Source organism: Capra hircus, chromosome 4 (genome assembly GCF_001704415.2).
Source record: "Capra hircus breed San Clemente chromosome 4, ASM170441v1, whole genome shotgun sequence".
Taxonomy (NCBI): Eukaryota; Metazoa; Chordata; class Mammalia; order Artiodactyla; family Bovidae; genus Capra; species Capra hircus.
This window is the reverse complement of record NC_030811.1, coordinates 54,325,254-54,469,432: the sequence shown is the minus strand read 5'-3', so window position 1 is coordinate 54,469,432 and position 144,179 is coordinate 54,325,254. Positions and strand designations below refer to the sequence as shown.

Genomic DNA, 144,179 nt, shown 5'->3' with positions numbered 1-144,179 from the left:
ATTCTCCAGAGGATCTTTCTGACCCAGGGATCAAGCCCTCGTCTCCTGCATTGGCAGGCCGGTTCTTTACCACTGAGCCACTTGGGAAGTCCATATTGACTACCTACTACTGGGTTTGAAATGATATATTTAATATTAAAGATATCAAAATAGGTAAGACATAAGCCTAGCCCTCAGAGCTGATTGAACAGTGGAGAAAATACTTCAATATTTCAATGGAATCACCAGCAACTTGTGTCAATAATCTATTATATTCTAATTGTCTTTTTCCTGATCATAAAAGCAATGCATGCCTAGTGAAAAGTATTTGGGAAACAGATAAAAATTGCTCTAATCTTGCCACTAGAAATAATCCTTGTTAACAATTTGTATCTTTTTCTGTGGGTATATATATTTATAACAGGGCTTCCCTGGTGGCTCACACTGTGAATAATCTGCCTGCAATGCAGGAGACGTGGGTTTGATCCCTGGGTCGGGAAGATCCCCTGGGAAAGGGAATAGCAGTATTGTTGCTTGGAGACTTCCATGGGCAGAGAAGCCTGGCAGGGGTCGCAAGAGTCGGACACGACTGAATGACTAACAGTTTCACTTCCTTTCACTATGGTTATAAGCACTAACATTGATCAGTCCATTGATCAGTGCCAGGGACTATGCTAGACACTCATTTAATCTGCACATCAACCTGATGAAGTGAGTATCATCATTGTACCCATCTTACAGATGAGGGAATGGAGGTTTCAAGATCAGTCTGCTCAAAATCTCATACTTAGGGGTGGGGAGAGGTAGAAGTCATTTGAGATCTGTCTTATTCCCAAGCTTTCAGCCAGTCCAGGGACTGGAAAGACTCAGCAGCAAAAACTTCATCATGAGAGGGTCAAGCCCTGTGGCTGTGACTCAGATTTGGCTTTGGGAGACTAAAGGTCTGATTCCTATGGAAAGACAGGGGCTGTGAAACTTATATCCTCTAAAAACAAAACAAAGTTTGTTCTTTAAACGTAATACAAAGGGGAGAAAAGAATTCTTCGTGGTAATCTGAGAGGAAGGCTCTGGGAATTGATGCCTGTGCCTGGGGCTCTAGTGCTGCCACCTGGTGGAGAAGATGGTGTAGGACACAGCGTTCAACAAAACCAGCCCTGAGAGACAGACAGTTCCTGGGATGGGGGAAGAAATATTTAATATTAAGAGACAAATTTGCAAGAAACGGGAAGTTGTTTTTAAAATTTTTTATTTATTTATTTGACTGTGTCAGAAGTGTTTCAGCACTCAGGAGCTTCGATCTTCCTTGCGACATGTGAACTCTTAGCCGTGGCACACGGGATCTTAGTTCCACAACCAGGGACTGAACCCATGCCCCACGCAGTGGAAGCTTGGAGTCTTAACCTCTGAATCACCAGAGAAGTCCTTTTAATTAAGGTTTTAATTTACACAACTTTGCCCGAGGAATCCCACTAGTGATGAAGGGTCAGCCCAGACATGGGTCAGACAGACTTTTAAGCCTTTTTCACCTTGAGACCTGCAGGCATAACTGAAGGTCATCGGAGGCTGTGTGAGAGGGCCCAGGGCATCAATAAGGAGTCCCCACATACTGAGCCCGACTCTGCTCAGAAAAGCTTGGTGTCTTTAGGTGCTTAATTCCCCTGACCCTCTTTTTTTTTTTTTTAACTTGAATTGGAAAAACCTAAAGATGAGAGTCCACTCTGTGTCTCATTGTCCTTGCATGGCCCAACAAACATTTATTTACCAAACATTTTCTTTTGCATCTTCATATGAAGTTCCTTCCTTCTTTCTGAAGTGCTGAACCACTCCCCCAGTGTCTTCTTTTGTCTTTAACCAAAGGCAGTATTTAAGGTGAAGGTTTTAGCTATCAAGGAGTGTTAGTTTTCCTGAGTCTCTCCCATGTGTATGTTGGGTAGGGGGAAATTTCCTACTTACCCCTGTTGAGTTCTTGTGGCTGGCATAATAATAAAATTGATCCAAGACAGATTAATAGGAGAGACAAACTTAAGTTCATTCACACAGAGGTTCAGGGAAATGGGACCTAAGAAGTAGCCAAAGCAGGCAGCTTTTATACTTCTTAGACAAAGGAACTGTAAGTTTGTGAGGAAGTGGCAGAAAAAGAAACCGGTTTTGGGTGCCCAATTAGTGAAGAATTGAAACAGAATGTGGGATTGAGGTAGTAAATGAAAGAAGGAACACAGTTTGTTTACAGAGGCTTCTTGGCTCTGAATTCCCCTTCTCTGGGGATAAGGGCAACCTTCTACCTGCAGAGACTTCCCTTTTGGTGCAGTGGTAAAGAACCTGCCTGCCAACGCAGGAGACATGGGTTCAGTCCTGGGTCAGGAAGATCCCCTGGAGGAGGAAATGGAAACCCACTCCAGTATTCTTGCCTGGAGAATCTCATAGACAGAGAAGCCTGGCGGGCTACACTCCAGGGGGTAACAAATAGTCAGACCCAACTGAGCATCTGAGAACACACTACCTCCTGATGCAGGGAGGGCACCTTTCACAGGGATACTGATTTCCTGCTTTCATGGAGACAGAAAGGAGGGTCAGAATGTCCCTCTTGCTATGGCTGTTAAGAAACTTTAATTCAAAATAATCAGTATGCTATCGCTGCATGTGTTGGGGTAACCTTCTCTGGGCGCCAACATACAGATGCTACGAAGCTTTTGCTTAATTTTCTCCTGCTAATGTCACATGTCAATTTAATTCTTAGACCATCCAGAAAAACCTAGAGAACAAAGTAGAAGACAGTTTCTTCTTCTCTGACAAGGGCAACAGCACAAAGCACTCCTTGATTTCTCTGCCTTATAAATTCATTGGTTTCTTTAATAATATACTAAATTTGCAAATTAAAACCACGGTGATATATAACTATACACTTCCCAGCATGGCTAAAATTAGGAGAGCTGATAATATAAATTATTAATGAGAGTGTGGAGCAACTAGAATAAGCAGATATTGCTGGTGGAAGTGTAAGTTGGTACAATCATTTTTGAAAATCGGCAGCATCTTTTATGTCTACCCTATGACCCAGCAGTTCCATTCCTGTGTATCTTCCTAAAAGAAATGAGTGTCACGTTCACCAAAAATTGCATTGGAAAATGTTTATAGCAGCTTTATACATAATAGCCCCCAATCTGTTAACACCCCAAATGTCTATTAAGAGTAGGATGGATAAATTGTAACGCATTTGTAAATGAAATTCCACACAGCAGTGAATAATACAAACTCCTTCTTCATTCACTAACATGGCTGACTCTCACAGATGTAACACACAGCACGAGAAGCCAGACCCAAAAGAATACATAGGGTATGATTTCACTGATACGGAGTTCGAGAATCAGCAAAATTAATCTCTAGTGAAAGAAAACAAAATTGTGGCCGCCCTTGTGGGGTCAGGGGAGTTGACTGGGCAGGGTGCAAGAGGGCATCTTGAGGTGCTGGAAATTTCGGTATCTTCTGAGTGGTGGCTACACAGGTGTAAAAGTGTATCCACCTGCATAAAGTTTTATGCACTTTGTGTAATTTATTAATCCGCAAAAAAGTAAAGAGAAAAGCACGTCTGAAATCCATCGGGCCATCAGGTAGTGGTGACTCCGTGTCCAGGAAACATCAGGCACAGTGTGCTCTGGTACTCTGCCTTGCCTGTAGTCCTCTGCCCAGCGGACCTCCAGGCGCTGCCTGGGTGGAGCTGAGTGTGGCGGCCTCTGCCGCAGGCCAGCCAGGGGCCAGGACCGCAGATGGAGACCCACCAGGTGCCCTCTGCTGGCTGACCTTGGGACTGCAGATTTGGGGGCAGCAAGGAGAGATCAGAGGCACAAGCCCCAGAGATGAAGAGAGGCCGGGCGAGAGGTTGGGCTGAAGTCGCTGTCTCACAACATGCTTGGCTGTTAACAGTTTTCCTGATCCAGGTCTAGTAGTTGTAGTCTTAGAGCATCTGCTCATGGCCTTCAGTGATTTTTGAAACCTTGTCTAAATGAGGACAACTGTATCAGTTGGGATCTAGCAGGAAAGGGTGATTCACTCAGACAAGGTAACGGAGGAGAGTTTAATGGAAGGACCACTTATACAGATGTGAGCAGGCTCAGGGATGGCCCTGCTCCATCTGGATCTCCATCTGGGATCACCTGACACCATCAGGTGTCCCCTTTTCTCCAAGCTCTTGCCCCAGCCCTCTTCCTGCTCCATCCCAGTCCAGGTGGCCCAACTTTAGTCTTTCTAGGGAGCTCTGCCAGTGGTTCTCAATCCCTGCTAGCAATAAACTCACCTGGGGAAGCTTTAAAGTACCTCAGTGCCTGGGCTCTGCTCTCAGAAGTCCTAATTTAATGGGTCTTGGGTAGAGCCTGGGCATTGTGCTATTTAAAAGCGCTCAGGTGCCTCTTAACAGGCCCAGATCAATTATTTCAGACTCTCAGGTGTGTAGGACCTGGGCACAGGTGCTTTAGCAAATTTCCCCAGTGCGGCCAGAGCCAAGAAGCTCTGCTCTGTTTTCTTTCAAAATCAATTGTTTGGTATAAACTTGGAGATCTGGTCTCCTCTGTTTTCCATTAAGGTGTTATTTCAGAAGTAAAACAATACAATAAATTTAAAACCTTAAGATTGCTTATTTTCACCCTAATAACCCTGAGGTAACCTGGCCAGAGTCAAGAACAAAAGAATAAAGAAAATAACATCCATATTCATAATAGCATTATTCACAATAGCCAAAAAGATGAAACGACCCAAGTGTCCACTGACAGATGAGTGGATAAACAAAATACTTAGAATGACCTATTTTTCAGCCTTAAAAAAGGAAGGAAATTCTGACACATGCTGCAACCTGGACGAACCTTGAGGAGTGGTTCAATTATGCTGGTTGAAGTAAGCCAGTCTCAAAAAAGACATATTGTATGACTCCACTTATATGCAGTACTTAGAATAGTCAAAATCACAGGGACAGAAAGTAGAAGAGTATTGACTATACTTCAATAAAACAAATTTAAAAAAAAGAAAGGTGGTCGCCAGGAGCTGGGGGAGGGGGAATGGGGGGTTATTTAACCCTGGATACAGGGTTTCAGTTTTGCAAGATGAAAAGAGTTCTAGGCATCGGTTGCACAACAACCTGGATGTATTTAACACCACTGAACTGAATACTCAACATGGTGAAAATGGAAATTTTATGTATATTTTACCACATTTAAAATTAATGTAAAGCAGAAATACTTAGTTGGTTTAAGCTGTATGTTCATGTTCATACACAAGTTTGACAAGAAAAACTCCCCCTCCTCTTTCTCACATGCCCACCCCTGTGGATTGTTCTGAAGGCAGGGAAAGAAAATTTTATCAACTCCCTTTCTTCATAATCCAGACTGATAGGAAGACACAGCTGAGCCTAAGGATACAAACTAGAAATGAAAAACAACTGTGCAAGTTCCTGCTGGTTCTGCGTTTCTTTAGGGAGGATGCCGAGAGCAAGGGGCTTGGCTTCTGGGAAGGAAGCTAGCAGGACATCACTGTGGATGAGACCAGCGGCAGGCTGGACTGCGGAGGAGGGCAGAGTGGACAGAAAACTTCTCTGCGAGGTTAGATAGAAGAGGACGTTCTTTTCCAATCCTCCTACTTTAGGAAAATGTTCTTTTTCCTTAACATGAGTCCCCAGTGTACTGTCTGTGAGCATTGTTTATCAGGCCAAGCTGTGGGTTTCCCATCCAAGCGTCACCCTCAGGGGCTGGGAGATCATAGGGAAAGGAGGGGAGCTGTGACCTCACCTTGCCCTGGGTGAGGGGCCAATGCCAACCCCGGGCTCCTCTGTTGGAGCTCCTTGGTAATATTCTAAACCAAATTTATACCTGGGTAAAGGGGGTCCTGTGGATTATCATGCTCCACTGAGCTGTTCAGGGTGAAGGAACAGATACCAGGGCAAGACCAGTCTGTGTGTGCTTCCCTACCCAACTTAGGGAGGTGATGAGGATGGTTACATTTGAGAAACCCAAAGTGAGGCTAAGCATGAGAGAACACTTATAAAGCCCACTTTGGGCTTTCCTCATGTCTCAGATGGTAAAGAATCTACCTGCAATGCTGGAAACCTGGGTTCAATCCCTGGGTCAGGAAGATTCCCTGGAGGAGGGAATGGCAACCCACTCCAGTATTCTCCAGAGGAGCCTTGCGGGCCGCAGTCCGTGGAGTTGCAAAGAGCCGACACGACTGAGCCACTTTCACTTTCCACTTTGATTCTGAGAACAATATTGAGCATCTGGCTTATAAAACCTTTTTCTACTGTGGAAATAAGAGTCCAACCAGTTGAGACCAAGCAAAGGCTATCTAGGGATTGCAACAGCAAAGGAGTCCGTCAATATCTCTGGGGTTTAGCAGACACTCAAAGGCAGGCAGAGGAGTGGGAAAGCTTTGTAGTAGACAGAGGAAGGCTCCAGGTGTGTCCTGATTGGAGACTGTTGGCATAGAAGCCACAGGCAGGCTACCCAGCACAGCCCCCTACTCCATCAGTCAGAGGAGCATATTTGCTTTTTCCAGTTGGCCTCAAGTTGGAAGTGGTAGCAAAAATTAGAGAGGCTGTCAGATGAGAGTGAAGTTCTGGTCATTTGAGTCCAATTATTACAGGAGTTATTGTTGCGTTTCTTGGACTAGTTGTTAGAGATAGAAGTCTGCCTTCAAATAAGTCTGACTTGAAGATAATAGGTTGGCTTCCTGGACTGGTTGTTGAGGAATGTGGGTCAGAATTCTGTTTTAATATTTGGTCTGGCTATGGTCCATTTATATATCCAATCTCTCACTACTGAACTGTAAAGAAAAAAAATACTGCCTGCCATTCCATTTCTAACAGAATCAAGCCATCAGCCACTGCAGTTGCCCACTGACAGGGCACCTGAGGGGAATTCAGGATGGAGGAAAACAGGGAGCATTCTGTGCTTTGGATATACTGGTCTCTTAGGAGATGAAGGAGACACAGGAAAGGCTATTTCAATCTCTAGGTCAGGAAGAATCCCTGGAAGAGGAAATGGCAACCCACTCCAGTATTGTTGCCTGGAAAATTCCATGGATAGACTAGCCTGGCAGGATGGAGCCCTTGGGGTCACAAAGAGTAGGACACGGCTAAGCACACACGTGTATGTTTTTCTCAGTCTCCCCCCACCGAAATTCATATATAGCCTAATTCCTCCTTCTTCTGAGAAGTTGCTCAGAGCTCAGTAAGGTTCCCAAAGAAGACTTCACACAGAACTTTTATGCCATGGCTTCTTATTTCAGTTAACAAAACCCTGGGGTGTCTCCGACTGATAGTCTAGCAGTGGCGGGGGGAGCTGCAGAAGTGAAGCTTCTTTGCTCCTCCCTCTCCTCAGGCCAATGTAGCTGCAGCAATATCAGATCAAGGCAGGGCCAGAGGTTCCAGGATTGACCACTGCCAAGGCTGGAAGCCTTGGGGGCAGTGGGGAAGCTCCTGCTGCAGTGTGGGCAGACTCGGGATCTCAGTGAGAACTGCCCTTTCCCAGATACCTAAGTGGAAGGCCGCCTTGACAGCAGAACGGAGCACGCCAGGTCCACAGTCTGTATAAGTGGAGGGAGTTCCCAGAGAGCGAACCCGTTTTGCTAAAATCCCTCATGCCCTTGACTTTACACTTCAGAAACAGAGTTTGCTGCCACAAGTTATTGAGATCTGTCAACATTTGCTTGGATCAAATTTGTAAACAGCTCCTCCACTTCCCTTTCCTACTTTCACCTGGCCTCCACCGCTAACCGTGGAACTCTTTAGAGTTGTCTCTGGGATTCATTTTCCCTGACCTGACCACCATAATACTTGGTTCATAATTCTCCTACAGAGTTTGGCTTGCTCTACAGTTTATGATATTCATATTTACTTCTCTTAACCTCTGCCAGACTATAAACTATTTTGTTTTGTTGTTAAATAACCTGCAGGGTTAGTATAGGCGCTCTGATCAGTGTCCTAGTGCCGGATGACATGTTGATTCACCAAATACTTGTTGAGAAGGTTCTTGAAGCCAAATCAGAAGACAGACACCAGAGGGTTCGAAGACAAAGCAGAAACTGCCTCTGGCCTCAGGGTGGGAGCAAAAAGTCAGATAATTACCATACAATGTGGTAAATGCTGAGTAATGGAGTGGAAAAGTCTGTCTGAAGTGCTTTGGAACACAAATAAGGAAGCGATTTGCTTTGATGAGCGAATCAGGGGAGGCTTCAGGGAAGAGCTGATATCGGAAGGCTGAGTGGAGGTTTTCCTTGCGGAGAAGGAGAGAGCATCCAAGCAGAGGGAACTGTGATAGAAAGAGGAGGAACTCGGGTGAGGGCATCCAGGGAAGGGCAGGTAGGGTTGGGTCACTGGTAGAGAGGTGGCTTCATCGGGGCCAGATCATGACGGGCCTTGCATGCCATTTTTAAAGGCATTTGTACTTAATTCTACTGGTAACGTGGGGTTCATCCAGGCTGTTAAAGGGATGGCAAACATCTGTGTTCTATTATGACAATTTTGGCATCAAGTAGCAGATGGATGGGGCACCCAGTTAAGAGGCTGCAGATGATAAGGAACTTATTCTGAACTAGAATAAGAAATAATTGAAAATCCTTTCTGCTCTTCTGGGCAAACTGTTCTCTTTGGGTGGGTGGGTGGGGGCGCGCGCGCGTGTGTGTGTGTGTGTGAAGTTGTTTCAGTCGTCTCCGACTCTTTGTGACCCTATGGACTGTAGCCCACTAGCCTCCTCTGTCCATGGGATTCTCTGGGCAAGAATACTGGAGTGGGTTGCCATTCCCTTCTCCAGGGGATCTTCCCTGCTCAGGGATTGAACCCTTGTCTTTTACATCTCCTGTACTGGCAGGTTCTTTACGGCTAGTGCCACCTGAGAAGCATTCTCCTTGGTACTTTTCAGGCAATTAACTTGCCCAAAGGCAAAATCCAAGGCTCATTGTTTCACGTACTGTGTGATTTTTGCTTTCTCCTACTCTGAATTTTCTTTGCACTTTCTTGATGATGCCCTTTGAAGCGCAAAAGGTTTTAATTTTGATGAAGTTCAGTTCATCTGTTTTTTTCTTTTTCACATGTGCTTTTGAAGTCACGCTTTAGTAGGTTTTGTCTAACCTAAGGTAATGAGCTCACCGCTGTGTTTCTAAGAATTGCATTGTGTTAACTGTTACGTTTCGGTCCATGACTATTTCCAGGTAATTTTTGAATATGAGAAGAGTTCAACTTCACTCTTTTGCCTGTCAATACCTAGTTGTCCCCGCACCATTTGTTGAAAAGCCTGTTCTTTCCCCCCACTGAATTACCTTTGTTGAAAATCAATTGACTGTAAATACAAGGGTTTGTTTCTAGACTCTCAGTTTATTGATCTGTGTGTTTTTCTTTATGCCAGGACCACACTATCTTGCTGCTTTATAGTAAGTTCTGAAATCAGAAGACATGAATCTCTCAATTGTGTTCTTTTTCAAATTTATTTGCATCCTCACATCAGCATCCCAGAAGTCCCATCAGGCAGCTTTTTTTTTTTTTTTTTTTGGATTTGTTAATTACTAGAGATTAATTAGCCACTGGAATTTGTTATTTGTGAACACCATAGGTTGTATCTAACTCAGACAGACACATCTGCTATCAAATGGGAGGGAAATGTTGGCAAAGAAAAAATTGAAACTTTTTTGTGACTTAACGAACTAGTTTGTATAACAATTGTGTAAATGTGTCTAATCATGTGTTTTGGGAATGCAGATGGAGTAACAATGATTGCTTCTGGCTTATCTTTTAGCTTCATGACATCTCAAGAAATTGAAAGAGTTCTAAGTACAAGACTCTTCCTCCATTCTCTAGTAAAAGAAATAGGGAAGTTCCATGGAATAATATATAAATACAATGAGCTACATCAAGACATGAGGGAAAGCTTTGTGACCCAACAACAAGGTGTTAAATAAACTTGAAAGCTGAACCCCTAGCTCAATTTACAAATGGACTGAACAAGTATGAGAAAATAGCATATCATAAAGTAGAAATTCAGCTCTATATCTCACTATAATTATCTAGCTTTCCTGAAAGTTTGATAAGAATTTTTTCATTGTATGGGTATGTCAACATCAATTTTGTGTTAACTTGGAGGGTGTTTTGGAATGAGATTAATATTTAAGTCTGGATTTGTAGAAAACAAATGTACGGCTACCAAGAGCGAAAGGGAGGTAGGATGGACTGAGAGATTGGAATTGGCATATATACACTAGAGGAGGAGAGTGAAAAAGTTGGCTTAAGGCTCAACATTCAGAAAACGAAGATCATGGCATCTGGTCCCATCACTTCATGGGAAATAGATGGGGAAACAGTGGAAACAGTGTCAGACTTTATTTTTTGGGGCTCCAAAATCACTGCAGATGGTGACTGCAGCCATGAAATTAAAAAACGCTTACTCCTTGGAAGAAAAGTTATGACCAACCTAGATAGCATATTCAAAAGCAGAGACATTACTTTGCCTTCTAAGGTCCATCTAGTCAAGGCTATGGTTTTTCCAGTAGTCATGTATGGATGTGAGAGTTGGACTGTGAAGAAAGCTGAGCACCAAAGAATTGATGCTTTTGAACTGTGGTGTTGGAGAAGACTCTTGAGAGTCCCTGGGACTGCAAGGAGATCCAACCAGTTCATTCTGAAGGAGATCAGCTCTGGGATTTCTTTGGAAGGACTGATGCTAAAGCTGAAGCTCCAGTACTTTGGCCACCTCATGCGAAGAGTTGACTCATTGGAAAAGACTCTGATGGTGGGAGGGATTGGGGGCAGGAGGAGAAGGGGACGACAGAGGATGAGATGGCTGGATGGCATCACCGACTCAATGGACATGAGTTTGGGTGAACTCCGGGAGTTGGTGATGGACAGGGAGGCCTGGTGTGCTGCGATTCATGGCGTCGCAAAGAGTCGGACACGACTGAGCGACTGGACTGAACTGAAGCATGAAACGGGCAACTCATGAGAACCGACTGTGCAGCACAGGGAGCTCTACTCAGCACTGCGTGGCCTCAATGGGAGGGGAATCCCAGGAGGACTGGGTATATGCATACATGTGGCTGATGTACTTTGCTGTGCACAGCACTGTAGAACAACTGTACTCCAGTTAAAAAATTAAGTCTGGATTGCCCACCATAACATGGGTGGGCCCCATTCAACCAGTGGAAGACCCTAACAGACCAAAAGACTGGCCTCCCTATACATAAGGGAGTTCGCCAGCAAACTGTCTTCAGACTTCATCTGCACCAGCAACGCTCTTGGGTCTCCAGGTGCTGGCCCAGGCCAGAGGTTTGCACTTGCAACCTCCACAACTGTGAGAAGTTGCAAGCGCCAGTTCCTTATAATAAATCTGTCAGTATATGTCCACATCCTGTTGTTTCTGTTTCTCTGGAGAATGCTGAGGAATCTAAGGCATAAATAGCTTCTAAACAAATAGATTGGTGTATCTTTGCCCACCTCCAGAGAGAGTTTCTAAATTGCACTTTAAAAGTAAATGAGCTTTGATTTTGACTTAAAGAAGCGAATACACTTTAATATTAATAGAAGAGAATTCAAGAAAACGAAAAGGCTTAATTCCATACACTTTGAATCAACTGGTTTGACAATTTTGATTTGAAAGCAGTAATGTTTTCTCTGTTTTTAAGAGGGTAAAAAATAATGCTGGCTAATATTCTAGCTTTTGCAAGACCTGGATTTATTTATAGAAATCCTTATTAATGTGGACTCTCTATATCTTTTACTAGGCTTGTTCCTTAGATAAGCTTACATTAGTAATAATTTTTAAAATAATTTATTTGAACCAGGTCTTCGTTGCTATGTGGGGGGGCTTTCTCTAGTTGCAGCGAGCGAGGTCTACTCTCTAGCTGCAGTGCGCCGGCTTCTTATTCTGGTGGCTTCTCTTGCTGCGGAGCACAGGCCCTGGGGCACACTGACTTCAGTAGCTGCAGCTCACAAGCTCAGTAGCTGCAGCTCTCGGGTTCTAGAGTACCAGGTCAATAAATGCGGCACGTGGGATTAGTTCTGTGGCATGTGGAATCTTCCCAGACCCGGGACTGAATCTGTGTCCTCTGCACTGGCAGGTGAGTTCTTATCCACTGTGCCACCAGGGAAGTCCTGTAATCATTTAATAATATAAAAGTATAAGAAATTTGTATGTCAAACTACACTGAGTTATATCTTTTAAAAATATTTGCTGTTAAAGAATTTCAGAAGATGTTAAAGACTGTTTAGAATTAGCTACTCCACTTCCACTGACTATATCAATTTTATGATATCATCTATCTGATTATCTTGTTGATAGCAGCAGTAACTGTATTATTCTCTACGCTCAACCTAAATCATATTGAGAGCCTAAGCTGGCTTTGAGAACTTGGACTAATCGAGTTGATGAATAAATAATCTTTGGATGCACAATTTCTTGGCAGAGCAAAACTCAAAAGTAAGAGAATATAAAACAAACAAGATAGGGAATAAAAGCAGGAAAGTTACTCTGGAAAGTGGTTAATGTTTGCCAAGTTTGTTGTATTTGTAAACGACATACCCTGTAGGAGGAAATGGCAACCCACCCCAATGTTCTTGCCTGACATACATGTGTAAGTTATTAATTAAAAAGAAATATGGAGGTGGAAGCAGAAATTGCATGTGTGCACGCATGCTTAGTTGCTCAATCATGTCTGACTCTTTGTGACCCCGTGGACTGCAACCTACCAGGCTCCTCTGTCCATGGAATTTTCCAGGCAAGAATACTGGAGCAGTTTACCATTTCCTACTCCAAGGGATCTTCCCAATCCAGGGACTGAACGCACGTCTCCTATGTCTCCTGCAGTGGTAGGCAGATTCTTTACCACTGAACCACCTGGGAAGCCCATGAAGCTGTAATCTGGGGTTATTACCATAGGTGTGGTATGGGAGATTTTGTAGTAGATTACTCAATAAAGTCTAACATAAAAATGATGAGTCACCACTGTCTGGGAGGAAGAAATTTTCTTCCATCCTTGTAGGTTCCTCTGGTTGCTTTAAGAATTAAATTGACATGAGACAGATTGAGAAAATCAAACAAAAGTTTAATAACACGTATACACAGGAGAGCTCAGCAAAACTGAGTAACTTTCTTAAATGACTGAAACCCTCACAGTAAACACCACCTTTAGCTAAAAACTAAAGAGGATGTTGGGGTTGTGGTTTCTGACCTCAAAGGAGAAGGCAGTTCACCTGAAGATGGAAAAGCAGGTGTTTGGTAAACAAATGTTTGCTGGGCCACACAGAGACAATGGGGCACAGAGAGACACTCACAAGCAGACTTTGCCAGGGTCCTCCCTGTCCATACACCTAGCTCATACTATAGTTCACCTACTTCACACTATAGTTATCTGTAACGACAGTCCCTTTCCTGGAATAGGTCCTCTGTCTACATTCTTTAGGAAGTTAGGGAGCCTCTCAAAGTTCCTCATGAATCTTTGGACCTTGATTGTTTTCAGGTCAAAACATGCCAAAGATATTTTGGGGTCCTATACCACCAAATTATCTACACCACTCTCTGACATGTGTCTGAGGAAGAGGAGCTGACGAAATAAAGTAGAGCTATTGGAAGGGAAAGAGGAGAGCTTGTTCACAGGCACGTCTGACTTGAGAGTGGGGAGTTTTCAGGATAAGGCAATGAAATTAAAGAGGAGCAAGGAAATTTATTCTACCACATATTAAGTGCCATTGCCTTTAAGACATCTAGATTTCAGAAGTATGAAAAATTGTGCATCTTAGAACTGATGAAATAAAGCAAAATGCGGGCTGAAGAGGAAGCACTGGATTCGGAAATTAGGAAGTCACTGATTACTCCATTTTGCTAAGTGCAGGCCTGGATAGTTGTGAGCTGGAGAAAATAGGAGTGAGGAAGTGTTTGCTGACCACTACTTTACAATTGGGCATATGTGGTAAAGCTTGAATGAGGCAGGACACAAAGGAAGGTAATTTCTATATGAGGAAGAATTGAGCCTCTTGGAGAAGAAGCAGCTGATGGAGAGGCAGAGATCAAAAGTCCATGTGGAGCCGTATCAAGTAGATTAGCGGAGAACAGCACAACTATGCAGCCAGTCAGAGCTGGGCTTAAGTAACCACTTTCCCACCTACGAGTGATCTGACACTGGACATCTCAGTTAAACCTTCTGAACCCTGGTCTACTTGTTTGTAAAAGCAAGGTAATCATTCTCCTTCGTGGAGTTGTATATTTTATATTGTGAGATTATTCATTTAATAAAGTGACACTGCAGCCTAGACACAGTAAATGCTCAATAAACAGGACCTACTATTGAGAAGTTAACAAAGAACATAGTCGAGGGACTTCCCTGGTGGTTCAGTGGTTAAGACTCTGTGCTCTCAGTGCACGAGGGCCCAGGTTCAAGTCCCTTGTTGGGAAACTAGATCCCGCAAGCCGCAACTAAGACCCAGCACAGCCGAAATAAAAAGACAAAAAAAAAAAAAAAAAAAAACCATTTTAAGAAAAGAAAGAACATGATCAGTTAGTGAAATGCAGGTGCGAAAGTATGGAATCAAGTTCATGTGTGGAGGAATTAGCCCTGAAAAGGAAGAGGGATCTTTCTGTGGAAGTTCTAAAAGATGCTCATAAATTCTTTGATTCCCCTTCCTTCAAAAAATGGAGCCTAATTAGCCTTCCCTTGAGTGTAGGTGGTACTTGGTGTATCACCTCTAATAGAATGTAGTGGGAGTGATGATGTGAAACTTTGAGAGTAAATTGTAAGAGGTGAGGTAACTTCCATACTTGTTCTTTGGATTACTCAATCTGGGGAATGTCAGCTGCTATTTCATGAGAACATGAAAGCATTTCAGTGTAGAGGCCCATGTGGTAAGGGATTCCGGCCTTCTGCCAAGGGCCAGGTGAATGATCCATCTTGGAAATTGGTCCTCTAGCCCCAGTCAAGCTTTCCCGTGAGTAAAGCCCAAGCTGACATCTTGCCTGCAACTTCATGAAAGACCCTGAGCCAGGCTCTCGCAGTTAAGCTACTTCAAAATTCCCAATTCATGGGAACTGTGAGAAAATAAACATTCTTTTAAACTGTTAAATTTGGGGATAATTTGTTCTACAGCAAATGAACACATCCTCTTCCTCTGAGACAAGGAAAGTGGAGAATGATAGGTGAGGACTTGCATAATATGGAAAGGAAGAAATGTAGATGCCTGGTGGTCTCTATTTTCTCTTAAGGTTAAAATACAAAACATGTCATTTGCTGACCATAAGTTAGCCTCAGGAGACTGGTAAAGAATTGGAAGAACCAGGCAGAAAATAGGCAAGGGAATTGACCAGGAACTCAAGATTAATAATTTTCTTTCTTGTCTCTCTTCCTTCATGCCAGAACTGACCACAGAAATCACACTTGCTCCTGGGACTAGATCAGCCTCCATTCACCAAGCCTTCACCTCAAGCGTGAAACTCCAAAGCATCGCAGCCTGTCTGAACCAGCCCGGGAGACTGTCTGCCTGCCTGGGCAAACTGCTGATGAGTGAGTTCAGGGCTGAGGATGGCTTAGGCTTACCTTGGAAACATACTCCCTGCTGTCCAAAATGATTTTCAACAACCATATGGAATCTAACACACTCTTTACAAAGAGAGACAGACTATCAGGGAAATACTGTAAGAGAAAAAACAATAGGACTTAGGGATTCTGCAAAAAGCATATCATAGTAATGGGAAAACCCTACAGTCTTTTAAATGTCTCATTTGTATTATTTTTTAGTCTTTGGTCCATTTTCCCTTCACCCCATCCTTTCTGGTTATTAGCATGGAAGCCCTGGCAATTTTCCTGATTTAGCCAGCTATCTGTATTTCAGAACAGGGTGGAGCTTCAGCACATAGAAGAGACCAGGCTAGGACTGCCATCTCCCAGTTATACCACCTTATAGCTCTGGTCTCTTTAAACACTAAAGGCTCACCAGAAATTGAACCACTGTGTCTCTAGCAGAATGACAGTTCCTGCTCTCCTTAGGAAGTTAACCTCTCTCTCTACTGATTCTGCCTGTAAATTGGGAAACTTCATTAAAACAAAACTGGTACCTTTTCTACATTACACAATAGAATCAATTCATTCATTTATCCTTAGTTAACTCAGTTATTCAATTATTCAGCACCTCATTGCTGAGTAGTCAGTGATGGGACAGCACATCCTAAGTGCAGGGAATGAAAAGATGAGTACTGCGGTCTTGAAAGTGTTAGTTGCTCAGTTGAATCCGACTCTTTGTGACTCCATGGACTGCAGCCCCCACCAGGCTCCTCTGTCCATGGAATTCTCCAAGCAAGCATACTGGGGTGGGCAGTCATTCTCTTCTCCAGGGGATCTTCCCAACCAGAGGTTGAACCCAGGTCTCCTACGTTGCAAGCACATTCTTTACCATCTGAGCCTGCTGGCACATAGTATCACTCAATAAATTTGTGTTGAATGAGTTGTAGTTCCTACCCTCTGTGGGCATCCTAGGCTAGTAAGGGAGGAAGTATATTAACAAATAATTAAAATTGTTTTAGTGCAACAGTAAAGACATAAATCCAGAATTATAGAGGGTTGTATCTACCTGGAGGTTAGGGATGGTTTGATAAAGCAAGTAACATTTGTTTGATTTTAAAGAACAAATAAGAGTTTTCCCGGAAAGAAGAGTAGGAAACGTCTTTTTCAGGTAGCCCCAAACTCACAGGTCTTATCTTTAGCAGGAATCTTTTCACTCTAATCTCAATTTGCTAATGTAAATATCAACCAATATTTTGCTGGGTTTCAGTCTTTTGAGTTTTTTTTTTAAATTTTGTTCCTTAGGCAGTGATAGGTTGGCAAAATTAGATGCAAAATAATTGTACAAAGGAGATTATTTTTAAGAGGGTGGATGAAATGATTTAATGGGAAAAATATATATTTTAAGTTTCTTCCTCAGAGATATCTTAATTTCTTATAATTTCTAAGATAGATGGAAGACAGTCTTCCTAAAAATGGTCTCACTGTTAACCTCTAAACTTTCCTCTCTGACACCTGGCTGAGAACCCAGCAGACGTGCCTCGTTCTGTGCCAAACCAGCGGTTACTGCTATTTGCCCACTTTGGAGCCCCTCAGGAGCCCATCCGACAATACACACCAGGTTGGCGGAAGGACTTGGAACCACCAAATATAATAACGATTGTCATCATCAATTCATTAGTGATTACATGTATTGCGAAAATTTTTGATTACCTGACAGCATGGAAAATCACAGTACACCAGGGAGGAGAACTTGCTAAGCCAACAGATCCCTTCCACATTGGAATTTAGAAAGAACCCTTAATCTGCTGCCAAAAACATGAATCAGTACTGACACTTAGTAAAACATTTTAATGACTAAGCGCGAGCATTTTGTTTCAAGAAGCTCCTGGCCTAACAGCACCTGCCGCTGTTACCAGTGCTAATTAATTTCCATGAAGTTGTCTAACCTGTTCTGTCAAGACTTTAAACTGCTTTGACAGTCTTAAAGGGATGAAGTCAGTTGGGAGGGAAGTAGAGCCAAATCTTTTTCTACTTTTAATTGAGAATTTTGTATTCTCTCACGCCTGCACTCAGCCTTGAATGAAATTCTTATTTTCAACAGCTTGCAGCCATTACTGCATTTAATAGAGGTTGGTGGTTGATAAGTATTTTTATACATAACTGCAGTTTCAAGCTGATTCTCAGGTGTTTATTTTTTTTTAAATTAAAAAATTTAAGTCCTCTATTACTCCTTTAATTTTAATTTAACCAGCAAAGCCATGCAACATTCTGATGAGTCAGTCCCATGAGAAAAGGTTATTACCTGCGGAGCTGGGCAGGGGTAAACCAGACCAGTACGAACATTTAGTGTCTTCCCTTGCTAGCTAACATACTGTTACTGAACCCAGGTCCAGCAGTTTGCCACTCAAAAGCCATTAAAGAGGCCATGTTTGTGGAAAGGAAAGTTCGTTTTATTTTGGAAGCTGGCAACCAAGGTTGAAGGGGGTGGGAGGGTGGATGCCTGTCCAAAGGCCGACTGCCTCATCCCCTCCCATTGACAATCTGGGGGCAAGAACTTTTACAGACAAGGAAGGAGGCTCTATGCAGAATCAGCACAGTTCAGTTCTGACAGTCATCCTGAAGTTGGTCATCAGTGGTCTGACCAACATCATCTTGTTTTAGGTACAGTTAATCTTCAGCTCCAGGGTCAGTTTGTGCCCATTTTCTTGAAGCCAGTTCTCAGAATTGTGGCAGCTAATGTCATGGCTACAGTCTGTTCATCATGTTAACTTCTTCAACCTGGTGGGGTTTCAGTATCTATAAGATCAATTCACAGGATAATGGCTCAGATTATTATCTACATTCCTTGAGACAGAACTAAAGGTCCTTGACTATGCTTAATGACATTATTATTAATTGGTCTCCTTTGACTATTTTCTGTTTGTATCTGCATTTTCTCACTTTTCTGATTAAACGTATTCTTTGGCTAAAGTTTTTCCACAGACCAAAGGCAAGTAGAGGGGATGGGGGACTGTGCCAGTATCATAGCATCCTGCTGTTTCAATATCACTACTTCAATCTTCTGCATAATCTATGATTTCATTTAATATGACTTTTCAAGAATTGAACAATCATCCTAAACAAATCAAAGTCAGACGACTAACACAGAACAGCATTTCCCATGGCCAGTACTATGCTTTCCACTTTAGAAGGGTTCTGTGACCGAGGTGCTTTGGGAAAGTCGGGAGCTCACAAGGTTTCTTTACTACAGGCGTCCTCACATTTCTCTGTGTGGTAGCAGACATCATGGACATTGAGGAAGAAACAGAATATAGTGGTTTCCAGCTCATTGGACCACAGATGCTGTTTTTGAATGGAAGACCATCTTATGGGGTCAATGTGTAACAGAGCAGTACTTTGGGAAATGTTCCTGTTCAAGTAGGATTGTTATTCTTGAACACTCCACATTGTTAATAGACCACTGGACAGGCTAAGAAGGATACTCCAGGGAAGGGGCAGCATATTTGCAATGACAGACTTTCCCTTTCCACAGCATCCACTGACTAACGACTAGGGACCAAGGTTCTGGCACCAGCCCTTTCAGGAGAGGAAGGGTCTCGTATTCCTTGGGTGCAGTACCTATGGGAACGGGAGTGATGTGTTAGGGAGACACGTCAAATCCTTTAAACTCCTCATTCCCACTTTAAATCAAAGGAACCTGATGTCCAAATTACCTACCAACATTCTTCAGTTACCTCTCACAACCTCTAATCAGAAACCCTTGGAAATAAAGGTTTTTTTGTTTTTCCGCTTTTTTCTATTGAGGTGAAATTCACATAACATAAAATTAACCGTTTCAAAATGAACATTTCGGTGACATGTAATACATCTACAATGTTGTGCAGCTACCACCTCTTTCTAGTTCCAAGACAGTTCCAAAATAAAGCCTCATGCTCATTAAGTTATTCCCATTCCCGCCCACCCCCCAGCCTCACTCAGTAATCACCAGTCAGCTTTCTGTTTCTGATTGAGGGCTTCCCTGATAGCTCAGTTGATAAAGAATACACCTGCAATGCAGGAGACCCCGGTTCGATTCCTGGATTGGGAAGATCTGCTGGAGGAAGGATAGGCTACCCACTCCAGTATTCTTGGGCTTCCCTTGTGGCTCAGCTGCTAAAGAATCTGCCTGCAATACAGGAGACCTGGGTTAAATCCCTGGGTTGGGAAGATCCCCTGGAGAAGGGAAAGGCTACCCACTCCAGTATTTTGGCCTGAAGAATTCCATGAACCGTATAGTCCTTGGGGTTGCAAAGGATCAGACATGACTGAGCAACTTTCACTTTCACCTGGCTATTTCACCTAAATGGGATCATATAATTTGTGACATTTTATGTCTGGCTTCTTTTAATTAACATAATCTTTTAAAGGTTTAGGCATGCGGATATAGTACTTACATCATTTCTTTTTATATCCGAAGGATTTCCTACAGTAGGGATACATCATCATGTGCTTATCCTTGATGGACTTGGGGTTATTTCTACCTTTTGATTATTGTAAACAGCACTGCTATGAACATTCATGTAGAAGTATTTGAGGGCCTGTTTTTGATTCATTTGGCTATGTACATTGGAGTGGAATTGTTGGGTCATGGAAACAAAATTTCGCCGCTCCAATTCTGTGGCACCCTAAGGCAAATCAAAAAGTTCATATGATTAGCTTGAGACATACTTTTTAGGGCATTGGGGAAAGATGTATATAAAATGCACTACCCATAGGCAGCTTAGAGAATGACTTACTGAAGCAAGTTTCTTCTCTATACACAAAACCTACCTATTTCTCCCATGAATACCGTTTGTTTTCAGTGAGCCATTTGAGTTTCCGTTACTCAGCTGTATAGAGCATCTGTTGTCTTCTCAGCCAATAAGCGTTTAACAAAGACAATACGTAGAGATGCCTTTTGGTAGCTCTATTATTGGGACGTGTTGTACTCATGTGAGAGCAGAAATAATAAAGAAGAAAAAAGGTTGACACCAGCACTAGATCAGCTCTTCTGGAAAGATTTCGAAATATCCAGACTTGCACTATAGTCAAGTAAACCAGCTTCACTTGCACATAGGTCTCTGAGAAAAGTTAGTTGTCAATTAAATATTGTTGAATAGACTGAAAACATGAAATCCGAGAACATTAATTGAGCAGAGAACCCAAGCATAGTTCTCATTTTCCAAAAATGTTTCCAGACTCTAAACTAGGCCTCATTCCAAAGTCAGTCTTCTTATAGGGATGTTAAGAAAATATTGCCTCTCACCTAATTGTTATGCATGATATTAAGAATTTGCCAAGTTTAAATTACTTTTTAGGAAGAAAAAAGAATGAGGTCTTACCAAGGGAAATATTGGGATTTTCATTTAAGTAAATCTACATTCTAAAATGTTATTACTTATATTACTTCTATTATTAACAATAAAAAATGCAGCAAATTATTTTTTTTAATTTTAATTTCAGATTAATTTGAGGTATTACAAAAACAGGAACATATAAGCCAAGAAAATGAATATATTATGATGCAGTTTGTCAAACTTTAACAGTAGTCAGTCTTGAGAACGGTTCCTCTGGGTCTAATACACTTATGGTAAATGACAGGGCGATACTGCTATATTTCCAGTATTTCCAGATACTGCTGTATTTCCAGGACCTTCTGAAAGTGATTTAAAGTTGGCAGTAATATCTAACAGGTCATTGTCCTAGAACATACATGTGACCTTTCTCGGAGCCAGATTTTGGAAATATTCTGGTTCTTGTGTCCGCTGACATGAGATTCTGCAGCTTTGAGGCCCGAAGAATGAGATCATATCCTTCCACAGAGTGAGGCTGATTTGATCTGACCTAATTATTTGATTGATGTCTTGAGAGGCAGACCTACTTGGATATGTATTTGCTGCATCAATTTTCTCTTTCGGCAATTTATTTAGTCCTCGCCCTCTTTTTATCTGTGTGGCATGAGACCTTGAGATACTGACCTAAAATTCCATAAAATGTGAATTTAATAATATAGGTAATTTTAAATAATTAAATACCAAAATACATGCTCAAACATGCAAAAATATAAAAGAATACAGAATGAAAAGATGAAAGTTTTTTGTTCAACTTGTTCCCCTTCCAATGCCATTTTTCTTCCCACAGGCAAACACTGTTAACAGTTTGGTGAATGCCTTTCCAAAGCATATAGTAATAGGTAAAAATAGACATAGAAATCAAAAGAGACCATTTTCCCAAGCACTAAATAATAAACTTTATTGTAACAACTACCTCTCAGGATTAATCTCAAAAGAAGAATACAGATTATCAAATTATTGAGAAATTACTGCCTGCTGGGGTTTTATGGGCCCTTCCACCACAAAACCATTTTGGAGTTAACATATTCTGACATACTTCTTGGTCATGTGCCAGATCATAAGCTGCTAGGAGACATAAATACCACCATAGTTAATAAAATTTACATAGGATCTTATATGTTAAGGCATTAGTATACATTTTAAAATCTTAACTCAGAGCTGAAGTGCCTCTCAGTAAATCAAGGAAAGCTGGAAACAAATCATAGAGAAAAAAAGATTGGGGAGACTGTGCAAAGGGTAGAGGAGATTTTGACTCTGGTTCAATTAACCAGCAAGTATTCACTATTCATTTCTGCTGTGGTAAGCCCTGTAGATATACAGAAATATAAAGTGTGGTCCCTGCCTCCAGTGGGTTTACTATCACCTGAGAAATCAAACTAGCCAGACAGAATGGAATCAGATAATAAAGGCTTGCACAAGAACTTGAACTCGATAAAGTAGTAAACAGCAGGCAGCCTCTGAGGTCTACACAAAGGAGTGATACAATTTAAAAAATTAAAAGACTATGTCTTCAGTCTCTTGCATGCCTTCATTTCCCTTCCATAATTACTGCCCAGTTCATGTTTTCATGACTTTGGCTATTGCAGTGAACTTATATCCAGCACTCAGCCATCTTCCCATCCTACTCCCTCCCAATCCATCCTACACATAGCTACAAGATTGAGTTTCCAAAGGTGCAGAAGAGCCTCACTGGCTCAACTTGCTCATCCACTTTGAATACCATCCTGGTAATCAGTTTTAGTGTTATTATAAAAAAAAAAAACTTGAAGGCAAAACATTTGCACATTGTGGCAAGTTTGAAGAGGTATGCATTAAAAAGGCAGAGTGTCTGCTGAGGAAGGGCAGCTGGATGCTTCAGTTCAGTCACTAAGTTGTGTCCTAGGCAAGGCCATTCAGGCCAGTAGAATTTCAGTGGGACAGAGGGGCTGGGTCTCATGAAGCTGTCTCTTAGCTCTGTGGGCTGAGAAATTCTGTCTTGGCTCAGGGAGAAGATTCTCACAACCAGACTCAAGAGAGATTGATGTACACATCAGAAAGCCAATTTGTTGACATACAATGAGAACGGTAACAGATAAACCAGATATCTGTGTTCATTGATCAGGCATTTTCTTCCACTGGGAAAATAAAAGCCACGCGAGAAGGCTTCAAGTGTGAGTTTAGCATGTTTGAGGAACATCACGGGAGTCAGCTGGTTAGAGTGGAAAGATCAAGAGGAGGAGGAGTAGAAGATGAGATTGAGAGGTAGGCAATGGTCAGCTCATGTAGCACCTTGAAGACCATGATAAGGAGTCTGGATTTTATTCTAAGAAGTCAAAAGCTATTGGGGTGTTTTAGGCAGGCATATGATGTGACTTCCCTGGTGGCTCAGACAGTAAAGTGTCTGCCTACATTGAGGGAGACCTGGGTTCCATCCCTGGGTCGGGAAGATCCCCTGGAGAAGGAAATGGCAACCCACTCCAGTATTCTTGCCTGGAAAATCCCATGGACAGAGGAGCCTGGTGGGCTACTGTCCATGGGGTCCGAAAGAGTTGGACACAACTGAGCGACTTCACTATCTACTATCTATGATGTGACTTACTTTTTGATAGGATAATTCTGGATGCTGAGTGGAGAATCAGTTCTAAAAGGATAAAAATGACCATTAAGGGACAAGTAAGGAAGCTATTCTAGAAGTTTGACAAGAGCAGATGGTGGCTTTGGACTAGGGTAGTGGTGGTAAATGTAGAAAGGACTGATGTGTGTGTGTGTGTGTGTTGTCATCTTTTTTTTTTTTTTTTATGGCAGAGAGGATTAGAATGCTGAGGGATTAGAGGTGTGATTCCATGCCCACCAAACAGCTTTCCCATTGAAATTTGTCTTTTTAGTAGATTTTCCTAGAAAGAAGTACTGATCTGGTTTTCCTGCTAATTCCAGTTTTCTACCCTGAGAACTTGAACTTGAGCCTGAAACGGTTAGGTTACTCTGTGGATGCCGAGGCTGTAGATTATAACATTCCTGAGCTGGTCTCAGGTAATCTCACCTTCCTTGTTCTCCAAACCAGTCTGGAAATGAAATAAACAATTCTTATTAAATGCATATAGTTTATATGGAAAGCAGCATATTTAATTCCACAATGATATTTTAGAGTATCTCTTGAAGATTTCTATCTCCTTGGAGACCTAAAAGTATTTTGCTCTGCCGGTATTATTTTAAATAAATATGTATTACTGACCTGAAGTATAAAGAAATCATTATTTTTTTAAACAGAAGAAAAATCAAAAGTTTAATAACATGTATACAAGGAAGAAGCCCAGGAAAACTAAGTAACTTCGAGAAATTATTATTAATTATACGTGGTCCTAGGTTACACCTAGGTATAAAATAAATACGAACAACTACAAGGATGTGAAATAAGCAGTTATGGGGAAGGAATTCTATTCACTGCCTAAAACCCAGTGAGTTCCCTTTGACTGATCTCTGCTCTCCTTGGAAACCTGTATCAAATCGGTCAGTAGCATCTGTTACTGCTGCCTTTGTTTGTCTTCCTCTGCACTCCCACACTCCCCAGCCTCGCCCTGTGGCCCTTATCACACACCTGAATCACTGCAGCAGCTTCCTGGCTGGTTTCCCGGACTCTGATTTTCTGGGAGGGGGGATGGGGTAACGGTGCGAATCACACGGGACAGCACAGAAGTGGATTTGGAGAGCGGTGAGTAGTTCAATTTCAAGAGAGCGATGGATTTATAGCAGGAAATGGGAGACAAGTCTGGAAGGAGATTAGGGCAGTTGAGAGGGCCTTGGATTTGCGCTCAAAGTTGATGATTTGGTGGAGATATCATAGGGGAGATATTTTTTTTTTAACTTTTGAGCCAGTGAAGTGGGAAAACGATTCTATTTTTGTTTTTAATCTAAGATATTAGGTTTTTAATAATATGCTTTGCTTTTACTGTATTTAGTAAATATTACAAAATACAAGAATTTTGCTTTAACACTAGACCCCATAGTCAGTGGGACAGTCATCATCTGTCTCATGAGATGTGAGGTACCCTGGGGAAGGGGCGGGAGTGCTTTCTTGAGGAGGGGTTGACTGTGGCCCTAGCCCTCCTTCATTCACTTTCTGTGTCTGGTGATTTACTGTAATTTGCTTGGCTAAGTGGATTTCCAGAGAGCTAATTAATTATCACAAAGAAAATTTCTGCCTAGAACTAGACTGAAGCTCTTACTAAAATTGCAAGCACAAGAAAAGAATGAAGAAAGGCACCGAGCTGACATTTCTGACTTTCGGTACAAGCTCTTCATTCTGGACCTAATGATATAAAAATAATGAAGATCTAATAAGACCTGACAAGATTAGCTAGAAAATGGAAATTTGAGGAGGACTATTTGAAATATGGATTTTTATCTACTATCTGTAATTAATTTTACATATAAAACATATGTATGTTTTACATTGATATGAGAGTTAAAATAGTTACTTTAAAATTTTATATTTTGTAGATATTTTATATATATATGCTTAGTCACTCAGTTGTGTCTGACTCTTTGCGACCCCATGGATGGTAACCCGCCAGGCACCTTTGTCCATGGGGATTCTCCAGGCAAAAATACTGGAGTGGGTTGCCATGCCCTCCTCTATGGGATCTTCCCAATCCAGGGATCAAACCCAGCTCTCCCACATTGCAGGCAGATTCTTTACCATCTGAGCCACCAGGGAAAGGAAAGGAAAGTGAAGTCGCTCAGTCATGTCTGACTCTTTGTGACCCCATGGACTGTAGCCTACCAGGCTCCTCTGTCCATGGGATTTTCCAGGCAAGAATACTGGAGTGGGTTGCCATTTCCTTCTCCAGCGGATCTTCCTGACCCAGGGTTGGAACCCAGGTCTCTCACATTGTAGACAGACGCTTTACCCTCTGAAGCACCAGGGAAGCCCATCATATATATATAACTATATATACTCTTATATATAGTATATGTGCTCAAAAGTCTTAATGATACAATCAAAAACTTAGTCTACTGGATTAAAAGATGGCATTTGGAAGAAATCTGTCCTCATTATCTTTATCAAGTAATTGAATACTAGTACTACTATTTCATAATATTCTTATAGATATGATAGAGATTGCACTTGAATAATAATCAGTTATATTTAGACCATGAGGGCTTTACAATTTGAGAAATTTGGGAAGCAATACCAAGTAATGACTCCAGAATCAGATTGCTTAATCTCTTCAGTCATTGCTTCCTGGCGCAAGTTATTTAACCGACCACACCTCAGTTTGCTTGACTATGAAATGAGACATAGTAGTAATTTCTGCATAGGGCCCTTTTCAGGATTAAATGTAAAAGTTTAAACTGGCATACAATAAGCACTCAGTGAATGTTAACTAATATTAACCAGGCTTTGGTTAAATTTGGGGTTTTAAAAGTGTGCTTTGCTTTTTAAAAAAGTTTTTTAAAAATTACATTTTTTACTTTAAAAAATTACTTTAAAGTTTTCAATGAAGTATGGTTGATTTACAATGCTGGGTTAGTTTCAGGCGTACAGCAAAGTGATTCAGTCACTGATTCTTTTTCAGATTCTTATAGATTATTATAAAATATTGAGTATAGTTTTCTATGCTATACAGTGTCTTCTTATTGGTTATCTATTTTGGTTAAATCTGAGGGACTTCCCTGGCAGCCCAGGGATTAAGATTTTGTGCTTCTAATGCAGGGGGAACAGTTTCCATCCCTGGGTGGAGAACTAAGACCCCCTGTGCTGCACGGCCACAAAATAGATAAATAAATGGGAGAAAACAACCCCCCCTTGCTACCTACTGCCTCTTGTTGGCCAACAGGGGTCAGTACATGGCAATCTACATGGGGAAGCTAAATAAAATGCTTCATTGGGGCAAGAAAAGATTTTCAGTGTCTGAGGAAACATCTATGTTTAACTTCAGAAAATTTTCACAAACTGGTGTTGCAAAAAATCAGTCACGATAAAATTAAGCACTTAGAAGTATAGAAAGAAAAAAGTCAAAATACTTTAAAAAGTAATTAAATCGTAAATATATTTCAAATGTTTAAAAGCAGTTTAAAATGCAGAAGGATGTTTTAAATGGTAGTACTCTGCAGCAGAGACCTTGGGAATTCATGGTGCAGTAGGGCACGATCTTGCCAAGAAAAGCAACTTGCTTACCGAAATGACCAAATATGTATGCCAAGTTCTGCTGCCTTCATGTTTGGGGTGGGGGCAGGAGAGAGCATGAACCTTCCTATTTGCAGACTATATAACAGTAAAGTTCATTATTGAATGCTCACTATATCAAGTGTTTTACTTACATCACCATTTTTTTCTTTACTTTTCAACATGAAAATATTCAAATATATAGAAAATTATAAAATAAGCATCCATATACACACAGTTTAACGTTTAACAGTTTCCTTATTTTAATTTTTCTGAATTATTTTAAATACAGATAGCAAAATACACCAATTTTGCTCCTAAATACACCAATATATTATCTTAAAAGAGAAGTTTTTCTAAATAAACACAATGCCATTGTATGCATGCATGCTCAGTCGTGGTGACTCTTTTCGACCCTATTGACTATAGCCTGCAAGGCTCCTCTGTTCGTGGGATTTTTCCAGGCAAGAATACTGGAGTGGATTGCCATTCCCTCCTCCTGGGGATCTTTCCCACACAGGGATCGAACCTGTGTCTCCCGCGTTTCCTGCATTGGCAGGCAGATTCTTTACCACTGAGCCACCTGGGAAGCCCAGAATACTGTTAAAAAACAAAACAAAACAAACACCAAAACTATCTAGTATCATCTAATGCTTTAGTCTCTATTCAAATTCTCCAATTGTCACAAAATATCTTTTATACCAGAACCAAGGACAAGCCATTGTATTATGTTTCTTAGGCTTCTTTTTATCTAAAACAGCCCTCCCTCAGTATTGCCTCTCTCCTTTTTTCTTTTCTTTTTCTTTTTTTAAAGGCACTGAGTTAATTTAAGAGACTGAGCCATTTGTTCTACAGGATGTCTCACCACTTGCTCTGGATTTTTTCTGATTGTTTGCTTCTATCCTTCATCCTTGCAGTTCCTGCTTGATTACTCTGAAGTTAAAGATTTTTGGAAACAGTGATTCACAAATGATGCTGGTGCTTCATATTATATCACATAAGGAGACGCATAATGTCAGGTTGGTCTAATTTTAGTGATGATAAAATTGACCTAGGTTAAGTTGGGAAGGGACCGGATTTCTCCACTGTCTTTATGGATTTCCCCTGATAACTGGCACATGATCCCTGGCTCTATGTGAATATCCTGTTTCCTATCACACTTTTACCTGTTGGTCTCATGATCCTGGTATGAATTAATCATTTCAGTAGGGACTGCAAAATGGTGAATTTCTAATTCTATCCTTCATTTTACATTATTTAGCTGGCATACTTTTGTAAAGGGAACTGTTTCCTCACCAACTGGGGCCATTTGGTTACCCTGAAATACATCTGCAACTAGAAAAGCAGGCTAAATGTTTGTTTTCTTAAATTACCAGTTTTCAGAGTAAAGAGTTGGTATAAAAGTCACTACCAGTAGTATGGTAGACAAAGTTTTTTAAAGTTTTTTTTTTTTTTTTTTTTTTAAGATTTGTTTACTCTTGTGGGGATTTAGTTTTATGTTTGACATTTTAAATCAACTGCAGTTATTTGTGATGCTTAAATCATTCTAACTTTAGCCAGTGGGTGTTCCTTCAAGTTGGCTTCTGTGTCCTTTTCAAAGAACTTTATTTTTTAATACCTCTTGATTTTCTGTCACAAGACGTTCTGAGTGCTCCTCTTGACCCAGCATCAGCCATTTCTCCAAGGAACCCTGGTACCTTTTAGTGGAAAAGTGGTATTTAAAAATCAAATTCTGGGTGCCAAGGATAGTTCATATTAATTTTCATTTCAAAGTTAACAATATAGAGTTTTAATGTCATTGTTATTATATTTACATGGGAGCTTTTACCCTAATAACATTAACAAAATTACTTTTAATATTTATATCAACCCTATGAGATAGGGGATCATATCTTACGTTTATAACTTGTGATCATAATTTATGTTACAATCTCTATTTTAAAAGGAGACACCAGAGACAAGAGGTTCAGTTCAGTTGCTCAGTCGTGTCCGACTCTTTGCGACCCCATGGACTGCAGCGTGCCAGGCTTCCCTGTCCATCACCAACTCCTCGAGCCTGCTCAAACTCATGTTCATCGTTACACGTCCAGTAAACAGCACATCCAAGTAAACAGCAAGTAAACGTTACACGTGCGAGGTTACACGTCCAGAAAACAGCAGCGTCGGGCTTTGAGGCCCTCATGCAACTTCCATCAGGGGAGACCCTCACTCTCAGAGGAGCTTTCCCAGGAGGCCAAGGGTCCTTAGAAAAGGTAATCAGGTAGATAATCAGGCCTGCTGTTCAAACTCGCGCGTCTGAATTCTTTGCGAGCCCATGGACTGCAGCACACCAGGCTTCCCTGTCCTTCACTATCTCCCGGGGTTTGCTCTAGTGCGAGGTCTTATCCACCAAGCCCTCTGATCAGCGCTAGGGTGCAGAACCAGCGAGTGGTGTGAACAGACCCCCTCCTCATTCCTCCAAACCCAAAGGGCGGGACCGGGCGAGCTGCCGGCAGAGGGACCGTCGGGTGCATGGTCCGAGCCGCTGTTTCACTGTAAATGGATCCCAAAGCTGCCTAAAGAGTATACACTGTCAGGGAACCACGCACGCATCACCCAACGTGGAGAAAATCCAAATGGGACCTGTGAGCAGCTCGGCAGAGGACCTGACCCGCCCCTTCATAGAGCCCCGCCCACCTGCCAATCAGAGGGAGCCTTGAACAGGGGGCGGGACAAAAGAGGAGCAGGTCCAATGAGGAATCAGCCTCCGGTCGCCTCAGGACCGAATATTACAAAGTCCAAGCTGCTAGCCTAGAGGAGGCGGTGGGTTGGCCAATCAGAGCGAGTAACTCACAGCGTTGGGTACTGGCAGCCAGTCAGAAGAGTGCTGGCAGGTGACTCGCACGGCCCCAGCTTCCCGCCTTTCCCCTAACCTCTAAATCTGGGGGCCGGTGGTTCCCGGGTTAAGTTCTTCCGACACGAAGCTGTATTTCTCGTCCTCTCTTTACGCTTGTACTACCGACCCCAGGCCTGTGCAGGCATCTGGTGGGACATGGCGAACTTGGGCTGCGAGGCCCTCCGGAGTCAGGATGGGGAGAGTTTTCTCTACTTCGCCTATGGCAGCAACCTGCTGACGGAGCGGATCCACCTCCGAAACCCCTCCGCCGTGTTCTACAGCGTAGCCCGCTTGCAGGTCAGTGCTCTCCTCCTGGCCCCCGAGATGTCCTCTGCTCTCTCTGCAGACAAAGCGGACAGGATTTTGAGAACTCACTTTCTCAGGGCCGCTCATCGCCAGCGTTGGTCTGGGAATGCAGCTGTCTCTGCTCAAAGTACATCAGGGTTCCCTGCACGACCCTCCCCCCACCCCCTTCCCCCACGGGTCCCTCTCGTCCTCTCTCAGCCCTCTGCTTGATCCCGGCTGCGCTGTGCTTCTCTGGCTCCTGTGCCTCCCAGGCTGCCCTGAGCTCGCCCTCCTGACGTTCTCACCAGCTGCTCATTCTGCCCAGCTCCCGATGCCTCTCCCCTGGCCACTGACTTAGGGACATCATCGCAGAATCCACTTGGTTGGTCCCTCTAAGAAATCTTCTCTCACCCAAGCCAAGGAATCAGTTGCTTTCTGGTCTACATTTGCTCCAGGACTTGTCACCTAGTTTTATAAAAATCCGTTTACCGACCTTTTGCTCTCTACCTGAGGGGTCCTGAAAGCTGGAGCTATGTCTCATTCATAGTAAGGCTGTGCTCACTTAAGTCTAATGGCTGAATGAACCTTCACTTGCCTTGGTAAGAATCATAGCTCTTAGTACAGTACATTTATTCATTTAGTTCATATTCTTCCAGCACTTACCTGGAGATACAAAGATGGCTGAGTAAAGCTAGTAGCTTTCAGGACCTCCCCATCTGTAGGAGAGACAGGCAAACAAATTACCTACAGAGCCTTTTGACATCATTTTACCAGACAGACATGGTCCCTGCTATCATTGGTTGGGTTCTTAGTTGCAAGCAACAGAAGTAGCTGATTTAAGCAGAAAAAGAATGTGTTGAAAGGCTGTTGAACAGCTCACAGAATGACCAGGAAGGTAGGACCATAGAGCTGACAAAACAGGCAGGCATAGAAGGGAAGCTATAAAATAGCCAGTATCGCAGATGGAAACAGCCCAGGAGGCCACTGTTGACTCACCCTTGAGCTTGGTAAACATGGACATTGCGTCATGAATCACTCATTCTGGACCCTGCCTCTACTGTCACTGTATCTGGAAGCTCCTGAAACCCAAATACAGTTCCCACCCCCAGAGTGGAATTTCTGCTCCCCTATGTCACTGACTTCTAATTCAGAACCCTAGGTGGGTGTCCTAGGCTAAATCTTGGCCATATGCCCATGCCCTGACTCCAAGCAAAGCTAGGAGAACCAGTCTCTGGCATTTGAAACTTCAAAAACAGGAGTTGGGCTCTGAGCACTATCTACCCATCAAACTCATACGATAGGGAATTCCCCAAATATGGTAAAGAAGCTTAGATGTTTATAGTTGGGATGCAGCAAAGAACTATCTAACCAATGATATTCAGTCACAGGTATGGTCAGTCTTAAAAGGAGATGAATTGTACCTTGCTCTCAGTTTTGCTCTGAACCTAAAACTGCTCTGAAAAGAGTGAAAAAAAAAAATTTGTTTTAAGGAAGCATTGAAGGTGCTATGGGAGTATGTGACTTAGGGATCTGACCTTACTGGGATGTACAGTAAAGCCATAGCTGAAAATGTAACTTAAGCTGAGATCTGAATGACTGGCGAGGGGAGAAGCAAATGGAACAGCAGGGACGAAAGATTTCAGGAGAGAAAAAAGCTGGGTCTTCTAGCTAGTGTGGCTAGAATTTAATGTGTAAGGAGGATGTAGCATGAAGCGTAGAGAGGCAGGGGAAGGGCCACATGTTACAGGGCCCCAGAGGCCAATGAAGACTTGGATCTTTATCTTGAGAACAACAGTGAGAAGACCTCTGCCAAATTTAAGCAAATAAAATATCAGGTTTACATCTTTGAAAGGTTGTTCTGGTTGCTGTGGAAAGTGCTTTGAAAGGGTCGGGGCAACCTACCAAAAGGGCTTTTGGAAGTGTATGTGGGAGCGCAGTTAGAAAGCTTTTGTAGAGGTCACTACTGGAGTGGTACCTTGGAGTGGTAGCCAGGGCAGGTAGATGGTTTTTTGGGGTGTTGAGGAGAGAACACTGTTAGGCTTTGGTGATTGATTGTGAAATGAAGAGTAGATAATGGGTTTTGATGCAACAGAGTGGATAATAGTGATATTTGGTAAAAAGAAAAAGAGGATTAGTTTCGGAGGGAACATCAAGCTCAGCCTGGGCATACAGTTGGCCCTTGAACAATACCAGGGTTAGTGGTTCCCACCCTTTGCTGAGCTGAAAGTCAGAGAACTGCCATCTCTGCCTCAAAAACAGAGGAATCAATAAATGACTCGCCCAAGGGCAGGAAGTTGAAGAGGTTTGGACAGAATCAGGACTCGGACCCTAGTTCCTTTGACACATATTCGCTATTTCAGTCTCTAGTCGAACACAAACTTTCCCCCATTCTTAGTTACTTTGATGATCTGAAAATTGAAAAAAATTCACAGATAAGTAGACCTGTGCAGTTGAAACTCATGTTGTTCAAGGGTCAGCTGTACTGAGTTTGAGATGATTGTTGCATACCCAAGTCAGCAGAAAAATGTTAGTGAACATTAATGAAGTACTTGGGCTTCCCTGGTAGCTGCCTGCAGTGCAGGGGACCGCGGTTCGATTCCTGGGTGGGGAAGATCCCCTTGAGACAGGTTAGGCTATCCACTCCAGTATTCTTGGGCTTCCCTGGTGGCTCAGTCAGTAAACAGTCCATCTGCAGTGCGGGAGACCTGGGTTCGATCCCTGGGTTGGGAAGATCCCCTGGAGGAGGACATGGCAAGCCAATCTAGTATTCTTGCCTGTGAAATCCTAGACAGAGAAGCCTGGTGGGCTGCAATCCATGGGGTCACAAAGAGTCAGACACGACTGAGCGACTGAGCACAACACAGCACATGAAGTACTTACTATGTTCTAAGCACTTTCAAAGTCAAAAGAGAGACCTGAGCTGGATAAAAGACAGTTGGAATATTGGATGGTATTTGAAGTCATTGGAGGGTATGATTTTGTCTTGAGCAAACTGCTGAGAAAAGGGCCTAAACTGAAACTTTTAGAAACTCCAACATTTAAAAACTAGGTAGTGGAGGAGGAGTTGGTAAAGGGAATTGAGATCAAGGAACAGCTGAAAGGAAAGGAGGCAGATCAAGACAGTGTGGATAACTATGTCAGAAACATCTGAGAAGTAGAGCAAGATGAGGAATGAAAATTGTCTATGGGATTTAACAGTATATCAGTTCAGTTCAGTCACTCAGTCATGTCCAGTTCTTTTCGACCCCATAGACTGCAGCACATCAGGCCTCCCTGTCCATCACCAACTACCGGAGCTTACTCAATCTCATGTCCATTGAGTGGGTGATACCATCTAACCATCTCATCCTCTCTCCCCTTCTCCCACCTTCAATCTTTGCCAGCATCAGGATCTTTTAGAATGAGTCAGTTTTTCGCATCAGGTGGCCAAAGTATTGAAGTTTCAGCTTCAACATCAGTCCTTCCAATGAATATTCAGGACTGAATTCCATTAGGATGGACTGATTGGATATCCTTGCAGTCCGAGGGACTCTCAAGAATCTTCTCCAACACCACAGTTCAAAAGCATCCATCCTTTGGTGCTCAGCCTTCTTTATGATCCAACTCTCAAATCCATACATGACTACTGGAAAAACCATAGCCTTGAATAGACAGGCCTTTGTTGGCAAAGTGATGTCTCTGCTTTTTAATATTCTGTCTAGGTTGGTCATAACTTTTCTTCCAAGAAGTAAGCGTCTTTTGATTTCATGGCTGCAGTCACCATCTGCAGTAATTTTGGAGCCCCAAAATAAAAGTCAGCCACTGTTCCCACTGTTTCCCCATCCATTTGCTATGAAGTGATGGGACCAGATGCCATGATCTTAGTTTTCTGAATGTTGAGCTTTAAGCCACCTTTTTCACTCTCCTCTTTCACTTTCATCAAGAGGCTCTTTAGTCCTTCTCTTTCTGTCATAAAGGTTGTGTTGTCTGTGTATCTGAGGTTATTGATATTTCTCCCAGCAATCTTGATTCCAGCTTGTGCTTCATCCAGCCCAGTGTTCTTATGATGTACTCTGCATGTAAGTTAAATAAGCAGGGTGACAATATACAGCCGTGACGTACTCCTTTCCCAATTTGGAACCAGTCTGTTATTCTGTGTCCAGTTCTAACTGTTGCTTCCTGACTTGCATACAGATTTCTCAAGAGGCAGGTCAGGTGGTCTGGTATTCCCATCTCTTTAAGAATTTTCCAGTTTGTGGTGATTCACGCAAAGACTTTGGCATAGTCAATAAAGCAGAAACAGATGTTTTTCTGGAACTCTCTTGCTTTTTTGATTATTCAGTGGATGTTGGCAATTTGATCTCTGGTTTTTCCTCTGCCTTTTCTAAAACCAGCTTGAACATCTGGAAGTTCACAGTTCATGTGCTGTTGAAGCCTGGGTTGGAGAATTTTGAGCATTACTTTACTAGCATGTGAGATGAGTGCAATTGTGTGGTAGTTTGAGCATTCTTTGGCATTGCCTTTCTTTGGAATTGGAATGAAAACTGACCTTTTCCAGTTCTGTGCCCACTGCTGAGTTTTCCAAATTTGCTGGCATATTGAGTGCAGCACTTTCACAGCATCATCTTTTAGGATTTGAAATAGCTCAACTGGAATTCCATCACCTCCACTAGCTTTGTTCGTAGTGATGCTTTCTAAGGCCCACTTGATGTCTCATTCCAGGAGGTCTGGCTCTGGGTGAGTGATCACACTATCATGATTATCTGGGTCATGAAGATCTTTTTTATATAGACAGGTGCTAGTGTGGTTTTATCTTTTATCAGATCTCCTGATGTCTTGCCGAGGATACCTGGTCCTAGAACATCTAATATACCATTCAAAGGTACTGGTCACTCAAACCAACCTTTTTAATGAAATTCTAAAGATTTTTAAGAAAATAAAGGTAACAGAGATAAAATACAAACTTTAGATTTATTATCTAATCCAACTTTTTTTTTATCATTAGGAAACTAAACTCTGAAAAATTGGAAAGAAATCTTCCTAGTCCAAAGAGCTGAGTAAGGATTCTTAATCTCCCTCATTCTGTCCTTTGATTACTCATCTCTGTGAGGGAAGAAACTAACAGCTTGAAACTTTGACTCCATTACTTTAGTTGTGAGACCTTAGGCAAATTGCTTAATCTTTTTGAGCTACTGTTTTTCTTTCTGTTAAATGTGTATAAAAAGTTGTTGACAGGATTTTGAAAAGTCCTTATGAAGCCCATAGCAGTGTACAGAACCCAGTAATTGTTAGCTGCTCTTATGATTATTATAGAAATGTTAATATAATTCATGAATATTAAAATTTATAAGTATACAAATCACCCTCAAATGACAGCTCCCTTAGGGCAAAAAAATATGCTAATAGGATACTCTTAACATACATGAAAGTAGAAATAATGTTATAACCCTTATGCAGCCATCACGCAGCTTCAACAATTATGTACAGTATGATCATTGCTGTTTAGTTGCTGAGTTGTGTCTGATTCTTTTGCAACCACCAGGCTCCTCTGTCCATGGGATTTCCCAGGCAAGAATACTGGAATGAGTTGCCATTTCTTTCTCCAGGGGATCTGCCTGAGACCCAGGGATCAAACCCTCGTCTCCTGTGTTGCAGGCAGATTCTTTACCACTGAGCCACCAGGGAAGCCCACACTATGATTGCCTCTATGTTAAAATTTATGTGTAAGTAAGTGGATTGGGAAGCAGCTTTCAAAAATAAAGATAGCTGTGTTAAGGCATCAGGATTATGGGATTTATTGTCCCCCTTAACCTCCTATTTATGGTAAGATACATGTACATATTCAGTATACAGTTTATTTTTAAGAAAAATATAGTCTTTGAAATCTGGGTCCTTCCTTGGTTGTTTATCTTTGTGTTTTTTATAGAAGGAACTCAAAACTTATGTTTTAGTTACATGGTGTTGAAGGTAATCTGTTTTTATTTTGAAAAGGGAAATTTTGGTTCATGTGGATATTGATCATATCACTTTGGTTTCCTTTGTAGGATTTTAAACTTGACTTTGGCAATCCCCAAGGCAAAACAAGTGAAACTTGGCATGGAGGTATAGCCACCATTTTTGAAAGTCCTGGCGATGAAGTATGGGGAGTAGTATGGAAAATGAACAAAAGCAATTTAAGTTCTCTGGATAAGTAGGTGGCTTCTAATTATAAGTTAAATCATTGCTAATTTAGAAGGTGGATCATATGCAAGAATGTGTGTGTACATATATGGACATATTCTTTACACTTGAGAGTTAACCTAAAAGGTATAATGTTCATTTCCTGAAAAGAAAACCCTAGAAGGGTTACATACTCTAAGATTTCAGGAGACTTTGTAATCTCTTCTATGATTGATGGAAGTACTTATTTTCTATTTGTTTTTTTTTTAATAAAAATATCTTTGTAGTTTTATATTGTGAGAAAGCATGAAGATTTTTGTAATTATTACATACTTTTAGTGATTTCAAAAACAGAAACTCAGTTTTTGTAAGAGTCAGATTTTTAGAAAAATATTTAAGGTAGCAGTTGAATCCGTAAAAAAAAAGTGATAATAATTTGTAAAAATTTCAAAACATTAGAAATGCTTTGATGCTTTTTAGAACTCAAGAGTTGTGTGGCAGAGCATTTAATACAAAGAAAGTTGACAGAAAAGAGTAGGATTTGAGAAGAGCAAACATCTGACATGCTTACTACTTTACTTCACTTGCAAACAGGAATGAGCTGTCCTGTCTTAACTTTGCAGAATGGATATTCTCTTGTCAGAACACATAGTCCAGTTTTCATAGATAAAGAGCAATGTTTCAGGGTTATAAAGCTTGCAATAACTAAAGATCTGTTAGAAGTATACCCAGTAACAGTAAGTCTCCAGCTTTCTAATTGAAATGCTAAGCTTACTTTTGATATGGTGGTATTTATAGTATGTTCTACTCTATCCCCAAATACATAGAGAACACATACATCCATAAATAGTTAAAATTTTAATCCAGTAAACTAACTTGGCTGAGTCAACGTATGATTAAAATGTGGCTGTTCTGATTCCAGGCAAGAAGGGGTTAAAAGTGGAATGTATGTCCCAATAGAAGTTACTGTTTCAACTCAAGAAGGAAAAGAAATAACCTGTCGAAGTTATCAGATGACAAATTATGAGAGTGTTCCCCCATCACCCCAGTATAAAAAGGTATCCTTTTTAACTTACAAAGACTTCTGGTGATTCCTTGTTAATTTTCACAGAGTTAAATGACAGAATATCTTGTTTTTAAAAGGCTTTGTGCTTTAAATTCTATATGAACAATTCATTTCAATCAATATGTTATTAATACAAAAATGATAGTTATTTACTGAATAAATGTTCCGATTTATTTGTAATGATAAAACTATGTCCCTAAAACTTTGTTTATTAAAAAACTCTCAGAAATGTACTTGAGTCGTAATCCTAGACATATTTTTCTTTAAAAACATGTATGAGTGTATTTTTTGTAGTTATTCTATACCTATGCTTTTTAATCATTTTTTTCTTCTCCACAAAATAGTATTTCATAAACCCCAAGATTCATTTTTATAGGGCAAAAATATATTTCCTACTGTTGAAACGTTTTCCATTTCTAGATGGAGGGATAAGTCATGCCTCTTTCAAAATCAGGGACACCTTTCCAGCATGCACGCACAGGAAAAGAATTAAGGATAGAGAGGCTGACATCCCTCTTCAGAAACCCAAACTTACGTACTTATTGGCAGGTCCAATCAGGACATGATACTTGGAGAAGGTGACCCAGTTCCTGGGCCTAATCTGGAATTTTCTAGAATGGAGCCTAGAGGAATTAGCCTGGTGTGGATCTGGGGAGTACCACTGAATACACTTGCTGTTTATTCCCCCATGTGTAATTCAGAGGTAGAGTAGACTCCAGGATTCAACTAAAAACTGCTCCCTATAAACTTTAAATTTCTTTGAAGAATGGTGTTTGTTTCTTTAAAGATTTTGTTCGTTTCATGCAAATTCTATACAATAAGTTTTATATTAAACATTTTAAACCACAGTATTGAGTACAGTTGCTATTGCATAGGGATGGATTGTGTGGCTATGAAAACTCCCTGTACATTCATGCTCATCATGGGAGGAATGACTCTTCATTTTGTTCTACAGTTGTTTATTCCAGAGTTATCTGAAAGCTAATATTTCATACTTGATACTACAAATAAAGCTGTGGTATACTAAACTAAATTATGTTCCTAACTAAAAGAGGGTTTTGTTGTTGTTTAACCATTTTCTAGGTCATTTGCATGGGTGCAAAAGAGAATGGTTTGCCACTGGAGTACCAAAAGAAGTTAAATGCAATAGAACCAAATGACTACAAAGGAAAGGTCTCCGAAGAAATTGAAGACATTATCAAAAAGGGAGAAGCAAAGACTCATTAGAACTTAATGGAATATATCTACATGTATTTTCTCTATATGCTAATACCTTTTTAATATTTAGAACAGGGATCTGGGATGTATCTCTGTTTAATATATTTCAACAGTGTTCTGGAGGGTTATTTCACTTGGGTGCTTTCTTGTTTTCAGGCTGTAAAAAGACCGAGATAGGAGTTAGACAATTGAAAGGTGGGCTGTGAGAGGTGTTGGAATGCATGACAGTTAGGTGTGAGTACTCCTGTGAACCCTTAAAGTTATTTTATTGAGTTTATCTGAAGTGTATTTTTGCTCTGTGACTGAAGATAAATTTGCAACTTAATGATGGTGCTAGTAAATCCCTCTGCTCTGGGATTTTTAAAAATCAGCTTAATAAGAGCAAGCAAACTGAAGAGACAATTGATTATAAAATTTAAAAATTATTTTAAAACTATTTAAAGATTTTAAAATTATTTTAAAATTTAAAAGATGGCATAATGTACTTAGAGGAATAAATGTATTTGTGGTTTAACCTGTATTCTCTGTGAAAATACTACATTTCATTTTATGAGAAAGACTCACATCATCACACATACTGGGTCTGGTCTTGGCCATATCCACTCTATACTAAGGGATTATTACACAGACTCTGGAATCCAGTATATTAGGGATCGGCTGTCAGTTCCACCACTTTCTACCTGGGAAACTTTGGGTTATTTGACTCAACTTCCTCGCCTGCAGACTGAGGACAGCCCAAATATCTAGGTCTTAGGATCATTTTGAGAGGTATATGTATAAGCTTGGAACACAGCCTAGCGTGTAATAAGTATTAGTAATCATTATTCTTATTGAAAGATTAAGTTTGTACTGACCCATCTTTAGAACAGAATTTTAAAGTAGAAGAGTCAAGATCATGAGGGAAAAGTATTTCTTGGAAGCTAAAATTTGATTTCTTGGCATATTAAGAAATGGTCACCTTCTTAAATTTATTTACTGAATAAATGGAAGAGAGTCATGAATAAAACAACACTGGTTATCATGCAGTCTCTCATGTCTCTGTGGAATCCAGTGAACTGGACCTTCAAAATAGGTTATTAGAATGAAAGAGAAGAAACCCCAGGAGCATAAAATAAAGATTTGGTTTTTACTCTTGGGAAGAAGGCCCAAAGAACTTTTAAGCTACAGCTGCAATTCTGTAGTGAGGCTTCACTATCTCCCAGAGTGGAGTACAAATTGAAGATTTTCCTTTTCTTTCAAGCTCAGAAATGCTTTTCAAAGACTACGTTGGCGATAGTGTCACCAGAAGCTGGTTGTATTTTGAGAGGGCCAAAATCATTGATGGAAATTCCTTACATATGACATTTGCCAGTACTACCTTGAAAACAACTAGAAAGAAGATAAAATCAGCTGAAAGGCTGGACAGTGATGAAAAGTATAATATATGTAGAGGTAATGTTATTAACGGGATTCCCTGGTGGCTCAGATGGTAAAAGCGTCTGCCTGCAATGCGAGAGACCTGGGTTTGATTCCTGGGTCAGGAAGATCCCCTGCAGAAGGAAATGGCAATCCACTCCAGCACTCTTGCCTAGAGAATCCCATGGACGGAGGAGCCTGATAGGCTACAGTTCCAATGTTATTAACAACTATAAAAGGTGAAAAGTAAAGTGAAGTAAGGTTTTTATACTTCATTTGAACAGGTAAAATGACACCAGTAGACTAAAAAATTACGTATGTATAATATGTATTATATAGAAGTATGCTACCTATGGGACTTCCCTGGTGGCTCAGATGCTAAAGTATCTGCCTACAATGCAGGAGACCCAGGTTCAATCCCTGGGTCGGGAAGATCTCCTGGAGAAGGAAATGGCAACCCACTCCAGGATTCTTGCCTGGAAAATCCCATGGATGGTAGAACCTGGTAGGCTACAGTCCATGGGGTCACAAAGAGTCGGACACGGCTGAGCGACTTCACTTTCACTTTCATGTTACCTACTTAAAAAGTATACAAAGAGCTACACTTAAAAACACCACAGGTAAATAAAAACAGAATTCTAAAAAATGTTCAGGTAACCCACAGGAAGACAGGAAAAAGAAAATGGGAAATGACAGAACAGAAAGAACTGGGAAATGAAAGAACAAAAAACAAGTAATAAAATGGCACACTTATACCCTAACGTATCAATAAGTATATTCAATGAAATAATCTCAAGACACCAAGTAAAAATTGGTCGAGTGGATTAAAAGCATATAATTCTCTTCTATATGTTTACAACAACTTGTTTATCCATCCATCCATTGATGGACATTTGGACTGTTTTTACCTTTTCACTATTGTGAGTAGTGCTGCTATGAACATGTGTATACATATATATTGTTAAGTACCTAGGAATAGAATTGATGGGGTCATATGATAATTCTAGGTTTAAGTTTTTGAGGAATGACCAACCTGTTTCTCACAATGTCTGAAAAATTTTACATTCTTACCAATGATGTATATAATTTTTTAAAGGAAACAAGTGAAAATGTAACCAAACGTTTTAAGACTTGTATACTGAAAACCACAAAACACTGATGAAAGAGATCAAAGATCTAAATAAAGTGAGAGGTATACTATGTTCATAGTTTGGAAGGCTCAACATAATAAAGAGCTCAGTTCTCTCCAATGTAGGTTTACCACAATTTCTATCAAAATCCCTTCAAGATTTTTTTTCTTAAATTTATATGGAAAGGCAAAGGAATCAGAATAGGTAAAGCAACTTCAAAAAAGCAGAATAAAATGGGAGGACTCATCTGGCCCAATTTCAAGATTGTGTGGTACTGGCGGAGGGATAAACATACAGATCAATGAAACAGAATGGAGAATCCAGAAATACGTACAAGGTGCACAAGTAATTTAACGGAGGAAAGAGAGCCCTTCAACAATTAAGCCCTTCAACAAAGAACCTTTGCCCTTCAACAAAGATAGCCCTTCTCCCTTGGAGAAGGAAATGGCAACCCACTCTAGTATTCCTGCCTGTAGAATTCCATGGACAGAGGACGCTCTGTGGGGTCACAAGAGTCAGACATGACTTAGTGACTAATCCGCCACCACCAACAATGATGCTGGAGCAAAAATAATAGGCAAAAATAATAATTACAATAGAAGTTAACTGAAGTCTCATTCAAAAATTAACTCAAATGCCTGACATAAAACCATAAACTTTGGGGTGGTAAATTTTCTTTGACATCTAGGAATTTGCAAACAGAGTTCTTAGACTGAATACCAAAAGCATGATCCATACAAGGAAAAATGGATAAAACTAGTGTACATTGAAATTTAAAATGTTTGCTCTGTGAAAGATCCTATTAAGAGAATGAAAATACAAGCTTGAAGTGAGAGAAAATATTTACAAACCACGTATCTAACAAAGGGTTAGTACCTACAATATATAAAGAACTTTTGAAATTCAACAATAAAAAAGTAAATAATTCAACTAATAAATGAGACATGAAGAGACATTTCACACAAGAGGAGACATAGATGGCAAATATGCACATAAAAAGATGTATACCATCATTAGCAAGTTAAAACCGTAACGATAGACCATGAAACTACACACGCATAGAACGGCTAAAAGAAAACACGACAGTGCCAAAGGCTATGAGGATGTGATGAAACTAGATGACTTACACATTGCTGGCGGGACTGCAAAACGGTCCAGCCCCTGTGGAAGACAGTTAAGCAGTTTCTTAGTAAGCTAAACATGCAACTATCATATGACCCAACAGTTGCACTCCTGGGCATTTACCCCAGGGAAATGAAAACTTACGTTCACATATAAACCTGTAGATTAATATCTATAGCGATTTTATTCATAACAGCTAAAAACTGGAAATAATCCAAATGTCTTTCTACATGTAAATGATTAAGCTGTGGTATCTTTGTGGTAATGCCATGAAATACTACTCAGTAATAAAGAGAACCATTGATACATGCGATGCCCTAGGTGAAGTTCCAGAGACTTAGGCTGAGTGAACAAAACCAGTCCCCAAACAAAATCTCAATACATACTGTGTGCTTCCATTCATGTAACATTCTTGAAATGACATAGTACAGAAATGGGGAACAGGTTAGCGGTTGTCAGGGGTTAAAGAAAGAGTGGTGTGGTGTAATGGCAACGTGGGGGCTCACTGCAGTGGTGGAAATGTTCTGTATCTTGACTGTATCATTCAGGGTCTGCAAGATGTTACCATGAAGGGAAATTGGGTTAAAGGTGTAAGGGTCTCTGCATTATCTCTTACATCTGCATGTGAATTCACAGTTCAGTTCAGTTGCTCAGTCGTGTCTGGCTCTGCAACCCCGTGGACTGCAGCACGCCAGGCCTCCCTGCCAATTTTACATTCTTGCCAACAATGTATATAATTTTTTAAAGGAAATACTTAAGTGCAAATTTAACCAAATGTGTTAAGACTTGTACTGAAAACAACAAAACACTGATGAACGATATCAAAGATCTAAATAAATGGAGAGGTATACTATGTTCATAGTTTGGAAGGCTCAACATAATAAAGACCCAACTCCCGAAGCTTGCTCAAACTCATGTCCATCAACTCGGTGATGCCATCCAATCATCTCATCCTCTGTCATCCCCTTTTCCTGCTTTCCCAGCATTAGCCTCTTTTCCAGTGAGTCAGTTCTTTGCATCAGGTGGTCAAAGTATTGGAGCTTCAGCATCAGTATGAATATTCCAATGAATATTCAGGACTGATTTCCTTTAGGATTGACTGGTTTGATCTCCTTGCAGTCCAAGGAACTCTCAAGAGTCTTCTCCAACACCACAGTTCAAAAGCATCACTTCTTCGGCACTCAGGTTTCTTTATGGTCCAACCCTCACATCCATACCTGACTACTGGAAAAACCATAGCTTTGACTAGGACTTCCCTAGTGGCTCAGATGGCAAAGTGTCTGCCTACCATGTGGGAGACCCAAATTGAATCTCTTGGTCAGGAAGATCTCCTGGAGAAGGAAATGGCAACCCACTCCAGTATTCTTGCCTGGAAAACCCCATGGACGGGGGAACCTGGCAGGCTGCCGTCCATGGGGTCGCAAAGAGTCAGACACGACTGATTGAATACACTTTCACTTGACTAGATGGACCTTTGTTGGCAAAGTAATGTCTCTGCTTTTATGCTGTCTAGGTTGGTCATAGCTTTTCTTCCAAGGAGCAAGTGTCTTTTAATTTCATGGCTGCAGTCACCATCTGCAGTGATTTTGGAGCCCCCTCAAAATAAAGTCTCTCACTGTTTCCCCATCTATTTGCCATGAAGAGATGGGACCGGATGCCATGATCTTAGTTTTCTGAATGTTGAGTTTTAAGCCAACTTTTTCACTCTAGCGAATTTACAACTATCCCCAAATAAAAAGTTTAATTAAAAGTAAAAATAACTATAAATGAATTTTTGAAGCAGCAGAATCAGCAGAGAACAGGAGACTATTAAACATGCCCAATAAAATTAGAAATAAGACCAAAATACTCTTGGAAAATAAATATTGTTGAAATTAAGAACTTAAGTGGATGATGTATTGGTTGCCTATTGCTGTTGTAATGAGTTACCACAAATTTAGTGGCGTAGAGCAACACAGTTTTTATTATGGTTCTGGAGTTCAGTAGTCTAAAATGGGTCTCACTGGGCTGAAATCAAAGTGTCAGCAGGACTGTATTCCTTCTGGAGCCCTGCTAGAGAACCCATTTCCTTGTTTTCTGCAGCTTCTAGAAGCCACTCTCAATTTCTTGGCTCATAGCTCCATTCTTCCTCTTCAAAACCAGCAACATCAGACCCAGTCCTTCTCAAGTTGCTCTCTCTTTTAGCTCTCCTTCTTGGCCTCCCTCTTCCATTTATAAGGACTCCTGTGATTGCATCCAGCCCATACCAATAGACCATGATTAATCTTTCCATCTCAAGGTCAGCTGATTTGCACCCTTAATTCCATCTGCTACTTTAATTCTCCTTTGCCATATTCATAGGTTCCAGGTGTAGGACTTGAACATTATAGGGGGCCTGAAGGGACTATTCCACCTAGCGAAGACCAGTAACACAGCAGATTCAAATAACCACAAAAATAATTGATTAATGGAAAGAACTGAAGAAGTTAACTGAAAGTGCAGCCAGAGAAGCAGGATATAGAAAATGTGAGTATTTAAAAGATATGGAAGATAAAATCCAAAATCCTAGAAGAAAGGACAAATTTTGCAATTTTTCTACCGGAAGTTCATGAAAGGATAAATTTACGTGAAGGAAAATTGGTATCTTTAGCGTCTCTATATTAGGTTTGACAAGTTTGCACGTCTCCCACCAGTGTTACCTTTGCAAAGCTTCACTTTTGAGTTATGAACAAACTTCTCAGAAGGCAGCCTTTTTTGGGAATCTAAATATTCATGAGCATATGGGGTTACATGATTGAATGTAATTATTCAGTGTGAAACTTATTTATAGCATCGTTACGCCTTATGTAGACCTTCTCCATTTACAATGTTTTAAAAAACACATCTTACTGGGAAATGTATTAGCTAGCATGTTACAAACTCCCTGACAGGTCATCACAGTGTTAACAGTATACAATGTACACCGCCAAGAAGAGATTTAAGGGCAGGAAGAAAACCTTAGATTTTTTAAAAGTCCACATCGAAGTATATGCTCTGTCGTAAAGGTTTGATTGTTTGGAGCTGCTTTTCATCCGGGAGCAAGTGTCACGTGTTAACAGGAGTTTCACGGGGGAGCACGTGTTCTAACAGGCGTTTCCACCGTCGTGTTTTGAAGCAGCTGCCTCTGGTTGCGGACTCTGGGCTAGCACTTCTAGCGGGACAGGCCCGAGCTCGCAGCGGAAGGGACCGAGCTGGCACCACCAGTAGGCGCTGGGTCACCTCTGGCGAGCTCTCAGGCCTACCCGCGCAGTGGCCTGGCCACTCTGCTGGGGCAGGGACTGCCCCTCCAGGCTGCCCAGGGCCACCTTCTGCGCGCAGCCGCTCCGGGCCGCCCGCGTCCGCCTCGCTCGCCTCGGCCTTTTCGCGCAGGCCGCGGAGGTTCGGGGCGCGGCCGTCCTTACGGCCGTGACAGTTCGCGTTCCCGGCCCGCGCGGCGGCTGTGCCTTCCCTGCAGCGGGTGAAGTTGCCGCGCCGCGCGCTCCGGGGTCGGCGCTCCCCAACCTCCGAGTTCCCGCCCGCGCGCTCCCGGCGCACCCGGCTCCGGCTCTGGCTCCCCAGTACCGCGAGGTCTCCACACCTGGCTACCAAGTAAGTCCCAGCGCCAGGGAGGGGGTGGGTCGCTCGGAGCACAAGTTTTCTGGGGGTCCTGGGCGCCGCGGCGGAGGAGGCGGCGCAGAGAGGCGGCGTCCTGCGGACGGGAGGAATTCAAAGCTGCGCTGGAAGAGCTCCGGGTGTATCAAGGAGGAGAAACCCGATGTTTGCGGAACCACGAAGGTTCAGGGCGGTGAACTTCAGCGTTAGGGGAATCGTTTATCCCTTGGTGGTCCAGACAGAGCGTCTCAGTCCTGCCTGCACTGTAGAATCACCTGGGGTGCTTGTAAAATTCAGATGCCCAGGCTGGATCCATCAGAACCCCTGGGGCAGTGGAGGGGGTGGGAGTCTGTATCGTTTACACTTCTCAGCTGATTCCACTGTGTGGGCAGAGTTGAGCACCAACGACCAGAGTGGTTGCCAAGAGAGGGTGGAAAGGCGGGCAGGGGCTTTGATAAGAGTCCAGCCTGTGACAGATCCGGCTGTACCCAGTGTCCTGCGTGGCCCTGGGGAAGGGGCAGTGGCCCTCCCTCTGGTTTCCCGAGACGCAGAGAAGGGAAGTGAGACAAGACTTGGCAGCGTCGCCGGAATACTGCCTGAGCTATGCACACAGTCTTTTGGCATATTGTGAAACACAGAAGCTTTGCCAGATCATGATGCCTCGCTGGTTCTGCTTTCTGGGAAATGCCTCTGTTACTGTCATTTAAAGTTAAATGAAGGGAAGCCAGTAAACCCGTTGACAGCTTCTGGGATTTCTGCTTTAAGGGTGAAGTTAGGTGTGCTTCGGAGAAGGCAATGGCACCCCACTCCAGTACTCTTGCCTGGAGAATCCCATGGACAGAGGATCCTGGTAGGCTGCAGTCCATGGGGTCGCTGAGAGTCGGACACCTCTGAGCGACTTCATTTTCACTTTCATGAATTGGAGAAGGAAATGGCAACCCACTCCAGTGTTCTTGCCTGGAGATTCCCAGGGACAGGGGAGCCTGGTGGGCGGGTGTCTATGGGGTCGCACAGAGTCGGCCAGGACTGAAGTGACTTAGCAGCAGCAGCAGCAGCAGCAGGTGTGCTTGCCGCAGGGTCGGGTTTGTATCTGCTAAAAGCCCCTTATCTGAGACTTCCCATATCCAAGGAACTTGGATATTAGGAGTGCACAGAATTTACCCTCTTAGCACCCAAGGGTATGTGCTGGGGGCAGAAAGCGCTAATATCAGCAACCAGGGCCCCTGGACAAGACACAGATTTCTACTGCATGTGTGGGGCAAATAAGAAAGGTGGATTTGAAATAAACAACAGCCTAGGAGAAGAGAGGGCTTCTAGAGGGTCCAAGAAGAGTGGATTGTGGTTTTGCATAATGAAGAGGTTTAAATTCAAGCTTTGGAGCCCATCAAACCCTGGCCCCAATTCAGATTCTGTCACTTCTGTGATACTTGCATGATCTCCCTGAACCCCTATTTTCTTTCTTGTGAAGTGGAAAAAATAGTAGCTCTGTCCTGAATGAGATAATGTGTATCAAATGCCTGGCAGGCCAGGTTGCTGCTCCATCAGTAGCAGTTATTAGCCACTGTAGTGGTGATTTGTGTTCAACAGTTGTTTACTTAGCACAGCCGCAGTGAAGAGTGTGCAGCAGTTGTCTCCCTTGAAACTCCATTCCCTTTTTCTTTTCCTGCCTTGCTCAGGAGAGGGGTTTGTACTCCTCCTCGGTCACTGTGTAGTTTAAGGTCTGGAATTTCAGGCCACCAGCCTGTTGCTCAGTAGGGCTTATTAATGGCTCTGGAATACAGTTTTACTCCACGTGATAGGAATGACAAAGTGGTCCTTAAGTTTGAGACTTCCTCTATTCTACTGCAATATATATACATTCACACCTGCATATATGTATACACATATATGCATATGAGCTCCCCTGTAGCTGGGCCGTTTACAGGGTTTCAGAATTGACATGGGCACATACATGTGACTTTTCTGCTGTCAGCATCCTTGGGCTGTGCCCCAGTCGTACCTGTTTTGCTACTAACTCTTGGCCTAGGAACAATGAATCCTTCTTAGATGAACAAGAAGTCAGAAATTTGGGGAAGGGAAAACCTACATCCTGCAGTTGGCAGTGGGGGCATCCTGAATCTTTCACCTTAGTTCCATTGTGTGTGTGGATCCTCTGACAGTAACAGCAGCACTGTTTATTTTAGATTAAACAGTAGAAATACTATAAATAATGATTTAATGTTGATATAAAAATCAAGTGCTTTTACAGCACTATCCCTGATACTTGCCTAATGAGAATCTTAAATTCTTGTCTCCTTTTATAAAAAAAAAGTTCAGTATTTATTCAGTATCTAAGACTTAAATTTAAGATTTGAAGTTTAAATTACCAGTTCCTTCTATGATTCTTCTATTTTGGGGGTTTGAGGCAAGATGAAATTTTAAAAGAGAAGATTTATGCTTTTGCTGAATTTTTGTCATCTTTTAGGTATCTTGGAGGTTTCTGGGTCCTGTTTTCTTTTATCTTTTGGGCAGAGTCAGTTGAATCTCATACAAAGGGCTTCCTTTCATTCATCTATAGACCAAAGTTAGAAGGAAGGAAGGTTGTTTCAAGGAAAACTCTTTGGTGTGTCATTACTCAGTGACGTGTTTCCCCCGCCCCCCAAACTTGGCTCTCGTAGTAAGAGGTGAGTAATCACTGCCCATTTCAATTAATTAATGTTTTTTACCCAGTGCTGGAAAGTTTGTCAAAGCAAGACTTTAGGGGTTGAATTCTTCTTGTTGTGTTTTATCTAAAACCCACCACAGACCAAACTGTGGGCAGAGACTTTAATGCAAAGTTGGCCAGGACAAGCTTGCCACCCTCCCTCCCCTTAGTCACCCTCCCTGCCTCTGGAGCTGTTGAGTCTGGGATGCTGTTACTCTGTGGTGGTCTTTCCTTGGCCCTCTGAAGGGGCACGATGCCCTAACAAGGGATCTGCTTCTATAGAACCAGCAAGGCAATTTTGTGTTAAACTTCACTTACAGTGCTCTCTAGTAATCTGTTGCTTTGTTATTTGTTTTGCTGAGCAGTCATTTTCCTTTAAATTAAACTATAGTTTGAGGTTTCAATTCAACTTCAGTGGCTCTGAGATCAACTGGCCCAGCGAACTCATTGAGAACGACCCTGATTCTGGGAAAGATTGAAGGCAAAGGAAGAAGAAGGTGGCAGAGGATGAGATGGTGAGAATCACCAACTCAATGGACATGAGTCTGAGCAAACTCCAGGAGAGTGGAGGACAGGAAAGCCTGGTGTGCTGCAGTCCCTGGGGTCACAAAGAGTCAGTCAGTCATTCATGACTGAGCAACTGAACTGATGTTGTTCAGTTGCTAAGTTGTATCCAACTCTTTGTGACCCCATAGACTGCAGCACACCAGGCTTCCCTGTCCATCACCAATTCCCAGAGCTTGGTCAAACTCATGTCCATCGACTTGGTGATGCCATCCAACCATCTCATTCTCTATTGTCCCCTTCTCCTGCCTTCAGTCTTTCCCAGCATCAAGGTCTTTTCCAATGAGTCAGTTCTTCGCATCAGGTGGCCAAAAGTGTTGGAGCTTCAGTATCAGTCCTTCCAATGAATATTCAGGACTGATTTCCTTTAGGATTGACTTCGGTTCGATCCCCTTGCAGTCCAAGGGACTCTGAAGAGATTTCTTCAATACCACAGTTCAAAAGCATCAATTCTTTGGCGCTCAGCTTTGTTTATGGTCCAACTCTCATATGCATACATGACATATACATAGCCTTGACTAGACAGACCTTTGTTGGCCAAGTAATGTCTCTGCTTTTTAAATTGCTGTCTAAGTTGTTCATAGTTTTTCTTCCAAGGAGCAAGCGTATTTTAATTTTATGGCTGCAGTCACCATCTACAGTGATTTTGGAGCCCCCCAAAATAAAGTCTGACACTCTTTCCACTGTTTCCCCATCTATTTCCCATGAAGTGATGGGACCAGATGCCATGATCTTCGTTTTCTGAATGTTGAGCTTTAAGCCAACTTTTTCACTCTCCTCTTTCACTTTCATCAAGAGGCTTTTTAGTTCCTCTTCGCTTTCTGCAGTTCTCCTGGGTTTCCTTACCCTGCTGCTCTCCACCCGGGTGCCCTTTCCCAATAAAATCTCTTGCTTTGTCAGCACATGTGTCTCCTCAGACAATTCATTTCCGAGTGTTAGACAAGAGCCCAGTTTCGAGCCCTGGAAGGGGTCCCTCTTCCTGCAACAAATGGCAACTCTGGCGGGGACTCTTCTTCGCTGAGACTGACATCCTAACCACTCGGGGTACTCAGGGGCCAGCTTGCCTGCCAATGGACCAGACCCAGCGGCTGCAACTGGGACCCTTTTGTCCCTGGTCTCCCCCTGACACAGATAACTGGCCAGATTGCCCTGACCAGTAAGGAACAAGAGACTTTATTGACCTCTCTCCCCTTCCCTCTCTCTTTCCTCTCCTTAACCCTTCCTATCCTTCCCTGTTTTTCTAGTCCCCCAGTCCTGGACACAGGAATCTGGTCGAAGGGCCCTCAGCCTGAGCTGAGGATTGGAGACTGATCACCTCCTCTTGGCAGAGAACTCGAATTCTGGTTCTGATTTCTGGTAGGGCCGAGCTCCAGTCCTCCCTTCTCTGGAGGCCCAGGGAAAAGTCTCATAACACCTGGGTATCTGTAGGTGGCAGGAGACATCTGTAAGGCCACCGCTTTCGCCCCACTCTCCCGCCTCCTCCTCCTCCTTCTTTCAACCTGGCTTCCTTTCCTCCCTTGAAATCTTTGATGTTAGTACTTGGATCTGAAGTTCTGTGTCTCTGTAGGAGGTTTTCTGAGAGACTGTATTCTTGTACTTTAGGGATTCCCTGGTGGCGCAGAGGTTAAAGCGTCAGCCTGCAATGTGGGAGACCTGGGTTCAATCCCTGGGTCGGGAAGATCCCCTGGAGAAGGAAATGGCAACCCACTCCAGTATTCTTGCCTGGAGAATCCCATGGATGGAGGAGCTTGGTGGGCTATAGTCCACGGGTCGCGAAGAGTCGGACACGACTGAGCGATTTCACTTTTGCTTTCTGCCATAAGGGGGGTGTCATCTGCATATCTGAGGTTATTGATATTTCTCTCAGCGATCTTCATTCCAGCTTGTGCTTCATCTAACCGGGCATTTCGCATGATGTACTCTGCATATAAGTTAAATAAGCAGGGTGACAATATACAGCCTTGACGTACTCCTTTCTCAATTTGGAACCAGTCTGTTGGTCCATGTCCAGTTCTGTTGCTTCTTGACCTGCATACAGATTTCTCAGGAGGCAGGTAAGCTGGTCTGGTATTCCCATCTATTGAAGAATTTTCCACAGTTTGTTGTGATCTACACAGTGAAAGGCTTTGGCACAGTCAATAAAGCAAACAACAACATAGTTTCCTATAGAACTATTGAATGGGTCAACATGAGGGTCTAGGTAATTTGCAGAGTGAGCACCAGGTTAGCACCAGATATTGGTTGGTTACTGTTTTAAGAAACCATGAAAAGTCACCGTCACTACATCTTTGTATTCCTCACTATATCTTTGTTGCTACTGGCCCTTCTGTATGTCATCTCCACAATACAGTTTAGGGACAGGAAATAGTTAGATGGAGCGACTTGGTAGATATTTTCAGAGTCAAGCTTAGCTGAGTAGGGCAGTCAAATACTACTAAGGAAAGGAAAGCCTTTCCATGGTAGAAGAGCTGGGAGCAGATGATGATTTACAAGAGAAAATATTTGTGGTATTCTAATTCCCGAAAGGTAAAAGTCTAATGACTAAGAACTCCTCATGCTTCTTTTTAACACATTCCCCAGTTGCTATCAGTGACTGCCCCCCCCCCAACCAAGCCTTCTAGAAGGAACCAAGTGGAAAGCTAGGCTTTTCTTTGGGGATATCCTAACTCTGTGTTATTCAGGACAGCAAGCCCCTTCATGGCGTGGGCCATTCCTGGACTTCACTTAACAAGGCTAGTGTTGTTTACATTTAATATGAATTCAGGCACACTGATGATTTCAAGTGAAGTTACAAGATCTATGACAAATACTAAACAGTCAGGACTTGAATGGAAGAGACTGTGAGCTTTGGTGTCAGAACTAGGATCAAGCTCCCACTTCATTCCTTAACTAACAGTGTGACCTCGCCCAGGATTTAATTCTTCCAACCTTGTGTCCTTGTTTGTATGAAATAGTTACAGTTCTTTCCTTAGAGAGTGGTTTTGAGTATTTGATAAGATAGTTGCTGTGAAGTGCTCAGTGTACCACCTGACTTCCAGGAAATGGTGATTAAGATGATGATAATGAGTATAATGATTGTCTGGCTTTGAATTAGCTACTTAATCCTCAGGAGCCTCAGTTTTTACATCTGTGAAAAGGGGATAACTAACAATCTGGAAGGATTGGTTTGAGGCTTTAATGAAATGAAGTGAAATAAAGATGTGTCTGATCTCATAAACCCTAAATAATGATAGCCTACGTAGGTTTACTCTCTGCAACACTGGTTGAAGGACTTTAGGTTCCTGTTTTGTTTTTTAGCTCATTTAATCTGCCCAACAACCTCATATTGTAGTTATGCTCAATGAGATTAAATAACCAGCCCAAAGTGAACAGATTGTTAGTGCCGCACTCAGGATTTAAAGCAGAAATCCAGGTTCTAACCACTCAGAACTCAGTGAGTGCCCCTCCCTCTCTGCCCACCTCCCCCCCCCCCCCACCGCCCATGCCTGCCTCCTGGAATTGACCCACAGATGTGCTTGTGCTCTTTGTAGCATGGTACTCCTGGATACAAGGCCTTTGCAAAGAACTGCCTGCCTCTGCCTGCTGATGGAGTGAACATGGGCGCCCCCCTCCACCTCCGTTTATAACCTTTAAACCTCAACCATTGCTTTCACTGGATGTTCTAATACACACTGGGGGTGGTGATACTGGTACTGACCGACGTTATTAGAATGAATTATGATGTTTATTTTGGGATAAATGTCGATCATCTCAGAGTACTGAGATTGTTAACCTAGCTGTAATAAAACACAGACATTCTGTGTTTCCAAACATATTCTAAAACAGTCACCCAGATAGGTGTGCTGGGTATTTGAGAAAACAGAAACCAGGCCTGGAATTTCCCAGGATGGGGACCCAGGTGGACATGCCAGTGTTTAAAGGGCATTCCATCAAAAATACAGTGGCCTATGCCAGGCCCATTACCTTTAAAGAAATTCCTTACTCATCGCCCTTCTATACCCTACTAGCATTTGCATTGTTTGGCGCTCTGGCAGCCTTCCAAGAGGCCTGGGCCAGTGGAACACGGAGCCTAAAAAAGGGAATTCTCCATTGAGTGACTTGAGGATGATTTAACATTTCTGATAATGAGCTGGCACTTCTTTTTCTGGCTTTCTGAATGAAAAAGAAACTTCATTGGTAGGAAGTTCTTTGCTGGCTTCCAAGCCTGGTGTTGAGGGCTGTCAGAGAACTGTTTATAGCTCCTGGCTCCTCCTGGCTATTTGGGGTTTCAATTCTGCAACCCATTGATTCAACAGATATTATCAGAAGACCTTGCTGGTGCCAGGAATCTACCCAGTTTTGGGGATACAGCAGTGAATGAATCCCAGGGCCCAGCACCTGGCCAAAGGGAATTTGCCAGCTATTGGAAGAGGAAGGGGTGGTAGACGCAAGTACCTAGGTATAAATGGGCCAAGTGCTGTAAGTGAAAACAATAGTGCGTCATGACACATGTACTGGGCTCAAGGGAGTCGGGGATCTGCCCCTCCAAGAATGAACCTTTTCAACTAGTTCTTGGGGATGAAGAGAGGTAAGGCCACACCAGTGCAAGCAAGAGCATGTTTGAAGGCTCAGAGGTGGAAAGAATGGAGTGTATTGAGGCGAGTGCAATGAGGAAGGCCAAGCAGAGCCTCCTGGGCTGGGAAGGGTTTGGAAATTTATTGTAGAGGGCAATAGGAGGCTTTGAGGAGTTCCCACCTGTACCTTTTCTCAGTGTTAGTAATCTATAAGAAAAAGATGATTAATGACCTTTACTTGTTAAGCTTTATAAACCTTGTCTCGGGCTTCCCTGGTGGCTCAGTGGTAAAGAATCCACCTGCCGATGCAGGAGACGTGAGTTCAACCCCTCGGTCAGGAAGATGATCTGGAGAAGGAAAGGGCAACCCGCTCCAGTATTTTTGCCTGGGAGATCCCACAGACAGAGAACCTGGCAGGCTGCAGTCCATAGGGTCACAAAGAATCGGACATGACTTAGCAACTAAACAACAGCAGACAACAAACCTTGTCTTAAGGTGCAAGAAAACTATGGAGACAAATTACGGTTTCCAATTACTTTTTTTTTTAATCTTTATTTGGGTGCATTGGAGTCTTAGCTGTGGCACATGGAATCTTCATTGCATCATGCAGGATCTCTTTGTTGCAGTGCCAGACTCTCTCGTTGTGGTGTGTGGGCTTTGTGCGGGCTTAGCTGCTCCTTGGCATGTGGATAATAGTTCCCTGACCAGGGATCAAACCCATGTCCCTTGCATTGCAAGGCAGATTCTTAATCACTGGACCACCAGGGAAGTCCCTATGGTTTTCAGTTTCTAATGAAGGAACTGAATCTCAGAACAGAGAAAAGATGGCAGAACCAGGACTCAGAGACTGGTCTGCCTGGCCCACAGCACCTGCTCCGTGGTTTTTCGGGAGGAGATGTGTGTAAATGCATGCCAGCCAGCCATGTGCCAGCATCCTTCAGTGGGAGCCTCTGTGCATGCACATGGGTGGGGTCCAGTACACCCTAGCTCCTTAGAAACAGGAACAAAAGGTTCCCAAAAGGGGAGGCAGGATGGCAGCGTGGGTGCCAGACTGTCAGAGTCTGTGGGTAAAAATTCTGGGAACACCCTGGCTCAGGGGAGAAGCTTTGAATGGTAGTTCATGCTAGTCTGTTTCTCTCTGGCTTTAGCTCCAAAGCCCAGAAAGAGGTACATTCTTCATTCTGTTCATCTACCAGGGAATTTGCATATACTTAAGAAACTGGAGACTGGTTCCAAATAGGAAAAGGAGCACGCCAAGGCTGTATATCGTCACCCTGCTTATTTAACATACGCAGAGTACATCATGAGACACGCTGGGCTGGAAGAAGCACAAGCTGGAATCAAGATTGCCGGGAGAAATATCAATAACCTCAGATACGCAGATGACACCACCCTTATGGCAGAAGGTGAAGAGGAACTAAAAAGCCTCTTGATGAAAGTGAAAGAGGAGAGTGAAAAAGTTGGCTTAAAGCTCAATATTCAGAAAATTAAGATGGCATCTGGTCCCATCACTTCATGGGAAACAGTGGAAACAGTGTCAGACTTTATTTTTGCGGGGCTTCCCTGGTGGCTCTGGTGGCTCAGAGGTTAAAGCGTCTGCCTTCAATGCGAGTAGACCTGGGTTCGATTCCTGGGTCGGGAAGACCCCCTGGAGAAGGAAATGGTAACCCACTCCAGTATTCTTGCCTGGAGAATCCCATGGATGGAGAAGGCTGGTAAGCTACAGTCCACGGGGTCGCAAAGAGTCAGACACTACTGAGTGACTTTACCTTCACCTTCCCTGGTGGCTCAGAGGTTAAAGCGTCTGCCTGCAATGAAGGAGACCTGGGTTCGATCTCTGGGTTGGGAAGATTCCCCTGGAGAGGGAAATGGCAACCCACTCCAGTATTCTTGCCTGGCTCCCAAATCACTGCAGATGGTGATTGCAGCCATAAAATTAAAAGACGCTTACTCCTTGGAAGAAAAGTTATGACCAACCTAGATAGCATATTCACAAGCAGAGATATTACTTTGCCAACAAAGGTCCGTCTAGTCAAGGCTATGGTTCTTCCAGTGGTCATGTACGGATGTGAGAGTTGGACTGTGAAGAAAGCCGAGCGCCAAAGAACTGATGCTTTTGAACTGTGGTGTTGGAGAAGACTCTTGAGAGTTGCTTGAACTGCAGGGAGGTCCAACCAGTCCACCCTAAAGGAGATCAGTCCTGAGTGTTCATTGGAAGGACTGATGCTAAAACTGAAACTTCAATACTTTGGCCACCTCATGTGAAGAGTTGACTCACTGGAAAACACCCTGATGCTGGGAGGGATTGGGGGCAGGAGGAGAAGGGGTCAACAGAGGATGAGATGGCTGGATGGCATCACTGACTCAATGGACATGAGTTTGAGTGAACTCTGGGAGTTGGTGATGGACAGGGAAGCCTGGTGTGCTGCGATTCATGGGGTCACAAAGAGTCGGACACGACTGAGCGACTGAGCTGAATTAAACTGAAAAAACTGGAGTGTTTAAAAAAACAAATTCTTTTCGTGGAGCTTTCAGGTACAGGAAAAGCCTCTTGTTTTGGGGCATCTGCATTACCCCCTTTCTTCTCACCCCTGTGTAGCTGTCGTGAGGTCATGGAGTGAGAGGTCACAGCAGGTCAGGTGTATCTGGGCTGGCAAGGAGGACCTGTTTCCTGAGATAGGCCCTCGCCAGGCGGGGGCCCAGGGCGTGCCATCTCTCAGAAGAACCTGGCATCTCCTCGACCTCTCAATGGGCCTTGGGGTCCTCTCCCACACATCCCAGGTACTGTCTGACTAAGCTCCAGGTAGATTTGTGTCCCAGACAGTAAAAGTCCCCAGCTAAGCATTTTGGCCGATAGTTAACTGAGTGTTTGTTTGTTCAAGACCGGTTTCACGTCAAGCCTCCGAGGCGACTAACGTGTTTTGTTCTTATAAAGTGCCTTTTATTTGAGAAGTTCCAGATATGCCGTCTCCTAATGTTCTCTGGCTTCCAGATCCGCCCCTTCTGTAGAACTTTCTTTGGTATAAGCACCTAAACCCACTTATAGGGTTCCAGATCTGGGTTTCTGATTCAAGACTCTGTTATCTTTTGTTGGCTTCCTTTATTAACATATTTTAATTCACTGGGCCCTCAGAGATGAGTACCAGCAGGGGGGTTTGGGAACTTTGTTTTTCAAAGCCTAGATAAAAACAGGAAAATGTCCACCAACAATTGTATATCAGCCCCATAAAGCATGGGCTTTCCAGGTGGCGCTAGTGGTAAAGACCCCACCTGCCAATGCAAGAGACATAAGAGAAATGGGTTCAATCCCTTGATTGGCAAAATCCCCCTGGAGGAGGGCATGGCAACCCACTCCAGTATTCTTGCCTGGAGAATCCCATGGATAGAGGGGCCTGGCGGGCTACAGTCCATGGGGTCGCAAAGAGTCAGACACGACTGAAGCGACTTAGCACAGCACACCCATAAGGCACAATGGAGGACATTGTCACAAAACAATGGGTGATTGTGTACCAAGAGAATGCTTGGCAAGTGAGAGCTGTACTTTGGTTAAACTTTTTAAGGCAGCTGCTCACGGAAAAGTCTTAGAGCAATAGAAAATTTTGGTGCCTGGAGATCTGAGTTTATCTACTAATGATCTTTCCTGGTGACACTCCTAAGTGAGGCTGTGAATTCTGGAAATCTACATGCTTGTTCAATGATCGTTAATGGAGCACCTGTTATTAGCAGTATACTGTGCTAGGTTCATTCATTCAACATTTTTTTAACCCAGCATCCTCTCTGTGCTGGAGATATAGGGACTGACCATAGGAACACCATCCCTCACAGTCAAATGCTGGGCCTCAAAGATGAACCAGTCTAAAGCTCCAACTTATACCATCTTCTTGGTCATGATACATGCTTGCAATGTGACCAGTGTTGTGCTAAATGCTGTCTAAGTATTCACTCACTGAATCCTCATACCAGTCCTAGAGAGTATGTGTTATAGTCTTCATTTTGTAGACAAGAATATTCGAACATTGAAACACAGACGGCTATGTATTTGTCCAAATCACACAGCTAGTGACTGGAACCATGTAGCCTGGTCCTGGGCTTCCCTTGTGGCTCAGCTGGTAAAGAATCTGCCTGCAATGTGGGAGACCTGGGTTCAGTCCCTGGGTTGGGAAGATCCCCTGGAGAAAGGAAAGGCTACCCACTCCAGTATTCTGGCCTGGAGAATTCCATGGACTGTATAGTCCATGGGGTCACAAACAGTTGGACACGACTGAGCCACTTTCACTTTCAGCCTGGTGTTAGAGTCTTGCCCCTTCATTGCCACCATCAATTGATAAGGAGAAATAATTCAGGAGAAGAAAAAAGTGATGTACCCCATCCTGTGACACTGCTAAGTCTACTGCTAAGTCGCTTCAGTCTGACTTTGTGCGACCCCATAGACGGCAGCCCACCAGGCTCCCCCATCCCTGGGATTCTCCAGGCAAGAACACTGGAGTGGGTTGCCATTGCCTTCTCCAATGCATGAAAGTGAAAAGTGAAAGTGAAGTCACTCAGTCGTGCCTGACTCTTAGCGACCCCATGGACTGCAGCGTACCAGGCTCCTTCGTCCATGGGATTTTCCAGGCAAGAATACTGGAGTGGGATGCCATTGCCTTCTCCGATCCTGTGACACAGGTGGGGATAAAGTACCATGGGAATTCCCACTGAGAGGAGAGAGGAGCTTAGGGGAGGACATGGTGAGGTGGGGCCCCTGTGCTTTCCACATCTGACAGGCACCAGTCCCTGCTGGGGGTGGGGTGGGGTGAAACTCTTGGCTGCTGAGGGGGTCACTCTAACCAGAAATAAATAAAAGAGCATTGGCCTCAGTGCCTGGAGGCCTCAGTGCCTGGAGACCTCAGTGCCAGGGTTCTAGTTCTGGTTGGTATAGATAAGTCTTGGCCTTGCCTAGAGCTTCAGTTTCCTCATCTCTAAAACAGGGGTGTTGGACAGTATTCTGTTTTGCAGTCTACGGTTCCAGCAGGAAAGGGGGGCGGCTGGCTCTGCACTCTGAGCAGGTTTCTTGACCAGAAGGAGATGCTTGGCTCAGGAATGTGGAGTCAGACATTCGAGTTCCCTGGAGGCCCAGACAGCTATGAAAGGTGATTGGTATCCCATGAGCATCCACCCCCAAGCACTCACGTGCTCTGTGTCTGCATCCCTGCCTTTGTGGTGGCAGGGCAGCAGTGTCTGTGCCTAGAGTTCAGTCTGAGTGGCGCTTTCACAAGAGAGAGAGAAAGGGAGACTGAGAGATGGAAGGAGAGACGGAGAATGAGACAGGAGTTCTGAGGGATTGTGCTTTCAGATACTTAAAGTAAATGAATGTTAATGGAACTTAAGAGCTTTGAATAATGACTGTAGCTTCACCTGTCTGCTAAATTTTCTCTGGAGGGGGCTGTTAGTAGTTTTCAGGTATGGCAGAGGCATGAAGTACTAGGCTGGTTTTCCAGGTTAATAAATTGGAAACAAAACAAGAAAAATGAATAACCTCCCCAGAACCCCATGCTCATGAGAGACAGAGTTCCGTGTAGACCCAGTGAAGAGTGGCAGCTTGAGTTTGTCTAGTTTCTGGAAGCATAATTGAGCTGATGTTTCTGTGGCTTATGCAGCAGAGAAAGTAGGACTCTGTTTGAGCTAACCCACATTGTGTGTTCTCTGTGCAGTTGTATCAGTGTTGTATAAAGTTGTGCTTGGTCTTAGCTTGCTGTTCAATTGCTGATGGGAGGTACTGGGCCACCCACCTCATTGTTGGGCAGCTTCAAGTATGGTGGAGCCTTACTGTCCACAGCATCTATGTCAGCACACAGGGTATAATTGTCTTTTGCACTATGAGACTGGGCTGAGGAGGCCCTGGGTCCTGCTCAAATGAACCACACTCCAGAGAGAAGTTGTTTCCTTGAGAATCCAGCTGTGATCCTCAGTGTTTATGGTTGTGTGTCTTCAGGTTGTGCAGGGGTTTATGATCAGGTTGGCAGAACCTTTTTTTTTAAATTTATTTTTTATTGAAAGATAATTGCTTTATAGAATTTTGCTGCTTTCTGTCAAACCTCAACATGAATCAGCCATAGGTATACATATATCCCCTCCCTTTTGAACCTCCCTCCCATCTCCCTCCCCATCCCACCCTTCTAGATTGATACAGAGCCCCTGTTTGAGTTTCCTGAGACATACAGCAAATTCCCAGTGGCTGTCTGTTTTATACATGGTAATGTAAGTTTCCATGTTACTCTTTCCATGCATCTCACCCTCTCCTCCCCTCTCCCCATGTCCATAAGTCTGTTCTCTATGTCTGTTTCTCCACTGTTGCCCTGTAAATAAGTTCTTCAGTACCATTTTTCTAGATTCTGTATATGTGCATTCAGTTCAGTTCAGTTCCAGTAGCGTGTTGGGCACCTACTGACCTGGGGAGTTCCTCTTTCAGTATCCTATCATTTTGCTTTGCATACTGTTCATGGGGTTCTCAAGGCAAGAATACTGAAGTGGTTTGCCATTCCCTTCTCCAGTGGACAACATTCTGTCAGACCTCTCCACCATGACCCGCCCATCTTGGGTTGCCCTGCGGGCATGGCTTAGTTTCATTGAGTTAGACAGGCTGTGGTCCTAGTGTGATTAGATTGACTAGTTTTCTGTGAGTATGGTTTCAGTGTGTCTGCCCTCTGATGCCCTCTTGCAACACCTACCATCTTACTTGGGTTTCTCTTACCTTGGGCGTGGGGTATCTCTTCACGGCTGCTCCAGCAAAGTGTAGCCACTGCTCCTTACCTTGGAGGAGGGGTATCTCCTCACCACTGCCCTTCCTGATCTTCAACGTGGGATGGCTCCTCTAGGCCCTCCAGCACCCGTGTAGCCACCACTCCTTGGAAGTGGGGTGGCTCTTCCCGGCTGCCGCCCCTGGCCTTGGGCACGGGGTGGCTCCTCCTGGCCGCCGCCCCTGGCCTCGGGCGTGGGGTGGCTCCTCCTGGCCGCCGTCCCTGGCATTGGGTGTGGGGTGGCTCCTCTCGGCTGTTCCTGCACCGTTGCAGCCTGGCACTCTTGGCAGCTGCCCCTGACCTCAGATGTGGGGTAGCTGCTCTCGGCCACGCTTAGTGTGTCGGTCGCAGCTGCCTGCACTTATTTATCTTTCTCTTTCTGACTCACTTCACTCTATATAATAGGTTCTAGGGTCATCCACCTCATTAGAACTGACTCAAATGCGTTCCTTTTTATGGCCAAGTAATATTCCATTGTGTGTATGTACCACAACTTCTTTATCCATTCATCTGTCAATGGACATCTAGGTTGCTTCCATGTTCTAGCTATTGTAAGTAGTGCTGCAATGAACAATGGGATACATGTGTCTCAATTTTGGTTTCCTCAGGGTATATGCCTAGGAGTGGGATTGCTGGGTCATATAGTGGTTTTATTCCTAGTGTTTTAAGGAATCTCCATACTGTCTTCCATAGTGGCTATATCAATTTAAAGTCCCACCAACAGTGCAAGAGCATTCGCATTTCTCCACACCCTCTCCAGCATTTATTGTTTGTAGACTTTTTGATGATGGCCTATTCTGACTGGTGTGAGCTGATATTTCATTGTAGTTTTGATTTGCATTTCTCTATTAATGAGTGATGTTGAGCATCTTTTCATGTGTTTGTTAGACATCTGTATGTCTTCTTTGAAGAAATGTCTGTTTAGCTCTTTTCCCCACTTTTTGATTGGGTTGTTTGTTTTTTCTGATATTGTTGTATGGGCTGCTTGTATATTTTGGAAATTAATCCTTTGTCAGTTTCATTTGCTATTATTTTCTCCCATTCTGAGGGTTGTCTTTTCACCTCGCTTATAGTTTCCTTTGATATGCAAAAACTTTTAAATTTAATGAGATCCCACTTGTTTAATTTTGTTTTTATTTCCATTACTCTAGGAGGTGGGTCATAGAGGATCTTTGATTTATGTCTTTGAGTGTTCTGCCTGTTTTCCTCTAAGAGTTTTATAGTTTCTGGTCTTACATTTAAGTCTTTTAATCCATTTTGAGTTTATCTTTGTGTATGGTGTTAGGAGGTGTTCTAATTTCATTCTTTTACATGTTCAGTTCAGTCACTTAGTCGTGTCTGACTCTTTGCGACCCCATGAATTGCAGCACACCAGGCCTCCCTGTCCATCACCAACACCCAGAGTTCACTCAAACTCATGTCCATAGAGTCCATGATGCCACCCAGCCATCTCATTCTCTGTCATCCCCTTCTCCTCCTGCCCCCAATCCCTCCCAGCATCAGAGTCTTTTCCAATGAGTCAACTCTTCACATGAGGTGGCCAAAATACTGGAGTTTCAGCTTCAGCATCATTCCTTCCAAAGAACACCCAGGGCTGATCTTCTTTAGAATGGACTGGTTGGATCTCCTTGAAGTCCAAGAGACTCTCAAGAGTCTTCTCCAACACCACAATTCAAAAGCATCAATTCTTTGGCATTCAGCTTTCTTCACAGTCCAACTCTCACATCCATAAATGACCACTGGAAAAACCATAGTCTTGGCTAGACGGACCTTTGTTGGCAAAGTAATGTCTCTGCTTTTGAATATGCTATCTAGGTTGGTCATACTTTCCTTCCAAGGAGTAAGTGTATTTTAATTTCATGGCTGCAATCACCATCTGCAGTGATTTTGGAGCCCCCCAAAATAAAGTCTGACACTGTTTCCCCATCTATTTGCCATGAAGTGATGGGACCAGATGCCATGATCTTCGTTTTCTGAATGTTGAGCTTTAAGCCAACTTTTTCACTCTCCTCTTTCACTTTCATCAAGAGGCTTTTTAGTTCCTCTTCACTTTCTGCCATAAGGGTGGTGTCATCTGCATATCTGAGGTTATTGATATTTCTCTCAGCAGTCTTGATTCCAGCTTGTGCTTCTTCCAGCCCAACATTTCTCATGATGTACTCTGCATAGAAGTTAAATAAGCAGGGTGACAATATACAGCCCTGACGTACTCCTTTCCTATTTGGAACCAGTCTGTTGTTCCATGTCCAGTTCTAACTGTTGCTTCCTGACCTGCATATAGGTTTCTCAAGAGGCAGGTCAGGTGGTCTGGTATTCCCATCTGTTTCAGAATTTTCCACAGTTTATTGTGATCCACACAGTCAAGGGCTTTGGCATAGTCAGTAAAGCAGAAATAGATGTTTTCCTGGAACTCTGTTGCTTTTTCAATGATCCAGCAGATGTTGGCAATTTACATGTAGCTGTCCAGTTTTCCCAGCACCATTTATTGAAGAGACTGTATTTGCCCCATTGTATATTCTTGCCTCCTTTGTCAAAAATAAGGTACCCATAGGTGCATCGGTTTATTTCTGGGTTTTCTATCTTGTTTCATTGGTCTATATTTCTGTTTTTGTGCCAGTACCATGCTGTCTTGATAACTGTAGCTTTGTAGTATAATCTGAAGTCAAGAAGGTTGATTCCTCCAGCTCCATTCTTCAAGACTGCTTTGGCTATTCAGGGTCTTTTTTTGTTTCCATATGAATTGTGAAAGTTTTTGTTCTAGTTCTGTGAAAAATGCCATTGGTAATTTGATAGGGATTGCATTGAATCTGTAGATTGCATTTGGTAGTATTGTCATGTTCACAATATTCTTCCTACCGAGGAACATGGAATATCTCTCCATCTGTTTATGTCATCTTTGATTTCTTTCTTTAGTGTCTTATAAATTTTTTGTGTACAGTTCTTTTTTCTCCTTAGGTAAGTTTATCCCTAGATATTCTTTTTGTTGCAATGGTGAATGGTATTGATTCCTTAATTTCTCTTTCTGATTTTTCATTGTTAATATATAGAAACACCAGTGATTTCTGTGTATTGATTTTGTATCCTGCAACTTTTCCAAATTCACTGATTAGCTCTAGTAATGTTCTGATATTATCTTCAGGGTTTTCTATGTGCAGTATCATGTCATCTGCAAACAGTGAGAGCTTTATTTCTTCTTTTCTGATCTGGATTCCTTTTATTTCTTCTCTGATTGCTGTAGCTAGAACTTCCAGAACAACGTTGAATAATAATGGTGAAAGTTGACACCCCTTGTCTTGTTCCTGATCTTAGGGGGAATGCTTTTAGTTTTTCACCATTGAGAATAATGTTTGCTGTAGACTTATTATGTATAGCCTTTACTATGTTGAGGTAGGTTCCTTCTGTGCCCATGTTTTGAAAAGTTTTAATCATAAGTGGGTGCTGAATTTTGTCAAAGGCTTTTTCTGCATCTATTGAGATTATCACATGGTTTTTATCTTTCAATTTGTTAATATGGTGTGTCACATTGATTGATTTGTATATATTGAAGAATCCTTGCATCCCTGGAATAAACCCAACTTGATCATGGTGTATGAGCTTTTTGATGTGTTGCTGAATTCTGTTTGCTAAAATTTTGTTGAGGATTTTTGCATCTATGTTCATCAGTGATGTTGGCCTATAGTTTTTTGGTGTGTGTGTTGTCTTTGGTTTTGGTATCAAGGTAATGGTGGTCTTATAGAATGGGTTTGAAAGTGTTCCTTCCTCTGCAATTTTTTGAAAGAGTTTTAGAAGGATAGGCATTAGCTCTTCTCTATATGTTTGACAGAATTCTCCTGTGAAGCCATCTGGTCCTGAGCTTTTGTTCTTGGGGAGATGTTTGATCACAGCTTCAATTTCAATGCCTGTAATTGGGTTGTTCATAATTTCTATTTCTTCCTGGTTCATTCTTGGAAGATTGAACTTTCTAGGAATCTGTCCATCTCTTCCAGGTTATCTATTTTATTGCCATATAGTTGTTCATAATAGTCTCTTATAATCTTTGCATTTCTGCATTGTCATTGTAACCTCTCCTTTTTCATTTCTAATTTTGTTGATTTGAGTCTTCTCTCTCTCTTTTTTTTTTTTTTGATGAGTCTGGCTGAAGTTTTATCAATTTTGTCTTCTCAAAGAACCAGATTTTAGTTTTATTAATCTTTGCTATTGTTTCTTTCATTTCTTTTTCATTTATTTCTGCTTGGATCTTTATGATTTCTTTCCTTCTACTAACTTTGGGGTTTTTTTGTTCTTCTTTTTCCAGTTGTTTTAGGTGTAGAGTTAGGTTGTCTATTCGATGTTTTTCTTGTTTCTTGAAGTAGGATTGCATTGCTATAAACTTCCCTCTTAGAACTGCTTTTGTTGCATCCCATAGGTTTTGAGTTGTCATGTTTTCATTGTCATTTGTTTCTAGAAATCTTTTTATTTTCCTTTTGATTTATTCAGTAACCTGCTGGTTCCTTAGAAACATGTTGTTTAATCTCCATGTGTTTGTGTTTCTTACAGTTTTTTTCTTGTAATTGATATCTAGTCTCATAGCGTTGTGGTCGGAGAAGATGCTTGATCCAGTTTCAATTTTCTTAAATTTAGTGAGGCTTGATTTGGGACCCAAGATGTGGTCTATCCTGGAGAATGTTTCATGTACACTTGAGAAGAAGATGTATTCTTTTGCATTTGGATGGAATGTCCTGAAAATATCAATGAGATCCATCTCATCTAATGTATCATTTAAGACTTGTGTTCCCTTATTAATTTTCTGATTTGATGATCTGTCCATTGGTGTGAGTGGGGTGTCAAAGTCTCCTACTATTACTGTGTTATTGTCAGTTTCTCCTTTTATGTCTGTTAGTGTTTGTCTTATGTATTGAGGTGCTCCTATGTTGGGTGCATCGATATTTACAACTGTTATGTCTTCCTCTTGGTTGATCCCTTGATCATTATGTAGTGTCCTTCCTTATCTCTTGTAATCTTCTTTATTTTAAGGTCTATTTTGTCTGATATGAGGATTGCTACTCCAGCATTCTTTTGCTTCCCATTTGCATGGAATATATTTTCTGTCCTCTCACTTTCAGTCTATATGTGTCTTGAGGTCTGAAGTGGGTTTCTTGTAGACAACATATATGTGGGTCTTGTTTTTGTATCCATTCAGCCAGTCTGTGTCTTTTGGTTGGAGCATTTAATCCATTTACATTTAAAGTAATTATTGATATATATGTTCCTATTGCCATTTTCTTAATTGTTTTCCATTGATTTTGTAGATCTTTTTTCTTTTCTTGTATTTCTTGGCTATATAAGTCCCTTTAACATTTTTTGTAAAGCTGGTTTGGTGGTACTCAATTTTCTTAACTTTTGCTTGTCTGAAAGCTATTTATTTCTCCATCAGTTTTGAATGAGATCCTTGTTGGGTACGGTAATCTTGGTTGTAGATTTTTTCCTTTCAGTACTTTAAATATATCCTGGCATTCCCTTCTGGCCTGCAGAGTTTCTGCTGAAAGATCAGCTGTTAAGCGTATGGGGTTTCCCTTGTATGTTACTTGTTGCTTCTCCCTTGACGCTTTTAGTATTCTTTCTTTGTGTTTAGTCTTTGTTCGTTTGATTAGTATGTGTCTTGGCATGTTTCTCCTTGGGCTTATCCTGTATGGGACTCTTTGTGCCTCTTGGACTTGATTGACTGTTTCCTTTTCCATGTTGGGGAAATTTTCAACTATAATCTCTTCAAATTTTTCTCATACCCTTTCTTTTTCTCTTCTTCTTCTGGGACCCCTATAATTTGAATGTTGGTGCATTTGATATGGCCCCAGAGGTCTCTGAGACTGTCTTCAGTTCTTTTTATTCTTTTTACTTTATTCTGCTCGTGAGAAGTTATTTCCACCGTTTTATCTTCCAGCTTACTGATTTGTTCTTCTGCTTCAGATATTCTGCTATTGATTCCTTCTAGAGTATTTTTAGTTTCAGTAATTCTGTTGTTTGTGTCCGTATGTTTATTCTTTAATTCTTCTAGGTCTTTGTTAATTGATTCTTGTATTTTCTGCATTTTGTTTTCAAGGTTTTTGATCATCTTTATTATCATTATTCTGAATTCTTTTTCAGGTAGTTTGCCTATTTCCTCTTGATTTATTTGGACTTCTCTATTTCTAGTTTGTTCCTTCATTTGTGCAGTATGTCTCTGCCTTTTCATTATTATTATTTTTTTAACTTATTGGGTTTGAGGTCTGCTTTTCCCAGGCTTCAAGGAAAGTTGATTTCTTTCCTTGAAGAAGGTTGAATTCTTTCTTCCTTTTGGTTTCTTCCCCGCTAAGGTTGGTCCAGTGGTTTGTGTGAGCTTCATATAGGGTGAGATTTGTGCTGCGTTTTTGTTTGTTTGTTTTTCCTCTGATGGACAAGGCTGGGTGCGGTGGTTATCCTGTATGCTGATGATATGGTTTGTATTTTTGTTTTCTTTGTTGTTTAGATGAGGCATCCTGCACAGCGTGCAACTGGTGGTTGGGTGATGCAGGGTCTTGTATTCATGTGGTTTCTTTTGTGTGAGTTCTCATATTTGATACTCCCTAGGGTTAGTTCTCTGGGAGTCTAGGTCTTGGAGTCAGTGCTCCACTCCAGAGGCTCGGGGCTTGATCTCTTCAGGAGCTTGCACTCAATGGCACTCAGTGTAACATTGCTGATTGAACAAGGCAGACGCCTCACAAGAAGTCCTCCTCTGGACAGACCTTGAGAACACCGACCCCATCCCTTGCCTCAGGTGTGGCCTCCTGGCAGAACCTTTTTTAAACAAGGATTCTGTTTTATTCTTGGCTGTGCTGGGTCTTTATTGCAGCGCGGGCTTTTCTCTAGTTGCGGAGGGTGTGGGCCGCACTCTCGTTGCCTCGCTGCGGTGGCTTCCCCTGCCGCGGGCCACAGGCGCTGTGGCCCTTGGGCTTCAGCAGCTGTGCCTCCCAGACTCTAGAGCACAGTCTCAGCAGTCGTGGTGCGCAGGCCTAGTTGCTCCGCGGCCTGTGGGATCTTGCAAGATCAGGGATTGAACCTGTATCTCCTGTGTTGGCTGCTGGATTCTTGACCACTGAGCCGCCAGGGAAGCCCCAGCAGAGTCTGTTTTTGTTGCCTTTTTGTAATCTGGGGAATGTCATCTCTGAAGTAGGCAGGTGTCTATTTGACGTAAGCAGAGAAGGATGGCCTTATTTTACATTATCTTAAATCTGAGTTCAGTAAGTAAACAGCAATGATCAATTCCTATTGTCCAGGAATGTGTAGACAGAATGTTTTGTATATCCACATCATGTATGGCTAACGTGGCTCTGCCAGAGATGGCATTTTCTGGATAGATCCTAGCAATAGGTTTTTTGTTTTTTGTTTTTTTAAGCAGAAAGAAAGGAAAAATCTAAAGAGGTTTCATTAATAATGATAGCCATTTAGGTGGGGAGGAGATATTGATGGAAAGTATAAGGCACCTTTGACATCATCCATCAAAATGAAAACATCACTCAGGGTCAGAATGTTACACAGAAGGAAGCTGGTCCATGTTATTTTAAAGTGTTCAGTGGCTTGGATTACATGAAAAGAAAAATAAGACAAAGGAAATGAAAAGACTTGTAATTATGGATCATTTTTTTTCAATGTGTTACTTAATGTTAAACAGTTTTAAGGTTTAAAAATGTCTACTTAAAAGTCAGTTCTGTTGACTCTTTTGCTCCATTTTGTTTTTGTAGGGCTTGATTTTTCATCTTACATGCTGTATCTCAAACCAGGTTTAGTAGTAATAACGTAAGTTGACAGGCTTCTACTAAATTGAAAACAAAAATGTTCCCATCCAAAACCCATCAAGTCTGACTATGATATTTCACCAAACCAAGAGGAGCATTCTGTTTATTGACAGGTGCACAGGAGGAGTCATACTGTTCCATCCGAGTGTGTTTGATTTTAGTGGATTGTCATTTAGTTTAATGGAGACTGAGCATTTTTCCCTAAGAGGGTGAGCTGAAACTCAGAGTTCATTAAAAGATGGTGATTGCTGGGAGTGTTGCATTAACCTGCCTCAAGTTTTCCTAAGATGCCCCGATAAATAAAAGGTCTTATTTAAAGTTTAACTTTAAATTATGCAAGTATATAGTCTTATAAAAAAGTAAAATATTATGAATAAAAGTACTATACCAATCCTTTATGCCCTTGCCTGTCTGGAAGTAGTCTCTTTTCATAAAGTATGTCTTTTTCCAGGTGTTTTTCTTTGCATTTATGTTCACAGATGCATACTTGTAGAAAATATATAATGTTTTGCATGTCTGTAGGGCAGATGATATGGGAAAATTATGTTATTGTACTCTTTCTGCAACTTGGGTTTTTCAAATGACAGTATGTCTTGAAGATCTTTCTTTCAATACATGGAGCTCCACCACATTCTTTTTTAAAAATCATTAATCATGTCTTTTTATCTTTTATGATTCCTAGCCAATGACTCTAACAGAAGTGGTGGTGGTGGACTGGGTTGAGTGGCTGAGGTTTTTCTGATGTGGGGCAAGTAGCTGTGTGGAGTGAGGTGATGCAGAACCCCAACAAGCAGACACAGCCAGTCCAGTACATAAGAAGAGAATGCGTGGCTTGCTGTATGCCTTCCCCTGCTTTAAATAAATTAGTATTTTCTTGTATGCTGCTGCTGCTAAGTCACTTCAGTCATGTCTGACTCTGTGCGACCCCATAGACGGCAGCCCGCCAGGCTCCCCTGTCCCTGGGATTCTCCAGGCAGGAACACTGGAGTGGGTTGCCATTTTCTTCTCCAATGCATTAAAGTGAAAAGTGAAAGTAAAGTCGCTCAGTCATGCTCAATTCTCAGTGACCCCATGGACTGCAGCCCACCAGGCTCCTCCATCCATGGGATTTTCCAGGCAAGAGGACTGGAGTGGGGTGCCGTTGCCTTCTCCAATTTTCTTGTATAGATTATTTTTAAGTCTGAAGTAGGTGGGAAATAATGCTGAATTTTAATTTAATTTAATTCTAAAGTCAGTTTTATGGCATCTGAAGAAAAAAGTTGTAGTGGTTTTATCTCTCTTTTTTTTAATGGTATTTATTTCTGGCTGTGCTGGGTCTTTGTGGCTGCACACAGGCTTTCTCTAGTTGTGGCAAGCAGGGGATATTCTCTGGTTGAGGTGTGCAGGCTTCTCATCGCAGTGGCCTCTGTCGCATGGCACGGGCCCCAATGAGTGGGCTTCCATAGCTGTGGCACTTAGGCTCAGTAATTGTGGAGCACAAGCCCAGCCACCCTGCGGCATGTGGGATCTTCCCCAACCAGGAATCAAACCTGTGCCCCCGGCATTGGCAGGCAGATCCTTAACTGGGAAACCAGGGAAACCCATGGCTTTATCTTTATTGCGAGTGGTTCTTTAATGTCCTGCTCTCTGTCCTGTAAAAACTGGTACCGTGTGAAGGCAGGGAGAGGGCTGCAGAAAGTATTTCAAGCCTTCTGTTCTGCCTCCAGCCAACTGTCTGGCCCTTGATAACTCACTTCACCCCTCTGGGCCTCAGCTTCTTAGTGTGTTAAGTGCTTTTCTTACCCAAAATAATGGTATCTTCAGGCCAGGTTAGGTTGTGCTGCAGTAACGGGTAATTACAAAATCTCAGCAGCTCAAAAAATCAGAGCTTTGTTTCTTGTTCACACTCTATGCCCATCACATGTTAGCAGAGGCTCTCCTTACTGTGGTTGCCTATGGGCCAGGTGGATGGAGCAACTACCGGCTGGAATGTCGCTGGTCCCGGTGCCAAAGGAAAAGGAGAGTTGTATGCTGACAAATTTTGCAACCATGCTGAGTAACTCGTTCCACTTCTGCTCATGTATCATGAGTCAGAGCAGGTAACTTCAATAATGTGTAATCCTACCTGGTACCTGGGAGGAGAATCCAAACTACCTGATGAGCAACACTCTTCTCTCACAGTGTTCTTTGTCAAGGAGTGGGTAGGAGAGTCTGTGAAACTGTCCTGTGATCAATCAAGTTATATCCTGAAAGTTAATCACTGACGTTTTACTGTGGCCTCCAAGGTTCCAGAGCGTAGAGAACGGCAGCCCGTGTGAGGACTCACATTTCCGGAAATGACTGGAGCTTAGGGAGGTGGCGATCGGAATAGGGACAGAGGCAGATGGCCCTGAGCCAAATGCCACAGCACCTGGATGCCAGCAAGGCTGGCCTTGATTTTGCTTATGTTTGTATTTGTTTCCAGCCCGAATGCAGAAAAAGTCAGCAGCAGAAATGGTTGTAGGGTGGCCTGACTCTATGTTAGCATCTTCCACACTGCTAAAGAATGTTTTAAGGCCTAGGGATCTTATCTGCTGTTGGGAATCTTACGTGCTGATGTTACAAAAAAACAAAAAACAAAAAACAAAAAAACTTTCAGAAAGCTGTGCCATTTATTTTGAAATACATATATATGTGAATGATGACTCCCAACACTTGGGTGTGTAAGAAAAGAATGAAATCACGTGGATATTGGGAAATGATTTCCTCAAGGTTTCTGTGCTCACTCTAGCCCCCCCCACACCTTCTTCAGCTGGGATAGGGGCCCAAGTGTCTGCTCCTCCTGGGAGTCAGTATTCATACCACTCTGTGGGCAGGGTGACCTCTGCACTCGGGCTCTGCCAGATGATTGTGCACAGAATGAAACTGCTGCTGAGTGGCCGTGTTTGTCAGTGTCTCCAGGGAATGCTGAGCTGATCTCTGTTTGGGCCTCGTTCTAGGGATGAATGGGATGGGGTGGCACACCTGGGTGACGCTCAGCAACTGGGCAGTTCTTCCCCTGGAGCTTGTGTGCTGTGAGTTTTCAGGGCTCGGCATCTCTCTAGTGTCTTGGATCCAAACCGCCTGCTAGACAGAGGCTCTTGCCACTTCTCTTTGTCACCTTCCACTACAGAGGGCTCCAGTGGGGCCAGGGAAGCCCTCGGGACAGCTACAGACAGACTTGACTCTGGGCATTTCTCAGTCACTCCTGTAGTCCCTTGTTCTGGGTCCATCTGCCCAACCGTTCCGCAACCTCTGTGACGGGGGTGCTGCGTACCCTCCACGTGCCTCAGTGTCCTCACTGTAAATCGGGTAACAGTGACTTCTGCTGCCCCTGGCTGGTCTAAGGATTGAGTGAGAGAACAGAGAGGGTTAAATGAGGTCTAGGCACTTAGTGACCACAAACTCAATCCTACAACAACACTTGGAGGTAGAACTGTCAGAGACTTGGAGGAAACCGAGACACAAGAGGATGGCTGACTTGCTCATAAGCAGTGGACGCACGTCTGAACTCAGCCCTCTGGCTCCAGAGACCACACTGAACCCTTATATTATCCGGCTTCCTGCAGTGAGTGGAAGTGTTCAGTCAACACTGGGCCCATAGTGAAATGCTTCTGCAGGGTTAGTGATGACTGTCGGTGCCCTGTTGGGACCTCTGAGCAACACAGGTTTGACATGGGGTTTCCTGAGAAGGATTCCTGAGGATGCAGCCTCCCAGAGTCTGCCCAGCATCCACCATCCCCCACCACTGCCTGCCCGCTGCAGCCCTTCCGCAGGCCTGTCTGTGATGAATAGCTTGTTGTCGTGTGACTGGGAGCTGGTGGAGGCTGCCAGGTACAGTGTCCAGATTTGCCCTGGCAGTTCAGGCAGGCAGGGCTGAGCCTAGGAAGGGGCTACCATTTGTCATCAGTTTTGATCCTCGGTTTGACACATGGAATTTCTCAGGTGTGAGGTTTGAAAACAGCAAAGAGTGGCAGGTGGTTCTCACTCTTTATAAAATAAAAACCAGGGAAAGCAAAGCAACTGTCAGAAATGAGCTTCTGCAGCTCAAAAGGGGGCCTTGGCAGAGGTACACCAACTACATATAGTGTGATGCCAATTATGCAAAAAGATCAGTGTAACTGAATATAGAGAAAAGCAGAAAGGGAAAATACGCCAAAATGTTAACAGTGGGTGATGGGCAGCTTTGTTTCTCTAAACTTTTTTATTTCCAAATTTTCCACAGTGAGCAGGTATTGCTTTTATATTTGAGGAAAATTATTAAAACATTGAATGAAACATCAGAAATGGATGAACATTTTTATGAAATGTCTTTTATCTTAGCATTGCAGTTACCAGAGAAAGCACATTTCCTTTCTGGATCCCCTGGGTAGTAGAAAGGGCAGAAAGGAGCAGGCTTATGATAAATCCCTCTTTGGAAAGTGAAACTGAATGTGTGTGCATATGTGTGTGTGTGGCTCTGTATGCATATGCCTATGTTTGTGGTTTTGCTGGAATAGAAGTCAGTCTCTACCCACGGGTCCTGGTTGTTCTCCAGATGTGGGACTCCTTTTAAAGTGAGTTCTTTCTGTGAAGCGTCCTGGTGGCCTGATGGTGCGTCAGCCCACGTGCCCTCTAAACCCCCGGCCTCACCTGCCTTCCCAGACTTTTGGCTGACACAGCCCTCCTTCCATTCTGGGGATCCATGTTCACCACATTCCAAAATCTTTGCTTGGTTTCCACCGTTTTCAGCCTCGTATCAGCTGTTTCAGCTGTTAATCTGTTTTCTTTGCATTTGGTGGTCTGATTGGTTTGTGTTGGTTACACTGTCTTCTCTGTAAGCCCCCTGAGGGCAAGGGTAGTTGATTTTATTGACATATGTGTCCTGTATGTTCCATAAATACATGATGAGTGAAAATGGAGACAGGAATGAACGCGAGGTGCTCCCTCTCTGGGAGCTCACCCTCACAGTCTACTTCTTCAGTTGGGAAGGCATCACAACCAACCCTTCTGTGATAAGACTGCCTTGGGATCACTCTCCCCTGGAGGTGTGGCTTTCTTTCTACCCCTTCAGACCCTTCCCCTCCAGTTTCTCCTGGTGACTGGCCAGCAAAGGAGACCACGGTGGCAGCCAGAGAGCACAGGCGCCTGCACTGATGTGGGCTTGTCCTTACCTGCTTGCTCTTCTAATGAGACAAGTTACTAGGACACAGAACTGCTGGAGAGTACTGGTTGACAGCAAGCTCAAAAACTTGTCAAAAGTCTGCAGCAGCGTTCCTGAGAGTTAAACCTAAGTACTTGGGATGGGCTAAATATTTTTTTTCTCATTTAAAAAATGAGATGCTCCCTATCAAAGATAATTTGGAATATGCCTCCCAAAATCTAAGTAATGAAACTCACCTGTAATCTTGTCACCCAAATGTAATGGCAATGTTTCGATAGATTTCTGAGTTTTCTTCTTAGTGTATATGGCTATTTATAATATGTGTAAATGGCAGTGGCCACAGGACTGGAAAAGGTCAGTTTTCATTCCAATCCCAAAGAAAGAAAATGCCAGAGAATGCTCAAACTACTGCACAATTGCATTCATCTCACACGCTAGTAAAGTAATGCTCAAAATTCTCCAACCCAGGCTTCAGCAATATGTGAACTTCCAGATGTTCAAGCTGGCTTTAGAAAAGGCAGAGGAACCAGAGATCAAATTGCCAACATCCCTGCATCATCGAAAAAGCAAGAGAGTTCCAGAAAAACATCTATTTCTGCTGTGTTGACTATGAGAAAGCCTTTGACTGTGTGGATCACAATAAACTGTGGAAAACTCTGAAAGAGATGGTAATACCAGACCACCTGACCTGCCTCTTGAGAAATCTGTATGCAGGTCAGGAAGCAACAGTTAGAACTGGACATGGAACAACAGACTGGTTCCAAATAGGAAAAGGAGTATATCAAGACTGTATATTGTCACCCTGCTTATTTAACTTATATACAGTTAAGAGAAATGCTGGACTGGAGGAAGCACAATCTGGAATCAGGATTGCCAGGAGAAATATCAATAACCTCAGATATGCAGAAGACACCACCCTTATGGCAAAAAGTGAAGAAGAACTAAAGAGCCTCTTTATGAGAGTGAGAGTGAAAAAGTTGGGTTAGAGCTCAACATTCAGAAAACTAAGATCATGGCATCTGGTCCCATTGCTTCATGGCAAGTAGATGGGGAAACAGTGGAAACAGTGGCTGACTTTGTTTTTCTGGGCTCCAAAATCACTGCAGATGGTGATTGTAGCCATGAAATTAAAAGACGCTTACTCCTTGGAAGGAAAGTTATAACCAACCTAGACAGCATATTCGAAAGCAGAGATACTACTTTGCCAACAAAGGTCTGTCTATTCAAGGCTATGGTTTTTCCAGTAGTCATGTATGGATGTGAGAGTTGGACTATAAAGAAAGCTGAGCACTGAAGAATTGATGCTTTTGAACTGTGGTGTTGGAGAAGACTCTTGAGAGTCGTTTGGAGTGCAAGGAGATCCGGTCTATCCTAAAGGAGATCAGTCCTGGGTGTTCATTGGAAGCACTAATGTTGAAGCTGAAACTCCAATACTTTGGCCACCTCATGCAAAGAGCTGACTCATTTGAAAAGACCCTGATGCTGGGAAAGATTGAGGACAGGAGGAGAAGAGGACAACAGAGGATGAGATTGTTGGGTGGCATTACCGACTCAATGGACATAAGTTTGGGTGGACTCTGGGAGGTGGTGTTGGACAGCGAGGCCTGGTGTGCTGAAGTTCATGGGGTTGCAAAGAGTCGGACACGGCTGAGTGACTTAACTGAACTGAATGTATACATACATATATATGTATATAAGAAACTGCCTGAACAAATTAGAATACCATCCTTATGAAATTTCGTTTACTTTTTAAAAATCTTTGCAAAGAATATTTATAAACAAGAGTAAATATGCCTGGTATAATAACAAATTAAAAGCACAGTATAAATAATATGACAGTTTTTTGTTTTTCCTTTCTAACATATGCATATAAGGCTATACATTTCTATGGCTTTTTAAATCATATCCCACAAATTTTGATAAGTTGTATTTTCATTATTATGCAATTCAAAGTATTTTTTAATTTCTGCTTTTATTTCTCCCTTGACTTATGATTTTGGAAATTTTCTAAGTATTTTTTTTATTTTGTGGTCAGAGAACATGTTCTGAATGATTTCAGTTCTTTAAAATTTCTTCAGAATGTGCTTTATGGTCCTGTAGATTGGTCAGCTTTGGACACTCAACATGCATTCTAAATGCTGGACATTCTGTTGCTGTTGGCTGTGGTGTTCTGTAGATTTCAGTCTAGACAGACTTATTGATCATTTTGTTCATATTCTCCATATTCTGTTTCTTTTTTGTGGTCTGTTCTTTCAGTTATTCTGAGAAATGTATTAAAGTCCTTCACTGTTTGCAAGGGCTTCCCTTGTGGCTCAGCTGGTAAAGAATCCGCCTGCAATGCAAGAGACCTGGGTTTGAACCCTGGGTTGGGAAGATCCCTGGAGAAGGGAAAGGCTACCCACTCCAGTATTCTGCCTGGAGAATTCCATGGATTATATAGAGTCAGACAAGACTAAGCGAATTTCACTGTTTGAAAATCCTCATTGATTGTGGATTTGTATATACTTCCTTTTTATGTTTGTTAATTTTTGGTTTATATATTTTGAAAATCAGTTACCATGTGTATACAAAATTAAGTTTCTATGACATTTTTAGAATTAATTATTGTACCATTATGAAATGTTCCTTTACCTCTAGTAACATTTCTTCCCTTAAATTCTTCCTTAATTTTAATATAGCTCTACCAGATCTCTTTTGATTAGTTTGTATCTAATATATCATTTCTTGAAAGTGAAAGTGAAAGTACTTGGGTGAATTAAATCCTGTCATTTTCTTTAAGGTGTAGCTTATATAAGGGTTCTCTTTTACCACATCCTTGCCAGCATTTGTTACTTGTGTTCTGTGTGATGACAACCATTCTGCCAGGTAGGAGGTGATATCTCTTGGTGGTTTTAATATACATTTCTCTGATTAATGATGTTGAGCATCTTTTCATATGCCTGTGGGCCATCCATGTCTTCTTTGGAAAAAATGTCTCTTCAACTCTTCTGCTCGTTTTAAATATGGATTGTTTGTGGGATTTTTGTTTGTTATTTTGGCCAAGTCATGCAGCTTTTGGGATCTCAGTTCCCCAGCCAGGGGTAGAACCTGTATCCTCTGCGGTGGAAGCACAGGGTCTTAACCGCTGGACTGCCAGGGAAGTCTGACTTGTTTGGTTTTTGATGTGGAGTAGCATGAGCTATTTGTACATTTTGTATATTAACACACCATGAGTTAGATTGGGTTGGCCAAGATGTCTGTTCAGATTTTTCTATAACATCTTGTAGAACCCAAATAAACTTTTTGGCCAGCCCATCATTATCTGTAAATGTTTTCCCCCAATTCAGTAGGTTGTCTTTTTGTTTTGTTGATGGTTTCCTTTGCTGTGCAAAAGCTCTTAAGTTTAAGTGTGTCCCATTTGTTTATTTCTGCTTTTATTTCCTTTGCTTTAGGAGACAGATTCAAAAAAAAATTGCTGTGATTTACATCAAAGAGTAATCCATCTATGTTTTCTCCTAGGAGTTGTTTGGTTCCTGGTCTTACATTTAGGTCTTTACTTCATTTAAAATCTACGTTTCTATATGGTGATAGTGTGTGTGTGTGCTCAGTCACTCAGTTGTGTCTGACTCTTTGCAACCCCGTGGGCTGGAGCCTGCCAAGCTCCTCTGTCCATGGGATTATCCTGGCAAGAATGCTGGAGTATCATTTCTTCCTCCAGGGGATCTTCCTGACCCAGGGATGGAACCTGCATCTCCTGTGGCCTCTTACATGGCAGGTGAATTCTCTATCACAGAGCCACCTGGAAAGTCCCATATAGTGTTAGAGAATGTTCTAAATTTCATTCTTTTGTGTGTAGCTGTCCAGTTTTCCCAGAACCAGTTATTGAAGAGTCTTGTCTTTTATCCATTGTGTATTCTTGCCTTCTTTGTCATAAAATAATTGACTGTAAGTGTATGGGTTTATTTCTAGGCTCTCTATTCTCATTCCATTGATCTATATATTTGTGTGCCAGTACCATGCTCTTTTGATTACTTTTGATTACATAGCCTTGTTTGAAGTCAGGGAGTGGGATTCCTTCAGTTCTATTCTTTTTCAAGGTTGTTTTAGCTATTCAGGGTATTTTGTTTTTCCATACGTATTTCAGAAGTATATGCTCTAGCTCCATGAAGAATGACATCAGTATTTCTCCTTTTTAAAAAAACATTGAAACATAATTGATTTACAAGATTGTATGGTTACTATTGTATAGCAAAGTGATTTATTTATACATATATATGCATTCTTTTTTATATTTTCCATTATGGTTTATCATAGGATATCAGACATAGTTGTCTGTGCTATACAGTAGGACCTTGTTGTCTGTCCATTCTGTGTATAAAAGCTTACATCTGCTGATTCCAAATTCTCAGTCCACGCTTACCCTGCTCCCTCTCCGCCTTGGCAGCCACCAGTCTGCTCTCTGTCTCCATGGTTCTTCTGTGTTTCATAGATTCATTTGAGTCCTATTTTAGATTCCACGTATAAGTAATATCATACAGTACTTGTCTGTCTGACTGACTTCGTGTGATTATCTCTAGTTGCGTCCATGTTGCTGCAAATGGCCATCTGTATTTCACTCTTTTTAATGGCTGACTAGTATTCCATTGTGTACCATGTACATGTGTACCATAGTATATGTGTACCATATCTTCTTTATCCATCTATCTGTCAATGGACATTTAGGTTGTTTCCATGCTTTGGCTGTTGTGAGCAGTGCTGGTGTAAACATAGGGGTGTATGTATCTTTTTGAATTATAGTATTTTCTGGTCATATGCCTAGGAGTGGGATTGCTGGATCATATGGTAATTCTATTTTTAGTTTTCTGAGGAGCCCCCATATTGTTCTCCACAGTGGCTGCACCAACTTACATTCTCACCAACAGTATAGGAGGGTTCCCTTTTCTCCATACTCTCTCTGTTGTTTTGTTATTTGTAGACTTTTTAATGATGGCCATTCTGAGTGGTGTGAGGTGGTACCTCATTGTAGTTTTGATTGGCATTTCTCTAATAATTAGCAATGTTGAGCATCTTTTCATGTGTCTATTGACCATCTGTATTTCTTCAGAGAAAAGTCTATTTAGGTCTTCTGCACATTTGTCAGTTGGGTTGTTTGCTTTTGTTGTTGAGTTGTATAAGCTATTTGTCTATTTTGAAAACTAAATCCTTGTCTGTCCCATCATTTGCAAGCATTTTCTCCCATTCTGTACATTGTCCTTTCATTTTGTTTATGGTTTCCTTTGCTGTGCAAAAGCTTGTAAGTTTGACTAGGTCCCATTTGTTTCTTTTTGTGTTCATTTCTGTTGCCTTGGGAGACTGATCTAAGAAAACATTGGTATGATCTGTATCAGAGGTTTTGCCTGTGTTCTCTGCTAGGAGTTTTATGGTATCATGTCTTATGTTTAAGTATTTAAGCCATTTTGTGTTTCTTTTTGTGTATGGTGAGAGGGTGTATTGTATATTCATTAACTTATATGCAGCTGTCTAACTTTCCCAGCACCACTTGAAGAGACTGTCCTTTTCCCATTGTATAGTCTCGCCTCCTTTGTTGAAGATTAATTGACTATGGGTGTTCGGGTTTATTTCTGGCTCTCTGTTCTGTTCCATTGATCCATATGTCTGTTTTTGTGCTGATACCATGCTGTTTTGATTACTGTAGCTATGCAGTATTGTCTTAAGTCTGGGATGGTTATGCTTCCTGCTTTTTTTCTTTTTCTTTACGATTGCTCTGGCAACTCTGGGTCTTTTATGGTTCCATATAAATTTTAAGGATTATTCTAGTTCTGTGGAAAATGTTGTGGGTAATTTGATACGGATCACATTAAATCTGTAGATTGCTTTGGGTGGCATGGCTATTTTAACAATATTCTTCCAAGAACATGGGATGTCTTTTCTTTGAATCATCTTGAATTTCCTTTATTAATGTTTTATGGTTCTCAGGATGTAAGTCTTCCACCTTCTTGGTTAGCTTTATTCCTAAGTATTTTATTTTGGGGGTTTCAGTTTTAAAGACTTTTTTTTACATTGTCTTTCTGATATTTCATTGTTGGTGTAAAGAAATGCAACTGATTTCTACATGTCAATCTTGTTATCTTGATACTTTGCTGAATTTATCAGTTGTAGTAGTTTTTGTGTGAAGTCTCTAGAGTTTTCTATATATAGTATCATATCATTTACAGATAATGGTGATTTTATCTCTTCCCTTCCAGTTTTGATACCTTTTATTTCTTTTTCTTGTGCGATTGCTGTGGCTAGGTCTTCCAATACTACGTTGAATGGAAGAGGTGATAATAGGCATCCATGGACATCACCAGATGGCCAACACTGAAATCAGATTGATTATATTCTTTGCAGCCAAAGACGGAGAAGCTCTATACAGTTAGCAAAAACAAGACCGGGAGCTGACTGTGGCTCAGATCATGAACTCCTTATTGCCAAATTCAGGCTTAAATTGAAGAAAGTGGGGAAAACCACTAGATCATTCAGGTATGATCTAAATCAAATCCCTTATGACTATACAGTGGAAGTGAGAAATAGATTTCAGGGACTAGATCTGATAGACAGAGTGCCTGATGAACTGTGGATGGAGGTTCGTGACATTGTACAGGAGACAGGGATCAAGACCATCCCCAAGAAAAAGAAATGCAAAAAAGCAAAATGGCTGTCTGGGGAGGCCTTACAAATAGCTGTGAAAATAAGGGAAGTGAAAAGCTAAGGAGAAAAGGAAAGATATACCCATTTGAATGTGGAGATTTGAATGTGGAGTTCCAGAGAATAACAAGGAGAGATAAGAAAGGCTTCCTCAGTGATCAGTGCAAAGTAATAGAGGAAAACAATAGAGAGGGAAAGACTAGAGATCTCTTCAAGAAACTTAGAGGTATCAAGGGAACATTTCATGCAAACATGGACTCAATAAAGGACAGAAATGGTGTGAACTCAACAGAAGCAGAAGATATTAAGAAGAGGTGGCAAGAATACACAGAAGAACTGTACCAAAAAAGATCTTCATGACCCAGATAATCACGATGGTGTGATCACTTACCTAGAGCCAGACATCCTGGAATGTGAAGTCAAGTGGGCCTTAGAAAGCATCACTACGAACAAAGCTAGTGGAGGTGATGGAATTCCAGTTGAGCTATTTCAAATCCTAAAATATGATGCTGTGAAAGTGCTGCACTCAATATGTCAGCAATTGTGGAAAACTCAGCAGTGGCCACAGGACTGGAAAAGGTCAGTTTTCATTCCAATCCCAAAGAAAGACAATGCCAAAGAATGCTCAGCTACCGCACAGTTGTACTCATCTCACACGCTAGTAAAGTAATGCTCAAAATTCTTCAAGTCAGGCTTCAGCAGTACGGGAACCGTGAACTTCCAGATGTTCAAGCTGGTTTTAGAAAAGGCAGAGGAACCAGAGATCAAATTGCCAACATCTGCTGGATCATCGAAAAAGCAAGAGAGTTCCAGAAAAACATCTACTTCTGCTTTATTGACTATGCCAAAGCCTTTGACTGTGTGGATCACAATAAACTGTGGAAAATTCTGGAAGAGATGGGAATACCAGACCACCTGACCTGCCTCTTGAGAAATCTGTATGCAGGTCAGGAAGCAACAGTTAGAACTGGACATGGAACAACAGACTGGTTCCAAATAGGAAAAGGCTGTGTATTGTCACCCTGCTTATTTAACTTATATGCAGAGTACATCATGAGAAACGCTGGGCTGGAAGAAACACAAGCTGGAATCAAGATTGCCAGGAGAAATATCAATAACCTCAGATATGCAGATGACATCACCCTTATGGCAGAAAGTGAAAAGAACTAAAGAACCTCTTGATGTAAGTGCAAGAGGAGAGTGAAAAGTTGGCTCAACGTTCAGAAAACTAAGATCATGGCGTCCAGTCCCATCACTTCCTGGCAAGTAGATGGGGAAACAGTGGAAACAGTAGCTAACTTTATGTTTTAGGGCTCCAAAATCACTGTGGATGGTGACTGCAGCCATGAAATTAAAAGACATTTACTGCTTGGAAGGAAAGTTATGACCAACCTAGACAGCATATTCAAAAACAGAGATATTACTTTGTCAACAAGGGTCCATCTAGTCAAGGCTTTGGTTTTTCCAGTGGTCATGTATGGATGTGAGAATTGGACTGTAAAGAAAGCTGAGCACTGAAGAATTGATGCTTTTGAACTGTGGTGTTGGAGAAGACTTTTGAGAGTCCCTTGGACTGCAAGGTGATCCAACCAGTCCATCCTAAAGGAAACTGATCCTGCATGTTCATTGGAAGGACTGATGCTGAAACTCCAATACTTTGGCCACCTGATGTGAAGAACTGACTCATTTGAAAAGACTCTGATACTGGGAAAGATTGAGGGCAGGAGAAGAAGAGGATGACAGAGGATGAAATGGTTGGATGGCATTACCAACTCAATGGACATGAGTTTGGGTAAACTCCAGAAGTTGGTGTTGGACAGGGAGGCCTGGCATGCTGCGGTTCATGGGGTCGCGAAGAGTTTCACACGACTGAGCGACTGAACTGAACTGTCTTGTTCCAGATTTTAGCAGGAAAGTTTTCAGCTCTTCACCATTGAGTATTATATTGGCTCTGGGTTTGTCATAAATAACTTTTACTCGCTTGAGATAGGTTCTCTCTATACCCACTTTGGGGACGACAGAGGATGAGATGGTTGGATGGCATCACCAACTCAACTGACATGAGTTTGAGCAAGCCCCAGGAGTTGTGATGGCCAGGGAGGCCTGGCTTGCTGCAGTCCATGGGGTTGCAAAGTGTCAGACACGACTGAGTGGCTGAACTGAACTGATACCCACTTTGATGAGTTTTTATCATGAATGAATAGTGGATTTCATCAAATGCTTTTTCAGCATCTGTTGAGATGAGCATGTATTTTTTGTCTTTTCTTTTGTTAATGTGGTATATCATACTGATTGATTTGCATATATTGAACCATCATTGTGAACCTGGAATGAATCCCACTTAGTCATGGAGTATGATCCTTTTTATGTGTTGTTGGATTTTGTTTCCCAATATTTTATTGAAAATTTTTGCATCTGTATTCTTCAGAGATATTGGCCTATAATTTTCTGTTTTTCTGGGTTCTTTGGTTCTGGTATCAGAGTGATAGTGGCTTCATTGAGTGTCCTTAGGAGTGTCCCTCCTCCTCAGTTTCTTGGAAGAGTTTGAGAAAGTTTGGTACAAGTTCTTCTTATGTTTGGTAGAATTCATCTGTGACACCATCTGGTCCTGGACTTCATAGGGAATTTTTAAATTACAGATTTTATTTCATTTCTAGCAATTGGTTTCTTCAAATTATCTGTTTCTTCTCGATTCAGTTTTGGTGGGCTGCATGTTTCTAGAAACTTGTCCATTTCTTCTAAGTTGTCAGATTTGTTGGCATATAATTGCTCATAGTATTTCTTTATGTTTTCTTTTGTATTTCTGTGGTATCAGTTATTATGTCTTTTTTATTTCTTAATTTGTTTATTTCAGTTCTCTCTCTTTTCTTCTTGGTAAGCTTTGCCAGAAGTTTGTCAATTTTGCTTATCCTTTCAAAGAACCAGCTCTTGTTTTTTTTTTAATCTCTATTTTATTTCCTCTCTGATCTAATTATTATTTCCTTCTTTCTGCTGACTTCAGGTTTTGTTTGTTCTTCTTTTCCTAAATCTTTTATGTGGTGGCTTAGGTGGTTTATTTGAGATTTTTCTTGTTTTTGAGAAAGGCCTGTATCACTATGAGCTTCCCTCTGAGACTACGCATGTGGCACCCCATAGCTTTTGTATGGGTGTGTTTCCATTGTCATTTGTCTCAAGGGATATTTTAGTTTCCACTTTGATTTCATTACTGACTCATTGATTTTTTTTTTTTTAGTACCATGTTGTTTAGTCTCCATGTAATTTTTTCTCATTTCTTTTTCTGCGGTTAATGTTTAGTTTCATTGTGGTCAGAAAAGATGTTTAAAATAATTTCTGTACTCTTAAATTTTTTGAGGCTTGTTTTCAGGCCCTTGTATGTGGTCAGTCCTAGAGAATGTTCTGTGTGCACTTGAAAAGAAAGTGTATTCTATTTTTTGAATGTAATGGCCTGAAAATATCAATTAGGTCTAATTGTTCTATTGTATCATTTAGGATCTCTGTTGCCTTATTGATTATCTGTCTGGAAGATCTGTCCATCGACGTGAGCCTCTTGTTATTACTGTATGCCTATCAATTTCTCACTTTATGTTTTAGTACAGTTTTATGTATTTGGGTGCTCCTATATTAGCTGCATATATGTTGATGAGTACAAAATTCTCGTCTTGTATTTATCTTTTTATCATTTTATAATGTCCTTTATGTTTCTTTATAATCTTTGTTTTAAGGTCTATTTTGTCTCACTATTATTGCAATCCCTACTTTGTTGCCATTTTCTTTTTTACAAATTATCTTTTTCCACCCCTTCAGTTTCAGTCTATATGTATCCTTTGCCCTAAAATGGATCTCTTGTAGGCAGCATATTGTAGACTCTTGTTTTCTTTTATTTCCAGTCTACCACTCTAAACGTCTTTTGATTGGAACATTTAGTCCACTGATGTTTAATTATTGATAGATATGTATTTATTTCCATTTGGAACCTTCTTTTCCCATTGATTTTGTATTTCTTCTTTGTCGTTTCTATTTTTGTTAATCCTTTGGTAGTTTGATTTTCTCTTGTATTATACTTATGTTCTTTTTGGTTTTTGTGAATCTACTGTGTGTTTTCAATATGTGATTAACCTGTTTTTAAAATGTGTTAACCACTTACTATATCTGCTTGCCTTAGATTGGTAGTCATATAGGCTCAAACACATTCTTGGCGAGGTGGCGGTTGAATCTACATTTTCTGACTTTCTGCCCCCACGTTTTATGATTTTGAGGTCCTCTTTTACATCTTCATGTTCATCCTTTTGCTCTTCATTGTGGTTTTCATCACTTTCACAGAAAATGTATTAATCTAGTTTAAGTGATTTATTTTCCATTTGTGATTTTTTTTTTCTATTATGGATTCTTCTTTTCTATTTAGAGAATATCTTTCAATGTTTCCTTTAGGATAGGTTTAGTATTGCTGTACTCTTTCAGTTTTTGCTTGTTCGAGAAACTCTTTATCTTTCCTTATATTCTAAATGATAATCTTGCTGGGTAGAGTATCCTAGGTTGCAGATTTTTCCCCTTTAGAACTTTGAATGTATCTTGCCACTCCTTTCTGGCCTGCAGTGCTTCTGCAGAAAAATCATCTGTTAGCCTTATTGGGGGTTCTCTTGTAATTAACTTTGTTTTTCTTTTGCTGCCTTTAGAACCCTCTCTTTAATTTTGCCCCTTTTTATTTGTCTTGGTGTAAGCCTGTTTTTCTTGTTGGGGACCCTCTGTGCTTTCTGTACCTGGATATCTGTTCCCTTCTTTAGGACTAGGAAGTTTTCAGCCATAATTTTTCAAATACATTTTTGACCCCCTTTTTCTCTCCCTTCTGGAATCCCTATCATGCATAGATTGGCATGCTTTATATTATCCCATAGTCTCTTATATAGATTTTTTTATTCATTTGGCTTTCTGTTTGCTATCCTGATTGGGTGATTTCCATTATTCTGTCTTCCAGGTCACTTACTTATCTTTCTGCGTTATTCAGTGTGCTATTCATTGCCTTTATGCAGCTTTCATCTCTGCAAATGAGTTTTCCTTATTCTTTTTTGATCACACTATGTGGCTTGTGGGATCTCAGTTCCCCAACCAGGAACTGAACCAGGCCCCATCAAACCCTAACCACCGGACCACCAGGGGAATTCCCTGCGGTTGATTTATGTAATTTTTCTTGGTTCCTCTTTATAGTTGCTGGCTCCTTGTCACAGTACCCTGCATTGTTGTTGATAGCCTTTCTTAATTCCTTCATATTTTCATTATCTCCTTTTTGAAATCAGTGTCTACTAGACTGAAGAGGTCTGCTTTATTGTTTGTCCTTTCAGGGGAATGCTCTTGGTTTTCTACCTGGATTCCTTTGCTTCTTCGTTTTGCTTATATTTCTCTTACTCTGCGAGTTTAGGAGAAACAATTATCTACTGTGGTCTGGGAGGACTATTTCTATGTGGAGACGTCCCTGTGTAACTTGTGTGGGTTTAATATATCTGGTGCGAGGGCTGTGTTTTAGTATGGGTGCCTGTCATCTATTTTCTTGGTGTGTGTGTATTATTATCCCCTTGATAGAGGGTGTGCAGATGTGGTGTCTGCTGCTTTGTTTGGGGGTTCTTGGCAGCAGTGGTGGCTCAGGTGTGCCCCAAGAGAATGTGATGGGAGCAGCGGCTATTCTTGCTGAGTTGCTAAGTCACTTCAGTCATGTCCGACTCTGTGCGACCCCATAGACAGCAGCCCACCAGGCTACCCCATCCCTGGGATTCTCCACTCCTGGAATCTGTGAAGGTGGGTGGTAGCAGCTTGCAACCATGCCTGGTGTCCAGGCAGGTGGCAGTGGTGGTTCCTGAGCACCCCTGTAGTGGTGATAGCTCATGACTGCCCCTAGAGCCTGGGCGGGCACTGTCCTGTCATCTGTGAGCTCGTGCACAGGCTACAATTCAGCTCCCTCCTCTCCCACTGCACACTTTCCAGACAGTGGCAACTGGCTTTTAGAATGGCCCAGGCTTCCTCTGTGTACACCCCCAGCCATAGGCTCAGTGAATTCCAGCCCCAGCCCAGGCTGTTTCCACACAGCCTACCCCAATCCTCTCCCTGGTTCTGATCTCCAAAGCCCAAGTTCCAGCACCCAGCTCCCATCCACCCTGGCAGACACATGTCTCAGACTGGGGAACGCAGGGCAGAAGCCCTGATCATGCGTACAATTCTCCCTCTGCTCCAGCTGCTGCCCGCTGGCTGCTGCACTCTCCTCCAAGCCTCTGAAGCTCCCTTTCTGTCCCTGTAGCGCTCCCCACCAGGAAGGGGTCTTCCCATGGTGCAGGAAAATTTCCTCTTTCACAGCTTCCTTCCAGCAGCACAGGGCTTGTCCTGATTACTTTCTGGGTAGAGTATTCTTGGTTGTAGGTTTTTCCCTCTCATTTTAAATATGCTGTGCCATTCCCTTCTGACCTGCAGAGTTTCTGCTAAAAAGTCAGCTGACAGCCTTATGGGAGTTCCCATATACATAATGTGTTGCTTTTTCCTTTGCTGCTCTTCATATTCTTTCTTTATCGTCAGTGTTTTGCCATTTTAATTATAAGATATGTTGGTGTGTTTCCTTTGGGTTGATTCTGTTTGGGATTCTTTGTACTTCTGGACCTGGATGTCTGTTTCCTTTCCCAAGTTAGGAACATTTTCAGTCAGTATGCCTTCAATTCTGTTTTCAGCCTTATTTTCTCTTTCTTCTCCTTCTGGGACCCCTATAATGCAAATATTAGTGTGTTTGATGTTTTCCCAGAGGTCTTCATTCTGTTCATGCTTTTTCCTTTTTCATGTTAAGCATCTGATTTCTGCTACTATCTTCTGGCTCATTGATCCATTCCTCTGTATCATTTAGTCTATTTCATTTTAGTTATTGCATTCTTCATGCCATTTTGGTGGTTTTTTATATTTTCTGTTTGTTAGATTCTTGTTTTGCGCATTGATTCTTCCAAGTTCTTTGATCATCTTATGATCACTACGTTGAACTCTTTCTCAGGTAGATTGTCTGTGTCTACTTAGTTCTTTTTCTGGGGTTTTATCTTGTTTCTTAATTTGGAACATGTTCTTTGTCGCCTCATTTTGTCTAAGTTGCTTTTTTTATTTTTATGTGTCTGATGGGTTGTTTGCATTTCCCAACCTTGAAGAAGATGCTTTTCATAGGCATCCTTTGTGTCCCAGGATACTTCCCTTTCACCACATGAGTTGCATGCTCTAGGGCTTCCCCTGTGAGGGATGCACGGGTCTTTCTGTTGTGGTGCGCTCTGGGGGTAGTCTAGTGAGCTTGGTTGACCCCTGGTTTCTTTGGTTGCCAGTTCGTGCCTTGTGCAGAGGCTGCTAGCGACTCATTGGTGGGACTGGTTCATGAGGCAGCTGGCTGCAGAACCCCCAGGGGTCTATACTTGTGCCGGGGTCCTGATGGGTGGAGTTAGGATCCAGGAGACCTCAGGGGCCATTGCTCATCCACTAGTGAGCAGAGCTGTGCCCTGGTGTCTGGTTTCAAGGTTGAAGGGTCCCAGAGCAGGTGTTGGATCACTGGTGGGTGGGGCCAGTTCCTGACACAATTGACTGCAAGGTCTGGGGTGTCTTGAGTCTTGTATTGGCCTGCTAGTGGGCAGGTCCTGGGCCCAGCTGGCCCAGGGCCAGATCTGGACAGCTAGTGAGTGGGCCAGGACTGGAGATGGCAGGACTGTAGTTTTCCTGTGACTCGTGTCTGCCTGCTGGTGGGTGGAGCTGGATGAGAGGCTAGAGCAGGCTCACTGGTGGGCGGGGCTGGTGCCTTGGGGATTCTGGGGCTGGTTCCAGACTGCTCTGGATAGAGCTGAGTCCCAGAGTCTCTGGCTGGAGGGCCCTGATGGTCTTGGTTCTACTGCCTGTGTACTGGTGCATAGAGTTGGATTCTGGGCCCTCTGCTGGGCAAGGCTGTGTCCAGAGGCAGCTGTGGATCTAAGGGTCTTAGAGCAGCCTCTCTGCGGGTACGTGGGGCTGTGTCCATGCCCAGTTAGTTGCTTGGCTTGAGCTGTCCCGGCACTGGCCCCTGCAGACCACTCAGTGCCTGTAGCCCCATGTGGGGCTGGGGCCTGGAGCTGATAAGCTAAAGGGAGGATTCCAGAATGACACTTGCCAGCACCAGTGTCCATGGGGTAAAAGAGCCCCCCAGAATGGCTGTTGCCAGTGTCTGTGTTCCCAGGGCGAGCTATAATTGCCTTCTACCACTCCGGGAGACTCTCCAGGAATAGCAGGTAGGTTTGACCCAGGCGCCTATTGGGTTACTGCTTCTGCCCTGGGTTCTAGAGCATGTGAAATTTTGTGTGTGCCCTTTAAAAGTGAGGTCTCTATTTCTTGCAGCCCTATGGGACTCTCAAAAAATAAGCCCCACTGACCTTCAAAGCTAGATGTTCTGGGGGCTCATCTTCCTGTGTAGGACTCCCAGGTTGGGGAGCTTGGCATGGGGCTCGGGTCTCTCACCCTTTGGGAAAACCATGCAGTCCTAATTACTCTCCTGTTTGTGGACCGCCCACTGGGGGATGTGGGACTTGACTGTGTGGCGGCTCTGCCCCTCCTGCCTACCTCTGTGCTTCCATCTTTATATCTCTAGTTGTAGAAGACATTTTCTGGTAGGTTCTAGTCATTTTCAACAATGGTTGTTCTGCACTTAGTTGTGATTTTGTGTGCCTGTAAAATGAGGTAAGTTCAGGGTCTTTCCCACTCTGCCATCTTGCAGCGTTTCCCTTGTTTAAATGTTAATTCTACATATATTTTAAACCCCAGAACATAGTATTGTTTTGTTCAGTCAATACACATTTATATTTAACCATGTATTAAAATTTTCTGTTGCTCTCATTTTGTTTGAGTTTAAAATCATTTTTCTTCTACCTAAAAAAGCCATTCAGTACTTATTTTAGTGCAGCTACACTGGCCACAAGCTCTTTCAGTTTTTATTTATCTGGAAATATATTTTGACTTTAAAGAAAATAAACTTCAGTGAAGTATTATTTCATTCAGTAACATTCACAGAGTTTAAGTGTACAGGTAGACTTTTGACAAATCTTATGTGTATATATAATCATCTGGGAGGCAGGGATGGGCAATTGCCACCTTCACAGTCTAAGCTGGCTCACACCAAGTCATAGCAAGGATTTCCAAAGATCTGAATCCCACTGGCCTTTTACCACTGCGGTAGCAATGCAGTGGTTGTGGCTGTCCCTTGTGGTTGTGTGTGAGGTGAGGTCTCTGAGCCCAGAGTGACCAGAAAAGTCTTGGAACACAGTCCAAGTTTAGCTGTGTCAGCCCTTCCACATGTGAGTCTGGGCATCAGGTCTGGGCTTGAGGCCTGCCCCTAACATTGGTGGGGTCTAGAGCCAGAGTCGGAGAAGGCAATGGCACCCCACTCCAGTACTCTTGCCTGGAAAATCCCATGGGCGGAGGAGCCTGGTGGGCTGCAGTCCATGGGGTCGCTAAAGTCGGACATGACTGAGCGGCTTGACTTTCACTTTTCACTTTCATGCATTGGAGAAGGAAATGGCAGCCCACTCCAGTGTTCTTGCCTGGAGAATCCCAGGGACGGGGGAGCCTGGTGGGCTGCCGTCTATGGGGTCGCACAGAGTCGGACACGACTGAAGCGATTTAGCAGCAGCAGCAGCAGCAGCTATTTGCCATGAAGTGATGGGACTAGATACCATGATCTTATTTTTTTGAATGTTGAGTTTTAAGGCAACTTTTTCACTCTCCTCTTTCACTTTCATCAAGAGGCTCTTGAGTTTCTCTTCACTTTCTGCCATAAGGATGGTGTCATCTTTATATCTGAGGTTATTGATATTTCTCCTTGCAATCTTGATTGTAGCTTGAGCCTCATCCAGCCCAGCATTTCGCATGGTGTACTCTGCATATGCATTAAATAAGTAGAGTGACAGTATACACCCTTGACGTATGCCTTTCCCAATTTTGAACCAATCTGTTGTTTCATGTCCAGTTCTAATTTGCTTCCTGACCTGCATACAAATTTCTCAGGAGGCAGATAAGGTGGTCTGGTATTCCCATCTATCGAAGAATTTTCCACAGTTTGTTGTGACCCACACAGTCAAAGGCTTTAATGTAGTCACTGAAGCAGAAGTAGATTTTTTTTTTTTTTGTGGACTTCCTTTGCTTTTTCTAAGATCCAGTGGCTGTTGGCAGTTTGATCTCTAGTTCCCCTGCCTTTATAAATCCAGCTTGTACATCTGGAAGTTCTCAGTTTATGTACTGCAGAAGCCTAGCTTGAAGGATTTTGAGTCTAATCTTACTAGCGTGTGGAATGAATGCAACTTTGCAGTAGTTTCTGCACAATTCTTTGGCATTGCCTTTCTTTGGGATTGGAATGAAAACCGACCTTTTCCAATCCTGTGGCCACTGCTGAGTTTTCCAAATTTGCTGACATATTGAGTGCAGCACGTTCACATCATCATCTTTTAGGATTTAAACTAGCTCAGCTGGAATTTCATCACCTCCACTAGCTTTGTTCATAGTAATGCTTCCTAAGGTCCACTTGACTTCACATTCCAAGATGCCTGGCTGTAGGTGACTGACCACACACCATCATGGTTATCTGGGTCATTAAGACTTTTTTTTTCAGTTCTTCTGTGTAGTCTGGCAAATAGAATGTATTCACTTCACGGCAAATAGATGGGGAAACAGTCAACAGTGGTTGACTTTATTTTGGGGGGCTCCAAAATCACTGCAGATGGTGATTGCAGCCATGAAATTAAAAGATGCTTACTCCTTGGAAGGAAAGTTAGGACCAACCTAGACAGCATATTAAAAAGCAGAGACATTACTTTGTCAACAAAGGTCCGTCTAGTCAAGGCTATGGTTTTTCCAGTGGTCATGTATGGATGTGAGAGTTGGACTATAAAGAAAGCTAGCACCGAAGAATTGATGCTTTTGAACTGTGGTGTTGGAAAAGACGTTTGAGAGTCCCTTGGACTGCAAGGAGATGCAACCATTCCATCCTAAAGGAGATCAGTCCTGAATGTTCATTGGAAGGATGGATGTTGAAGGTGAAACTCCAGTACTTTGGCCATTTGATGTGAAAAACCGCTCATTTGAAAAGACCCTGATCCTGGGAAAGACTGAGGGCAGGAGGAGAAGGGGATGACAGAGGATGAGATGGTTGGATGGCACCATTGACTTAATGGACATGAGTTTGGGTGGACTCCGGGAGTTGGTGATGGACAGGGAGGCCTTGTGTGCTGTGGTCCATGGGGTCACAGAGTCACACGACTGAGCGACTGAACTGAACTGTGTATTCTTGCCACTTCTTCTTAATATCTTCTGCTTCTGTTATGTCATTGCTGTTTCTGTCCTCTATTGAGCCCATCTTTGCATGAAATGTTCCCTTGGTATCTCTGATTTTCTTGAAGAGAGTTCTAGTCTTTCCCGTTCTATTGTTTTTGTCTGTTTCTTTCCATTTTTCACTGAAGAAGGCTTTCCTGTCTCTCCTTGCTGTTTTCTGGAACTCTGCATTCATTTGGGTATATCTTTCCTTTTCTCCTTTGCCTTTTGCTTCTCTTCTTTTCTCAGCTATTTGTATGGGATCCTCAGACAACCACTTTTGCCTTCTTGCATTTCTTTTTCTTCAGGATGATTTTGGTCACCACCTCCTGTACAATGTTACAAACCTCCATCCATAGTTTGTCAGGCACTCTGTCTACCAGATCTAGTCCCTTGAATCTGTTCATCACCTCCACTTTATAATCATAAGAAATTTGATTTAGGTCATACCTGAATGGTCTGGTGGTTTGCCCAACTTTCTTCAATTTGAGCCTGAATTTTGCAATAAGAAGCTGATGATCTGAGCCACAGTCAGCTCCTAGACTTGTTTTTGCTGACTGTATAGCGTTTCTCCATCTTCAGCTACAAAGAATGTACTCAATCTGATTTCAGTATTGACCATCTGGTGTTGTCCATGTGTAGAGTCATCTCTTGTTTGTCAGAAGAGAGTGTTTGCTATGACCAGTGCGTTCTCTTGGCACAACTTTGTTAGCTTTTGCCCTGTTCATTTTGTACTCCAAGGCCAAACTTGGCTGTTACTCCAGGTATCTCTTCACTTCCTACTTTTGCATTCCAGTCTCCTGTGATGAAAGGACATATTCTTTTGGTGTTAATTCTAAAAGGTCTTATAGGTCTTCATAGAACTATTCAACTTTAGCTTCTTGGCATCCGTGGTTGGGGCATAGATTGGATTACTGTGATACCAAATGGTTTGCCTTGGAAATGAACCGAGATCATTCTGGCATTTTTGAGATTGCATCCAAGTACTGCATTTAAGAGTCTTCTGTTGACTATGAGGGCTACTGCATTCCTTCTAAGGGATTCTTGCCCACAGTAGCAGATATAATGGTCATCTGAGTTAAATTCACCCGTTCTCATGCATTTTACTTCTCTAGCCCCCAGGTGGCACATTGATTGCCACCCAATGGCCAATGATGGTTTTTCTCCCTCAACAAAGACCAGCAATGGGACAACCAGAGTGCCCAGCATGCCCTCCAGCTACATGGAGCAGCTGAAGGGCATGTTCTGCTAGTCAGGGCCTGACAAAACATGGTCTGCTGGAGAAGGGAACAGCAAACCACTTCAGTATTCTTGCCTTGAGAACCCCATGAACAGTATGAAAAGGCAAAAGGTGAGATATACATGAATTTGTGGCACTGCAAGATAAAGAACACTTCTATCACCCCAGGAATTTCTCTTATTCTTTACATTCAATTTCTCACTTCTATTCCCCCTACCCAGGAAACCACTGCTCTGATTTCTACAATCATGTGAATGAAATCATACACTCCATACTCTTTTGAGTCTTGTTTCTCTCAGCATAACATCTTTGATACTCATTCATATCATATTAATATTTCGTTCATATTTATTTTTCAATAAGGCACTACTATACATGGCTCCCCAATCTGCTCATCCACTCACCTGTAGTTGGCCTCTGTGGGAACAGCAAGCTACACTATCAGAACTGGCAGTGGAAGCCCCCTGTTTTAAAAAAACACCCACAAAACTGTCGGAACCTCTGAACCTTTTCAGAAGGCTGAGATCTAGAATGAGAAGTTACTAAACTGAAACTTATCACAGGCTCTTGATATGTATTTCAGATGTGTTTCCAGAAGGTGTCCATCAGTTTACATTCCTGGTATGAGAGTTCTTGCCTCACCATACTATCAAAACCATTTTTGCGTCTTATTTTCTGCTCTTTTCAAGCATGAAAATTGAATCTAATTGTTGAAAGGAATTCACGCTAAACCACTAGGTCCTGTAGTTACTTTGTTTCTGAGTTTATAGGATTATAGTGAGTTTACTTCTTTAACCCCCATCTCACTGACTTTCTGAGAAACTCTAATCTAAAAAGCCGGTTCACAATCTTTTCCGGCATCAGTATTTCTGGTGACCAAATGTCCATGAACTGCATTTCTCTGGAGTGTTCCATGATTTAGATTTGGTCTACCTGTGGATTCCAACAGGGCAGGATCAGCTTTCTTTGTTTCCTCTTTCACCATCCACACCTTGTTAAATTCCTGCTGAGTTGAGAGATCTTTGCAAATCTGGTTAAATTTCAAGCTAGTCTCCTTGCCAACTGGCTGACGTGTAATTTGTTGCTTTGCTTAGGTGGCCATAAATCAGGTTTTCTTAAGTTTCTGCCTTAGGCAGTAAGAGGCAGTGATGGCTATGGGCGATACTCTGAGGAAGGGCCGGGGAGGCACGTCAGTGGCTCTGTGGGAATCACGGGCTTGGAAGAGTTAGAAGCCAGGAGTGAAATGAGACCCACAGTGAAGATGTATGAGGATTGGGAGTGAAGGAATGAAGGCCCTGTGTAACACCCATTCCAAGCCTTGGGAAGAATGGAGCTGAGTTCAGCTGCTCAGTCATGTCCGACTCTTTGCGACCCCATGGACTGCAGCATGCTAGGCCTCCCTGTCCATCGCCAGCTCCTGGAGTTTACTCAGACTCATGTCCATTGAGTCAGTTGATGCCATCCAGCCATCTCATCCTCTGTCATCCCCTTCTCCTCCTGCCTTCAATCTTTCCCAGCATCATGGTGTGAAAAGACCCTGATTGACCAAGTGACAAGGCAGTTCCCTTTCCAGCTCTCTGATTTACCGTGATCTCAAAGAGAAAGTTTCATTCTTGTGCTACTGTGTCTTTAACACCTCTCGCATGCTTCTAAGAGAAAACAAGCCTCAGACCAAGAGCCTTTCTGGGCAACTTTGTTAAGCTGGAGTTCAATAGCACGGTTTTATTCTTTGGTGAATTTATTATTGTGTTACTTTTTTATTTAATGCAAGTGAGTGTTTTGGTTATAGTGGTAATATAAAATTTCCTTTAAAATTAGTCTGCTAGAGTTGTAAAATAAAGTCAATTTAAAGGAAAAAGTCAAGTACACAACTTTGCTTCTGAGACTCAATTATGGCCAAAAAATGTGACTGTCATGCCTGAATGACTAAGATTTGGAAAATAGTGTCCCAAAGGAAGAAGGTAACGAAGAGTGCTCTGAGATCCTACAGTTCTGTATTAAAACTTACTTTGTCCAATTTTATTCATTCATTCATTCATTTGTTCACCATGCAGCACAAGAGGGTTTTCAAAGAAACCTTTTTTTCTCTCTTTTTTTTTGACTTTGCAGATTCCAGAAAGAAATTGGAAATTGAAGATTTAAGGATAGAATGTTGTTTTACAGTATTCTCACTCACTTCAAACAACACATGCCAGAAACTTAAAAAGGTATTACTAACCACTAGTTTAAATAGACATTTAACATCATCAACTGGTATCCTTAAGGGAACTAATTTTCTAAAACTTTGGATCCCCTTAAGTGAGTCATAGAATTGACAACAGTAGAAAAAGCTGAATTAGAGTCTAATCAATCAGCATACTTTTAGTGGAATAGTAGCTAATCACTCATTTTTGTTCCTTCAAATTCCTTTTGATAAGAATCTCTTGCCTTTCTTGTTTAGAATGTTAGAATGTACTGTGTTTTGCTCAGTCAGGTTATGAAAGGGAAGAGTATTGCGTGGAGTCCCGATGAGAATCTCTGGAAGGCTTGCATCTCCCAACTTGAAGGTAAAAGATGATAAAATGCAAAACTGCAAGAAGAAGAAAAATGTGTCAAAGAGCAGGAGACTAGTTGTGGGAAAAATGTGAGAACCATGAGACCTGAATGTTAGCATAGGTGGGCTTGTGAGACATGCATGTTTGGAACTCTTATGAATTTTTTTCTTTAAGATCAACAAAAAATATTTAAAGCTATCTCCCTGGGATATATGAGGTTTAGATGAAAGACTAGTTCAAGGCTTTTCTGCTTTCAAGAGTGTGATCCATTTTCTATCCACAGGATGACTGGAAAATTAAGTGGCTGAGAGATCTTATTCTGGAGGGGGAAAACAAAGCAATCAGTACAATTCTGGGGTTGCACAGACAAACCCAAAGTATTTTCTTAATACGCAAATAAAAGAGCTTGGGCCCTACCAAGACAGGAAGCTCAGCACCTGTATGAGGTTTCTGAGGATTTCCAGGGAGCTGGTGTCTCCTGGTCATCCACCGCTTGGAACTCCACGTTGCCTCTCTCTGTCGCCCTCGTTCTGTCCCACTTCACTCCGGCGTGGCCATTGCCACGCCTTCATTCCCTCAGGTGCTGTTATGTAACCGGCTTGGCTGGAGATATAAGGAGAGCCGGGGCGGGGCTGTGCAGAGGACTGCAGCACAGCCCAGATCAGGCAGTGACGACGGACGTGCTGCTGTTCCCAGGCTCCTGGGCTCTGACTGCCACAGGAGAGCCGTAACTACCATGGATGCCTCGCCCCAGCGCACTCTCTCCGCAGGGCATTTTGCTCTCTCCCATCAGTTCCCACAACTCCTTGGCTCCAACTTCTGGCCCCTGTCCCCTCACAGGGCGTATAGAAACTTCTAATCCCTGTCAGCTAATTTGGAAAACATACATTTGCATCCTTATTCCAGTCTAGGATTGAGACATACATTTCCCCCCCAAACTTTAAACTTTTTATTTTGTATTGGGGTATAGCTGATTAACAATGTTGTGGTAGTTTCGGGTGAACAGTGAAAGGATTCAGCCATTCATGTATGTATGTACCCATTCTCCCCTAAACCCCTCTCCCATCCAGGTTGGCACATAACATTGAATAGAGTTCTGTGGAGGCACACTTTTTTTAAAAAAGTGATAATAATTAAGTTTTGCTAAACAAAAGCATTGTCTACCTCTGGTCATCTACCCCACTGATGTAACCCACAAGCAGACACAACTAAATAATGATTTTTTTTTTTACTGTAATGCATCTCAGATCAATATCTTCAGCATGACTCCTTCTTGCTTTTGTTATTCAGTTGCTCAGTCATGTCCAGCTCTTTGCGACACCATGGCCTACAGCACACCAGGCTTCCCTGTCTTTGACTATCTCCCAGAGTTTGCCCAAACTCATATCCATTGAGTCAATGATGCCATCCAACCATCTCATCCTCTGTTGTCCCCTTCTCCTACTCCCCTCAATAATTTCCAGCGTCAGGGTCTTTCCCAATGAATTGGCTCTTGGCATCAGGTGGCCAAATTATTGGAGCTTCAACTTCAGCATCAGTCTTTCCAGTAAATATTCAGGATTGATTTCCTTTAGGATTGACTGCTTTGAGCTCCTTGCAGTCCAAGGGACTCTCAGGAGTCTTCTCCAACACCACAGTTCAAAAGCTTCAATTCTTTGGTGCTCAGACTTCTTTATGGTCCAACTCTCACATCCATACATGACTACTGGAAAAACCATAGCTTTGACCAGATGGACCTTTGTTGGCAAAGTAACATCTCTGTATTTTAATATGCTATTCCTGCTCTGGCTTAAAACTCAACATGCAGAAAACGAAGATCATGGCATCTGGTCCCATCACTTCATGGGAAATAGATGGGGAAACAGTGGAAACAGTGTCAGACTTTATTTTTTGGGGCTCCAAAATCACTGCAGATGGTGACTGCAGCCATGAAATTAAAAGATGCTTACTCCTTGGAAGAAAAGTTATGACCAACCTAGACAGCATATTCGAAAGCTGGAGTTGGTGATGGACAGGGAGGCCTGGCATGCTGCAATTCATGGGGTCACAAAGAGTCGGACATGACTGAGCAACTGAACTGAACTGATTCCTGCTCTAAATAGAGAAATTCCAGGACCAAAGAAAGGTGGGGGATGGTGGGGTGGGGAAACCTTTCCCGTGGCTTTGGCTTTGTTGGTGATTTCATTTGTTTCTACAGGCGCTGTGCGGAGAGGCTGGCCCTGGGTCCTGATTGCCCTTCTGCCAGAAAGACACAGGCAGCCAAAGATGAGTTTGGGGAAAGCAGCCGCTTGCTGCTTTAACCATGGAAAAGCACGGCCGCAGTGAGATGGAAATGGTCCCATCAGAGCCTCACTCCTTCATCAAGTTGTTGAAAGTCAACCGGGAGCATCTGGTCACTCACATCCGAAACACTCAGTGTCTGCTGGACAACTTGCTGCAGAATGACTACTTCTCCACTGAAGATGCAGAGATCGTGTGTGCCTGCCCCACGCAGCCCGACAAGGTGCTGGTGACGGGGAGGCCAGCTCTGGTGGCCAGATGGGGTGAAGAGCTTAGAGAGTTCAGTACATTGGGTGATTATTTACAGAACAGAAATTACATATTTCATTTCTGTGATCATGACACAGCAAACTCCTCTGATCCCCTCCATTCTCCTTGCTGTGTGTACTGGTTCTCAGACAACTCATTTTCCAATTCACTTTAAATTAGTGAATTCTTTAGAAAGAAAGCATGCATGAAATGCTAGCCATGCTACCCCCTTCCGTGCCTGTTAAACCCTGAAGAGCTGCTCACTGCTGGGTACGGCTCTGAGAATGGCCCTCATTTCTGATTGAGGAATAGCTGCGTTTTAGCCCAGGTCCACAGTAAAGACTTTCTTACACTTCACTGTGGAAAGTCTTCCCAGCCCTTGGTTTCACTTTAACTTTGTGTCATGTTCAGAAAAATAGAATGGAGGGACCAAAACCTCCTTCTTGGGGAGAGGAGTGACAGAATTCATTTGTAACATGATCCTGCCGGGGCTTCCCTGGTGGCTCAGTTGGTAAAGAATCTTCCTGCAGTGCAGGAGATCCCAGTCCCATCCCTGGATCAAGAAGATCCCCTGGAGAAGGAAATGGCAACCCACTCCAGTGTTCTTGCCTGGGAAATCCCATGGACAGAGGACAGACGAGCCTGGTGGGCTGTAGTCCATGGAGTTGCAAGAGTCGGACATGACTTAGTGACTAAACCACCAGCAGCACTTTTCTGACCTGTTGGGCTCAGAAAAGACCAGAAAGGTTTCTGAGAAAAGCACAAAAGAACACTGTGGTGATTTTTTTCCCTTGAATTTTTAATACGACAGAAAACTTTCTGAAGGTACATCTTAGACAGAAGTCTGCTGTCCATTTGCTGTTTGGCCCAGCACCCACCTCATTATGCCTAATGGCTGATTTTCTGCCCTCAGCTCTTGTTCCCAGAGAGCAGTAGTGTTAGGTTAAGAGGGAAAAGAAGAGCTGGGAAAAGGAAATTCCAGGGGTGGGCCTGACCCCAGTTGTGAGTCTGACCTTTTTATTTTTAGGCTCGTGGAAGCCTCTGTTTTCCTAGAGCCATGCGGTTTGTTTCTTGCTCAGGAGGTCCATTTCAGGCTGTAGCATCTCACACTGGCTGTGTGGACAGTCAAGCTCGAGGCTGTAAGAGCTCAGGGCCCTGCATGTGGGCCCCTCTGGGGGGTGAACAACCCTAGCACTGGCCCTCACCCTCCTGCTTGCACCCCGCTAGGTCCGCAGAATTCTGGACCTGGTACAGAGCAAGGGCGAGGAGGTGTCCGAGTTCTTCCTCCACGTGATCCAGCAACTCGCAGACGCTTATGTGGATCTCAGGCCTTGGCTGTCAGAGATTGGCTTCTCCCCTTCGCCACTCATTCAGAGCAAAGCTGTTGTCAACACTGACCCAGGTACGAGGGAGCCACCCAGGAGGCAAGGCCCCCGGGGCTTGGAAATGTTCTCTGTGCAGGCCCAGCAGGGGATAAAGGTAGGGTCCACCTTGACCAGCCCTGCCCTCCACCCCAGGCAGCAGGCTCTGCTGCTGTGTTCCTTTTAGAAAAAGAGAGCTGGGTCCCTGTCACCCTTTTGCAGCCCAAGGGACTGTGATTGAACTGCCCACGTGTAGCTGGTCTGGTTTATGTAAGGGCCTATGGAGGTATCGGGATGACTTCTGTTTGAACCCCTTGCTGGCTTCCTATTCTGAGGTATCTAGACATTTTAGTGGTTGTACAAATTCAAGGTTGTATTTTTTTTCCTGCTTAAAAATCTTACCAAATTTGATTCTAGGCGAAGAATTCTTCTATCACTCCTGACTGCCAGTCCTTATTTCCAAAACATCATGCCCACCCCACCCCCACCTTGCCCTTTAGTTAAATGATTAGTTCTGTAGGTATTTATGATGTGCTCACCATGTGCTAAGGCTGGGGGTGCTGGATGCCAGGGGTCCAGTGGGGAGCAGACCCAGATATGGTTCCTGCCTTCAGGGAGCTCAGAGGTTAATGCAGGAAACTGGTAGTAACACGGATGTATATTTGCAAATAGTGATAAGGAGCACAGCAGTCCAAGGTGCTGAGAGAGCACGTAATTGGAGCCACAGTCTGGTCTGAGGACCAGGGAATCTTCTTTCCACGCCTGTGGTCACTCCACAGCTGTTGGCAACATACCAGCACCGAGCTTCCAAACTCTTGAGTTTCAAAGAATCCAGTTTGACCTTGAAAACAGAAGCATAGGATCATGTTCCAGACTGTCAGGTGTGTATTTGGGAGAAACTAGACCTAGAGACAGTGTCAGGGCCAAGCTTTTGCTTCTGAGGTCCCAACACTTAAGCACCAGCCATTGCTAGCTTCTTAGTCTCAGTGCTCCTGCTCACCTCACTTCTGTTATTTTTGTTGTTGTTCAGTTGCTAAGTCGTGTCTGACTATGTGACCCCATGGACTGCAGCACACCAGGCTCCTCTGTCCTCCATTCTCTCCCATAGTTTGCTCAAATTCATGTCCATTGTGTCAGTGATGGCATCCAGTCATCTCATCCTCTGTGGCCCCCTTCTCCTCCTGCCTTCAATCTTCCCCAGCATCAGGATCTTTTCCAGTGAGTCAGAGATTCACATCAGGTAGCCAAAGTATTGAAGCTTCAGCATCAGTCCTTTCAATGAATATTCAGGGTTGATTTCCTTTAGATTTACTAGTTTGATTTCCTTGCTTTCCAAGGGACTCTCAAGAGTCTTCTCCAATACCACAGTTCAAAAGCATTAATTCTTTGGTGCTCAGCCTTCTATATGGTCCAACTCTCACATCCAGGTGGATCTATATATGACTACTGGAAAAAACATAGCTTTGACTATACAGACCTTTGTCAGCAAAGTGATGTCTCTGCTTTTTAATATGCTGTCTAGGTTTGTTATCTTCCCCTATGAAAAAAGGAAAATATTCCTTTGATAAAGAGTTTTCTAAAAGGACTTTACTCCATTGGGCCCTTTACCTAGCTACTGTAACAGATTTTAAAGTATAATTCAGTCTATAAGAAGCCAGATGCAAAAGGCTGAACATTGTATGAATCCATTTGTAGGAAATGTCCAGAAAGGGCAAATTCATGGAGAGAGAAAGCAGACCAACAGTTTCCCAGGGCCAAGGTGAGACAGAGATAGTCGGCAAATGCACTTATGGTGGATATTGTACCCCTGGATTATAGCAGTGTTTGTGTAAATCTCAAAATTTACTAAAAATAATTGTAAACCTGTTGTAAAATAGGTGAATTTACAGTCTGTACATTTTTCCTTACTAAAACCTAGAAAATTAGGATTTACTTCACAAATGTTAAGCAGAGAACCAAGTTGATAGGAGAGGGTTGTAGATGAATCTGGAAATATGCACGTGTCCAATTTTTATTGTTATCATTAAAATCCCAAAAGTATTTCAAAGGAATTTATGGACTACCCCCCCCCCCCTTTTTTTTTTTTTGCCTGGAATAAGGCCATTTTGTAGCTTGGTTCTGCAGAGTGGCACCCATGTCTTCATGTTAAATCATGTACCCGCCTATGGGCAATCCCAGGGCTCCCCCTAGGGCATGTGCTAAGCATCAGTGATTCCCCAGGCCTCAGCTGTGGAACCAGGACTGCTGTGCTCTGTGGAGTCCTTTATTTACTCAGTTACAGTGAGGCACAGCCCCTTTGTAGTCCATGTTAATATCAAACATATCATCACAAAAAGTTTGGCATTGGGTTTTATGAGACTATTTAAGAGCAGTGTAATAAGCACAAGAAGTTTGGGGACAGTTTGTTCCTCAAGTACAAGTTTCAGTGCAGACTGGCCTGAGCTGTTTGAGTGGAACACTTGGGGTGGGCTGGAGCAGCAGAGCCACGTAGCCTAGCCCTCTATTTTGAAGGGGCTTCAGCTTTTAGCTGGTGTTCAATGATGACTTGTGCAGAGGAGTAGGGAGCCTGAATCAGACACTGATCCCAGTTGGGTTCTGCCCCTGCTGGCTGGCTAAATTTGAGGTCAGGCAGAGGGGTGGAGGCCAGAGGACCAGGGGATTCTGGACTGCTAGCTCTCTGTATTTGAGGAGTCCTTGCACCTGGACTCAGTGTCTAGGCTGTGGGTTTGTCTGTGTACTTGTTTCTTCACCTGAGACCTCCCATTGGATACCCTTTCCACCTGTGTCTCTTTCTCAACCTTCTTCCACCTGTCACCCCCCGGCTCTCCCTGCAGTGAGCAGATACAGCCAGAAGCTGCAGCAGCAACTGGGCCAGGACTCCAAGTTCATTCTGTGCTATGCTCAGAAGGAGGAGCTGCTGTTGGAGCAGATGTACACGGACACGGTGGTGGAGCTTGTCAACTTCAGCAACGAGAGCCTGGGCAGCCTGGACAGCCTGGCCTGCCTCCTGGACGCAACCACGGGCGTCCTCAACGAGCAGGGTGAGATCATCTTCGTGTTTGGCGATGCAGGCATGGGCAAGTCCATGCTGCTGCAGCGGCTGCAGAGCCTCTGGGCAGCGGGCCAGCTGGACCCAGGGATCAAGTTCTTCTTCCACTTCCGCTGCCGCACCCTCAGCTGCTTCAAGAAGAGCGCGGCACTGTGTCTGCAGGACCTGCTCTTCAAGCATTACTGCTACCCAGAGCAGGACCCCGGGGAGGTTTTTGCCTTCCTGCTGCGCTTTCCCCACACAGCCCTCTTCACCTTCGACGGCCTGGACGAGCTGCACTCAGACTTCGACCTGAGCAGCGAGCCCGACACCTCCTCCCCTTGGGAGCCCGCCCACCCGCTGGCCCTGCTGGCCAGTCTGCTCAGTGGGAAGCTGCTCAAAGGGGCGCGCAAGCTGCTCACGGCCCGCACGGGCGTCGAGGTCCCGCGACATCTCCTCTGGAAGAAGGCGCTCCTGCGCGGCTTCTCCCCCAGCCACCTGCGCGCCTACACTGGGAGGATGTTCCCCGAGCGCGCTGTGCGCCAGCGCCTGCTGGATCAACTGGAGGCCAACCCCAACCTCTGCAGCCTGTGCGCGGTGCCCCTCTTCTGCTGGATCATCTTCCGGTGCTTCCAGCACTTCCACGACACCTTTGAGAGCTCCCCGCAGCTCCCTGATCTCACGGTGACGCTGACTGACATCTTCCTGTTGGTCACCGAGGTCCACCTGAACAGGACGCAGCCCACCAGCCTGGTGCAGCAGAACACTCGGAGCCAGACGGAGACCCTCCGCGCCGGCCGGGACACCCTGTGCTCGCTGGGCCGGGTGGCTCACAGGGGCATGGAGAAGAGCCTCTTTGTCTTCAACCAGGACGAGGTGCAGGCGTCCGAGGTGCGGGAGGGGGACCTGCAGCTGGGCTTCCTTCGGACCGTGCCGGAGCTGGGCCTCGGAGAGGAACAGCAGTCCTATGAGTTCTTCCACCTAACCCTCCAGGCCTTCTTTGCTGCCCTGTTTCTAGTGGTGGACGACAAGGTAGGCACTAGGGAGCTGCTCAGGTTCTTCCAGGAGTGGACTCCTCCCGAGGAGGCTGTGGCCACATCGACCTGTTTTCCTCCTTTTCTCCCCGTCCAGTGTCTGGGGGGCCGTGGCCTGCATGGGGAAGACCCCTTCAAGAACAAGGATCACTTTCATTTCACCAACCTCTTCCTGTGCGGGCTGTTGTCCAAAGGCAAACAGAAACTCCTGCGACACCTGGTGCCCACAGCTGCCCTGCGGCGAAAACGCAAGGCCCTGTGGACTCACCTGTTCGCCAGCCTGCGCTCCCACCTGAAGAACCTGCCCCGGGTGCAGTCTGGGGGCTTCAGCCAGGTGCAGGCCCTGCCTACCTTTATCTGGATGTTGCGCTGCATCTTTGAGACGCAGAGTGAGAAGGCGGGGCAGCTGGCAGCCAGGGGCATCTGTGCCAACTACCTCAAGCTGACCTTCTGCAACGCCTGCTCGGCTGACTGCAGTGCCCTCTCCTTCGTCCTGCATCACTTGCGCAAGCGGCTGGCGCTCGACCTGGACAACAACAACCTCAACGACTTCGGCGTGCGTGAACTGCAGCCATGCTTCAGCCGCCTCACTGTCATCAGGTGAAGCCACCAGGTTCAGGGAGCGGTTGGCAGGGCTGGGGTCAGGTGTCAGACCCAAGGACTAGGATCCTGGAGCTGGATTTCCTGGGTTATCCTGGGACTCATGACCACTGATCTGGGAGCATCCGGACCTTCTCTGTCTCAGGGTGAAAGTGAAAGTCGTTCAGTCCTGTCCAACTCTTTGGGACGCCATGGACTATATAGTCCATGGAATTCTCCAGGCCAGAAAACTGGAGTGGGTAGCCTCTCCCTTCTCCAGGGGATCTCCCCAACCCAGGGATTGAACCCAAGTTTCCCGTGTTGCAGGCAGATTCTTTACCAGCTAAGCCACAGGGGAAGCCCACTCTGTCTCAGGGTGGTAGAAGGTAATGAGCAAAGCTTCCAAGTTAGATGGATGTGAATTGGCCCTAACTGGGTGTCCTTGAGCAAGTTGCTTAACTTCTTTGAGGTTTCAGTGTCCTCATTCAGAAAAAGGAGTTTCTTATATCCTAGCAATTACAGTAATAGCAATCAGCATTTATTGAGAATGAGTAAAGGGCTTTACAAATATTACCTGGCTTAATCCTCTTAACATCTCTGTAAGAGTTGTTCAGTCGCTCAGTTGTGTCCAACTCTGCGACCCCATGGACTGCAGCACACTAGATCTCTATTTTGGCAAATGAGGAAGCAGAGGCACAGAGAAGTTGCTCAAGGTCGCACATAGGGGCTGTGGTGGAGCCAGAATCAAAGAACCTACCTTTTCAGATTTATGTGAGGCTCAGAGATAACCCGTGAAAAGTTTCTGACACGTGAAAAATTTTATAAAGGCAAAAAAAGACGACTTTATGGTTATTAGCGTTAATTTCTACCAAAAAAGCTGGCAACCCTGAGCAGCAAAGGATCTCAGTAAAGAATGCTGACTCTTAGTTTCCTGTTCGATGGTTTCGAGGAAAGAAAAGCCAGTCAGTCTTCTTTCTTCTATTAGCATCTTGTGTTAAATACGCCTTGTAAATCTCTACGGGGGGTTTCAGTTCTCTACTACTTGGCTCATGCATTCCTGAAGAGCAGCAGGGATTTGGAACTGATTCCAGGTACCAGTTAGACCAGCACCAGAGTGTACATTGTGCAGGGATGGGTGGATGTAGGGAGCCCAAGCCTATGCTGGCCTGGGAATTGGGAAGTCTGGAATCTGTTCTCTGAGCTCTCAGCCAGCAACTCTCTGTATGCAGCCTCAGGCAACGCCACACTCAGTGCCTCCCCGTGCCCATTTCATAAGGTGGAAATGATGCACCAGTCTGATGGTCCCGTAGTTTGCCTCCAGACAGCAAAAGACAAAACAGGAAGAAATGGACCACCCTAAGGAAGCACGTTGAGCTCCCTGAGGGCATCAGTGAGGATTAGTTTTGGCCAAGAGTTAGAGAAAACTCACAATACTGGTGGACTTTCCAGGTGGTGCTAGTGGTGAAGAATGCTCCTGTCAATGCAGGAGACACAAGAGACGCAGTTTCCATCCCTTAGTTGGGAAGAGCCTTTGGAGTAGGAAATGGCAACCCACTCCAGTATTCATGCCTGGAAAATCCCATGGACAGAGGAGTCTGGCGGACTACAGTCCTTGGGCCTGCAGAGAGTCGAGCATGACTGAGCACCAAGCACCACCAAAATACTGATGGCTTAGATAAGTTATCGGCTTATTTGTTTCTCATGAAAAAGTTTAAAGGAGGGCAGCTTAGACCTTCTTTGAGGTCTCCATGACCACCAGCCTTGGCTGTCTTTTGCCTTACTGCTCTGTTGTCCTCCCTATCTGACTGCCAAGTCCTGGCCCAAAACGGCTGCTTAAGCTCCAGCCATTCAGTTGACATTCTAGTCACCAAGAGGAACAAAAGGCAAAGGACAAACCCCATTCTTCTTTTGGTAAATTTATTTTATTGAAGTATAGTTGATTTACAATGTTGTATGCATTTCTGCTGTATAGCAAAGTGATTCATTGATTCAAATTGATTCAGTTACATATTTTTTTCATATTCTTTTTTCCATTATGGTTTATCACAGGATATTGAATATAGTTCCCTGTGCTATAGAATAGAACCTTGTTGTTTATCCATTATGTGTATTAATATAATAGTGGTATCTGCTAATCCCAAATTCCCAATCCATCCCTACCCGATCCCACCCTTCCCCTTGGCAACCATAAGTCTCTCCTCTATGTCTGTGAGTCTGTTTCACAGATAAGTTCATTCTGTCATATTTTAGATGCCACACATAAGTGATATCATATGGTATTTGTCTCTTTCTGACATTTCATTTAGTGTGATAATCTCTAGTTGCACATGTTGCTGAAAATGGAATTATTTCATTCTTTTTTATGGCTGAGTAGGAGAAGGCAATGGCACCCCACTCCAGTACTCTTGCCTGGAAAATCCCATGGATGGAGGAGCCTGGTGCGCTGCAGTCCATGGGGTCGCTAAGAGTTGGACACGACTGAGCGACTTCACTTTCACTTTTCACTTTCATGTATTGGAGAAGGAAATGGCAACCCACTCTGGTGGGCTGCTTAGTCCAGTCGATGGGGTGACATAAAGTTGGACACGACGGAAGCGACTTAGCAGCAGCAGCAGCAGCAGCATTCCATTGTATTTGTACCACATCTTTATTCATTTATCTGTTGATGGACATTCAGGTTGTTTCCAAGTCTTGACTGTTGTGAATAGTGCTGCTCTGAACATAGGGACATATTTTTAATTATAGTTTAGGACGCATCCCAGTCTTTTAAGAAAACTTCTCAGCCACTGCTAATGAGAATTCTGCTTAGATTTCACTGGGCAGAAGTTAATCATGTGTGCCCAGCTAAAAAATGGGGGATTCTGTTTCTAAGTAAGCATGAATATTGGGAGTGACTAGTGGGCTCTGGGATAGTCCTGCAGTGTTTGTACACGCTGTGCCCCATCACCAAGGTGAGTAACACGAGTGGGAAGGGTCCAGAGTGTCTGATATGATCATTCTGATAGGGCTAAAGATCAAGTTTTTACTGCTTTAGCCTCGTTTTAATCACAGAGGGGCTTGTGGCTCAGTTTGGCCCAAGGCTTGTGTTTTAGATAAAGTCTTACTGGAACAGAGTCTCACTCATTTATTTACATATTGACTGCTTCATTCTGCAGAGCTGAGTGGTTACAATAGAGATCAGATGGCTCTCAGAGCCTAAAAATTTTCTATCTGACCCTTTATAGAAAATAATTGCAGAGCTCTGGTCTGTTGTCTCACCCACTCCTGACCCTCACCTCGTCCCTTACACTCCTCCATTTCTGAGCTTTATTCCATCCCTCAATTCAGTTCACTCACTCAGTCGTGTCCGACTCTTTGCAACCCCATGAACCGCAGCACGCCAGGTTTTCCCTGTCCAACACCAATTCCCGGAGTTTACCCAAACATGTCCATTGAGTTGGTGATGCCATTCAACCATCTCATCCTCTGTCATCCCCTTCTTCTCCTGACTTCAGTCTTTCCCAGCATCAAGGTCTTTTCAAATGAGTTACCTCTTCACATCAGGTGGCTAAAGGATTGGAGTTTCAGCCTCAGCATCAGTGCTTCCAATGAACACCCAGGACTGATCTCCCTTAGGATGGACCAGTCCAAGGGACTTGTAGTCCAAGGGACTCTCAAGAGTCTTCTCCAACACCACAGTTCAAAAGCATCAGTTCTTCGGCGCTCAGCTTTCTTTACATTCCAACTCTCACATCCATACGTGACTACTGGAAAAACCATAGCCTTGACTAGACGGACCTTTGTTGACAAAGTAACGTCTCTGCTTTTGAATATGCTGTCTAGATTGGTCCTAACTTATCTTCCAAGGAGTAAGCGTCTTTTAATTCCATGGCTGTGATCACCATCTGCAGTGATTTTGGAGCCCCCCAAAATAAAGTCAGCCACTGTTTCCCCTTCTATTTGCCATGAATTGATGGAGCTGGATGCCATGATCTTAGTTTTCTGAATGTTGAGCTTTAAGCCAACTTTTTCACTTTCCTCTTGCACTTTCATCAAGAGGGTCTTTAGTTCTTCTTTCTGCCATAAGGGTGGTGTCATCTGCATATCTGAGGTTATTGATGTTTCTCCTGGCAATCTTGATTCCAGCTTGTGCTTCTTCCAGCCCAGCGTTTCTCATTATGTACTCTGCATATAAGTTAAATAAGCAGAGTGACAATGTACAGCCTTGACGTTCTCCTTTCCTATTTGGAACCAGCCTGTTGTTCCATGTCCAGTTCTAACTGTTGCTTCCTGACCTGCATATAGGTTTCTCAAGAGGCAGGTCAGGTGGTCTGGTATTCCCATCTCTTCCAGAATTTTCCACAGTTTATTGTGATCCACACAGTCAAAGGCTTTGGCATAGTCAATAAAGCAGAAATAGATGTTTTTCTGGAACTCTCTTGCTTTTTTGATGATCCAGCAGATGTTGGCAAGTTGATCTCTGGTTCCTCTGCCTTTTCTAAAACCAGCTGGAACATCAGGAAGTTCACGGTTCCCATATTGCTGAAGCCTGGCTTGGAGAATTTTGAGCATTACTTTGCTAGTGTGTGAGATGAGTGCAATTGTGCAGTAGTTTGAGCATTCTTTGGCATTGCTTTTCTTTGGGACTGAAATGAAAACTGACCTTTTCCAGTCCTGTGGCCACTGCTGAGTTTTCCAAATTTGCTGGTATATTGAGTGTAGCACTTTCACAGCATCATCTTTTAGGATTTGAAATAGCTCAACTGGAATTCCATCACCTCCACTAGCTTTGTTCTTAGTGATGCTTTCTAAGGCCCACTTGACTTCACATTCCAGGGTGTCTGGCTCTAGGTGAGTGATCATACATTGTGATTATCTGGGTCATGAAGATCTTTTTTGTACAGTTCTTTTGTGTATTCTTACCACGTCTTCTTAATATCTTCTGCTTCTGTTAGGTCCCTACCATTTCTGTCCTTTATTGAGCCCATCTTTGCATGAAATGTTCCCTTGGTATCTCTAATTTTCTTGAAGAGATCTCTAGTCTCTCACATTCTATTGTTTTCCTCTATTTCTTTGCATTGATTGCTGAGGAAGGCTTTCTTATCTCTCATTGGTATTCTTTGGAACTCTGCATTCAAATGAGTATATCTTTCCTTTTCTCCATTCCATCCCTCAGACTCATCTAAATGAAGGGGTGGAGGGTTGAGAAGATCAGGGCCGTTTGTTATAGAGATTCCTTGGTAGTAAAACAAAAAGTTCTCCATTTTGGCCAAATCATAATATCCGGCTAATATAGCACTTTTGAAGAGCAATTTCAGTGTGCAGCTGGCCCTTGTCCAAGAGCCATCCGTCATCCCAAGGCGCTCTTTTTTTGCCCCCTCTCAAAGCTTGGCCTGCTGCAAGCAGCACTGGCATTAAAGAGGAATGGGAGAGTGTGGCTGCCAAGGCCTGCCTTGTTCGACTGTTTCGCCCTTGCCATTGAACTTCCCACACAGAACCACACCACAGGAGCTGTCTCCCTTGACTAGCCTTTTTGGTGGCAAGGCAGGTGTAGCACGTGCATTTCCAGATGGAAAGGCTCTTGGCATTTTGGGTGGGACAGTCCACGTGGGGACTGTCCTGCCTTTTGCAGGACCCCTAAACTCTGGCCCCACTTGGGATATGATGGAACATCCTCTCCCCTAGCCTCATAACCACTAAATGCAGCTCCATATGCTTCCAAATCCCATAGCCCCTTGTGAACAGTGAGAGCCACATTGACACAGAGGCCCTTGGCAAATGCAGGATATCAGAGGGGGCTGGCCACATGTGTCCTTCAGGTGCCCCTCGTAGCCCTTGTGTTGAACCAGAGCTGTGCTGTAGCCTTGTCAATGGGCTGATTCTGGTGGGTCTCTTAGCCCCCATGAAGACCAGGTACTATAGGGGCCATTTGACTGGCTACTATGGCCATTCTCTCTGGGGGCATTTATAGCTGGGAAAACTCCAGGACCTATAAGCTTCAGAACCTTGTGGAATTAATGTTCTTTCAGAGTGAGAAGCTGCTCTGACTCTTAAATTTCTTTACTGTTTTTTTCAGACTCAGTGTGAACCAGATCACTGACAGTGGGGTGAAGGTGCTATATGAAGAGCTGACCAAATACAAAATTCTGACATTTTTAGGGTATGTATTTCTCAAGAACACTGGGACAGCTATGTAGTAAGAATAGAGAGTAGCAGGAAATTGCCCTTCTTATGGATCACTGGATGGTTGAGACTGATGGCCCCGGACACCAGCAAAAGCACCGGACTGGGAGCCAGGAATCCTGGGTTCTGCTTTTGGCTCAGCCAGCAGCTCACTCTTTGAGAAAGTCAGGAAATCTCACTGAACCCAGCCCTCTCATCCCCCTTGTATAATTGGGATCCTAATATAGGGATATAGTTTCACAGGTGGTGATTGAGAGATGTAATGGCTACATACCTGGGGATATGTTTTATGAACGTGAGAATACTGTTTATGTGGTAGATTTCACTACTGTGGGTCCGTGATCTGTTGTCCAGAACCCTTGGAGCATGACACGAATCAGAAATCAGTGTTCCTACTACCAGCAGTGTCATGACCCCATTTTCAGACACTTTAATATTTCTGCAGCAAAATGTAGAAACAGTCAAACCAGATGAGATAAAGACCGTGAACAGCACCACATTGGTTGTCAAAATAGTTATGAAGAAGTTTGGGTTTGGGGAGCCTTTGGGATCTTGGAGTTTGAGATGAGGGGTTGTGGGCCAGCCTGGCCAGCCCCACGGCAGCTGTGCACTCTGTGAGCTGGAGCCAGCCTGTCAGCTTCTTGGGGCCTCAGTTTTGTCAGCCATCAGACGAGGACACTGAAGCACTCAATCCCAGGTTGCCTTTTGGCTCTGGAGTTCCGGTGACCATGGAAACCTGTCTGCTTTCCACTTTCAACCCTATTGTTGAATTGGTATCAAGTGGTACACTGACTAAAAGGAAGACACTGAGGTGGTTCTAATGGTCGGAAAATGTTACCCCTCAAGATTATCCCTTAATCTCAAAGTGCCCCCCTGTCTACCATTTATTGAGCACTTACATGCAAAAGCTTGGAATGATCTCGTATGATCCTCATAACAATCCTGTGAGGAGCTGTAAATCTTACCCCTTGTTACAGATGGAGAAACTTAAGGCACAGAGAGGCTGGGTACATTGTCCCAGGTCATAAAACTGGGGAAAGTGTCAGTGTTGGCCTTGACCCCAGCCTATGAGACCCCTGAGCCCCAAACTCTGGTCTCCACATGCCCTTCCTTTCTCCTTTTGACCCAGACTCTGGACATCAGCAGACAGCACTTACTTTAAAAAAATGGGGTCATAAATTCTCATGGCCGTGCTTTCTCTCGAAGCTTATACAACAACCAAATCACCGATGTCGGAGCCGGGTACATCGCCAGAATCCTGGATGAGTGCAAAGGCCTCACACACCTGAAGTAAGTGGGGTGGGTACAACGGGGTCTTCAGCAGCTTCTCTTGGTCACCTGTTGTTATTCAAGCAAAGAATAAATGTCCCCCTAGAGCTGCCTTCTGCTTGCCCCAGGGACATCTGTGTGGTGAACTGTGGGTGAGGCTCAGTTTGGAAGGGTGTGGGGAGATCCTGAGGGGAAAGCCCTACCGTGTTGTGGGGGGGAGCATGGCATTTCGATTTCATTAACTCCTGACAGGAGAAAGGTCACAACAGTCACCCTTTCTGGAGGTCTTTTTCCCCTGAGGAAGTTCTCATTATCTTAGTCCATCTTGCTTTTGTAACAAAATAACATTCCCAGGCGGCACTAGTGGTAAAGAACCCGCCTGCCAATGCAGGAGACAAGAGAGACGCAGGTTTGATCCCTGGGTTTGGAAGACCCCGTGCAGGAAGGCATGGCAGCCCCCTCCAGTATTCTTGCCTGGAGAATCTCATGGACAGGGGAACCTGGTGAGCTACAGACCACAGGGTGTCAAAGAGGCAGACACAATTGAGGCAACTTAGCATGCATGCATCATCACTGGGGATTTCTTTCTCGCAGTTCTGGGGGCTGGAGAGCCTAAGATTAATGTGCCAGAAGGTTAGGTGCCTGGTGAGGGCCCGATTCCTGGTTCTCAGATAGTGCCTTCTTGCTGTGTCCTCACGTGGTGGTGGAAGAGGGGGAGAGGGAGCATTCTTGGACTTCACTTGTAAGTCACTAATCCCATTTGTGAGGGCTGTGATGCATGGCCTTATCACTTCCCAAAGGCCCATCTCCTAGCATCCTAATATCTAGGGGTTAGGATTTCAACATATAGACTCTGGTGGGGTGAGAGAGACGAACGTTCAGGCCACAGCCATCTAGTTGCAGGCAACAGTTTGAACCTTGGCTGTGTCATAGGAAATGTCCTGCTAAAGATGTCAGAGCACCAGGCTTGCAGGAGCCCCTGGTGCAGCTCTGGTGATGGGACCCTACCCCTTGACCATTTGCAGTTGAAGTGGGAACCATCTAGTCTGCTGATGGAACGGAGTGATGCTCAGAGGTCATTTAAAGAATCTGAGGGAGAACTCGGATCCCTTAGTTTCCGCAGAGATTGTGTCTCCTGGAAAGGAATGCTGACTTACTTTCCTCAAAGCTTCAGGCCCCTTCCTGAGGGGAAGCCCAGGAAAGGCTGCTGTGGGTCCCAGGAGAAAGACCATCCATCCTAAGAGGGCCCCAGGGGACTCCGTGCCAAAGATGAGGGCGGCTGATGCTGGAGTGCCCTCACAGCTGGAGCTGATGTGTGCATGACTCTCTGCAGATTGGGAAAAAACAAAATAACAAGTGAAGGAGGAAAGAGTCTCGCTCTGGCTGTGAAGAACAGCAAATCCATCTTTGAAGTCGGGTGAGTAGAGGTGAACGCACGTGGGTGTTTGTATACGACCTGCTCTGTATACAGTAGTGCTTGCTGGCCTGTAATTTTCCTTTTTTTGTGATATTTTTGTCTGGTTTTGCTATCAAAACCAGATGGTGGCTTCACAGAATGAGTTTGGGAGTTTTGCTTCTTCTATAATATTTTGGAACAGTTTCAGAAGGATAGGTGTTTACTGTTCTCTAAATGTTTGGTATAATTTGCCTATGAAGCTATCAGGTCCTGGCCTTTTGCTTGCTCAGGGTTTTTCAGTGCTTGTAATTGGTCTGTTCATATTTTCCGTTTCTTCCTGGTTTAGTCTTGGGAGCTTGTACCTTTCTAACAATTTGTCCATTTCTTCTAGATTGTCCATTTTATTGGCATGTAGTTGCTCGCAGTAGTCTCTTATGATCCCTTGTATTTCTGTAGTGTTCATTGTATCTTCTTTTTCATTTCTAATTTTATTGATTTCAGCCCTCTCCCTTTATTTCTTGATGACTCTGGCTAAAGGTTTATCAATTTTGTTTATCTTTTCAAAGATAAACTAGCTTTTAGTTTCATTGACCTTTGCTATTTTGTCTTTGATTAATTTATTTCTGCTCTGATCTTTGTGATTTTTTTCCTGTCTACTAACTTTGGGCTTTGTTTGTTCTTTCTCTGGTGGCTTTAGGTGTAAGTTTAGGTTGTTTATTTGAGACTTTTCTAATTTCCTGAGGTAAGATTATGTTGCTATAAACTTCCTTCTTAGAACGACTTTTGCTGCATTCCGTAGGTTTTTGATTGTTGCGCTTTTTGTTTTCATTTGTCTGTGGGTATTTTTAAAATGTCCTCTTTGATTTCTTCAGTGGTCCATTGTTTTCTTGTAGCATATTGTTTGTTGCTATTTAGTCTCTAAGTTGTGTCCAGCTCTTTTGCTTCCCCGTGGACTGTAGCCCACCAAGCTTCTCTGGCTATGGGATTTCACAGGCAAGAACACTGGAGTGGGTTGCCATGTACTTCTCCAGGGGATCTTCCCAACCCAGGGATCAAACCATGGCTCTTGCATTGGCAGGCAGATTCTTAATCACTGAGCCACCTGGAAAGCCCAGCATATTGTTTAGCCTCCACATTTTGTGTTTTTTACAGCTATTTTCTTTAGGTGATTTCTAATCTCATAGCATTGTGGTTGGAAAAGATGCTTGACACGATTTCAGTTTCCTTAAATTTACTGAGGCTTGCATTATGGCCCAGCATGTGATCAATCCTGGAGAATGTTCCATGTGCACTTGAGAAGAATGTGTATCCTGCTGCTTCTGGATGGAATGCTCTATAAATTAAGTCCATCTGGTCTGTCATTTAAGGCCTATGTTTCCTTATTTTCTTTCTGGATGATCTGTCCATTGATGTAAATGGGATATTGGTAAAGAATCGGCCTGCAATGCAGGAGACCCTGGTTCAATTCCTGGGTCGGGAAGATCCCCTGGAGAAGGGAAAGGCTACCCACTCCAGTATTCTGGCCTAGAGAATTCCATGGACAGTCCATGGAGTCGCAAAGAGTTGGACACGACTGAGCCAGTTTCACTTTCACCATTATTGTGGTTCTGTTGGTTTCTCCTTTTCTGGCTGTTAGTATTTCCCTTATATATTATGGTGCTCCTATATTTTATTTTGGGCACATGTATATTTACAGTTGTTATATTTGCAGTGTCCTTCTTTGTTTCTTGTAACAGTTTTTAAAGCCTGTTTTGTCTGATAGGAGTATTGCTACTCCAGCTTTCTTTTGATGTGTATTTGCATGGAATACCTTTTTCCATCCCCTCACTTGCAGTCTGTATGTGTCCTAGATCTAAAATCGGTCCATTGTAGACTGTGTGTGTGTGTGTGTGTGTGTGTGTATGTATGTATGTATGTATGTGTGTCTTGTACCCCATTTAGCCAGTCTGTGTCTTTTGGTTGGGGCATTTAATCCATTCACATTTAAGGTAATTATCAATATATATATTTTAATTGCCATTTTGTTGTTTTGAATTTGTTTTTGTGGGTCTTTTTTCTTCCTCTTTTGTTCTCTTGTGACTTGATGACTAAGTGTAGTGTTGTGTTTGGATTCCTCTTTCTTTTTTGTGTATGTATCAATTATAGATTTTCAGTTTGGCATTACCATGAGGTTTTGATACAGAAGTCTGTATATAAGCAAGATTGTTTTAAGTTTCTGATCTCTTAATTTCAAATGCATTTCCAGTATTCTGCATTTATATTCTCCTCATGGTTGCTGGCTTTGAGGTCATATTTGTGTGTGGATGATATCCTACCTGTATGTTTGATTATACTGGTAAGCTTTTCCATTCATGATTTTCTTATTTCTAGTGTGGCCTTTTTTTTTCCCACCTAGAGAAGTTCCTTTAGCATTTGTTGTAGAGCTGCTTTAGTGATGATGAATTCTCTTAGCTTCTGCTTGTCTGTAAAGCTTTTGATTTCTCCATCAAATCTGAATGAGAGCCTTGCTGGGTAGAGCATTCTCAGTTGTAGGTTCTTCCCCTTAAATATATCACTGCAATCCCTTCTCGCCTGCAGAGAATCTCTGGGTGACTATTTCCTTCCCTGTATTAGGGAAATTTTCAGCTATTATCTCTTCACATGTGTTCTCGGGTCCTTTCTCTGTCTCTCCTCCTTCTGGGACCCCACAGTGCAGATGTTGTTGCATTGTATGTTATCCCAGAGGTCTCTTGGACTGTCCTCATTTCTTTTCATCCTTTTCTCTTTATTCCGTTCTGTGGCAGTCTTCATTTTGTCTAACTTTCTGTGACTGCAGTTTCTGTCCCACAGGCTGCAGGGCTACAGTTCCTTTTTCTTCTGCTGTCTGCCCCCTCATGGATGAAGCTGTCTGAGAGGCTTGTGCAGGCTTCCTGGAGGGTGAGACTAGTTCCCACCCACTGGTGGGTAGAGCTGGGTCTTGTCCCTGTGGCAGGCAGAGCTGTGTCAGGGGGTGTGTTTAGTGGGCAGCTGTATGGTCAGGAAGACTTTAGGCAGCCTGTCTGCTAATTGTGGGGCTGTGTTCCCACCTTGTTGGTTGGTGGCCCCAGGGTAACCCAGCACTAGAGCCTGCAGGCTATTTTGTGGGGCCAGATTTTGGTGAAAAAATGGCGGCCTCCAGGAAGGCTCATGCCAATGAGTACTCTCAAGAACTACCACCATCAGTGTCTTTGTCCCCACAGCAAGCCACAGCCACCCTGCCTTTGCAGGAGACTCTCCAATATGAGCAGGTAGGTCTGGCCTAGGCTCTTATGAGGTCACTGCTTTTCCCCTCGGTTGGTGTGTGTGCCCTCCAAGAGTGGAGTTTCTGTTTCCCCCAGTTCTGTGGAATTCTTGTGATCAAACCCCACTGGCTTTCAAAGGCAGATTCTCTGGGACCTCCTCCTCCCATTGCCAGACCCCCGGGCTGGGGAGCCTGATATGGGGCTCAGAACTTTCACTTTTGTGGGAGAACTTCTGTGATAAAAGTTTCCAGTTTGTGGGTCACTCACTTGGGAGGTATGGAGTTTGATTTTATCATGATTATGCCCCTCATACTGCCTTGTTGTGGCTTCTTTAAATGTAGGATATCTTTTTTGGTAGGTTCCACCATTTTTTGCTGATAGTTGTTCAGCACTTAGTTGTGATGTTGGTGTTCTCCTAAGAAGACGTGAGTTCACATCCTTCTAATCCACCATCTTGTCTCTGCCTCCCCTCTCTGGAGGCTTTTTTAATTCAATTTTTTATTGAAAATACATGTAACATAAAATTTACCATCTTAACCACTTTAAGCGTACAGTCTGATATACTTAAAATTAAGTATATTCATATAGTCATGCAACCATCATCATTATCCATTTCCAGAGCTCTCTTTATCTTGTAAAACAGAAACCCTATACCCATGAAACAGTAATTCCCCATTCTCCCCTCCCCCCAGCCCTTGGCAACCGCCTTTCTACTCTCTGTCCCTGTGCATTCAGCTACTGTAGGCAGTCATATAAGTGGAATCATACAGTATTTGTGCTTTTGTGACTGGCTTGTTTTACTTAGCATTAGGTTCTCAAGGTTTATCCATGTTGTAGCATGTATCAGACTTTACTTCTTTTTTAAGTCCGTTTAATACTCCATTCTATGTACATACCACATTTTGTTTATCCATTAATGTCAGTGGACACTTGGGTTATTTCTACCTTTTAGTTCTTTTGAATAATGCTGCGGGTGTACATATATCTCTTTGAAGCCCTGATTTCAATTCTTCTGGGTATATACCCAGAAGTGGAACTGCTAGACCACATGGCAATTCTATTTTTACTTTTCTGAAGAACTGCCATATTGCTTTCTACAGCACCTGTAGTATTTTACATTTCTACTAACAGTGCAAAAGGGTTCCAATTTCTCCACATCCTCACCAACACTTGTTATTTCCTGGTGTTTAGATAGTAACCATTCATATGGGTGTGAGGTGATACCTCATTGTGGTTTTAACTCAGGAAACTATTTAAAGCTTTTCATAGTTACAATTTCCCCCTGACTTTAAAAGAAACGTAGATAATTTTATTTGTAAACTATGGAAAATATGAGAAGTATAATAGAGATCTTCTTCTCAAAAACAATTGTTATCTGCCCTAGATGTCAGGTAAGCTTTCTTGAGCTCTCTCATGCAATGGATGCCCTCTCTACACTGTTTTAATATTGTCGACGTCAAACTATCTGTACAGAATTTTACTCTGCCTTTCTTCACTGACTCTCATGTCATGAGTAGTTTTCCACTTTATTAAAAGTTTGATCCTTTGCAGTTATATTCACACACTTTTTATGCAAAATGCTGAAAATTCTCATTCTGGGGTTTTACAAGCCGTACTGCCAGAGACATCAGGCCACTTGCCTGGTGAGAGCATGCAGCTGAGGCAGCTTTGGTTGTGTTGTGGTGGGCCCAGCAGACTTGCTTTCTGTAGACAGTGACCCTCAGCCTTTTAGAAATAGCTGACTCATAGGCTCAGCACTGTCCTGGGTGCTTTGCATGTATTAACTCACTTCATCCTCACAACTCTATGAGGAAATGCTCTTATTCCTGCTTTCAGATGAGGAGACTAAGACCTAAGCGATTATACACCACCCGTGCACGAATAGGTGGGGGAGAGGGTGCGGGGGGCAGGGCCAGGTTGGGAACCCAGTGTCTTACCATACAGACCCTTGATTTAGCCAGATTCTCTTAAGGTTTTCTGCTGTGGAGAAGGGAATACAGTTTGTCATTGCAACTCCCCACCCAAACTACAACAATCTGAACAGCATGGTTTGGTCATGTCCTCTTTACATACCAGGAAAATTGCTGAGTAAGTTTCTCAGTGTGTTTCTTGATATTTGCTTTATGTAAGACTGACTATGCTTTCAGGAACACATGTCACCCCTGTTCAGGGTCAAATGGATATTGGGACCTGGCACCCCCCCCCCAACCGAGGCCTTCCTTTCAAGCTCTTGTCAACCTGTATATCCTGTGGGTGACATTTCAGGGACGGTCGTGAGCTTAGGCTTTGACTGACAGCTCTCCAAAAACTCAGGGGACAGACTTGGTTTCTAATTGTGTCTGACTTATGTTCCCAAGGCTTCTACTGGTTTTGTTCCTCCAGAGCAGCTCACTAAGGGGCTGGTGGAAGGATTCATCTCCAGGCCACAGCTCCAGAGATGGAGCAGAGACATCTGCCTGTGAGATTACACGCCATCTCCTGTGGCCACGAGCAGAAAATAAGGGGATGAGCATGAGGTAACTTTTACTGTCTCGCCTCTGCCCTCAGGATGTGGGGCAATCAAATCGGTGATGAAGGAGCAAAGGCCTTCGCAGAGGCTCTGAGGAACCACCCCAGCTTGACCAACCTGAGGTAACTGCTGCTTTCTGAGACCCAGTGTCTTGAGACCCAACCTGCTCACCCGGCGCACCTCGTTTCACCAGGGGAGGAACCAAGGGGAAGAGGTGGCTGGCTTTCCTAACAGGGAAGGTATTTGTGTGTGTGGTTTTACCTTATCTTTTTAAGAACATTTTTATTGACATAGAAGATAGGCATACAGTAAAGGACATCCTGGTGAAGTTTTCAGCTCCGTAATGTGACGTGTGCCCACACCCATTGTATCAGACATGGGACGCTGCCAGCTCCTTGGCAGTCTGCATGTGCCCCTTGAGGGTTGGGGAGGAATTCTTCAGTCCAAATAAAACTGAAAGGGACACTGGGCAGCTTATTTCTGCCCCTTCTTCATTCTCAGGATGGTGCTGGGACAAGAGGGGACCTTTCATCTCTGTAAACAGACTTGGTCCTTCCCGGCCCTCCTTTAGACCTCCGGCTGAATCCCTGAGACCTGGCTGTCTCTTGATTGCCTGTGTTCTTGCTGTCACTTACAGAGAGTCTCCTGTGGTAGGGGCAGTAGCAGAGTTCCTTCCCTATGAGAACAGAGATTTCCCTAGGCCTCACTGCTGTAAGGTCTCAGCATCCAAAGCAGAGCTGGCCAAGCCTCTTCAGCCTGCTGTTTGCACTGTGGCCAGATATGGCCCATGTTTCATTTCCCTTCTGGCCTGTTCTCATGGTCTGAACCTGGGCTCTGAAGCAACAAACTCGAGCGGCTGCTGGCACAGCTGAGCACTTCTGCTGCTTGCTTTGAGTCAGCCCAGGCAGGGGCCACCTCCTGGCAAGTCTTCCCAGCTGCTTTAGTTGCTGAGTGTGTTAGCCTCTCAGTTGCGTCCGACTCTTTGTGACCCCATGGACTGTAGCCTGCCAGGCTCCTCTGTCCATGGAATTCTCCAGGCAAGAAAATTGGAGTGGGTTGCCATACCTTCCTCCAGGGGATCTTCCCCACCTAGGTATTGAACCTGGTTCTCCCACATTTCAGGCAAATTCTTTACCATTAAGCTACCAGGCCAAAGGCAAATGTAGACATGTTTTTAGTAACCTTCTCCAAATGTTTTTCCTTCCTAGTCTTGCATTCAACGGCATCTCTACAGAAGGAGGAAAGAGCCTCGCGTGGGCCCTGCAGCAGAATGCATCTCTGAGAATATTCTGGTAATAACCAGAGTCATTTGGAAAGGTTGGGTATTAGGGATTTTTCCAAAGACTGTGCACAGCCTAGAATCTTAACTGAAAGGCTGCCTCTGAATTGAGAAGGCTCTGGGCTGCGCTTAGTCGCTCAGTCACGTCCAACTCCTTGCGACCCCGTGGGCTGTAGTCCACCAGGCTCCTCTGTCTATGGGATTTTCCAGGCAAGAATACTGGAGTGGGTTGCCATGCCCTCCCCCAGGGTATCTTCCCAACCCAGGATCAAACCCACATTAAAGGCAGATTCTTTACCATCTGAGTCACCAGGGAAGCCTGAAAATTGAAAAGGCCCTAGGCCTTTCCTCAAAGGAAAGTCTATAATTTAATTTCCTCCTGGAGAAGATGATAGTCATTCCCAGAAGCACAGACAAGAACAGGATGGGTGGAGAGGGCCCTCGGAGCCTGAGTTTGAGACCTTAGCTTTCTGGGCCACTGCGGGCCTCAGGTAAATCAGAAGGCTAGCCATTCTAACTGTCAGGATATCTCTGGAACACCCCCAGATATGCCTTGAAGGGTCCAACTTTCGCATTCTTGTTTCAATGTTCTCCCTTCTTCCTCTTACACTGCCTTTCTCCCATGCAGCCTCCTGCTTCCCCAGCTAGTCACATCAGGAGTTGACCTTCATGCTCTGGCTCACCTGTCCTCACTCCTCTCTGCATTCCAGGGCCACTAATTAATGAATGTTACCTTCTGAAAGTGCTCCTTTTTTTTTTTTTTTTGGTTCTTCTCTCTTTTTTTGGCCATTTACTATATTTTTATTTTACTGTATTTTACTTACTTGCCTGTATCATAAATTGCTTCCAGGTGAGGAAGTTATATTACATGTCTCCATATCCTCCTCATGAGATATTGGCTAAATCAGTTAATGTAAATGTCATCATTGTGAGAATTCTGACACTAGACCTGCTGCCCAGTAAGCTCATTTCCCTTTTCTCTTCAAAAAAATCTCTTAAAAGATTTTGGAAAGTAAAAAAACATACTTTTTGAGAAAAAAAATATGACACTGAAGTCTGGAAAGTAGGAAGTGAAAGTACCTCCCCTTTCATGTTTCCTAAATATAATCTTCTATTTCTAGCATTTGAATGTATATTCAAATAAATACCCCTTTTCTTACAAAATAGAATTTAGCAAGTGGCTTAAAAAGCATCTCAGCCATATATTGTAGATATTTTATATGTCCTTTGATGTCAGGGTTTCTCAGTCTCAACACTGTTGACATTTTGGTCCAGATATTTCTTTTCTGTTGAGAGGCTGTCCTGTGCATTGTAAGATATTCAGCAGAATCCCTGGTCTTTGCCCATTAGATACTCTGTAGTGACCCCTAATTGTGACAATCAAAATTGTCTCCAGACATTGGCAAGTGTCTCTGGATGGAAACTCACCCCAGTTGAGACTCACCGCTCTAGGTGGATAATAATGTCAATGCCCAGAATCTCCTGAATACTGACCATAAATACATCATACTGTCTTTTTCGTACGGTAACTCATTCTCACAACCATGCAAGGAGGGTTGTACCATTACTGTTAACATTTACTGATGGGAAAACTCAGGCCCAGAGAAGTTCAACCACCGGCTGTGGTCACCCTGCTAGTAAGCGATTCCCAGCTGGCCTGTCTGACTCAGTGTCTTAAGTGCTATGCTCTTCAGCCTCTTTCTTCCTCCTACCTCAGTCTCTCTCAAGGCTGCACACTCACAACTTATTTCTCCAGCTGCCTCTATTGATACTGAAATTTGTTCACGTCTTACCTTATGACCAAAAAAGACTGCAATCAATACTGCATCTATAGAAACCTGTGTGTAATGTCTTTGCACACCATAGGTCAATTTCTAGAAGTCTAATTATTGGTCCAAAGTGAAACACATTTAAAATTTGAACCAGTTCAGTTCAGTCGCTCAGTCATGTCCGACTCTTTGCAACCCCATGAACTGCAGCACGCCAGGCCTCCCTGTCCATCACCAACTCCCAGAGTTCACACAAACTCATGTCCATCGAGTCGGTGATGCCATCCAGCCATCTCATCCTCTGTCATCCCCTTCTCCTCCTGCCCCCAATCCCTCCCAGCATCAGAGTCTTTTCCAATGAGTCAACTCTTCGCATGAGGTGGCCAAAGTACTGGAGCTTCAGCTTTAGCATCAGTCCTTCCAATGAACACCCAGGACTGATCTCCTTTAGAATGGACTGGTTGGATCTCCTTGCAGTCCAAGGGACTTGCGAGAGTCTTTTCTAACACAGCAGTTCAAAAGCATCAATTCTTCGGTGCTCAGCTTTCTTCACAGTCCAACTCTCGCATCCATACATGACCACTGGGAAAACCATAGCCTTGACTAGACGGACCTTTGTTGGCAAAGTAATATCTCTGCTTTTCAATATGCTATCTAGGTTGGTCATAACTTTTCTTCCAAGGAGTAAGCGTCTTTTAATTTCATGGCTGAAATCACCATCTGCAGTGATTTTGGAGCCCAAAAAATAGTGTCTGACACTGTTTCCACTGTTTCCCCATCTACTTCCCATGAAGTGATGGGACCAGATGCCATGATCTTAGTTTTCTCAATGTTGAGCTCTAAGCCAACTTTTTTACTCTCTTCTCTCACTTTCATCAAGAGGCTTTTTAGTTCCTCTTCACTTTCTGCCATAAGGATGGTGTCATCTGCATATGAGGTTATTCATATTTCTCCCAGCAATCTTGATTCCAGCTCATGCTTCTTCCAGCCCAGCATTGCTCATGATGTACTCTGCATATAAGTTAAATAAGCAGGGTGACAATATACAGCCTTGATGTACTCCTTTTCCTATTTGGAACCAGTCTGTTGTTCCATGTCCAGTTCTAACTGTTGCTTCCTGACCTGCAAACAGGTTTCTCAAGAGGCAGGTCAGGTGGTCTGGTATTCCCATCTCTTTCAGAGTTTTCCATGGTTTATTGTGATCCACACAGTCAAAGGCTTTGGCATAGTCAATAAAGCAGAAATAGATGTTTTTCTGGAACTCTCTTGCTGTTTCGATGATCCAGCAGATGTTGGCAAGTTGATCTCTGGTTCCTCTGCCTTTTCTAAAACCAGCTTGAACATGTGGAATTTCACGGTTCACGTATTGCTGAAGCCTGGCTTGCAGAATTTTGAGCATTACTTTACTAGCATGTGAGAGGAGTGTAATTCTGCAGTAGTTTGAGCCTTCTTTGGCATTGTCTTTCTTTGGGATTGGAATGAAAACTGACCTTTTCCAGCCCTGTGGCCACTGCTGAGTTTTCCAAATTTGTTGGCACATTGAGTGCAGCACTTTCACAGCATCATCTTTTAGGATTTGAAATAGCTCAACTGGAATTCCACCTCCTCTAGCTTTGTTTGTAGTGATGCTTTCTAAGGCCCACTTGACTTCACATTCCAGGGTGTCTGGCTCTAGGTGAGTGATCACACCATCATGATTATCTGAGTTGTGAAGGTCTTTTTTGTACAGTGCTTTTGTGTATTCTTGCCACCTCTTCTCAATATCTTCTGCTTCTGTTAGGTCCATACCATTTCTGTCCTTTAGCAAGCCCATCTTTGCATGAAATGTTCCCTTGGTATCTCTAATTTTCTTGAAGAAATCTCTAGTCTTTCCTTGGATGCAATCTCAAAATGCAATCTCATGACAGAATGATCTCTGTTCATTTCCAAGGCAAACCATTCAGTATCACAGCAATCCAAGTCTATATGCCCCAGCCAGTAACACTGAAGAGGCTGAAGTTGAACAGTTCTATGAAGATATCCAAGACCTTTTAGAACTAACACCCAGAGAAGATGTCCTTTTCATTATAGGGGACTGGAATGCAAAAAATATGGATAGACACTACCAAATTGCCCTTCAAGGAATGATTTTTAATTTTTTCTTCTGTTTTGTTCTCCTTCCTTTATTTATTCTTTCATCCACTGGCACAACAGGGTTTAATCCTCTTTACAACCAGGAGCGTCTCGACCTCTGTGCTTTACCCAGGTCACTTTCTGCTTTTATGAACAACTGAGAGACTACTGGAACTTTCGGTCACAGAACTTGGGTCCTTCACAACTGGCTAAGTGATGATCACCTTTTAACATGCATTTGTCAGGCTTTTCTAGGTCTTCATCAGACTGAATTTAGTAACAGACTGTCATGGGTGTTCAAGGGATCTTAAAGGCTGCAGGAGACCAGAGAAGCAAGCATTGGTCCCTCGCTTTCTGTGGGCCCCTGTCCTCTGTGAAATCCGAGAGCTTAGCAAGGATAGAGGGGAGTATGGGCTCCCCGACAACAGCAGGGCTAAGAAGTAGGAGCTTGGGTGAAGGATTTGCACTAGAAATGAACCTCCATTTATTGTCTTTGGGGCTCAAAGGCTGGGTTTGGAGCCTGGCTGTTTGCTGAGTTCTCAGCAAGTGATTAGCAGCATAAGCTGGAGACGCCTGGGCCAGGAACACAATGAAGAAAGGGTACCAGGTAGGACTGACTGCCCTGAGTCCACTCTTCCTTTTTCTTACAGGCTCACCAAAAATGAACTTGATGATGAAGTGGCAGAGAGCTTTGCAGAGATGTTGAAAGTCAACCAGACATTGAAACATTTATGGTAATTCAGATTTCAGCACTGTGCTTTAAAAAAAAAAAAAAAACTTTGACATAAAATTAACATACCATAAAAGTCACTCTTTTGAAGTATACAGTTCAGTGATTTTTAGCATATTTATAGGTTGTGCAGCCAGTACTACTCTCTAACTCTAGAACATTTAACCGCCTCCCCTATTCCCCCCAAACCTGTATGCATTAAGCAATCACCCCCCCTCCATCCTTCTTCTCTCTTGGTTCCTGCATACGTGCTAAGTCCCCTCAGTCGTATCCGACTTTGTGACTCAATGGACTGTTGTACCCCAACAGGCTCCTCTGTCCGTGGGATTTAGCATCTACTAATTTTATTTTCAGTCTCTGGATTTGCCTTTTCTGGGCATTGCATAGAGATGCAGTCGTACAATATGGGGCCTTTTGTTTCTGTGTTATTTCAGTAGCATAAGTTTTCAAGCTTCATCCACACTGTGGCATGTATCGGTACTCCATTGCTTTTTATGGCTGAATATTCCGTTGTATGGATGGATAGTCCACGTTTTGTTTGTCCATTCATCAGTTGGTGGACATTTGGATTGTTTCTACTTTATGACTGTTATGAATAATGCTACTGTGAACATTCGTGCATGTTTGTATAACCACGTGTTTTCTTTTGGGTATATACTTAGGAATAGAATTTCAGGGTTATATGGTTATTTTGTTAACTGATAAACTGTTTTCCAAAGTGATTATGCTATTTACGTTCTCACCAGTCATGTATGAGGGTCACCATTTCTTCACGTCCTCAGCAACACAGGTCTTCTGGGGTCATACTATCCTAGAGGATATGAAGTGCTGTCTCATCGTGGTTTTGACTTGCATTTTCCTGACACTAACAATGTTGGATGTCTTTTCATGTGCATATTGGCCATTTGTATACCTTCTTTGGAGAACTGGCTCCACATTCTTTGTTCGTTTGTAAACTGGGTTGTGCTGTGGTAAGCTGGTTCAGTCGTGTCCGACTCTTTGCTGTAGCCCACCAGGCTCCTCTGTTGATGGGGATTCTCCAGGCAAGAATTCTGGAATGGGTTGCCGAGCCCTCCTCCAGGGGTTCTTCCCCACCCAGGGATCACACTCCTCATCTCTTCTGTCTCCTGCATTGGCAGCTGGGTTCTTTACCCCTAGTGCCGCCTGGGAAGCCCTAAGCTGGGTTATGTGCCTTTTAATTGCTGAGTCGTTAGGATTCTTTAAATATTCCAGGTGCGAGACATTTACTAGATAGATGATTTGCAAATATTTCCTCCCTTTCTGTAGAGTTTTTCAATTTTGCAAATATTTCTTTTCAGTTTCTTCACAGTGACCTTTGAAGCACCAAAGTTTTTAATTTTGATGAAGTCCAATGTATATTTTCTTTAGTTGCTTGTGCTGTAGGTGTCTTACTAAGAAATCATTGCCTAATGTAAGGTCACAAAGATTTCTTTTAAGTGTCACAGTTTTGCTCTTACATTTAGGTCCTTGATCCATTTGGAGTTCGTTTCTGTGTATGGTATGAGATTTGGGGTCCAGCTTTATTTTATTGCATCTAGATAATCGGTTGTGCCAGCACCACGTGTTGAAGACTCTTCCCTTTTGAATGGCCCTGACACTTTTGTCAAATCAGTAGACCATAAATGTGTGAGTTTATTTCTGGACTTTCTATTCTGGTTGAACCATATGTTTATCCTTATGCCAGGACTGTACTGTCCTGCTTATTGTAACTTTGTAATAAGTTTTTGAAACCAGGAAGTGTGTGTTTCCAACTTTGTTCTTCTTAATATTGTTTTGACTATTCCAGGACCCTTGCATTTCCACGTGAATCTTAGATCATCATGTCAGTTTCTCTCTCTCTCTCTATATATATATGTATAAACCCAGTGTGTTACTTCTACATCTGAATTTTAGATCATGTCAGTTTATATATATGTGTGTGTGTGTGTGTGTGTGTGTGTGTAAACCCAGTGTGTTACTTCTACATCTGAATTTTAGATCATGTCAGTTTATATATATGTGTGTGTGTGTGTGTGTGTGTGTGTGTAAACCCAGTGTGTTACTTCTACATCTGAATTTTAGATCATGTCAGTTTATATATATGTGTGTGTGTGTGTGTGTGTGTGTGTGTGTGTGTGAACCCAGTGTGTTACTTTTACATGTTTTTTTTTTTTTCCCTTTTCTTTCTGACCCATAGACTTTCTTTTATGCCCTTCCCTAGGTGTCAGGCCAGCCTCCCCAGGGAGAACACAGTTAGGAGAGGGCTAGAGAGTGAGTCTTCACTCTTTGTGTGAGCACAGATCACACTGGCCAGGGTGAAAGTAGCCAGTGGGCCTGAGCACTGCCAGGCTTTTTAACCTCTCCTCCTACCCAGCCTCTTGCCAGGTCTAGGCTGCAAGCAGCTTAGCCTACCTCCAGCAAGGCGTAGGTGGTGCCAGTGGTCGCAACCATGGAAGGGATCATTAAGAAATAGCAGAATTTAACTAAATGCAGAACTCTGTGCCCACTTCCAGGTTCTATTTTTGCTCCTTTTGCAAAAAGTCCAAGTCACACTGTGGTCATGCTTACCAGAAAGTCACCACCTCTGCCCCAAGACCAGGGCCCCCAGTTTGTGGGAGATGGGGCAACAATCACTGGGTCCTGGCTACAGCATGGCTGCCTATCCCTGTGTGCTTGGGCAGGAATGGTGACAAGAACTTGCACTGGGCACTGTAATAGAGACTGAGAACTACTTCCTACCCATCCTCCTATTGAAACTAACACACTCAGGGTTGTGGGGTTCTCTTACAGTTACTCTCATGTTATAGGTCAGGCAACCGAAGAACAGAGAGCTTCTTCAAGGATCTATAGCTGGAAGGTGGGGAGTAGGTGTAATTGTATATGAGGAGAACTTTTAACCATGCTATACTGCTTCCTTCTAAGGGATTGGCTTAATTTCTGAAATCTCATCGTGATGGTAATACAGGCCTTCATCTTCCTCATGCAGCTGCCTTCTTGGATCAGTGCCCCAAATTTCTAAAGGTCAAGTGTATTTGCAGCCTTTATCTACAAAAAGCCAGAGCAGAGGAGTGAACCTGTGATGATTAAAAAAAAAAAAAAGTAGACATATCACTGACTTGGGCTGCATTTTTTTTCCTGGGTGGGCTAGAAGCACAGCCTCCCAGGGGAGCAATTCAGGAATTGTTCAGGCTTCTCAGCTCTATCTGAAACCTTCGTTTCATTGAGTCACTGTTACCCAACATAATGGGGTATACTCCTAGAGGCCCCAATATGGATGCTTTTCCATTGGGACTCATGACTAGTTCTCCGTCCCTCCCTCTCAGATGTTGGATAGGACATGGCACCATTTTGGAAGCCTTTTCCCCATCAAAGAAGAGAATGCCTAGCTCTTTAAAAATACTTGACTTTAAAAGCTGCCTTGCCTTTCTCCAGCCACCTGGAAGGAGATATCAGACTGCCTGTTCCCAGATAACGTTCCTTAGAATTTGTTGTTCAGACTGGTAGTCTCGAAACAATGAAAAGTGCCAAGCACACATGCATATATATGTAGTAAAAGTACCTGCATGTGAATATACAGATCTATTATGCTCATGCTAAAAATATACAGAAAGGTTAAACATTAAAACATTTATTGATGTATAATTTGCATATGAATGCAATGTTTAATTTCTGCTGTACAGCACAGTAACTCAGTTATATATTTTTTAAAAATTAAGTTTTTACTGAATTTGTTATAATATTGCTTCTCTTGTTTATGTTCTGGGTTTTTGGCCACAAGGCATTTGGATTTTTAGCTCCCCAACCAGGGTTCAAATCTGCATCCCTTTCACTGGAAGGCAAAGTCTTAACTCACTGGACTGCCAGGGAAGCTCCCTGCATGTTGTTTTTCATGTTCTTTTCCATTATGGTTTATCACAGGATTGTGACTATAGTTCCCGTGTTATATAGTAGGACCTTGCTGTTTATCCATCCTCTATATAATAATTTGCATCTACGAATCCCAAATCCCCGATCCTTCCCTCCCCACCCTTCCTCCTCATTGCCAGCCACAAAGTCTGTTCGCCATATGTGTTTTGTAGTCTGTATTTGTTTTGCAGTCTATTTTGTAGATAGGTTCATTTGTGTAATATTTTAGATTCCACATATAACTGCTGTCATATGGTATTTGTCCTTCTCTGCTTAGTGTGATATTCTTAATGCTGAGCAATAGTTAGTTCAGTGTATATATGTGTGTGTGTGTATACCACATCTTCTGTATCGTCTGATGGCTATTTAGATTGTTTCCATGTGTTGGCTAGTGTATATAGTGCTGTACGAACATAGGAGCACATATGTCTTTTAAAATTAGTTTTATCTGGATATATGCCCAGGAGTGGGATTGTTGGATCTTATGGCAACTCTATTTTTTAGTTTTTTTAAGGAACCTCCAAACCGATTTCAATAGTGGCTGCACCAGTTTTCATTCCCACCAACAGCGTAGGAGGATCCCCTTTTCTTCAAATCCCCTCCAGTATTTATTATTTTTAGACTTTTTAATGATGGCCATTCTGACTGGTAGGAAGTGGTCCCTCATTGTGGTTTTGATTTTCACCTCTCCAATAATTATAGATTTTTCATGTACCTGTTGGCCATATGTATGTCTTCTTTAGAGAAATGCCTATTTAGGTCTTCTGCCCATCAGAAAAGTTAAACATTTTAAAACATGTCGTTTATTCTCCTGAGTCTGATCTAGACAATCTTTGCTAGACTGAAAGTTAAATGGATTCAGTTCTTCCTGACCCTCTCTCTCATTCCATCATACCCTTCTAACCCCCTAATGACGTGGACAGAGTTCATCCAGTATGACTTGATACAAAAGGTATGTTTTTCTTACAGGCTTATCCAGAACCAGATCACAGCCAAGGGGATTGCCCAGTTGGCAGAAGCATTACAGAAGAACACTGGCATAATGGAGATTTGGTAAGACTGCGCTACCACTTTTTGTAGCGGTAACAACAGTGATTATTTACTTAGCACCACTGACTATGTGCTATGCACAATGTAAGGCAATGTGCATTTATTTCTCATCTTTCCAACAATCTGTAAAGTAGGTAGTACTGTTTCCATTTCACAGATGAAGAAACTGAGGCCCAGACCCAGGTCACACCTAAGAGGAGAAACTGAAATTCAAGGCTGTGACTTCATAGTTAGGACTCTTCTGCAGTCCCCCTGTCCTAGATTGTACAGGGGCAGACAGACTGAGAATTGATTCCCACTGAGAGATGGCCTGGAGTCTGAAGCACATTCTTTTCCTCTCTGGGCTTCCAGGCTGTATTTGAGCTGACTGTACTCTTTTCGAACTTCCTGTTTCTCTTCTGAGGACTCGCTTATGCCAGCAGAAGGAAAGCCCATGGCCTGCCTTACTGCAATGTTGAGCCCCATTCCATTTCTTGTGCCTCCCACGGGACACATACAGCACCCCCCCTTCCCCCACAGGTAGGACTGGGCTACATTCAAGGGGGTGAGGGAATGTGTGTGTCCCACTAGTAACAGAAAGAGCCCTGACTGCCTCAGTACTGATGTAACTGAGTTGAGAACAGAGGGCCCCTGTGTCCTTGAACCCGGACCCACCAAGAGCTCTGGAATTTGCTCTCTGCCCCAGGCCTGGCCTGAGATAGCCCAGCAGAGTGTGAGGCTCAGACCAACATGGAAAGCCTGGCAGGGGCCAGAGCCGGGTTCCCCTGGAGGGCAGAGACCACAGGAGTTCATGCTCTATCCAGGGTCCTGAGGTCCATGGAGCAGCCTTGCCATGACCCAAACCCTCAGTGCAGGGGGTAGTTACTCATTAACTATAGTGCTTTCTTCGTACTGGGGAGAAGAATTTCATAGCCCCAAAACTATAAGTCAAGGTACAGCTTTCTCCCTGACCTTGGCTGCTAGAACGGCGTTTTTTAAACTTTACTTTAGAACTCCTTAGAGGATCACAAATTGGTTTGGTAGGTTGTAACTAGCATTATTTAAAGAATGAAATGGAGTAGAACACCAGAATGCTGTGTGCACACTATGAGATATTTCATAAATCTAATTTCAGATGTGGGTGTGGATGTATAGATGTGTACCAGCATAGACGCTGGTTCACAATGTAAAATGTTCTTATTTGGAGGTATACCAAAAAAACATTTGAAAACATTATGCTTGAGAAGAGAGCCCAGGCTCCAAACAGATTGATGGAGGGGCTATGGCATGTCGTCTTCAAAGCCAAGCCTACTCAGCCAGGAATCCTTTCCTAGAAGCACCCCATTTGCTGCTGACTCTGTTGTGAGAGGACAGGGGACCAGGCTGAAGGACAGCTGGCCTCCACTCTGCTCAGTGACTGGTTTAAGGACATGCAGCTGCTTTAATTCTGACTAGCTTGAAATGGCCCACCAAAGACCATTGTTCCTACACAAAGAACTATTTGTATAGGACTCAGTATCAGTCTTTAAGGCAATGCTGTGTACAACCTGAACGAGGCCTTGGTGTCAGGAAGGATTAGAAAAGAGGACGTCTCGGGCGCTGGCCCAGGAGTATCTTCAGCCCCTGGCTCATCCCAGAAGTCTCACTTCATGGGCTTCCAGGGCTGGGGTCAGGCTCTGCCCAGCGTCACCACTGGCAGAGATTACCTTGGGCCAGCTCCTTGGACTCTTTGTAATGACATTTATGTCTGCCTCATCCCTGTTCAAAAAGAACTTGAGATATGAAGTCCCTCCTTGAGTTATGCCTTCAAAGACAGAAATGAGCAGTATTCAATGACCCAATGTCATAAATTATAGCACTTAACCACACTCTGTTGCAAGAGCCTCCTGTGAGGCTGTCTCCTCCAGACTGTGAGCTCCTTGAGGGTAGGGCCTGTGTCAGGGTCACTGCAGAGTCCCCAGGGAAAGCACAGCATCTTAATTTCTTGAATAATGAATGTGAGTGCCAGGTGCTGTGGCGATTCCAAGAATCCAGCGGTGAGCAAGATGGAGCTGTCTCATGGGTTTACATCCAGTGAGGAAGACAAAGGAAAAAATTATTCAAGTAATTATTTAATGACAATCATGATGAGTGCTGGAGAGGGGAAGGCTGAGACAGGAACCTGATACAAAGGAGGTTTCACGGAAGGTCTCCTGAAGGAAGTGGCGTTTAAAGTAAGCCATGAAGGACGAATAGGAGATGATCAGCTGAGGTGGGAAGACAGTGTTCCAGGAAGGAGAATGTCATGTGCAAAAGTTCTGAGGCGTGAAGGAACATGGTACCTTTGAAGAACAGTGTGGAAGAAGGGCCACAGGAGGTGGAGGTGATAGGGTGGAGACTAGACCCTGAAAGATCTATGGGCCCTGTTGGATATTTTTGGTATTTATCCTAAAAGCAATAGTAAGTCATTGAAGGGTTTCAAGCAAAGAGGGATGTGCTCAGAGCCACACTGTTTTTTTTTTTAAAAAAAAAAAAAAAACCACCCTGGCTCCTGTAGGAAAGTGGACTGGGAAAGGCCGCAGAGGCCACGTCAAGGGACAGTTAGCAGGACAGCACAGTGAGGCAGAGAAGAGGTGATAGGTACTCAGATCAGGACGGTGGGGGGAACATGTGGAGAGATTCCAAGAGCCATGCTAGGGATATTTAGGAAACAAAACTTTGTGACAGAATATGAAGGTGGGGAAGGTGGTAAGGTTAACCTCCAGGTTACTAATTTGCACAACTGGAGGAAGAGTGGTGCCATTCACAGAGCTAGGGCACCCTGGGGAGAGGTGCCCACTATGAGTACCTGGGAGGCATCCAGATGAAAACGTCAAGTAGGTAAGAGGCTCCGGAGTAGGGAGGTCTTGCCCAGGTCACTGACATACAGATGAGGCCAGGGATAGATGAGGTTCTTCTGGGGGAAGAGGGCTGGGCCCCAAGCCTGGAGGAAATCCATTATTTAGAGGCTATATGGAGGAGAATATAAAAAAGAAGATGGAATGATCAGATGTAAATATCAGAGACTGTAAATATCAAGCCAAGAAACAGATGGTAGTGTTTCGAGGAGGAGGAAGAAATGCCTGTGAAGATCAAGAAAGATAAGACCTGAAAAATGTCATTTAAATTCAGTTTTATAGAGGCTATTGGTGACCTCAGACCCATTCCATGGAGTGATGGTAGCTCCATGAAGGGATTTTTTTAAATTGGATTATAATTGCTTTACAATGTTGTTAGTTTCCCTTACAACAGCATGGATCAGCTGTGTGTATACATCTCTCCTCCTCGGGCGCCCCTCTAGGCCGTCACAGGGCGCTGAGATGAGCAGCTCCCCGTGGCGGTCTGTTTTACATGGGCGTGCATATATGTCCATGCCACTCTCTCAATCTGTCCTGGCCTCTCCTTCCCTCACTGTGTCCACAAGTCAGTTCTCCATGTCTGCACCTCTATTCCTGCCCTGCAAATAGGTTCACCAGTACTGTTTTTCTAGATTCCATATATATACATTAATATATTTTTCTGACTTACTTCACTCTGTATGACAGACTCTAGGTTCATCCACATTGACCCAGTTTTGTTCCTTTTTGTGTTTGAGTAATATTTCATTGTATAGGTACACCACATCTTTATCCATTGTCTGTCCATGGACATTTAGGCTATTTTAAGTAGTGCTCCAGTGAATACTGGAGCACATGTATCTTTTTGAATTGTTTTCTCAGAGTATATGCCTAGGTGTAGGATTACTGGGTCCTATGATAGTTTTTCGGAGAAGGCGATGGCACCCCACTCCAGTACTCGAGCCTGGTGGGCTGCAGTCCATGGGGTCACGAAGAGTCGGACACAACTGAGCGACTTCACTTTCACTTTTACGCACTGGAGAAGGAAATGGCACCCCACTCCAGTGTTCTTGTCTGGAGAATCCCAGGGACGGGGGAGCCTGGTGGGCTGCTGTCTACGGGGTCGCACAGAGTCGGACATGACTGAAGTGACTTAGCAGCTTAGCAGCATCATAGTTTTTAGTTTTTTAAGGAACCTCCATACTGTTCTCCATAGTAGTTGTAGCAATTTAGATTCCCATCAGCAGTGCAGGAGGGTTCCCTTTTCTCCACATCCTCTCCAGCATTTATTATTTGTGGATTTGTTTTGATGATGGACGTTCTGACTGGTGTGAGGTGATACCTCACTGGAGTTTTGATTTGCATTTCTCTAATAATGAGTGATGCTGAGCATCTTTTCACGTGTGTGTTGGCCATCTGGAAAGGATTAATATCAAACAAGTCATCGAGATGGCCGAGTAAGAGGATGTTGAGCTCACCTCCCCCCAGATACATCCAAGTGTAGAACAAGTCTCATGGAAAACTGGAAACTGGCAGGAGAACGCCTATATGACCAAGGCTCCAAGAAAGATTCCCATGTAATCAGGTAGGCTGGGTAAGAAAAAGAATCAGGTGAGGATGGCACCCCACGGAAAGGACTAAGAGGAAAAGGAAGCCTGGGAAGTGAGCGGGTTGAACCACAGACTGGGTGTCCCAGTCCTGGGCTCCTGTGCAGAGGAGACAAGCCCCATTGGCTGCTTGGAGAACCAGTGTGACAGAAAGGCTGGCGCGCCTAGGCTCCGCTTGGGAGGAGTGTGGGTGCTTGCTTGCCACCAGACAGGGCAGAAAGGTCTGCCCGAGTGGCTGCCACCTCACTGTGCTCCCAAAGCTGCGCTGAGCAAACACCCCAGGCCCACTCACTCCACACCACAGATTGGCACTGGATCTAGAGAAGCCAAGTCCTGGCAGAAGACCTGATCTAAGGACACAGACATGGCCCCCAGGAGCCTGCTGAACAGCACTAACAAAGCAGCCCAGCTGTCTGATGGCAACACAGCCACTTCAGCCCTAATGCCATGACCCCCACTGCTAGCCAAGCAGATGCTCCAGCCTCTCCATGCCACGACCTGGCATGACCACAATGGGAAGAAACATGACCTTGGGCTCCATGTGAGCCGCCTACACAGGTGGTGCATCAGACCTCTGTAAATGCACAAGCCCCAGTGCAGGGAGGAGGGAAAACATACACTTACAGGGAGCAGAGCCAACTCTCTAGCCCAAAGCTCAGGGCATTTGCTCCAGCAGCTCCGGAGCAGCACCGGCCCTGTGTGATGGTCACTGAGCAGAAAGGAGGTCCCACATCACATCCTGTGCAGGTTCTAGCTCTTTTAGTTCCAGCCATACTCCATCAAGGTGATGGTGGCCAGCACACCCTGAAGAAGACATGGCTGGCATCCACCATCAAATCCAGTCCTCACACCAAAGACACTGGGCACACACAGTCTACACAGGGACACTCACATAAAAACACCTCTCCATGACCACAACAGATTACTTTTCTCGCTCTCAGTGAATTTAGGTGAAACAGTTAAGGAAAAAGCAGAGGAACTACTCCCAGTTGAAAGAGCAAGAGAAGCCCCCTGGAAAAAATAATGAAATAGAGGTAATTGGTCTTTTTGGTAACTTTTATTACCAAAAAGCTGGTAGTAAAAATGCTAACTGAATAAAGAAAGGAAACTGATCTAACAAAAACTATAAAAAAGATCTAATCAAAAATTCAATTTCTGAGACAAAACTCACTGTAAAAGCAATAGCAGACTAAAGGACACAAATCCAAATGATCTGAAAGAAAAAATAATGGAAGTCAATCGACACAGCAGACAAAGAGAATGGAAAATGAAAGCAACACATGAGGCCCATGGGGTGATATAGAGTGTGCCAGTGTCTGCTGCGTAAGGATTCCAGAAGGAGAAGGGGGAATAGAACACGTATTTGAAGGAATTATGGCTGAAAACTTCCCAGACCTAAAGAAAGGAACGACCATCCAGGAACAGGAAGCACACAAGGTCCCAAACAAGATGAACCCAAACAGAACCACAGCAAGACACACCGTAACTAAATGGCAAAGGTCAAAGAATTCTGAAGGCAGCAAGAGAAAAACAGTCCTTTACAAGGGAGTCCCCATCAGGCTATCAGCTGACTTCTCTGCAGAAACCTGGCATGCCAGAGGAAGCATTAATAGCATGATATATTCAAAGTCCTGAAATGGAAAAATATCAACCTAGGATATTTAATCCCAGGAAGATTATCATTTAGAATATAAGAATTTCTCAGAAAAGCAAAAAGCAAATTAAATGGAAAAGAATCTATAGGAAAGGGAAAATGCCAATAGGAGAAGCAAATATATATTGAGGATTGAAGATCACTTAAACCAGTACATGGATTAAAAGTGAAAAAATTGTAAAAATGACTATAACTACACTAAACAATAAAGGGGTAAGCAGGGAGATATAAAATATGACATTAGGAATTAAAAATGTAGCTCTAAGGCAAAATGAATAAAAGCAAAAATAAACAAATGGGACCTGATTAAACTTAAAAGCTTTTACATAGCAAAGGAAACCCCTGAAAAAATGAAAAGACAACCTGCAGAATGGGATAAAATATTTGCAAATGATGAAATTGACAAGGGGTTAATGTCCAAAATATACAAACAGCTCATACAACTCAATATCAAAAGAACAGCCCAATTAGAAAACGGGTAGAAGACCTGAATAGACGTTTTTCCAAAGACGATTTACAGATTCCCAACAGGCACATGAAAAGGTGCTCAACATTACTAATTACTAGAAAATGCAAATCTAAACCCAATGAGGTATCACTTTACACCTGTCAGAATGGACACCATCAAAGTCTACAAATAAATTCTGGAGAGGATATAGAGAAATTGGAACCCTCGTACACTGTTGGTGGGAATGTAAATTGGTGCAGCCACTATGGAAAACAATGTGGAGGATTCTTAAACTAACAGTAGAACTACCATGTGATCCAGCAATTGCGCCCCGGGGTATATATCCAGAAAAAGATAAAACACTAATCTGAAAAGATATATGTACCCCAGTGTTCACAGCAGCACTGTTTACAATAGCCAGGACATGGAAGCAACCCAGGTGTTCATCAACAGATGACTGGATGAATATGTGATAAACATACACTTATATGTATATGTACATATATATGTACACACACATGCACAATGGAATATTACTCAGCCATAAAAAGAATGAAATACTGCTATTTATAAAGTGGATGGACCCAGAGAATATTTTGCTAAATAAGCCACAGAAAGAAAAAGTATTATATCAGGTAAATGTGGAATCTAAAAAATAACATACATGCCTGTATATAGGCAAAACAGAAACAGACTCACAAATATAGAAAATGAACTCGTGGTTACCCTCCAAAAGGGTGAGGAACAAATCAGGGGTATGAGATTGACATATATACAAATTATTATAAAATAATAAGAATATACTGTGTAGCACAGGAAATTACACCCATTATCTTGTAATAACCTGTAATAAAAAATAATGTTCAGAAATACTGAGTCACCATGCTATACACCTAAAATTAACACAATACTGTAAATCAACTATACTTCAGTTTTAAAAAAGAAAAAAGTGTTTGAATTTCAGGGTTGTGTGAAGCATGAGAGTGTGTTAGGAACACATGTTGGGAAGGTGTATACAGTAGTCCCTCACTTACTTGTGTTCTTTTTCTCCAACAGCTTAAATGGAAACTTGATAAAGCCCGAGGAGGCCAAGGTCTTTGAAGATGAGAAGCGGATTGTCTGTTTCTGAGGGGATATTTTCTCATGGGTGGGTCTTGGCCCTGGGGGCAACTCAGTGCAGTCGCCTGGCTTGGATGGTGGCATCCAGGGTCTGCTAAGGTGGGACTTCTAGGAATCCAGCCTTCATGATGCAGATCAAGTGGGATCTGGCAGAGATCCCTCCAACTGGCAGAGGCCCCGAGTAGTTGTTACAATTCTGCAGGAAAAAGCATGAGCCATTTTAGTGACTGTAAACTTTCTATAAAGAGATGTTAATGCACAGCCGTGATTATTTAAATCTGCACCTAGAGGAGTGAGACTCAGAGCTCATACGAACGCCTGCCCAAAGGCTAGGGGGAGCGAGTCAGTCACCGCCGTGCTCACTGGAGAGCTGATGACATGGTGCACAGTTGGTACCATGTTTCTTGGGGGGCAAAGGTGCTCAACAAAGGAAAGTATTTCACCTGAAATATTGTCTTCCTCCTCAGTGCCTCCCCAAGTGTTGATACTATTCCCACCTCACTATAGACACTGAGGGGGGGCAGTGTGGGGGTTTGACTCCTCCAAGGCTCTGTAGGGATTTGGTGCCAAAGGAAGGACCCACATGGGCTTTTGTCTTAGTCCTGGAGTCTCACCATCTGCTGAAATAGATGGCAGGATGCCCTCTTCACCAGACTGAGGGACAGGGCAATGTCTTCATAATACTGAGGCTCCACTCAGGGCTTTCATGGGATGGGGCTGACCTTTAGAAGGCTGATGCTATGGGCTCTGCCCCAGGAAGAAGAATCAGTACCATCCTCCAAAAGGAATAAAGGCCTGGCGTGCCCTTGTGGCCGTGGCATCCAAACTGGAGCTTCTCTCTTGCCCTGTGAAGAAAGGGAAGTCTCCTCCTGCCCCTGAGCAGTTGTGAGGGTGGCTGTGTTAGAGGCAAGGCTCAGAGTTGCTGAGAACTCGGCTGGGAGAGCATGTTAGACCCCTGCCACCATGGCGGGCATGCAGTGGATGCTAAATGGGGGGAAGGAGGAGGTTTTACCAGATAACTCATTCATTTGCCAATTCATTTGTTAGTAAAATACTGAAACCCTCATTATTTCTAATTGAGTTCAGTTCAATCGCTCAGTCGTGTCCAACTATTTGCAACCCCATGAACTGCAGCACACCAGGCCTCCCTGTCCATCACCAAATCCTGGAGTCCACCCAAATTCATGTCTATTGAGTCAGTGATGCCATCCAACCATCTCATCCTCTGTCGTCCCCTTCTCTTCCTGCCCTCAATCTTTCCCAGCATCAGGGTCTTTTCAAATGAGTCAGCTCTTCGCATCAGGTGGCCAAAGTATTGGAGTTTCAGCTTCAACATCAGTCCTTCCAGTTGTCTGAGTCAGAGGTTTTAAAAAGGAAGTTGGCCTGGCAAGCACGCTGTGACCCCTTTAGAGGCATTTACTGCATTGGGTGGGGCCCCAGGGTGATGTGCTGTGAGGAGAACCAGACGAGGGACAGTCAGAGGCATCCTCAGTGTTATCCTTCACAAATCCCTCCACCTAACAAGAGAAGGAAGAAGGCAGAGAAAGCATCTGAGGCCCCTCCATCTAACCTCCCAGTCCACACAAATGGCTTCTCAGAGGAATACCTTGAGTCCCTGGTGGTTGGGGCCAGGGTACGCTGGCATAGCCAGATTTCATAGCCCTCACCACAACCTGATGGGCTGTCCCCTACCGTTCTCGACTGTTCACTGCCAAGTAGAGGACCAGGGTGGGCTTGTACCCACTGTGGCAAGAGGCACTGAGCTGACAGGGGTAAGTGGGGGGCCCGTTCAACAGTACGTTGGAGTTGTCAGAAGTCCCCCCAGGCTTTATACAACAGCCCCAGTTAAGAAGGGTATAATTCAACAAGTTAGCCCTGAAAGTTAGGGGAAAAATCCTGTACAGTCACTTGGTCACATGGGAGCTAGTCCCCTAAGGTCCTGGCCACCCCAGGTTTGGGTATCTCTAACAGTCACCACCTCCACCCCTACCCCCACCCAAGGGAGGATCTCTCTTCCAGAATATCTGAGCAGCAGATATGCCCACATCACATAAAGGACTGAGTGCTTGGTGAGTTGAAGGCCAAGGGTGCTTAGAACAGACTTCAGACTTGCCAAGTCAGAGAACCACACTTCCCAGCTGACAGAATCATATTTTATTATAAACTGCTAAAACTAAACTTTTGAGATTCTAAAATGAACCAATCTCTTTAACAAGTGGTCTTGGGAAAACTGGTCAACCGCTTGTAAAAGAATGAAACTAGAACACTTTAACACCATACACAAAAATAAACTCAAAATGCATTAAAGATCTAAACGTAAGACCAGAAACTATAAAACTCCTAGAGGAGAACATAGGCAAAACACTCTCCAACATAAATCACAGCAGGATCCTCTATGACCCAACTCCCAGAATATTGGAAATAAAAGCAAAAATAAACAAATGGGACCTAATTAAAAGATTCTGCACAACAAAGGAAACTATAAGCAAGGTGAAAAGACAGCCTTCAGAATGGGAGAAAATAATAGCAACTGAAGCAACTGACAAACAACTAATCTCAAAAATATACAAGCAACTTATGCAGCTCAATTCCAGAAAAATAAACGACCCAATCAAAAAATGGGCCAAAGAACTAAACAGACATTTCTCCAAAGACGACATATAGATGGCTAACACATGAAAAGATGCTCAACATCACTCATTATCAGAGAAAGGCAAATCAAAACCATAATGAGGTACCATTTCACACCAGTCAGAATGGCTGCGATCCAAAAGTCTACAAGCAATAAATGCTGGAGAGGATGTGGAGAAAAGGGAACCCTCTTACACTGTTGGTGGGAATGCAAACTAGTACAACCACTATGGAGAACAGTGTGGAGATTCCTTAAAAAACTGGAAATAGAACTGCCTTATGACCCAGCAATCCCACTCCTGGGCATACACACCAAGGAAACCAGAATTGAAAGAGACACGTGTACCCCAATGTTCATTGCAGCACTGTTTATAATAGCCAGGACATGGAAGCAACCTAGATGTCCATCAGCAGATGAATGGGTAAGAAAGCTGTGGTACATATACACAATGGAGGATTACTCAGCCATGAAAAAGAATACATTTGAATCAGTTCTAATGAGGTGGATGAAACTGGAGCCTACTATACAGAGTGAAGTAAGCCAGAAAGAAAAACACCAATACAGTATACTAATGCATATATATGGAATTTAGAAAGATGGTAACGATCACCCTGTATGTGAGACAGCAAAAGAGACACAGATGTATAGAACAGTCTTTTGGACTCTGTGGGAGAAGGAGAGGGTGGGATGTTTGGGAGAATGGCAATGAAGCATGTATAATATAAGAAACGAATCACCAGTCCAGGTTTGATGCAGGATACAGGATGCTTGGGGCTGGTGCACTGGGATGACCCAGAGGGATGGTACAGGGAGGGAGGTGGGAGAGGGGTTCAGGATGGGGAACACGGGCGGATTCATGTTGATGTATGGCAAAACCAATACAATATTGTAAAGAAATTAGCCTCCAATTAAAATAAATAAATTTAAATAAGTAAAAGACAAAAAAAAAATAAAATGAACCCAGAAACTACCAAATATTACTACTTTTAGAGACTATGAAAATTAAAACTGTTGCCTCTAAGGGAAACTGAATTTGTGTGGTATTGGGTTAAATTCTAACCTAGAAATACTTAGGTCTTCCAGATGGTGAATGATGGATTTTCTTACAAAAGAAAAATTAGACTGCTAAGTTGTTGGAAAGGTTCTCCACTGCCCATAGGTGAACTTCTCTGCAGAGAAATGGAGAAATCAAGAAAAAGATAATAGGAAATTGGGGGGAGGGGAGGAATTCCACAAACTTAGGATACGACTGTTTCCACAGGACATGTTAGTTGATTGTTTCAGACTTACATGTCCATGTTGACTTGGAACTTATAAAATAAGCCATGTAAAATCACTGTGGGGCTTTGGGCCACATCTTAAGATTGTCAGAATTTCAGTTTCTACCTTGAAAACGGAAATCCCAGAGTACTGACTTACAAAGTTGTTGTGGGGATTAAATGAGCTGCCACATGGAGATCAGCACAATGCTGGTGCAGGGTCAGTGCTCAATGAAAGTGAAAGTCGCTCAGTCATGTCTTGATTCTTTGCGACCCAAATCTCCAGGCCAGAATACTGGAGTGGGTAGCCTTTCCCTTCTCCAGGGCATCTTCCCAACCCAGAGATCAAACCCAGGTCTCCCGCATTGCAGACGGATTCTTTACCAACTGAGCCACAAGGGAAGCCCAAGAATATTGGAGTGGGTAGCCTGTCCCTTCTCCAGTGGATCTTCCTGACCCAGGAATCGAACCAGGGTCTCTTGCACTGTAGGAGGATTCTTTACCAACTGAGCTATCAGGGAAGCCCCCAGTGCTCAATACACAGTATGATAACTCAGATTCGATCCCTAGATCAGGAAGATCCCCTAGAGAAGGAATGGTAATCCACTCCAGTATTCTTGCCTGGGAAATCCCATGGACAGAGGATCCTAGAGGGCTATAGTCCATGAGGTCCCAAAGTGTCGGACATGACTTAGCAACTAAACAACAACAATTGTAAAACCAATGTTTCTCATTTCTGCTCACAGTGGCATCCCCCAGTATCCCCTTGACACTTAGGCTTAGGAAACGTCCCAACAAGGTCAAATATAGCACTAGAAGTTCTCAAATTCAAGTCTAGAGGCATACAACATTGAGCTTCCTGCAGTATGCTGACACCTTCAGTGAAAAGCACAGCCATGAGTTGTCATCATTCTTACAATTATGTGTCACTCACTGAACAGAGGGAAGCGCATCCATGTCTTCACTGCACAGTAAGAACAGAGCAAAGCTGGCACCACCGCACAAAGCCAGGCCCGCCAGCCTTTGCCAGGTGTCCCTTTCAGCTCCCCAACTGGGAAGGCACATTTGGCTCGTTGGTGTTTTGGTCCACTTCCAGGGGTGACACATGTCTATTTCCAGTAACTAATTGCTCACTTACAGGGATAAAAATCCTTGCTCTGGACCTGAAAGGCAAAAGCATGACCATCATCTCAGGTCCATAGAGAGGAATTTTAATGAAAAGCGGAATTAGCTGGTAAGGAGGCCAAAGCTCATGTTGCCGCACAGATGGGCTGGCCGCAGAGCTACAGGGCCCAGGGGCCATCCCAGCAGGATTCTCACAGACTTAAAGCTGAATTAACTGAACCCAGACCAGCTTAAAACTCTTTCGGAAGCACTAAGGACTAAAAAGAGGGTAGCCCCCAGTGATTTGTAATGAAATGAATGAATGAATAATGAAAAAAGATTTTAAACCAGGTAAATTATAAAATAAGTTCATAAAATAAAATAAGTTCAAGGATGCTAAACAAGTTTCTGATTTTCCCCATACCTACTTAGGTGCTTTTTGGGGCAAATAACAAATATCAAAATAACTTGATCTTTTTTTTTCCTTGACAGTTTCCTCTCTGCCACATTTGTATTACAAAAGCAGTATGACAATATTAAAATTTTTAAAATAATGCTTCAGTTCAGTTCACTCGCTCAGTCGTGTCTGACTCTTTGCGACCCCATGAATCACAGCATGCCAGGCCTCCCAGTCCATCACCAGCTCCCGGAGTTCACCCACACTCATGTGCATCGAGTCGGTGATGCCATCCAGCCATCTCATCCTCTGTTGTCCCCTTCTCCTTCTGCTCCCAATCCCTCCCAGCATTAGGGTCTTTTCCAATGATTCAACTCTTCACATGAGGTGGCCAAAGTACTGGAATTTCAGCTTCAGCATCAGTCCTTCTAATGAACACCCAGGGCTGATCTCCTTTAGGATAGACTGGTTGGATCTCCTTGCAGACCAAGGGACTCTCAAGAGTATTCTCCAACACCACAGTTCAAAAGCATCAATTCTTCGGTGCTCACCTTTCTTCACAGTCCAACTCTCACATCCATACATGACCACTGGAAAAACCACAGCCATAACTAGACCTTTGTTGGCAAAGTAATATCTCTGCTTTTCAATATGCTGTCTAGGTTGGTCATAACTTTCCTTCCAAGGAGTCTTTTACTTTCATGGCTGCAGTCACCATCTGCAGTGATTTTGGAGCCCAAAAATAAAGTCTGGCACTGCTTCCACTGTTTCTCCATCTATTTCCCAGGAAGTGATGGGACCGGATGCCATGATCTTAGTTTTCTGAATGTTGAGCTTTAAGCCAACTTTTTCACTCTCCTCTTTCACTTTCATCAAGAGGCTTTTTAGTTCCTCTTCACTTTCTGCCATATGGGTGGTGTCATCTGCATATCTGAGGTTATTGGTATTTCTCCTGGCAATCTTGATTCCAGCTTGTGCTTCTTCCAGCCCAGCCTTTCTCATGATGTACTCTGCATATAAGTTAAATAAGTAGGGTAACAATATACAGCCTTGAGGTACTCCTTTTCCTATTTGGAACCAGTCTGTTGTTCCATGTCCAGTTCTAACTGTTGCTAACTGTTGCTTCCTGAGCCAAAGATGGAGAAGCTCTACACAGTCAGCAAAAACAAGACCAGGAGCAGACTGTGGCTCAGATCATGAACTCCTTATTGCCAAATTCAGACTGAAATTGAAGAAAGTAGGGAAAACCACTAGACCATTCCAGTATGACCTAAATCAAATCCCTTATGATTATACAGTGGAAGTGAGAAATAGATTTAAGGGACTATATCCGATAAACAGAGTACCTGATGAACTATGGATGGAAGTTCATGACATTGTACAGGAGACAGGGATCAAGACCATCCCCATGGAAAAGAAATGTGAAAAAGCAAAATGGCTGTCTGGGGAGGCCTTACAAATAGCTGTGAAGAGAAGAGAAGCAAAAAGCAAAGAAGAAAAGGAAAGATATTCCCATTTGAATGCAGAGTTCCAAAGAATAGCAAGGAGAGAGAAAAAAGCCTTCCTCAGCAATCAGTGCAAAGAAATAGAGGAAAAAAACAGAATGGGAAAGACTAGAGATCTCTTTAAGAAAATTAGAGATACCAAGGGACCATTTCATGCAAAGATGGGTTCGGTAAAGGACAGAAATGGTATTAGAAGCAGAAGATATTAAGAAGAGGTGGCAAGAATACACAGAAGAACTGTACAAAAAAGATCTTCATGACCCAGATAATCACGATGGTGTGATCACTCACCTAGAGCCAGACATCCTGGAATGTGAAGTCTAGTGGGCCTTAGAAAGCATCACTACGAACAAAGCTAGTGGAGGTGATGGAATTCCAGTTGAGCTATTTCAAATCCTGAAAGATGATGCTGTGAAAGTGCTGCACTCAATATGCCAGCAAATTTGGAAAACTCAGCAGTGGCCACAGGACTGGAAAAGGTCAGTTTTCATTCCAGTCCCAAAGAAAGGCAATGCCAAAGAATGCTCAAACTACC

At 43.3% G+C, this 144,179-nt stretch overlaps 2 protein-coding genes and 1 long non-coding RNA gene across 8 annotated transcripts; 2 read left to right on the top strand and 1 right to left on the bottom strand.

Annotated features, from left to right (window-relative positions):
* Positions 29,779-39,613, top strand: GGCT (gamma-glutamylcyclotransferase). Its single transcript, XM_005679249.3, has 4 exons — positions 29,779-30,178; positions 36,190-36,335; positions 37,227-37,362; positions 38,454-39,613. Exons 1-4 carry the CDS (start codon positions 30,038-30,040, stop codon positions 38,595-38,597), a joined length of 567 nt encoding a protein of 188 aa, XP_005679306.2. The 5' UTR covers positions 29,779-30,037; the 3' UTR covers positions 38,598-39,613.
* Positions 45,201-137,006, top strand: NOD1 (nucleotide binding oligomerization domain containing 1). Of its 6 annotated transcripts, none has more exons than XM_005679254.3 (14): positions 45,260-45,841; positions 94,688-94,785; positions 95,052-95,124; positions 97,310-97,615; positions 98,869-99,043; positions 101,837-103,664; positions 109,699-109,782; positions 111,012-111,095; positions 112,408-112,491; positions 118,278-118,361; positions 119,448-119,531; positions 124,050-124,133; positions 129,005-129,088; positions 136,685-137,006. In XM_005679254.3, the coding sequence occupies exons 4-14, from the start codon at positions 97,415-97,417 to the stop codon at positions 136,755-136,757; spliced, it is 2,865 nt and encodes a 954-aa protein (XP_005679311.2). In that variant the 5' UTR covers positions 45,260-45,841; positions 94,688-94,785; positions 95,052-95,124; positions 97,310-97,414; the 3' UTR covers positions 136,758-137,006. The 6 variants fall into 6 exon arrangements, with proteins under 6 accessions (XP_013818816.2, XP_005679311.2, XP_005679310.2 ...); XM_005679253.3 differs by having other exon boundaries at positions 95,048-95,124; XM_005679252.3 differs by lacking the exon at positions 95,052-95,124.
* On the bottom strand, positions 131,572-136,741 carry LOC108635850. The gene is made up of 2 exons (XR_001917971.1): positions 136,663-136,741; positions 131,572-132,051 (listed from the first exon to the last, which is right to left on the bottom strand). It is a non-coding gene; the product is annotated as an uncharacterized LOC108635850 (long non-coding RNA).

Excerpts from the sequence above, each read along its gene's own strand:
- GGCT (XM_005679249.3), top strand. The coding sequence starts at position 30,038 with ATGGCGAACTTGGGCTGCGAGGCCCTCCGGAGTCAGGATGGGGAGAGT. Across the intron at positions 30,179-36,189 it reads ACAGCGTAGCCCGCTTGCAG|GATTTTAAACTTGACTTTGG; the intron begins GTCAGTGCTCTC and ends TTTCCTTTGTAG. Across the intron at positions 37,363-38,453 it reads CATCACCCCAGTATAAAAAG|GTCATTTGCATGGGTGCAAA; the intron begins GTATCCTTTTTA and ends ACCATTTTCTAG.
- NOD1 (XM_018047107.1), top strand. The coding sequence starts at position 97,415 with ATGGAAAAGCACGGCCGCAGTGAGATGGAAATGGTCCCATCAGAGCCT. Across the intron at positions 118,362-119,447 it reads CCCAGCTTGACCAACCTGAG|TCTTGCATTCAACGGCATCT; the intron begins GTAACTGCTGCT and ends TTTCCTTCCTAG. Across the intron at positions 129,089-136,684 it reads ACTGGCATAATGGAGATTTG|CTTAAATGGAAACTTGATAA; the intron begins GTAAGACTGCGC and ends TTTCTCCAACAG.